This window comes from Peromyscus eremicus, chromosome 14, assembly GCF_949786415.1.
Source record: "Peromyscus eremicus chromosome 14, PerEre_H2_v1, whole genome shotgun sequence".
In the NCBI taxonomy this organism is placed as follows: Eukaryota; Metazoa; Chordata; class Mammalia; order Rodentia; family Cricetidae; genus Peromyscus; species Peromyscus eremicus.
In genome coordinates this window covers 78,582,126-78,725,449 of record NC_081430.1, presented here as the reverse complement: position 1 = coordinate 78,725,449, position 143,324 = coordinate 78,582,126, and the positions used below count along the sequence as shown (strand labels likewise).

At 46.9% G+C, this 143,324-nt stretch overlaps 4 protein-coding genes across 6 annotated transcripts in view; 1 reads left to right on the top strand and 3 right to left on the bottom strand.

The window, feature by feature from the left end:
- Nucleotides 1–14,964: 14,964 nt before the first annotated feature.
- On the bottom strand, nt 14,965–40,533 carry Plekhd1 (pleckstrin homology and coiled-coil domain containing D1). The gene is made up of 13 exons (XM_059279580.1): nt 40,314–40,533; nt 32,118–32,211; nt 31,676–31,765; nt 31,403–31,479; nt 30,581–30,672; nt 29,590–29,642; nt 20,644–20,738; nt 19,344–19,437; nt 17,781–17,959; nt 17,190–17,322; nt 16,331–16,475; nt 15,809–15,958; nt 14,965–15,575 (listed from the first exon to the last, which is right to left on the bottom strand). The coding sequence occupies exons 1-13, from the start codon at nt 40,460–40,462 to the stop codon at nt 15,409–15,411; spliced, it is 1,518 nt and encodes a 505-aa protein (XP_059135563.1). The 5' UTR covers nt 40,463–40,533; the 3' UTR covers nt 14,965–15,408.
- An 11,761-nt stretch (nt 40,534–52,294) lies between these two features.
- Slc39a9 (solute carrier family 39 member 9) lies at nt 52,295–96,467 on the bottom strand. 3 transcript variants are annotated; one of them, XM_059279021.1, is made up of 7 exons: nt 95,169–95,991; nt 71,141–71,249; nt 66,817–67,017; nt 61,405–61,473; nt 59,067–59,152; nt 57,937–58,071; nt 52,295–55,732 (listed from the first exon to the last, which is right to left on the bottom strand). In XM_059279021.1, the coding sequence occupies exons 1-7, from the start codon at nt 95,262–95,264 to the stop codon at nt 55,502–55,504; spliced, it is 927 nt and encodes a 308-aa protein (XP_059135004.1). In that variant the 5' UTR covers nt 95,265–95,991; the 3' UTR covers nt 52,295–55,501. The 3 variants fall into 3 exon arrangements, with proteins under 3 accessions (XP_059135004.1, XP_059135005.1, XP_059135006.1); XM_059279023.1 differs by having other exon boundaries at nt 55,516–55,727; nt 57,942–58,071; nt 95,169–96,467; XM_059279022.1 differs by lacking the exons at nt 71,141–71,249; nt 95,169–95,991 and adding an exon at nt 68,133–68,297.
- On the top strand, nt 96,230–106,981 carry Erh (ERH mRNA splicing and mitosis factor). Its single transcript, XM_059279024.1, has 4 exons — nt 96,230–96,406; nt 98,729–98,816; nt 103,378–103,498; nt 106,496–106,981. Exons 1-4 carry the CDS (start codon nt 96,245–96,247, stop codon nt 106,596–106,598), a joined length of 474 nt encoding a protein of 157 aa, XP_059135007.1. The 5' UTR covers nt 96,230–96,244; the 3' UTR covers nt 106,599–106,981.
- Nucleotides 106,982–135,294: 28,313 nt separating this feature from the next.
- The window catches only part of Galnt16 (polypeptide N-acetylgalactosaminyltransferase 16), an 86,295-nt gene continuing 78,265 nt past the window's right edge, over nt 135,295–143,324 (bottom strand). Inside the window, exons 13-15 of the mRNA XM_059279610.1 lie at nt 141,792–141,933; nt 141,086–141,211; nt 135,295–137,492 (exon numbers count right to left, since the gene is read on the bottom strand). Of these exons, the coding sequence (XP_059135593.1) occupies nt 137,355–137,492; nt 141,086–141,211; nt 141,792–141,933 (406 nt within the window). The 3' untranslated portion in view covers nt 135,295–137,354. The remainder of the gene's footprint in view (nt 137,493–141,085; nt 141,212–141,791; nt 141,934–143,324) is intronic.

The following is a 143,324-nucleotide window of genomic DNA, read 5'->3' as shown; positions in this document are numbered from 1 at the left end:
CTGAGGACCTGAGTCTGGGTCCTCAGCACTTCCTAAAACTGGGCCAGATGATGCACAGCTGCAATCCCAGCCCTGGGGAGGGGCAGTGCACAGCTGCAATCCCAGCCCTGGGGAGGGGAGGTGCACAGCTGTAATCCCAGCCCTGGGGAGGGGAGGTGCACAGCTGTAATCCCAGCACTGGGGAGGGGCGGTGCACAGCTGTAATCCCAGCCCTGGGGAGGGGAGGTGCACAGCTGCAATCCCAGCCCTGGGGAGGGGAGGTGCACAGCTGTAATCCCAGCACTGGGGAGGGGAGGAACACAGCTGTAATCCCAGCACTGGGGAGGGGCGGTGCACAGCTGCAATCCCAGCCCTGGGGAGGGGTGATGCACAGCTGCAATCCCAGCCCTGGGGAGGGGAGGTGCACAGCTGTAATCCCAGCCCTGGGGAGGGGCGGTGTACAGCTGTAATCCCAGCACTGAGGAGGGGAGGTGCACAGCTGTAATCCCAGCACTGGGGAGGGGCAGTGCACTGTAAACAGAGTTTTCCTGTGCCAGCAGCCACTCTCGAATAACCACTCAGAGTCTTAATATTAATTACAAATGCTCAGCCAATAGCTCAGTCTTGTTACTACCTAACTCTTACATTTTAAATTAATCCACATTTCTAATCTATGCTTCACCACATGGCTTAGTACCTTTTTTCAGTATGGCATGCCCATCTTGCTTCTCTCTGAGTCTGCTCGTGACTCCTGAAAGAAGGGTGACCTTCTTTCTTCCAACACTCTCAGTTTGGCTCTCCGGCCCAACCTTAGCCTATTCAGCTATTGGCCAGTCAGCTTGTTTATTAAACCAATCACAGTGACATATATTCACACAGTATAAAGGAATATTCCACAGTACACAGCCACAATCCCAGCACTGGGGAGGCAGGGAAGGAGGATCCCTGGAACTTGGCATCCATCTAGTCTTGCTGAATCACTGAGCTCCAGGTTCAGTGAAAGACCAGTCTCCAAAAATAAAATGGAAGTGACAGAGGAAGATTGACCTCTGGCCTCCACACATACATATACCATCACCACACACCAAACAAACAGGAGTATTCATGTGATCTCTCCTCCATACTCATTCTCAATGTAGTATGGTGTGTGGATGAAGTTTTGTGATTCAGTAAAATGTCCCCTACTTCTGGATCCTCACAGTGACCTGAGAGGTAGGTAATAAGAGCAAGGGTTACAGACACATACGCATTTGTGAATGTGTATTTGTAAAGGAAGCTTTGGGCTGAAGAGATGTTCATCAGTTCAGAGTACATGCTGCTCTTGCAGAGGACCTGAGTTTGATTCCCAGCACCCACATCTGGCAGCTCATCATCAACTTTAACTTCAGTTTCAGGGGATTCAACATTCTCTGGCCTCTGTGGGCACCTGAACACACACGTATACCAAGTTTTTTTAAAGTAAATAAAGGAATTTGTGCATGATGGTACACACCTGTAAATCCCAGCCCTTGGGAGACAGAGGCAGGATGATTACAAGGTCAAGGTCATCCCCCACTACATTGTTAAGCTCAAGGCCAGCCAGGGCCACATGAGACTTTATCTCAGAAACAACAGGGACCGGAGAGATGGCTCATTCAGTGAGATGTTTGCCTTGCAAGCGTGAGGAACTGAGTTCAGATCTCCAGAGCTAAATACAAAGTCAGGTGTGGGGTACACACCTATAATCCCAGTGATCTCGAGATGAGAGGCACAGAGGGGCAGAAGTCAGCTATCCTAGCCTGTTCAGGGAAGTTCTAGGCCAGTGAGAGGCCCTGACTCATAGGGAAGGTGGAAAGCACTTGAGGAATATTACTCCAGGTTACCCTCTGGTCTTCACCTGCAAACACACACACACACACACACACACACACACACACACACACACACACGCACGCACTGTGCACACATGCACCTGCACACACATGCACCTGCACACACCTGCACCCATACACCTATGCAAACACACAACAAACAAATGACTCCGCTGCTTGGAAATGCTGAAGAATTTGCTTAAATCACACAGTTCCTAATTTTGAGACCAAAGTGCCTGGCACCCACTCTGTTCTCCATGCTGGGGCTGGTTGACCCAAATAATACTGCACTGAACTAACAACACAGTCTCTTAAAGCCCCTCTGAGCCACCAGAGGGGGCAGAGTCAGCTGGTTAAGGGACAAGCTTCCTCCGCACTTGTGAAAACCCTCTTCCACCTAAAGGTATCCCCAATAGATTCCTGGTCTAGAACAAGCATCACAGACTCCGTTAACCACATAAGGCTAGTTTTGTGAGTCATGAGTATCTTCTCACTCAGGACAACATCCTCAACAAGACCAGCAAGATACACAGGTTGGGGTTTTGTTTTCTCTCCTCTGGAAAGTTCTGGACTCTTAGGACTCTTCTCTATACCACAGAGTTGCTTACTGTGTACACCAAAGTTGTAACTTTTGTTTATCAGTGTCCCTCAGCCAGACTACATTTCCCAACTCCCCCGCAAAAAGGCGAGGCCAAACTTCAGGCAATGAAACGAGAACAGACGTGCTCTGGGCCACGTCTAGGCTCAATGAATGGGAAAATCCTTACAAGTAGCTGGAGACATGATCCCAGGATAACCTCGGAAACCTAAGGTTGATCATCAAAAATGACTGTCACCTAGGCCTCTGGTGCCATGTAAAGGACTCTGTACAGTTAACTTGGGTGGACAACAAAGGTGTTGCCTCACTTGTCCATTGCTAACCCCTGCATTGTAACCGTGTTCAGCCCATAGAGCATACCATTCAGCCCAAGACACCATGGAGGGCATGATACACTACTTTTATATTCCCATAAGAAACAAAAATGCTACCAGGTGGTGGTGGTACATGCCTTTAATCCCAGCACTCAGGAGGCAGAGCTAGGTGGATCTCTGTGAGTTCGAGGCCAGCCTGGACTACAGAGCAAGATCCAGGACAGGCTCCAAAACTACAGAGAAAACCTGTCTCAAAAACAAACAAACAAAAAAAAACAAACAAACAAAATGCTGGCAATCAAATTATGACACTTAGAACTTTCGATTCATATTCACTGAAAAGGGATATGGTATTTCATACTACAGATATGATTAGTCAGCAATTTTAAAACCAAAAGTGAAAATGAAATACAGGGAAAGTCAAGGGAACAGGGGAAGAGATCCTCTCCCCAGAGTCTGATTAAAACCCGTTGCCAGTTAAGAGCCAAGAATTTAAGCACAATTAATAAATTGTTGTGAAGGTTGCCTACATAAAGACAATCTCCTTTATTGAACTATTTCTAAGAAGAATGTTAAATAGGGGCTGAAGGGACAGCTCTGTAGTTGAGAGCATTGGCTGCTCTCGCAGGGGACCAGGATTAAGTTCTCAGCACCCACATGGCAGCTAACAACTGTCTGTAGCTCCAATTCCAGGGCATCCAGCCCTCTCTACTGACCTCCTCAGGAACCAGGCCTAAGCACAGTCCACATACATACATGCAGGCAAACAGATATATAAATGAAAATAAATAAATCTCTTTAAAAAAAAAATTAAAGTAGCAATAAATCATGCTGAAGGCCTAAGCATATATGACCTGGGTTATGGCTTTGCTTTCTTCTCAGCTGTAAACCTGAGATTGCTTGGAATTTCACAAAAAAAAAAAAAAGTCTATAGACTGTGCTTACAGTAAAAACCCATCTCCCTGCACAACCTTGTGACCTACGGTTTTGAGGGTAATTATGGGGACCTGAGCAGGGAGAGGAGCCTGCATCCCGGAGTCTGATGGCTTAGCTGAGAAGCAAGAATTCAAACACAGTCAACACTTGAAGCCTGCCACCATTAATTATTCCTTTTGTACATAGATACTGTATGTTAAAATAGCAGTGACCCTCGGCTCAAGGCCTGGATGCCTATGACCTTAGGTAGGGTCTCACCCCTTTCCTACACATTGCCCAAGACCTTCAAACTGTTTCCTGTAAAGAGATCCCACCTCCCTATGGGTTCTGTCTTACTCTAATTGTACCAGGTGCCCCCAGGAAACACCAGAAATAAGACAGTGACTTCATATTCCACCCAAATCCTGTATGTGACTATTGTAAAAAGGACAAGCTGTGTCCCCCGAGGAGCCCCCTTCTGTAGGTCTTACACTCTCCCTCTACTCCTCATGGTCACACCTATATTAAAATAGTTTGAATAAAATCTCAAACTCTGTTTAATGCACTGGCTGGTTCTGAAATCTCTTTTAGGATTGAAGCCACGAATCCTGATTTGGCCTGAGTCAAAGTCCCTGGAATTCTGGAACACTTCTGGTTGCTGAGGGTGACAGTGAGGAGCTATATCTCCCTAACTTGTACCCCACAAACATGGCAGCTTTCTTCGTCCACCTGTAGTCCTATCCAGCGCACCCCAGGAACTACCCTATGATCCCTTTTACTGACATACAGAGAGAAAACAATTCCTCAGAAAGCCTTTGAACATCATAACTTCAGAAGTCACCAAAACCCAGAAAGTTTGACGGTTCGGCAGATAAAGGCATTTGCTGCTGTGTCTGATAAGCTGGGACCCACATGGTGGAAGGAGAGAATCAACTCTTGCAAGTTGTCCTCTGACCTCCACATATCAGCCCCTCCCCCACACATACTCTCGCACAGGCACACACATAGGTACACACACAATTAATATAAAAAAAAAAATTTAAGGCCGGGCGGTGGTGGCGCACGCCTTTAATCCCAGCACTTGGGAGGCAGAGCCAGGCGGATCTCTGTGAGTTCAAGGCCAGCCTGGTCTCCAAAGCGAGTTCCAGGAAAGGCGCAAAGCTACATAGAGAAACCCTGTCTCGAAAAACAAAAACAAAAACAAAAAAACAAAAAAAAAATTTTAAGAAGTCACCCCATATATATGACTGTTATTAAGACAGTCACCGCTCTCTTGAGAAACCTACCCTTGGGTGTAGTTATCCTTTCCCTGAGCATCTTTTTCTATTAATGCCCATGGTGAAATGCTTAAAGATCTTCTCGGTGCTCTCAATTCTAGGGCCTGGGGAGACAGCTCAATGATTAAGAGCACCTGCTGCTCCAGAGGACCTGAGTTCAGTTCCGTGTTGAGTGTCTCAAAGCAAGTCCCAATCTCAGAGATTAAATTGCAGGGGAAATGGGCCAGAACTTTTAAAAATATGCTCTTGATCCTCAAAGAATATTCATTGAAGAAATGAGTGGATGGCTCTAGTTTCTAATCTGTGACTGAAAAACTCTTTTTGACCCTTTTAAGGCCAAAGCCTTAAAAGGTATAGGAATAGGAACCCCATTGTGGCAAAGCTAAGCTGACTGTTTACCTAGGTCGCCCCTGATAGACAGCAGAAAGCCAAAGAGGCCAAATAATAAGAGAATGAGCTCACAGGGCAAGACATCTTGAAATTGAATAGATCTGGTGCGGTTAACTCCAGTATCTCAGCGATTCTGAAGGAAGCCAGGCTCCATCTCTGCTCGGCCATCCTGCCCTCCTGCACACGCTGGCATGGTCCACAGGCCGGTTTTCCTCACGTCCCAAGTGTCACAGTCAGACAGGGCAAGGTCAGTGGAGAGAAGGGACTGTAGCTTTCCTGTGACTTATTTCAAGGAGGAAACTCCTTTCCTAGGAGTCCTCCAGCAGACTTGGGTCTCCTGCACTCTCTTGGCCACGCGCCTCCTCCTGAAACAATCTCCAGCGGGGAAGAATAATTGCCATGATTACATTGGGTCAATGTATCCTTGAGCTGGAACAGAGCTCACCTTCCTCTAGGGGTGAATGCCTGGAAACCAACCAAGATGCTCTTCCTGTGCAAGAAGCGACCCAGTGGCGAGAGGTGCTCATCAGTAGGCACCAAACATTTGACTGTAGAAGTTGTTTAGTACCACTCCCATACATATGCACACATTGTCAGAGAAAATATTTCCCACAGTGCATCAATATTCCCCCTTATACCAAGTTATAGTCACTGTTTTCAGTAAAGAAGGACAATAAATCATGTACAAATCGGTAAGTAAACACAATATGGCTAACAATGTCCTACCCAAGGTAGAGGAAAAAGGAATGTTCTACACACACACACACACACACACACACACACACACACACACACACCAAACAAATAAACAAAAAGCCGGGCATTTCAGTACATTCTTAGAAAGCTGCAATGCAGAAATCCCTAAGAAGAACAATGGTCACTTTTCTGTGGGTTTCTTTTACATCCACGCTTATTCTGTGGCTTATTCCGTGGGCTTCTTTTACAACTATGCTTATTCATTATTGCTTTTTTTTTTTTTTTTTTTGAGACAGGCTCTCAAACTTGCTAGGCAGCTGAGGATGACCTCTTGTGTCTGACCTTCTTGCTTCTGGTTTATGCAGGGCTGGGGATTGAACCCAGGGCTTTTTGGGCATGCTAGGCAAGCTCTCTACCAGCTGAGCCACAGCCTCAGTCCCTCCCTGCAGCCACACTCTAAGGCAGCTGCTTCACCCAAGGTCCCTTTAACATTGAAACTTAATGTTCCATTTTTGCAGAGAAACCAGAATCATTCATCAATTTCTAGAAGAAATCAGAGGCCACAATAGGATTTTCACATGAGAAATGTGGTCATTAGTTTCTTCTGTGGTACAGGAAGGGGAAAGAGTGGGTTTATTGTGCCAGCCCTCACCCACATAGTCATTGTCAAGTGCTTAGCTGGAGGCAGCATCCTGGGTTCTCACCCTGGATGGCAGGGCCAGGAGCAAGACCGGTTGACCACTTCGTTGAAGGGCTCATTGCTGCCTGCTGTCTTTAGAAGCATTGATAAAAACAAAGAAAGCAGCATTGGTATTTTCCCTTCAATTTTATCATACGCCCGGAAAAACTTAAATGTGCGATATTTAGCATTTTAACAGTCTGTGCCCACAACAAATAATAAGGAAGTTTCTGCCCCATGTCCTCTTGCCCGTATAGGCGATCATGCACTCCCTGCATAAGTAGGACAAATGCCACCAGGGACCAATGGAATTCCTTGGGTTAGAGCCTGGGAGGCAGTGCTCCCCACCCCACCCCCCCAAAAAAAAACCCACCGTGAGTAGTGCTGCTATTTGTTTCCTGGGAAGGTGACATTTTTCCCAGAAAGCATCTCCAGAGGTGGGAAGCTACAATCTACACCGGACCTGGAGGAGGGCTGTAAGGGCATCCACAGTCACACATGTGGCAATGGTGGTCCAGTCAGTGTTAACATTTTTCAGGGTGTGCTGCAAAGAACGCTGGCCCTGAGCTACAAAACCTGAACTTCCGTTTCCAGGTCATGTGACCTTGGGCAAGTCCCTTAACCACTGTGGACTTTTTTTTTTTTTTCTCTTGTAAACCAAGGAAAGGGGTGTTGTGAGAACACAAAAGAGAAATCCGTGTGGACGCGTCTGGTATATAATGGACTCAACATACGATGGTCAGAACCTTTGTTTTCTATTCTAAGGGGGAAGAATGACCTACAGATTCAAGCCAATCACACAGCACCGCGCAATCACAAAGCCTTCCCCCGCTGCGGAAGCCCCAGCTGACTTTCCCACCAGAATCTGCAGACCTGATCAGAGCATGCTGCCATCTGCTGGGAACAAGGAGGAAGTGAACCGCCAAGCGTCCCTCAACTGTTGGAGGCCAGAGTGGAAGAACCGCTGAAGAAAAGAAAGATAAGAGCTGGACTGTGACCTCTTGTCCTTTGCGACAGGCAGAGCTCCCTCCACTGGCCTTGTCAGAACAATAGTATTTCCATCAGCTCTTATTGTTTAAATGGCAGGATGTTATTGAAGGAAAGAACTGTACACGCTGACACACTGTAGGGCATGGATGAACCTTGAGGGTATTATGCTAACGAAGTAAGCTAGTTAAAAAAAATCTGGTTAAGAGCATAGGGTGCTCTTGCAGAGGACCCTGGTTTGGTTCCCCAAACTTGCACGGTGGCTCATAACCATCTGTAACTCTAGTTCCAGGAAATCCAATGTCCTCTCCTGGGCCCTTTTGGGCACCAGGCACCAACGCACTGTATACACACACACACACACACACACACACACACACACACACACACACACGGAGGCAAAACAGTCACAAACACAAAATAACAAACACAAAATAAAATAAATCTTTAACAAAACAAACAAACAAAAAAAATGGGCCGGCAAGATGGCTCAGTGGGATCAAACATGAAGACTGATTATTTGTGTTTGATTCCAGAAACCCACATGGCGGGAGGAGAGAACTGGTCCCAGCACGTTATTCTCTGACCTCCACACATGTGCTGCACAGCACACAATAAATAAAAACATGTTAAGAAAAAGACAAAGACTTCGGAGTCTCACTTACCTGAGCTTTTCTGTATCTAAATCTTGTGGGTGGTTGCCCACAAGAAATGAAGTGGGGAAATTATTTCTTAATGGGTTCAGAGTTCGAGTTTTTGCCAAATGAGAGCATCCAGGAAACTGATTGCAAGACAATGTGACTCTACCTAACATCACTAAGCCATATAGAAATAGTTCAAGTGATAGATTTTGTTTGCACATTAAAAAAAATTTTGTTTATTTTATACACGAGTGCTCTGCATGTATACCTACATGCCAGAAGAGAGCATCAGACCCCATTATAGACGGTAGTGAGCCACCACGTGGGTGCTGGGAATTGAACTCAGGACCTCTGGAAGAGTAGCCAGTGTTCTTAACCACTGAGTCACCTCTCCAACCCTTGTTTGCACATTTGACCACAATAAAAAAAAAAAAACCAAAACCAAAACCAAAAACAAAAACAAAAAAAAACAAAAAAAAAAAAAACAGGGAAGGATAGGACCAAACCCCCGGGAGGTGCATGGCTCCACACAGTAGAACCACAATAAACACTGACGGAATGAAGGTGGGGGAAATGGCCTCAGACACGGGGTGACGGCAACAATGGGCATCTTCTCCTTACTAGAAAAGCTTTCCATGGGACAACTCCTACTTTTTCCTTGAGGTGATGAATTGGTTGTCTTTCCTGTTCTTATCTCAAAGCCAAAATGAATTAATTGACATTTGAGGCAAAGTTTTGCCGTGGAGCCCTGGCTACCATAGAACTCACTATGTAGACCAGGCTGGCCGAAAACTCACAGAGATCTGTCTGCCTCTGCCTGCCCAGTGCTGAAATTAAAAGTGTGCACCACCACAACTGGCTCAGATTTTTCTATATCAGACAATTTTGAGGACAGTGTGGCACTGAGTTCAACTGACCAGTGCCTTCTCCCTGAGGCCTGTTTTCCTGACCCCTAGTGGCGGACACAGACAGTTTTCTATAGGCTACAGAGAGTAAAATCCTGGATTATGGAAGTCCATAGCCACCAGGGCTCCAGGTGTCCTCATGAGATTGAAGAGGCCTCTCTCCTGCCGAATAAAAATATATAGATACATGCCGGGCGGTGGTGGCGCACGCCTTTAATCCCAGCACTTGGGAGGCAGAGCCAGGTGGATGTCTATGAGTTCAAGGCCAGCCTGGTCTACAGAGTGAGTTCCAGGACAGGCACCAAAATTACACAGAGAAACCCTGTCTCGAAAAACAAAATATGTATCATTATAAATCGTGGCTCCTCGATGCCACATGGCCAGCAAGTGGCCAGCAGTGGCTTGACCTTCGCCATCAGGGCCTTCCCACCACCTCTCCACAGCAGCAGGGAAAGAAGCCAGGTCCTCCCTGGGGTCTTGTCAATTTTGACACTGCTTAGCAAGGGACAGTCTCTTTGCAGACACCCCAAGCCCACCAGCCATGGCTAGGACAGGGTAACAGCAGGACTTGAAGACTGAAAGCAGGTATCAGGTTCCTTAGGACCATAAATCCCAAACGTCACCTCACCTGGATGGTTCCTGGAGCCCTTAGATGTACAGTGTCTGTCTCTGAGCAGCCCTGAGTCACCTTGGCCTCCCCACCTGATTACCAGGTTACCCCCAAGGCAAAGCCACAGAGACACAAGACAGACTGCATTTCCAGCTGTGGGACTAGGGGGAGATAGATGCATCACCAAGGAGTTTGGTTTATTAGATCTCCATCCAGGATTCCTGGGCTTGGCCTGTTCTCTAAACTTTCATAGGTCCTTCATCGGACCCCACTAGATGGAGTGGCTTCCATTATCTACCAGGCTAACCCAACTTTATCCTCTCTCAAAGCCTTACCCCTCTACCCCTTCCCAAGAAGCGGGGTGAGAGAAGTCAGTAGCTCTTCCCTGAGTTAGAGCCGTGGGGTTTCTGACTTTGGGGAGACTCTGCAGAGGGCTGGAGATTTGAGCGGCTCCCTGCTGGCAGGGGCACGGGGCTCCATGGACCCTGCTGGAGATTCCAGGCGACTGCTCTGCCTGGTAGTCAGATCACATCTGACATCCTAGGCTGCTCCTGAGGCTGGGACACACACCTGTCCTCCAAACAGGCTGCCCAGGTCAGGCTAAGCTGTGAGCCAACAACGGTTTGAAGGAGATGGAGAAGGGTACCAGGTAGAGGGAAACTCGGAGTCAGCTCAAGACGCCCCAAGATCAAGTTCTCAGCACAAAGGAGATTTGTTGGCCCCAGAGGAACAAAGGGCGGGGAACAGAGATGAAGACTGGAGATAGAGGATGAGGGATAAGGAAAAGGGAACCAGGGAGAGGGGGAGGGGGTATTTGTCCAAGAGGGGAGGACAAAGGCCTGCCTCTGGTTAGAGAGGAGACAGATGTGGCACACAGGAAAATGGCAGGTTATAAAGGGAAAGGGGGAAACCCTGAGTTAGGATGAGGTGTTTAATTTTAACTGGGCGTGTTAATTAGGTGAGCCAAAGGGGGTTTTTGATTGCTGGACTTCAATACTTTGGTAGCTGGCCTTGGTAGTCAGCCTTGGAGGAGGAAGTGGCCAAACAAGGGAACAGACCTTGGTAGCCAGCTTTAGGATTGTATTCTAATGGTTTTTAGCAAGGCTAAAATGAGGGAATGGGGGTGGGGGAGGGCAAGGCCTGCCAGAGCCATGTGTGCCGTGCTGGGGATGGCTAGAGTCCCTTCACCAGGTCCTTCCCTGGGCGGGAGTGTGGGTGCTTCCCAAGTCACTTACCTTCTCCTTTAACCTGTCTTTGGGGGGTAAGATGGTTAATACTGTCAACTTGCTGGGATTTAATCACCATGGAAACAAACCTCTGATTGTGTCTGTAAGAGATTATCTAGATTAAGTTCATGGAGGTTGGAAGGTCCACCTGAAACGTGGGTGGGATGATTCTATGGGCTGGAGTCTGGGGCTAAATGTAGAGAGCTCAAGCGTGGTATTCCTGGCTCTCTGCTTCCGGACTACAGAGGCAGGGTGACAGCTGTGGGAACGGCTTTCTCTGGAAACACTCTTGACTTCAGAGGCTGAACTTTTGCTGGCCTTGCAACCGAGTTAATAATATGCCTGGAGATCACTTAAAGCTGTGTGCTTAACCTGTTCCCTCACTGTGTATTCAGCCTGTTTATCTTGCTTTAAGAAAACAATGTAGCCAACTTTACTAGGCCTTGGCCTTGGACTTGCCCTGTAACCCACTTTTACAAGCTAAACTGAATGCATGGCTTTACTCTCAGACCAAATTCCCTCTGACCTTTGTGATTCGTCCATGACCGTGTGTGTGTGTGTGTGTGTGTGTGTGTGTGTGTGTGTGTGTGTGTGTGTGTGTGGTGTGTCAGAAAGAGGGAGATATTAGTTAACTCATCGGATGAAAACGAAGCATTGAAATAGGTTCATACCATCTGTTTGCAGTTTTGAGCACTATTCTGGGTCACTGGGGTTCAATAAAGTGAGCTCTTGTAAACTCTGGTTAAAAAAAAAATGTCAGGCTATTCCTCAATCCTTTCCTATACCATGTTTTCTGTGTTGGTCAATAACTACAGACAATGGACACAGGGAGAAAAGTGGAGAATTCCAGTCTGGGATTGCTCTTGGGATAGATTGCCTCAAGAGGAAGACTCTCTCCTTTGAGGTGGCACTGTCACCACCGGCTGCCTCAAGCTTCCGTCACCATGGCTCCCCCACCATAGTAAGGGATCGTGCTCTCAAACTGCAAGCCAGAACAAACCCTTCCTTGTTTTGTATCCGGTATTTGGTCACAGAAACAAGAAAAGTCATCAAAACTGTGGCAACGTATTAGAAGCAAGTGGCCACAACATGACTATTCTCAGGGTAATACTCATGACAGGGAAATGGGGAGCCACTGGGTATGCTGGGAAGCAGGACACACCAGGGCAGCCTGGCGGGACACATACCATCCATCCTCAGCTAGGAAACCAATCGAATGACAGGAGAACCCAGTAACTCATTTCTGATTCTCCTCTGATTATGGAACAAAGCATAAACTCTCAACCAGAGCAGGTTGACCGTCCATTCCTAGTGTGGATATTGAAGCTAACAGGCAGTTTCTTTCTTTCAGGCTGTCCCTTCAGCCTATACTCAAATCAGAAGAAAATCCTCCTGATTGTCCTATACCATGGGGACATCCAGGACCTCGGGTAGAAACACATATTTTTCAGCTAGCTATTAAGAAGTCAGTCACAGGAGATAAGCCGAGGAGAGTTCTTAGCTGGAACATGAAGGAAGTGATGCTACAATTCCAGGAGTTGCCTGGAGGGGGCAGCACCTCTCTAGAAATGACTCCACTGCCTACTTCAGAGACACGGCAGGAAGTAGCGCATTTAATTAATTGGCCAATGAATAAGAGTTACTTTTAGAAATTGCTACATAATATTAATGTTATATATCATGTCAATATGTTTCCAGTAAGTAATTCCAGCCCTCCAGATTTTCATATAGGGATGCTGCGTGTGCATATACTGTGTTAGGTATGGTTGGAGATAACCCAGACTTGTCTGAGGCATGGAAGGTAAGTGAAAAACAGGAGGGAAAGAACTAGGGAACTGGTGCTTGTGTTCAGACCGCCCCGCTGCAGATTTGAGTCTGCCTCCTCCCAGACTCATGTTAAAACTCAATTGCCATTACAACAGTGTTCAAAGTGGGAACCCTAGAGCTTTTAAGAGGTCCCTACGGGAGTGGGGTGTCACGGCAGTAGGTTTTCTTGGCTTTGTCCCGAGACGGTCTCAGTCTGCGGCCCAGACTGACTTTGATCGCAAATTTGTGATGGGCCCCTGCCTCAGCGTCCTGAATGCTGAGATTACCTCCCAGCAGCTTCCACTCTTCATACATTACTTAGTCTGGCTGGGTATGTAGCCCAGCCCTCAGTCATTCTCAGTAACACTGAGTTTAAGACCAGCCTGGGCTACATAAGACCCTGGATAAATAAACAAAACAGGATCAATACACACCTGCAGCTGTTCTGTTACAGCAGTACTTCTCCCCCGCTGGTTAATACCTTGCCCAGGAAAACCAGAGGCATTTGAAATTTCCCCCAAGAGCAAGCCATTACTAACTCTTTAAAAACAAACAAAACCAGTACTCTTGATTTTATAAATCTTCATTTCAAAATCCATTCCACATACATATTATATAGACGAGCTCTGGGTTTATGCACGTTTATACACATTTAAAGCTTTATATGTACACACAAATGCGTTGATTCCAAAGTACCCTACCTGAGACCACCCCCACCAAGAGGGGACCACTGAGAACAGGGTAGCCTAAGCCTTGGCAAGGGTTCTTCACAGGGGCTGCTTCTTCAGTCCCTCCCTCAGAACACTTCAGTCTTCTGAAGAAAAAAAAAAAAGGATGCCTTTGTTCCACCAAAGTCCTAGCACCCAGTCCCTTTTAAATATTTTGTTGTTGTTGTTGTTTTGGTTTTTGTTGTTGTTGTTGTTTTGTTTTGGTTTGGTTTTTTTTGAGACAGGGTTTCTCCGTAGTTTTAGTGCCTATCCTGGATTTCACTCTGTAGACCAGGCTGGCCTCGAACTCACAGAGATCCACTTGCCTCTGCCTCCTGAGTGCTGGGATTAAAGGCATGTGCCACCGCCACTTGGCCCCTTTTAAACACTTCTTAAAGATTTATTTATTTTAGGTGTATGAATGTTTTGTCTGTATGTATGTACATGCACCATGTGAGTGTCTGGTACCTGCGGAGGTCAGAAGAGGGTGTTGGATCTCCTGGCAATGGAGTTACGGATGGTTGTGAGACACCATATGGGTGCTGGGAACCAAATCTGGGCCCTCTGTAAGAGCATCAAGTGTCCTTAACCACGGCACCACATCTCCACTACACTCCCCTAGTCTTGTTTGGAGAGAATGATAGACCCAGGCAGCTTCCTAGGGATGAGCCCCTAAGACTGTCACAGATGAGGAACGCGGTCCTTGTCCTCCTGCAACATAGTGGTCCTCCACAAAATCTGCAGGCTGGTGTTACAGTGTCGCTCTGACAACAATGAACCAGCCAATGGCTACTGGCTCCTCACGGGCCCATGTTCCCCTGTGGTGGGTTCATGGCTGCATTGGTTCACTGAGTGAAGCCGCTTCTGGGAGAGGAGGCAGCAAGGGGAGCCAGCTGGGAAGGAGACAGACCTCTGGGATCTGTGGCAGTTGGGCCACAACAGCCTGAGGCAGCTAACGCTCTGCCCGACTGTGGATAATACAGGAGCCTTGGCTTTCCTCACTCCTGAGCCGGCTGTGTGTACTTTGGGGAACGTCCTGGGTTGAGAGCTCCCAATCAGGGCTGATTTTCCCCAAGTGGGATCACACACTTCTCCCGCTCCTTCTGTTGAGGCTGTATGTGGAGAAGCTAACTCGTAAATAGGAGGGGAGGCCTGGGTGGCCCTACAGCCAGGGCAGACCCCAGGAAGTAGAATACTGCAGGGAGGGTGTGGGGTTGTGTCTTAGGACCCGCTCTTCCCTCTCCAAGGACATGGACTAAGTGAGGAGCCTGGACAGAAGTTGTATAGGGGGAACAGGGGCAAAGAGAGAGTTAGGGGGTGTCCTGTGACCAGGGGCAGAGCAGAAGAGTCACAGATGGTACCAGCGAAGTTTTTCAGTCCTCAGCCAGTGGGCAGGCCCTGCCTACCCTGTGGAATAGACATTTTCTCTTCCTGACCAACAGATTCCACACACAGTCAGGCCTCATCATGACAAACCAGGTAGCACCCAGTGTGGAGCCACCTACATAGTGTAGACCCAAGGTCAGGGCTCAGGCCTGGAGAGATGGCTCAGTGGTTAAGAGCACTTGTGACTCTTCCAGAGGACCCAGGTTCAATTCCCAGCACCCGCATAGGGGATCACAACCACCCATAACTCCAGTTCCAGGGACTCCAACACTCTCTTCTGATCTCCAAGGTCAGGGCTCGAGGTAAAGCAGAGGGACTGATCACCTCCTTTGAGAATAAGGGCACCCCTCCCCTAGGGGTGCTCTGGTGGAGAGGAGCCAAGGAGAGCCAGGCCTCCCTCCTACCCTACCAAGGAGAGAGAGGAGGTGGGAGAGGAGTACCATCACTTTCCACCCCGGGGGAGCGCAGTGGCCCCAGGCTGGGTGGCCATGATGTGGTAGATGGATTCTCGGAAGCGCTGGTCTCGGCTTAGCCGCTTGGCCACCTCCTTTAGCTCTTCTATGTTGTTGGCTTCTAGCTGGGAGGTCATGAAGGACTGGGATGGCTTCACTGGGGAGACAAAGACCAATGCACGGCATTCCCCCATGCTGAGCCCACCCTCCCCCCCTCGGCCCAGCCCTACATGCTGCTGAGCTTCGCTTGGCCCCAAGTCCGGTAGAGCCAGGTTCAAGGACATACTACCCAGCCTTGGCTACTTGTTCCCAAACCAGCCCTCTCCCCGCCTTGTCGCCGAAGCCGACAGCCTGTGCCAGCCGACCCCACAAAGGCACATGAGTGCTCACTGTCGTTCCAGGAAGTGCTGGACCGGCGGCGGTGGAAACGGCAGCTCTTGATACGACGAGTGGCGGCCTTATGGATGTACACGGAGTTCTTCATGATGACCGGCATCTTGGCCTCAAGCTCTGCATTGCGGATGCACTCCTCGAAGAACCCTGTGGTGATGGGAAGGAACAGTTGACCGCATCTTTCTCTGGGCCCGTCCTTCCCCTCCTAAGTACTCATTTGGTCTGGTGGGAGACGTGTTGGTCTTTATCCTTTGGAGAGCCCCGTTCCTCCTCGGACCACAACCTGTAGCTCTCATAGAGAAGATCTGCTGGGAACAGAGCTCTGAGCTTTTGAAAGGAGGACGAAACTTCAGGCTTTCCTCCCACACCCTCACCCCAGGTCCAGCGGCCGCAAAGAGGCTGTGCCAAAGGGACTCCTGCAGGATGGTGTCTGGAGAGGGGATTCTAGGAAGGACCACTTCACACATGCAGGCCCCGTTCCAGGCTCTAGTGGGGCTGGGCCCTGGAGGGAGGCCTTACTTTTCAGGTGGCTCACATCAGCCCGCATCCTCTCTTCCTTCTCCTTGTTCCGAACCTTGGAATTGAGCCCTTGTTCCAGGCTCCGCAAGGCTGCCTCTGCCTCGCGAAGTCGTCTCTCCAGGTCCATGCGTACCTTCACTTCAGCCTAGATGGAGGGACAGGCAGGAGGGAAGCCGAGTCCAGGAAGCAGTCTCCACCTCCCCAGCAGCCTTCCGTGGTGGTTTATTTTCTTTGCTAATTGAACCAGACTTAGGATCACCTAGGAGACACACCTCTGGTGTGTCTGTGAGGGCATCTCCAGAAAGGTTTAACCGAGGGGAGAGGGTGCACCCCGACTGTGGGTGGTACTATCCCATGGGTTGGGGTGCCAGACTGAACAAAAAGGAAAGGGGAAAAGGTATAGATAGATTCATCTCTCTGCTTCCTGACTTCAGACACAATGTCACAAGCTGCCTCATACTCCCACCATCATGATTTCCCTGTCATGACAGACTACATCCCCCAAACCATGAACCTCCCCTTCCTTAAGCTGCTTTTGACAGAAGCTTCATCACAGTAATGGGAAAAATGGCTAGCACACCTTTCCCGGTCATCCTGGGCTCAATGGGCTTGGATGGAAGTTTCCATATCTTGGTTCTATGCCTTACCCATGACCTAGATGACCGGGCATGGCCCTGTTCCTAACACTTGTCTACCAGTAATAGAGAGATTGTTACCTCTTGTGATCAACCCATCCTTGAATCTGGCCAGCTCAATACACTGGGAGAGAAGTCTAGGGTAGCTGTGAAGTACAGGGATGGGCAGGAGTCCCCAGCAGTTTGGAAGAGCCCAGAGCACAAGGTCCATGCGGGCTGCATACCTTGAGCTCCCGCTCAGCCTGCTGCTTCTCTGCAGTCAGCTCCTGAAGCGAGTTCTGCAGAGCTTGAGACTGGCTTGAGTAGAACTCCCGTTCCTCCTCCAGGGCCCGTGAGCGTTCTTCATTCTCCTTCATCCTGTGGGCAGGAGGGATGCTTACCCAGTGCTCGCCTACAAAGGGAGGTGCCCCTGCGAGAGACATGGCTAGAGAAAGACTGAGCCCTCTTCAGGTCCAGTCAGACAGGCGATGAGGGGAGGTGGTATGGGGTGATGGGAGCCCTAGGCTTAGAGGTTCAGGGATTGCTACTTCTCTGACCTCAGGAAGTCTGCCAACCCCAGTGAGGCTCGGTTTCTTCATGGGTCAGGTGGATAGAAGCTACGAGAACCTGTTGGCTGGCCACGGGCACTGTTCTGAGGACTTGATGCTGCTCTGAATGGTTTGTCAAGGCAGCTTTGGGAAAGTCAGGTCATGGGCAAAAAGGAAGTAAGCGACCCGTCTCGTCAATGACAGCTGGAACTCAAGTCCAGTTGTATAACTTGAGGGCAGTCGCAGCCCCCAAGCTGCTGGAGGACCCAGGGGTCTCAGGTGCCTCACCGCTTCTCAGCCAGAAGCTTCTCTGCCAAAAGCTCCTGCATCCGCTCTTCGATCTGCCTGAGGTTGCTATGGAGACCATCACTGGCAAGTGGCTGCTCACTCTGATTGGCCGATGGCTGTGGCTGGTTCTTATCTTCCTCCAGCATCTCTAGGGTTTTCTTCTTCTCTATGGAGAGTTCCTGGCACAAAGGCAAGGAAGGGTGGGGAGGAGCAGGGGTTAGTTCTCCAGCATGGCTGCCCTGGTCTCCTTGCAATTCCAGGGAGTGATCTACAACTCCCTCAGTCCTCCGTGATGGACATTTCGCATGCCTCATTCCAAGATCTTCTTCCTTACAACATGGCCAGGTTACTCCTCCATCAAGACAGACAGACAGACAAGGAGGAACCCAATGTGACTTCCAGTAGAGATGGTACCTATCAGGGCCAGGTCCCAAGGCCTCAGGGCAACATGGCTTTTTGAGGTCCTTGTTCCTCAAGGAGAAAGGAGATGTATTGGGCTCATGTGAGAATACCCCAAAGGACCAGTCCAAGAGTGCATCTAGACATTCTCTGCATTTATCAGTCAGGATCGTAACACTACAGTGAAATTCTGGGGTTGGAAATATCCGTGGTGACCGCTCCCATGACGGGGAAAGCTAAACCAGCCAAGGCTCCAGTCACTCCAGGGAGACTGAAAGTCTTGTAGCCTTCACGCACTTGATGGATTCAACTAAGGTGTATGGTCCCAAGCTCACTTCAGGTGCTGGACTTTGGGAAACTGTGAAGACATGGCCAGGTAAAGATCACAGTTTCAAAAACACAACCCAGAGTTAATCCTACAACAGGTGTGCAAAATGCATGGGAACAGAGCAAATGCCGACCTAGAAGAGTCAAGGAAGCTGACTAAAGAGACATTTTAGCTGAGTCTGAAGACAAATAGTCCTCCAAAGAAGAGATGAAAAAGATATGTTGTGTAGAAGCGACAGTAGGGTAGAGGTGTGGGGGATCAAAAAGCTTGTTTTCCTTAGGGGCATGAGCTCAGTGGTTGGAGTAGGGGCTGGAGTGTCTTGGAGCAGGGGATGGAGGGGAAGCAGGGGAGGAAAGGCATGCATGCTATGCTAAGAAGTTTGTTCTCTGTCCTTGACACATGCTGCTTGTCCCTCCCCCTCTCGGTCTCATGTATCAGATGAAGGTGACCTGGAAGTTGCTTTCACTTCATGCTCAATTTCACCGAGGAGCAGCTAAGTGAAGGAACCACAGGAGGATGTGGTGGGTGACCCCACCTCTCACTCTCATCAATCCTGCCTCTGGTACAAGACCAGCACTACAGAAAGCAGGTTTCCTGAGGCCACGGTCGTCACAAGGGCGAGACAGAATGTTTGTTCTGGGTCTGGGAAGAAGCAGTCCATGCTTTGGGTTTCATGTGCCAGCTAGAGTTCCCAACCATCCACAGACAGGGTCCTTTAGAGAAGCTTCTCTTCATGCTCATTCTCCTGTAAGTACCTTCCTTAGGAAATACCGAGAAATCCAGAATTACGTAGCCCAACCCGCCAGCTTACCCTCCTGGGCGAGCAACCCTCTCACCTCCAGTGTGCGCTGTAAGGATTCTGTGAGATTCCTCAGCTCCTTCTTCTCTTGTTCCACACCCTTGAGGCATCTTGCAGTGAGTTCTAGCTCCCTGTGGGGGACGGAGAGCTGGAATGGCAGTGGGCACCCTTGCCAACCTCTGCCTACAGGCATGCTTCTGTCATAGCTGAAGTGGCTCAGTGTGGCCCTTGGACAGCCAGTACTCTGCAACACTGGCTACTGAGAACAGATGCAGAGTCAGGGCCGCAAGGAACGCTCCGCCAAATGCGGTGGATTTACTTACCGGACAAAGGAAGGTCCTGAAGCCAGGAACTGAGTTTCTAATTCAGTGTCCAACAAGTGCTTGGTGTTTTACTTAGGGAGATCCTCTTACTTGTACACTAACTTTAAAAATTAGGAAAAAGAGTCTCCGTATTTCTCCCTCCCCCAAACACATATCTAAATGATTCCCTTAAATAAGGTTGTCCCGAGTAAGTGTTTCTGGACTGTCACTGATAGTCCGTGTGGTGGTGAAGATGATGATGATGGTGGAGGTGGTGTGACACTGAGCACCATCAATCACAGAAGCAGTTTCCAAATTCTGCATAGACTACATCCGAGTCACCTGGGTTGAGGATACACACATGTCCCACCTTTATGAGATTATAATGCAATTAATGCTTATCATGGGCAACTAGATTTGTAAATAATACATCAGACTGAAGATCCCAATGTGTCATGAACTAAAATGTGAAAGGATTCCAGGAGAGATGGAGAATGTTGGGGTTTTTTTTTTGTGGGCAGCACTTCTAGGCCAGGCCAGCTTGTTGCCAATAACTTGGGTAAGTGGCTCTCACAAACATGGTGGGGGGTGGGGGGTGGGGGGTGGGGGGGGCTTGTTCCTTGGAAGAGGTTAGCCTGCAGTCACCCGTGTCTCACACTTTTGTTCACACCTTGGCAAGAGGTCATTATCAATGTTTGGAAATGACCTACTGGGGGGCGGGCATATTTTCTGGGTATACTCAAGACCTGGAGCATTGAGTGGTTTCCTGGTAAAGCTCTCTGCAGGTCTGGCTGCACATGGGTCTGCCAGGGCTAGAAAATCACTCTGCTGCCCCTCTCAGAGCCAAGGCATTCCCCCTGTTGCCCCTCCTAGGGCCGGGGCATCCCTCACTCCGTCATCCCCCCCCATCTCCCAGGGCCAGAGTATTGTCCCTGTTGCCCCTCCCAGGGCCAGGGTAACCCCCCCCCCCCGCCCCTCCCAGCTGCCCCTCCCGGGACAGGGCATCCCACTGCCCGCCCCCAGGCCCGCCATCACCTCTTGATCTGCTCTTGCTCCACCCTCAGCTCTTGTACCACCTCCTCGAACTGCTGCTTTTCGGCCTCCAGCACCTGGTTCAGACGTTCAAGCTCCTGAAGAGAACCAGAGAAGAGGAAAGTCACAGGACCTGCAGGGCCTCTAGGCTCAGGACGATTCCTCCTCTCACTAGCCCAGGGGACACCGGAGAATTTGGCTCAGTTTAGGGCATAAGGGCAAACTTGTAAATCCCAAGGAGCCATTCAGTGGCATGTGGTCTCACCTAACCCAAAAATGTGATGAACCTGGCCCATGAAAACAGTTAATGATCCCAACAAGGGTCCTCTGACAGATATGACTGTAAACCTGGATGTGGTTCCGCTGGGCAACACTAGGGGCTAACATCCCAACGTGAAGCATGGAACAAAAACAAAACAACCCCGTGGAGTGTGTATTTCCAGGACACAGAATGGCATCGGGTATAGTGGCAAAGCGAAGCTATTCCCAACCCAAGAGTCAGAGAATAAGGTTTTCTTTATCTCTAGGGATGGGCAGCTTCCCTCTCCTCAGACCTACCGGCGTAGGAGTGTCAGAAAGCCCAGGACAGGTCCCTTCAGGGAAGCTGGCCAGCCTCAATGTTTCCCCCAGCAAGCTGGAGCCTCTAGGCTAGGGATCCTATCTTCCCTGGATCTGTAGCAGGTGGTATTAGGGATCCATTTCATGAAGTTTAGCTCGAGGTTTTTGTTTGTTTTCCACATCTTATGTTGTGGGAGCATATTGTTTCTGCATCTGCTTTCTCGCTTTCCGGTTCTAAATTACAATCTGGTCACCTAAGGGCTTTGTTCTCAAGCATAATGGCATCCTTGGTAGGGAATGGCACTGCCTATGGAGGGCGCTGTTACCACTGGCTTTGAAGAGATGCAGAAAGGGAATAAAATAGGTACAGGGGAAAGTCTCATTTCAATCCGCACGGCTAAGTTTCTTACCCAAGTGACTTTCTTCTCATCAAATCTTTACTGGCACGTGGTTACAAACTGCCTGCGTTTGCTAAATGTTGCCCCCACCCGGGCTGCTCCCTGGTGTTCTGATTGATGCTCCTGGGCACATGCACGGCTCCAGTACACTGGCTATGGGTAGTGGGGCTCATGGGAGTAGCTGAGGCTGACGGAATGTGAGCAGGAAGGCAGATATCTTTTGAAAAGATGGTGTGTGGTGGGCTATGGTTCCTTTCCCCTGGCATAGGTGGGGGTCCCCTTAGCCTGGATCCCTAGGAATGAGGACACATGAAACAGAGCTCCCGCCAGCCCAAGTAGCTGTGTAAGAAAACACATTCATGCTGTTAAAAGCCATGGACATATGGGGGTTTTGGGTTGCTGCAGAAGCCATGATCTAGCCATATCTATATTTGACACGTCTTATATTAATAAGATATAAATTAAATTTGTATTCTTGCACATATTCCCCCCACACACACAACTAAAGAAAACTTAAGACCTTAAAAAAAAAATATGAGGCTGGGTGGTAGTGGCACGCACCTTTAATCCCAGATCTTGGGAGGCAGAGGCAGGCAGATCTCTGTGAGTTTGAGGCCAGCCTGGGCTACAGAGCAAGTTCCAGGACAGCCAGGGCTACACAGAGAAACTCTGTCTCAAATAATAATAATAATAATAATAATAATAATAATAATAATAACAACAACAACAACAACAACAACGTTAAAAAGAAACATGAAACTCTCTGCTTTGATACAAATGGTGCTGCTGAGAGCCTCTCTGGCCATAGTCAACACACTTGACCGATTCTCCTCTGGTGCTGTTTGTCAGTTATGCAACAGCTGTTGTGAGTACCACAGAACTCACTAGCCAGAAGCACCTGAGCTCCATAATGGCTCTCACAGGTCCCAAGGCTTCTGCTGCTTCAGAAATGATCACCCAGGACTCAGTAGAGGACTCCACCCTCCAGCCTCACTCTCTCAGGCTCCCCGGAAAGCTCCCTAGCCCTGCAGCTTACAGCCTTCTCCCTTCACTCGTTATCACAGTGGAATGGCTTCTGTTGAACTGTCAGTCAGGGTCTGAAACTCAGACCTTCCCTCCCTAGTGCCCAAGCACCTCGGGACACTAGCAGATGCTAGGCAGTGTCTCTAAGAACATTGAAGAGAAAAGTGACTTTGAGCACAATAGGACAACAAACACAAGCCAGCCATTGGCCTTCCTTCTCCACTCAGAGGTCCCAAGCATATGTGGTAAGATGTTTCTGCTTGTGTCAATGACTAGCTATGCCCAGGGAAGCATGTGCCGCTGCCTCAAGGGGCCAGCAGAATGGGTGTCATGAACCAGAGCCCTCCTGCACCAAAGCAACTTTAAAGGAAGTTCAGTCTTCACGGGATGCTTGAATCCCCTGATGATTTTCTGCCAACAGGTGGTCAAGGTTGGCTTGAGTATCTCATGGTAGGAAATCAGAAAATCGGTTTCAGCTTTGAACAACCTAGAGAAAGCCCTGCCCTCTGCCAGCTCTGCCTGCCCCCACCCCCAGCCCCCTCTAAAAGCCACAGATACAAAAGCATTGGTGAGTGATGGAAGATTTTGTGGAAATCTTCACAGGGAACCAACAGCAGGGCTCGCCTCATTCATGCAACAACATTGCTCCTCTCCCAGTCTCTCGAACCACCACCTCTGGCCTTGCTCAACCGTTCTCTCCCTTCAGCAGCTGCCTCATTCCTGGCCTTTGTCACACTCTCTTCCAGGCTCTCTCTAAGTCTCTGAGGCCTGTGGGACCCAGTCCACAAAACAGGAGCTAGCATATATAGTCCAAGCCAAACAGAAGACCCCCAGGGCCAAGAACAGCAGCAGCCGGCACCTGGTCACTCCAGGTTGCTCTAGTTGGAGAAGCAAGCAGCCCATGTTGTCCACCAGTTCCATTTCAGCCCAAGTCTGCCTCCCTCACCGAATCTAGCTTCTCCTTAGGCCATCAAATAAGACTAATTTCTTTCCCCTTCAAGTATTAAAAAAAAAAATTCTTTTCCCAAGTTTCCTGTCCTCCAAGCTAAACACATCTTGTTTGCCATGCTTCACAGACCATGATTTCTGGTCCTCAATAAAACTAATTATACCCATGAAGAGAATGCAGCCACAGGGGCTCCTGATCAGGAAGCCTTAATACAGGGAGGATTCTTTGCAAGTAATTGACAGGCTCAATGCAATTCCAGGAAATAGCCCAGTGAGATTTTTTCTCATAGTTCTATTCATTCATGCTACATCTATTTACCAAGTGCATCCTATGTTCCAAGCACCTGCTGGGCTCTGCATGGGAGATCTGAAGATGTTCTTACGGAGCCTATAGTCTAGTGTAGCTACTAAGAAACCCAGACCAGGATTTCAGATCAAATGTAGGAATCCAGTATTACTAAAATAATCCGATATCTCGGAGAGTACTACAAAACAAGATACAAGTCCTGCAGGACAGGGACCCAGTTCCAGGTCAATCTGTCCTGGATGTAAGTAGGATAGAAAACTCCATAGAGGTGGAAAGAGGGGCAACCAGTTGATTCTTGAGCTGAGAGACAAAGCTGGGTAGATAAATGGGTTGGAGATTTAGCTCAGTGCCTTGCCTAGTTAAGTACAAGAGGAAAGAACATTCCAGATGGAAGGAATAGTACATACAAAGCCCCTATGGAAACATATTGCCTGGAAGAACCAAGCCAGGCCCCTATGAAACATGAGAGCAAATAGGATGGGTGAGAGGCTGGGGTCGGAGATGCAGGGAGGCTGACAAAGGAGACACTGTAGGCCATGCAGGACTGCAGGCTTAGGTGAGGATCTTTTGTTGTTGTTTTTCCCCCGAACCAAATAGGTATATATCTATTTTCTCATTGAAGGTTTCAGCAATTATGAATGGAGCCATTATAAACATGCGTAGATAGTTTGTCGTGTATGGACAGACGCCGTCAGTTCACTTGAATAAGTAACAAGGAATGTTATATTTTTTTTTTAGACTTAGGTCTCAATATTTAATTTGGTGAGGGAGTTCTCTTGAAATCACTTTTTAAAAAAAGATTTATTTATTATGTATACAGTGTTCTGCCTGCATGTATGCCTGCAGGCCAGAAGAGGGCACCAGATCTCATTATAGATGGTTGGAGCCACCATATGGTTGCTGGGAATTGAATTCAGGTCCTCTGGAAGATCAGTCAGTGCTCTTAACCTCTGAGCCACCTCTCCAGCCCTGAAATCACTTCTTAAGACTTAGAACAGAGAGGGGAGGGGCAGCTCAAGCACTACCTGAAGCAAGTAAGCACGGTCTTGTAGAGTTACCAGGAGGGTCGCACAAGTTCATTCATGCAAACGGCTTGCCATTAGTAAGTGCTTATCAAGTGCCATCTAGGTCAGGCTTTTAATCTCAGCGCTCAGAAGACAGAGGCAGGTGGATCCCTGGGAGTTGGAGGCCAGTCTGGTCTACATAGTGAGTTCCAGGCCAGCCAAGGCTACATAGAGAGACCCTATCTCAAAACAAGATATAATATACAGTTTGAAGAGATTATCAGAACCAGAGTCAGATAGCAGGACTGTTAAAATGATCAGACCAGGAGTTAAAAATTAAAAACAAACCCAACTGTGGGTTATATGCTGAAGACTTTAATAGAAAAAAATAGATATGTAAAAATAGATGATTAATATATGTGGGGAGATGGAAATTTCATACACACACACACACACAAGCACACACACACACACACAAACACACACACACACACACACACACACACACACACACACACACACACACACCCTAAATGCAAGATTCAAAACACAAGACAATTAATTAGACAATGGCCAGGTGTGATGGTGTGCTCTTGTAATCCCAGAACTCAGGAGGTGGACACAGGAAACAGAGATGATCAGGAGTTCAAGGCTGGCTTAAACTACATGTCACTCTGCCTCACAAAGCAAGCAAGCAAGCAAACAAAAACCCAAAGCAAAATAACAAAGCCACACTCTGAAAGGATAAAGAATGTCTCTGCCGAGAGAAACTTCCAAATACACCAGAAAGCGTGCTTTTCATGTCATCCCATGTGTGGACAAGGTAGGGCGTAGAGTACACCATCAACTGGCAGCTGCCTATGAGAGAGACCTCAGAATAAAACTCGCCTTTTTAACAACTTGATCTTTCATTTTCTAGTCTCCAGAACTCTGAGAAATAGATTGCTCTTATTGAAACCACTTGGCCTGACTTTGTCATGGTAGATCAAACTACTAGGATTGACAAACCACACCGTTAACGGTGGCATATTTCACATTATTCCCAAGCTCACATAGACCATTCATCAAGAGAGCCTGGCCTCCACAGGAGGAGACACTCCTTAACAAATTTAAAAGACTAAAAGCCGTATAACATTTGCTCTTCATCGGTAATGAATTATACTAGAAACTCATATCAAAACAATAGCAAGAAAAGCCACAAAGTGACTGGAGATTAAACAATATATTTCTGAGTGACGTGAGTTGAAGAAGTGATTTCAATTTCCTCCACCAAATTAAATATTGAATTTACACCAAATAAACTAAAAAAAAAAATATAACATTCCTTGTTACTTATTCAAGTGAACTGACAGTGTCTGTCCATACACAACAAACTATCTACATGTGTTTATAATGGCTCCATTTATAATTGTTGAAACCTGGAACAACCCAGAGGGTCGATCCTTCAATAAGAAAATAGGTATATACCCAGATAACAAATTTATTCAACTCTGAAAAGGAACCAGTGTTCAAGCCATACAAAGGCACAGTGGATGTTTCAATGTACCTTACTAAGTGAAAGATGGTGATCTGAAAAGCCTACTTGGTGTGTGACTCCAACTCCATGACACTCTGGAAAGAGCACACCTTTGGGGACAGTCAAAAGATCAGTGGTTGCTGGGGTTTGTGGTGGGAGAGACAAACAGAGGGAACGCAGAATGTTTAAGGCAGTGAAACTATTCTCTGTGATATCACAATGGTGAATTAGTGGCATTTTATATTTATCAAAATCTACAGAATGTGCTACACTAACAGTAAAGCCTGCTGGGCGGTGGTGGCGCACTCCTTTAATCCCTTTAACTTGGGAGCAGAGGCAGGCAGATCTCTGTGAGTTCAAGGCCAGCCTGGTCTACAGAGTGAGCTCCAGGATAGCCAGGGCTACACAAAGAAACCCTGTCTTGAGAGAACCACCCCCTCAAAAAAAATAAATGAAAAAATAAAAAAAAAAAGAGCGAAGTCTGATGTTCCTGGAAGATATGCCCAGGCAGCTGTCTATGCATTCTTGGCTAAAAACACTCAGGCTAGGGCTTTCTCTGATGTGTGGAAAATGCCATGGCTACAGGTACATGGCCACACCATCCCATGGCACATTTCCCTGAATTCTAGTCCGTTTAGCTTCTCAGCAACCCAGAAGAACGCAGAGCAGCTGTTACTTTTATTAAGCATTAGAGATGAAGAACACAAAGTCCAGAGGAATCAGACGACATTCACACCGTGAGTGTTGAAGCTGAGACTCTGCCAGGTCTCCTGGCTGCAGAATCCGCAAGGCTCCCTATGGGTCAGGCTATCCCCTGGAAACCTCATACCTCATCAGAAGAGCCATCTTGTCTCTGGGATACGGAATTCTTTCTGTGTGGCCCCAAACCCCTCTGCCAATCTCTGATCTAGAACAGGAGGGGAAGGTACTGGGGACAAGTCTACCTACCCTATGGGGGAGCTAACTAAGGAAGAGCAGGCACAGTGACTCAGTGTGGTCAGACCAGGAGCAGAATCCGGGCTCTGTTTCTGGGCTAGAGCACATCACTGACAGGGAGCTTGGACCTGGGGTGGTTCCCTTCCTGCTGCCTGCTCCAGGAGTCCCCCACCACATCAACATCTGGGCTTGCACCTTCCTTGTATTCTGTAGCTGCCAGCGTCCCACTTCAGTGCTGTGGCGTGAAGCAAGGCCTGTGTGCCCTGGGTCTCTGCTGCCCTCATTTCCAAGCTAAGACCTAGATAGTGTGTCTAAATTTTCCTTGGGCCAATTTCTGCCCCAGATTCAACCTCTGTTGGCTAAGTCTCCTCTCCCCATTGGGGGCTGTGTCTCCCACTCCATCCTATGCTGGGCCTCCCAAATCATCTGTCCTTAAAGTTTCTGACCATATATCAAAGTCTCATTGCAAATGCTTAGGATGCTATGGAGAAGAGGTCCAAACTCTAATGGGATTTAGATGAGAGCATACGGACCTTAGGGCTCAAACTCTGGGGGAAGAGAGGCAAGGCACTATGATGAGGCCAGTTCAGGGTCCTACTCCCTCACCTGACTTCCTGGACACCAGGCACACTAGACGTGCATGCAGACAAAGTGCCCATACACATAAAATACTTTTTAAAGACACAAAACCCTACTTTCAACTCCATATCTCCACATTAAAATCTTCAACCTTGTTTTTCTTTCATTTGTAATCAATGAAGACTCTAAAGTCTATTTGGAAGAATAAGTGGGCACAGGGGGTGAAATTTTGGAAGAAGAATTAAAGTGGACCGTCGTAGTGGTTTGAAATTAAGCCACAATGTAAAGTTGCAAGAGTCAAGTCAGCCTAGTCTTGATTCTTTCCATGCTACCATGCTCTCCTCTGAGGCTGGGTGCTGTAACAGGACTTGGAGGGCTTGGGGTCCAAAGGAGACTTGTGATTCTTGACTTTAGGGCATCTTTTAGAGTCCCTTGAGGGGTGGCAGGGAAGGAGCTGAATTCCTGAGCTGAGTCACAGCCAGGCACTGAGCTACAGCTGATGGCCTCAGCCCTGTGGCTGGCCTGAACCATTGGAATTTAGACACACAATGAAAAGGGACCAGGCTGAAGGAAGTGGCTTGGGTCAGTCTCCTCGATGTAGTCTTCTCTGAGCACCACTTTGCAATGCCAGGCCTCACCCAGGCAGGAGTGGCCCATAATTAATAATAACATGAGCATAATGCTAAGAAGAACAGCTAGTCACTGAGCACACCCTGTACACACAGTGGATCAGATGCTTTCGATGTAACGTCCTGCTTAACCATTACAACATTCCTAAGAAGTCGGGTTTTATTATTTTTCTCAGATTCTTGGATGAGAATATTGACATGCAGAGAGGTTAAGTAACTTGTCAGGGACCATCCAGGTAGAAGGGCTAAGGTCAAATACAACCACAGGAGGTTGGCTCCAGGTCTCCCTCTGCTTACCACATGCCCTGCCCTTCAGGTGTGGGAATGGAGCAGAATCCAATGGCTCAAATGACACAGGAGTCTGCTTTAAGCTTGGGCTGAGCCTCCACAGGGCTAGTGGTGTTGATGGCAACAGAATGAACAGATCTCTGAAGTCCTCAAACCCCATCACTCTAATGTACTAGAAGGCCCCCCACGGCCTCCCCCCCCACAAGCACCCCACCAAAACTCAGGCCATTACAACCTCCTGTGGATACCAGCAAGCTGCTTATGAAATGTTTAGATGGCTTTGTCCCTAAGATCTGCTCCTCACTCATTCTTTTCCTGAGGGTTCACAAGAAAAATATGCTTCTCACCAAGATGCTATTGCAAAGTAAAGACACTGTCATCTGGTGGCCTCACTGCTCCATCCCGTTTGAGGTCTCTCAGGCAAGTCTCTGGATGCCTAGCAACCCCCTCCCCACACCAGCACCATCCCCTAATGCAGTGGTTCTCCACCTTCCTAATGCTGAGACCCTTTATTACAGTTCCTCGTGTTGTGGGGACACCCCCCCCAAGCATAACATTATTTTTGTTGCTACTTCATAACTGTAATTTTGCTAGTGTTATGGATCACAATGTAAATCTCTGCGTTTTCCAATGGTCTTAGTCGACCCCTGTGAAATCAACAAACCCCCCCAAGGGGTCATGACCCACAGGTTGAGAAATGCTGCCCTAATGCCAGCCATGAGGGGGAGTTGAGTCTTTCTGCACACTCACACTATGTGCTTACCTCTCTCTGCTCCCTCTGAAGGCACAGTTCCTCTGTCTCCTCCATCAGCTTGTCTGCCAAGGCAAGCACACAGCCACTGAAAACAGCTCGGGGGTCCTGAGGGTAGGGGCCTTGGGTGGCCTCTGTCACCTATGCTGTCTCCCAGGGAAGAGGTCTGCACTCCTAATCAGGGATGGGGTCCTGTTCTGCTGAACTGAAGCTGTCTCACTGGGCCAAGCTGCCTTTTAGGTCTTCTGCCCTGTTTCGTGCATCCTTAGGTCCACAGGGGACGTGACCATGGAGGCTCAGGTGGGTCTTTGCAGTCTCTACTGCCCCCACTAGTGCCTGGTTAGTTGGAGAGGGCACTTTCCAGGTAAGGGAGGGCTGCTTAGAGTAGGCAGAGAGGGGCCAGGGCCTGAGATGTCTCAGCAGGGTTTCCAGGAAGAGGATCAACCCATTCTCATCATCTCCCAACTGGGGGCATTTAGCAGACAGTTAGAGCATGGGGCCTGGGGCCTTGCAGCTAGGTTTAAAGTGGGTTTGGTGAGGAGACAGAGAGGAAGGGCACAGGACCTGGGACTCAGGCAGGATAGTATTTTTCCATTTTTAGGTCCTTCAACTGAAGGCCCGACACATACACACACCCGGGGATTTTCCCTTTAAGCCGATCTCCATCCCACCTCTAACACCAGGGACCATTTCCATCTCTTCTTTAAGGAGCAAGAAACTGAGGCTTATAGAGAGACTGAGTGGCCTACAGATCCACACTTCAGATAGGTAGGTGACAGGGCCGGATCCAAAGCCAAGCACTTGGCCGCTAGTCTCTCCTGCCTCTAGCTCTCTGATCAAAAAGATGTTTATCACATCATCAAGTGCTCTGGGTGCCAAGCTCCCTCCCAAGCCCCAGAGAGACCTCCCGTACCACTCCCACCAAGTCCCTCTCCATCTGTCACTCAGGTCCCCAAGTGCCGCCATCGGGAAACTTCAGATTCCAGTTCACCCCGTAACTAACCTAAATATTCCTGCTTTTCCTTCGCCAGCTGTAGCCCCTGTGCCTCCAGGCTTTTGATCATAGCTTCTCCTAGCTGGGCATTTTTCCAGGTCCTGGGGAGGGAAGACAGATGGGAGAGAGGGGAGGGGAAATACAAACCGTTAAACCAGGAGGAAGGCCCAGGGAGGAGATTGTACATTTTCTGTGCTAGCCCCTCCTCTGCCCTGCAGAATCCCAGCTCAGTCTGGCACCCAGGGCTCTGGGCACGCCACCAGCATTGATCAGTTACAGTAACTGGAGGCTGAGATTGCAAAGAGGGCCACAGGGACGGAGCCAAGAGCGCTCACAGAGGAGGGGAGGGACTGCTTCCCTTGCAGCCTTCTACACACTGCATGCCCACCACCTGGTTCCAGGCTGGGTACTTGGTGTTATTGGTTGGGTTGGAAGCATGGACTGGTTTCAATGGGCACAGGCTGTGTTGGTCAGGTGGTCTCTGTGATTTGCAAACACCATCTCTGGTCCTTACTAGGGTTAATTACAGGTCTGGGAAGGCAAGCTGGACGTACTGAGGTTCTGAATATGAGGAGTGATGATTGACTAAGTCCCAAGAATTGGAGGCTAATGGTGTCCACATCTGCCACCTATCATTGCAGACACCTTCCCAAACTCACCACGTAGGGCACCCTCACAGACGCTCTACAGCTTGAGCTGTCTCTTCCCACACACCCTGGCCCACTCCCACGGCCCCGTCTCAGGACCCAGCAGACAGGCAGGTGGGCAGGGCCAGCCTAGCCCATCCGCTCTCATCCTGGCCCCCCAGAGGCCCAGCTGGCAGACACTTACACCTTCCCAGACTCCTGCAGCATCTCAAGCCATTGTGTCTGCTCAAACTCAGACTCGGCAGCCAACAAGACATTTCCCTGCCGGGAAGAGGAGCCAGAGTGAGAGGTGTCCACTCCAAAGGAAAGGGAGGCGATTTCTTCTCTGCTCCCCACCCCCAACAGGCCTGGGCCCTGGCAGTCCTCTCAGGCTAGACTGCACAGGGCTGTTCCCAGAGGATCAAGATGAAGATGCTTAGCCCTGTGGACCCTGGGCTAGGGGAGGGTCCCCACTCACGTGGAAGTCCTGATGTGAGATCTTCATGGCGTAGGGCATGCTGGGTTCCTCTCTGGCCTCCACCAGGCAGCCGCCCAGTGGGATGACACCCTGAGGAAGAAGCAGAGCAGGGCAGCTCCCACCTCACTCAGCTTACATCACTTAAGAGTCCCAGGAGGCTCCCGGAGAAAGCCAAGGGCTTGCCAAGGACCTCAGGCTGGACCACATCCCAGGGTTATGACATCAAGACTAAGACGGATTCCCAGAAGGAAGAAGAGCTGGGGCGGGCTCTGTGGCTAAGGAAGTGTGTGTGTATGGGGAGGCTACAGGGGGTGTCTTGAGCCCTGAGAGGATTTGTTCTCTAGATTCTAAGCCAAATCAAGGCAACAGATAGTTCCCTGCCATTCCCAAACGTCCCCAGTGGGCCCTCCCTCGCTGTGGCCCTGGAAAGGCGCCTCCTTACCTTAGGATGGATATTGAAGTATTTATTGGTTTCAAAGCTCTTCTTTTCACTCTCAGAATAGTAAAGCAGAAAGCTTTCTTTGATGATAAAAAACCTATGGGGGAGGCGTGAGAAAATGGTGAGATCTTAGGGGTCAAGAACATCCTTGGGGGCCCTGGACTCACATGGGAGCCCATGGGGACCCTAGTCCACACTGCACATTGCACAGAGTGGCCTCAGATGGTCCCTGTACAGGTAGTGAAGGAGCGGTGCCCGTGACTTGCGTCCAGGACTGGCCTCCTCAGCACAGTAGAAACCTGTTGTCCTGCTCGGGTCCCTTTACCCTGTGAACTATCCAGGACTCCAGACATGTGGGAGCGCCTCTCCAGGTGTGGATGGAGGATGAGCCACATGATTCTGGACGGATGTTTCAGGGTAATCAAATGGGATTTGAGTCTATCCTAGCAGGGGAAAATTCAGAGCAGCGACCTATTGGAACCTGCTAGGATAGACTCACAATGACCAACAGCATGACTCTCTTAACCTGCTCAGCATTCAGTGACAGGACGGCGGTGACAACAGAGGCCACAGCAGGAGTGTTTGTACTGTGAAAATCAAATACAGCAGAACCACCCCAAGAGCCTGTTATTAAACCATTCACTTCCGGTGAGGAGCTATCAAGAAGTCAGAGGACCCCTGCAGGTTCCATCGCCCACGTGATCTTCCCTGTGAGCACAGAGGCTTTGGGGCAGAGTGGAAGGACCACAGAGGCTTTGGGGCAGAGTGGAGGGGCAGGACCACAGAGGCTTTGGGGCAGAGTGGAGGAGCAGCCTGAATGGCTGCAGCAATCCTTCTCCCAAGGGAACTGAAGCTCAACTTTGTACTTTGGTGTGAGCTCATGATTTTACCCCCCCCCCACCCCATTTTGAGATGGAGGTCTTGCTAAGTTGCCTAAGGCTGGTCTTGAACTCATAGACTTGAGCAATCTCTCCCATCTCAATGATGCATGGCCTGTGAGGACCCTCTGCTGGAAATGCAGGCAAGCAGAAGAGTGTTGCCCCCCCGCCACACACACACACACACACACACACACACACACACACACACACACACACAATAGTGCCTCATGAACCCCTTCATATGTTGAATCCCTACCCGCAGAGAGACTGTATCTGGAAACAGGATTTCTAGGAGGTAACTATGGTTCGGTGAGCTAATAATGAGGCAGGACCACGACCTAGAGGAGCTTCACAAAAGAGGAACCGGGGCTGGAGGTATAGTTAATGGTAGAGTGTTTGCCTAGCATACACCAAGTAATCTCTAGTACCACATACACTAGCATGGTAGTACACACCTATAACCCCAAACATCCAGGAAGTAGAAACAAGACAATAAGGAACTCAAAGTCATCCTCAGCTACGTAGTGAGTTCAAAGCCAGCCCTGGACACATGAGGCTAACTAGTGGGCACATGCCTCTAATCCCTCTAACCCTAGCATGTCAGGTGGTGTGAGGAGCTGAAGCTACCTGGTAGAGATTGGTTTTCTCTCCGAGTATAATGGCCATGGGAGGGCTTTGAGCAGGAGTCACATGGCCTGACTTACATTGTGAAAGGCTAGCCCCAGTTGCTGTATGGGAAACAGATGGTCCTGGCATAGGAGGGAATGTGCTAACAAGCTATTGCCACACATCACTGGAGGAGAGAGGTATGTAGAGTGGATAGAGGCATGTAGAGTTCCCAGGATCTTCCCAATACACAGAGTGTCCCCAGATGTCACCCCCCTCCCAAAGCAAGCACAGAAAGGCAGAGCAGATGCTCCAGGCAGCCTTTGCTCCACGGTGGTCACATTTCAGCAGGCTGAGAGTCACCATGGACTGCCACATGAGCCATACCTGGCACAGACCTGGAGGCAGAGGGTAAGCTCCTACCCACCGTGGCTCATTTGACAAGACCCAAAAGATCTTTGCTGATCCAGCTGCCTTGGTGGTGGCCACTCTGGTGGGTGTTTTTTAGCTTCTCCTCAGCAGCTGGGGCCCTTGCAAGTCTATGTAAGACTGCGTAGAGAGGCTTTCCTCTTCTCACACCTTCCCTCAAAGTCACTCTGTTCTAGACACTCTCCCTTCAGTATCCAAGGCTGGGCCAACCTCCCTTGGGCCCTGCAGAGCTGGGCAGCCAGTGAAAGAGCTGGTCACAGTCACCATTTCTACGTATTAGCTTCTATGAGACATATTATGCGAGGATCAGAGAACCTGCCTCTCAGACCAGTGCTGGAGGCGGGGCCTTTCACTCCCAGGTCACAGGTGAGGGAAGAAGGGCTTAGATATGACGCCACATACAAAGCCTTACAACTGCAGAAGGAGGATTGGAACTCAGGACCACCAGGCCTGTCTCCTGCTCCCTATACCGCTCATGGAGCTGTTGTCCTGGCTCAGGACACACCCAGGGTAGAGATGTGGGAAGCCGTGTTGCAATGGCCAAGGTGGGGCTCCGCCAGTCACCAGCAGTGATGGGGAGAGACATCTAGTCTTCCTGGGCCTCAGGTCCCGCGTGGGTGACCATTAAAGGGTATTTCTCATGGCTGGGAGGGAAACGAGTCTGATCACGTGAGGACTTGGCTCGTAGTAAACACACAGGCCGTGCTCATCGTTATTCTGATTACTGCTGTTCCTTATCGTTAAGTTCAGTGGCTCCGCAGCCACCCCGCCCCTCTTCCCATTTGTGCTCACACGACAGCCACTGAAGAGGGCATGGCTGCAGCCCAACTGGCTGGCTTCCTGCTTTCCAGTCACAGGCCACAGCCCTGTCCTCCTCCTGTCTGAAGTGTCCCCCATCTCCAGGGCCAACGTCTGTCCCTGGAGAAGCTTTACCGTCAGCGTTTGCTTTTAGCCATCCTGGGTTTGCAGAAAGCCTGGAGTCTGTGCGTGGTAACGGTTTCACGTCAGTCCTGGCTGCCTTCTCTCTATGGTCTACTATTAATATTAATATTAATTAATTGATTATTATAGCGACTCAGGTGGTCAGGCTGGTCTCAAACTCACCATATAGCTGATGCTGACCTTGAACCTGTGACCTTTCTGCCTCCACCTCCTGAATGCTGTGATTATAGGCATGAGTCACCATGCCTGGTTTATGGAGAGCTGGGAACTGAACCCAGACCTTCATGCGTGCTAGACAAGCGATCCACCCGAGTCAGCCATATCCTCAGGACCCCCGCTCTGTTATTTCACCTCCAGATGGAAGAACTTAGAAGTCAGGAAGGTATGCCCTTTGTTACACATACTTCATTGACATTATCTTATTTAAATGTCTCCAAGTGATGGACGGGGTTTTTGCTCTTCCAGTACATAGGTTGGAACACAGTGAGAAGAGGCAACAGGTGAGTGGTAAACTCAGCGCTCTGTTCACAGAGCTCAAGTTCTCAGCTGCCTGTGCTCTGGGATGCTGGTCCTCCTCACCGCTATCACCAGCTGTCTGACTCCCTTGAGCTGACCCCTGTAGTTCGGCTGCAGTGCCCACTTGGCTCAGGCCAGAGGCCTGTTACAGAACCAGTTACTTAGCCAAGCCGGTACTGTGCTGGGCCCTGACAGCTTGGTGAGTCCCTGTCCCCAAGGAGCTCAAGCGTTGAATGCAGGAGAGAGCGTGTGGCAAGAAAAAAATTTTTTAAATAGCTCATGTTTATCAAGCTCCGTCTTTGTACCAGGCCCTGTTTGAGCACCAACAGTTCGTGTAGTAATTCAGTCACTGCTTGTTCAAGGTAGGTGGCGAAACTGGTCTGCAGAGACATCAAGTAATAAGTCCCAGATCACACAATGGGTAAACGGGGGAGCTAAAAATATAAAGCACTTGGCTATGGGGTGACACCATCAGGCCATGGGGATACACAGCAACGTAGAAAGTATCAGGGGGATGCTATCACCCCGTGAAGCACTAGGATCCATTACTGTGACATTATAACACAGCAGAGTGCTCTGGAGAATACACAGCCTCTACAAAGCACCAGGACCCAGAGCAACAAGGGAAGTTTGTGTGAAAACCAGAAGCGTGGCCACCAAGGGGATGAATGTTCTCTAGACAGAGAGGGGCCTATGTAGAGAACAGTGTGCTCAAGGTTATCAAAATATGTCTGGTGTTATGTGCAGATAAGTGCTAAATGGGTGGCCAGGGCATAGGGGGAGGGGAAGGAGAGAGGGTGGGTCTGAAAACAGGGGCTGAGAGCATGCAGCTCCCCCCCCCCACACACACACACACACATACACCTCGCACAGATATCAAACAAATCCTGGGAGGTCAGTTTGTGGTTTTAGAATTAAGAGAGGAGGCCCTGAGGAGGTCACATCTGGGCAAAGGGGTGAACCAGAGTTATTAGAAGGTAAAAATCAGCAGAGTATGCTGAATAGTTAGACAGGAGCAGGGTGACCTAAGTCCAATGATACCATGGCCAGGATTTTAGCTTGAGTGACAGGATGGACACACAGACGTCATCTAAAGTGAGGGATTTTCATAGCGTGGCTTCTTTTCCCTTTACCCTGTGCTCTGAGTATAATAAGGGTCCAGCCAGAGCTCCGTGCTTGACACTGGTCTCCTGAGAGACCCAGTGGAGGCAGAAAAAAATGTTCAGAGCGAAGATGCAGTGTATATCAGACAGGCCTTGTTAAAGAAGGACCAGCCCGGTGCTGGAGAGATGGCCCAGTGGTTAAGGGTACTGGTTACTTTTCCAGAGGACCTGGGTTCAGTTCCCAGCACCTACATGTCAGCTCACAGCCATATGTAACTCCAGTTCCAGAGGATCCAATTCCCTGTGGCTTCTGTGAGCACTGTATGCACAGGATGTACAGATATACATGCAGGCGGAACACACACACACACACACACACACACACACACAAACACACACACATGATATAAATAAGCAAAATCTCAAGAAGAAGAAGAAGAAGAAGAAGAAGAAGAAGAAGAAGAAGAAGAAGAAGAAGAAGAAGAAGAAGAAGAAGAAGAAGAAGAAACAGAACCAGCAGCAGTAGCCAGTCTGGTCTACTGAGCTGTTCAATGCTCCAGTGTTTGGGGGTGTAGACCCAGGGGAGAGAAATTGGAAGTTGGGAACATCCTGCAGGGCAGAAAGGAGGTGTGGTGGGTAAGTGCAGAGGAGAGAGGGTCTCAGTAGCATGCCTGAGTCTGGACCAAAAGAGTGGCACTGCACGCATATGGTATACATACATACAAGCAGGCATGCACATATAGATGTAAATTTAAAAAATAAACAAAACCTAAAATCAACACATAAAAACTGAAAAATAAAGTGTCAAATAAAATAGGCTTCAGAAAACAGAGGAAAAAGCCCATCTGAAAGCGCTCTCCCATCACTGAGGGAAAGTGATGTCCCTCGGCCTCCATGTTGCCACGCTTTCAGTATGGTTTGCTCTGCCCACAAAGACCATGTGTGAGAGATTAGAGGTGTGTGGCAGTGGAGATGGCTGGGTTGGGGGTGGGGAGGCTGAGGAACCAGAGTTCCTGACAGCAGGACATCTGAGTTCAACACCTCCTGGGGATTAGCGGAGACAAGATGCAGGATTTAGACTTCTGTGGGATTTTGATCTTAGAGCCAAAGTTATCTCACCCTCAAGAGGCTACCCAAGGTATGGTTTCCCAGCTAGGACATGGTGAGCTGAGTCCTGAAGGCACCATGGTGGTCTCAGAAGGGCATCCCAGGTATCCCTTGCTGACCCTGGCTGAAGCCAAGACCATCTTCCTCCTCCTGTTCAGAGCACACAGGTCTTTGCATCTGAGTTTATGCCACCCCCAGAGGAAGGAGAGGACCATGGCCAATTTGCCCTCTAGACCCTTCTGGAAATTCTCCTTTCTCTGTTAATGAACGCTTGGATCCCTTCCTTTGCCCACAGGAAAGTAAACTAACAGGAGGGCATCTTCCCACTGCTGTGTGGGCAAGGTTGGGGTACTGGAGGCTCCCCCAAGTCAGACTCTGAGGAGGAGAGGTCTTATAGAACTCAGCCAGCCACAGCCAGTTCCGTCCTGCCCAATGGCTGGTTACGACAATGCAGCGTGGAGCCTTTCCGGGCCTCTTCCCTCAGCTGCCCACCAGAGCATCGATTTCCCTAATGGTAAGTCTCTGCAGTGGTGGGTGTTGGCTGCCCTGTCCCAAGCCTTCCTGTGGCCACTAATTAGCTGAGGTCCAGAGACTGCACTTCACAAATGGGAAACTGGAGCCCAGAGGCCCTACTGGGAAGCCAGAGAAGGCTGGGCTGGGCATCAGGCTCGCTTCTATACTCTTTCTGACTGTTGCTGACTCAAAGGAAAATCGAGTGTGTATGGGGTGGAGGATGGGGCGGTATTCTCCCAGAGGTGGGAACATGAACAAAGGTCTAGAGCTGGCGGGTCAGAGGAGGGAGAATCTTTGCATTGTGACAACTCCTGAGCAAGGAAGGTGTGAGAGGTGACAGTCTCTTCCAAAGGGTAGAGAACTTGACTTGGCACTGGGACTTACTGTTTTGACTTAGACTGGTTTGTTTTGGGTGGCTGTGGGGACGACTGACAGAGATTCTCAGGGCCCCACCCCCAAGTGTCCTGGCCACTACAATCATGCTTTTAGCTAAGAGATTTTCTCCAGGCACTTGTCAGCCCCAAATCAACTGCATATGCCGTAGCCAGGTCCCCCTGTACCTACAGGAGACAGGGGAGCCAGGAGACTCAGCCGAGGGGTCCAAGGCACCTACCACGTAATGGATGCAACCAGGTGAAAATGCCTAGCAGAAAAAGTCTTAAATGAGGACAAAAAGTCAGACCCGATGGAGAGAGAAGGCTGCCTGAGGTGGCTCAGGACATTCTGCACAATGGCCCTGGCACAGTAAGTCCACCATAGCTCCTCCCTGACTCCTTCCCCGACTCCCCATACTCATCCAAGTGCTGTGGCAGAGATTGGACGCTCCCAGCCCTCAGTGGCTGCAGTTCAGACAGCAACCCTGCGAGCGTCCTCTCATATAACCTTCACACTGCTCCAAGCCTTCGCTTAAAGTATCGGAGAGAAACTCAACTTGCAAGGGACTCAAGGGGGCCTGCCTCCCATTAAATCCCCAAGAGAAATCAGCCAGAAATAATAAAAGTGTATGAAACCATCTCTGCAAAACGCAAAATCCCATCCACACCTCCATTTGTCCTGAGGTCTTACAGGAATATTAAATTATTCATCAAAATCGAACATCAAAACTAACCGCTACCGCATGCACGTGATCTGCGGTCCTGAAAACATCCGAGGCACTCAGACTTGGGGTGTGGGGTGGGGAAGGGGCTGTGGTTCCAAGAATGGCCATACCCTCCAGGGAAGGGCCAGGATGCAGTCTGAGTTTTCTATACACCAGCAGTAAATCCTAGTGGGCTAGAGGAGGAAAGGGGTGTAGAAACTGGTCCATTGCACTTGCAGTTCCCCATCTCCCGATACCTGTCAGGACCATTTGTGCACAGAAAGCCAGGTTTATCCGGAGCCTTCAATTGGAGTTTGGTGCTGAGAACTGGGCCAATGTTGCTCTGGCTCTCCCCAACACCTCTCCAAACATCAGTCCTTTGGACAGGACCAATCTACCCCTCTCTCCCACTCCAACTTCAGGTGTGTGTGTGTGTGTGTGTGTGTGTGTGTGTGTGTGTGTGTGTGTGTGTGTGAAGGCACAGTTGGAGGGGTTGCCAACACAATTTCTTACAGAAGGTTTGTGGTTCTCTCTCCTGAGTCTTTCAGAATGGCCCATGATCTGCTGGATAGAGTGGCGCCCATCTCCCAGTCCACTTTAAGCCTCAACAAAGGGATGGAATTGGCTGTGGAGGTCTCTGCAGATTCTCTGGTGGGAGACGGGGGTGGGTGGGTAGGGGGAGGGTTGGAGGGCTAGGGGTGAAGGGGGCGGCTCCTGCTCAGTCTGGCCCAACTTAACCTCAGTCTCTCTAGCCCATATGCAGCCGCGACACTTGGGACCAGGGACTCAGTTCATTCCTCAGAGAATTCCCGGCAACCATAGGCCCGTGATTCCATTCTAGCTCCAGCGGCCAATTAAAGTCGCATTTTGGGGACAGCACAGACAGAAACTGCCTGGGCGGGCCAAGGTCATAGAGGAAGGCTGAGGCAGGGCGGTGACTGGTGGAGTGGGAGGGGTCCTGAGTCCCGGGGCTCCCTCCCAAGGTGGGGAGGGGAGGTCTCCCCGGACGCGGGGACTCACTCACCGCCTGGACCACTTGGCCGACGATCTCCCGAACGGCCGCTTCCACAGAACCCCATAGAGCTGCACTTTGGTGCTGATGTCCAGCGCGTCCGCGTCTGCCTGCTCCAGGGACGGCGATGGCGACACGGAGTTGGACTTGGACGTGAACATCCTGTCTCGGAGGCGCTGCCCGGGCCGGGCCCACCCCCTTCGTGGGACTGGAAGGGACAGGGAGGACGGCGGGCAGCCGTGGGCACGACCAGCGAAGGCAGCTCCGGACGCCGTCGGGGCGCGTCCCAGCGAGCGGAGCGGGACGCCAAGGGGCGCGGGAATTGCAGCCAGAGGCTGGAACGAAGCTCGGGAGCGCCGCCGGCCGGGAGGGAACTCCTCTGGGAGGGCAGCTCGGCCCGCAGGCTGGCAGCATCCACTCCCCCCACCCCCTCCCGCGCGGGCAGCCTCAATTCTGGTGGCCTGGATTGGCTGGGAGTGGCAGGTGAGCCGGCCGCAGGCCAGCCGCGAGCGCCAATCAGGGCTGGCGCCGGCTGCACAGCCCAGCTCAGTGAATCCGCAGGGTCCCGGCCTGTCGCTCGGCCGGGGATTTGGCCACTGCACCTCCCTACCCCCACCCAGGCGCCCAGTGCATCCCCCAGCTCCTCCAGGTCCATGGCGCCTGCATCAAAACGCTGGCTAGGTGTGCTTGGTGATGGGCAGGAGTCACTTTGCAGACACCTGCTTGCCTCTGGGCGTGGGCGTGGTGTTAGGGAACTGGATTTGGGATTCCAACTCCAGGCTTTAAATGGCTCTGCAAGCCTCTGGACCTGTTTTTCTCACCTGAAAAGCAGAGACGCTCCTACCTCTTGGGGGCAGGCCGGTGGCCAGCTAAGATTTAGGTAAGTGCCCAAGGACCCGCTTCGAAAAAAGATTCCAGCAAGGTGCAGGGCCCTTCTCTGTCCTCGCAGGTAGGTTTCACTTTGCGCTGCCCCGTCTGCCTGGATCAGGTCGAATTTCTTTTCCTGGTACTTGGCAGTCTGTGTCGGCATTTGGCACTCAGTGTCAATCTCAAACTGTCAATGCAGTTTGTGTTCGTGATTTATCTGTGCGCCTCCTGTGCTCCCTAGGGCTACACGCTCTGCCCACTTCCGCTCTCAGTGTGGCATTTGTTGGCCCTGTCCCTTTCTGGCCAGGCCTGGGGACTGACTGCCTTTGGCCTGCTTCTCTGCAGGTGGAAAAGTACTCCAAAGGTGAAGAAAAGGGTTTGTTTGCATACCGGGGCCGCTCCCCTCCCTCTCCTTCTTCTAGTCTGTTCCAGGTTGAGAACCCACCGGCCCTCAGAGGTAGTCATCATTCACCTTAGTGAAACCGCTTTCCTCCCTCAGGATCTCCGATTCCTCTGTGTAAAATGAAGTGAAATTGCATCAGAGCTTGCAAATAAATGGCTAGTCCGAGAGCCAAATCAGTTTGCTCAGACTTGATTAGTTTGCCCTGAGCAAGCAACATTGCGGTAGAGTTAGTATACCCTAGCTCAAGGGCTCATTGGATGAATGCATACACCGTTGTAACCATCACCTGAAGCAAGATACAGACCTTTCCAGTCCTAGGACCCTTCTCCAGCCAACCCACAAGCTTTCCTCACTTTTCACCATTCGCTTAATGACTTAAAATATTTGACCTGAATGCCCTAAAGGACATCCTTCAAAGACCTCACCATCATCATCTCATGTTGTCTTACCTGCCCAGCTTTTCTTCTCTATATAGTCTGTAAGACTATTTTTTGTCTTACTGAGGATCAAACCTGCGGCCTGGTGAATGCTAGGCATTTTTGCTCTAGCTTTGAATCACACCTCTGGTCCCTTGCAGGTGCTCAAGTTTAGGACTTTAGGAGTCCCGCTCTTAGATACAAACAAGCGCACAAAAAACCAACCAAACAAAACTTGCACCAAGAGCCTTTGGTATTGTGTTCCCTGGAGCACAGTAGGACCTTGAGTTGCAGGGATGAGGACAAGGAAGCAGCACGCACAGGCATGCGCTTTTCCGGGGAAGCAGGTGGCTAAGGCACCTGACTTGCTTCCAGTGGTTACTGTGACTTCAGGGCTACCTTCCTGGAGTCGGACTCCGGGCAGCACAGGACAGCAGCAGCTGATGCTCTGTGGCACGAGCAGGGCTTGAAGTACTGTTCTGGAAACTTCCCCTCAGACCTGGCTCTCTGGTCCTCCTGACTGACGGCCTTTTGGCAAATTCATTCTTGCTCTCCTGAATCAGGTCGGTGGCAGCTCTGGCCTTGGAGTAAAGGCCAGTGATGAGCTTGTGAGCCACAGCATGGGTAGAACCACTCACGAGACATTTTTCAAGGGGAAGAGCTGAGGGAGCCCAGGGGCTCCTGGGAAATGTTCTGTGATGGAAGAAATGGACATGCAGGACATCTGGACAGCCTTCAGCTAACAGTGAATGTTGGGTAGAAAAACTGTAAGAGGCAAGCAATGAGATACTTCAGTATCTTCTTCTTTTCAAACGGCCCACATGATGCCAGGTCAGGCATGGGCAATGCTTTTCTGTCTCCATTGTGTCTCTGTCCAGTTGATGGGAGTCTTAATGCACCCTGAGAGTTCTGGGGGAAAACAAACAGGGCAGGGCTGAGGACCAAGTAGGTCAGGGATACCTAAGCATTCTCTTCTTTCTTCCTTCCTTTTTCTTTCCTTCTTTCTAACTTCCTTTCTTGCTATGTAGCTTAGTTGGTCTCAAATTTGTCATCCTCCTGCCTGGCCAGGATTGCCCAGTCTTAGCAAGCAAACGAAACTAGGGTAGAAACTCAGGCTAAAGATGCCCGCCCGCCCCCCTAGCCCTCTGGTTAGGTGTGGAGCTGCTGTTTTTAATGTGCTGTTTGCAGCTTTACCTAATTTAGCTAACTGTGCCAAGAGGCTTAGGGGACATTTCATTCTTCATGCCCCATGAGAAAAATCAAGATTAAAAGAGTTTATCTAACTCTTAAGTTTGGTGAGTCATATGTCCCCAGGAATTTACCCATTTCTTCTAGATTTTCCATCTTTTTGGAACATAGGTTTTCAAAATATTCCCAAAAGATCCTGGGTGCCATTAGTATCTGCCGGAACAGCACCATACCCACGCCCCCCATGCATTTCATCTCTCTCTCTGAGACAATTGACCTGGAAGTCACTCTGTAGACCAGGATGGCCTTGAATTTACAGAAATCATCCTGCCTCTGCCTCTAGAGTGCTGGGATTAAAGGTGTGTGCCACCATTCCTTGCTCTAACTTTCCTAATATTGGCCTCCTTTTTCTTATGACCAGTTTGGCTATAAGTTGTCAATCTTGTTTGACTTTTCAAAGAACTAACTCTAGGGGCAGGGGAGATGGCTCAGTAGTTAAGAGCGTTTGTTGAGGCTGGGCGGTGGTGGCGCACGCCTTTAATCCCAGCACTCGGGAGGCAGAGCCAGGCGGATCTCTGTGAGTTTGAGGCCAGCCTGGTCGACTGAGCGAGATCCAGGAAAGGCGCAAAGCTACACAGAGAAACCCTGTCTCGTAAAAACAAAACAAAACAAAACAAAAAAAACGTTGGTTGCTCTCTTGTAGAGGACAAGGGTTCAATTCCCAGTACCACATGGTAGCTCACAATCACCCTTAACTCCAGTTCCAGGGGATCCGGTACTCTCTTTTGACCTTTGTGGGTACCAGGCACACACGTGGTACACATACATACATTCAGGTAAAACACTCATGCATATAATCTTGAAATTATTTTAAAAGAACTGTTTCATTTTTTGTATCTCTCTAGTCTCTGTTTTATTACTTTCTATCTTCTGGTTTGACATTGCACTTGTTCTTGTTTTTGAAGACCTTGAGGTGCACTGTTCAGTTGCTTTTGTAAGTTATCTACCACTCAGGAGAAACACTTCTATAATCCTAGTATTCAGGAAGCCGAGGCAGGAGGATCACAGCTTGGAGATCAGATTGTCTCAGAAAAAGTTGTGTACTCAAGGTTGCACAGCTGGGCTCTTCCTGAACCACGATGGACCTGTGTGTGCATGTGGAGTCGGGGCAGTCAGTCTGTCAGACAGCTCGGTTTGTTCTCAGTCTGCACCTTCCCACCGCAGCACACAGCTTGTGAACTGAAGTGGGAGCTCGGGAAATGCTGAAGCACTGAGTGTCTTTCTCGTTGACAACTTATCTACGGTTCAGGGTTCTTTAGGAGACCATGCTTTTTGTTTTGTTTTGTATTATTATTTTATTTAATTTTTTTTCTATCATCAGCTTGATACAGTACAAATTCTTGGTTTTTTTTTTTTTTGGTTTTTCGAGACAGGGTCTCTCTGTGTAGCTTTGCGCCTTTCCTGGAACTCACTTGGTAGCCCAGGCTGGCCTCGAACTCATAGAGATCCGCCTGGCTCTGCCTCCCGAGTGCTGGGATTAAAGGCGTGCGCCACCACCGCCCGGCTAAATTCTTATCCTAATAGTGAAATGTTTCATTGAGGCTTGCCCAGTGATTGAGTAAAACCAAAACTAATAAGCCACAGCCAACCTAGGGTCCCCCCTGCTAGGTAGCCTCCCTGGATCTGTGGGTTGCAGTCTGATTGTTCTTTGCTTTATATCTAGTATCCACTTATGAGTGAGTACATACCATGTTTGTCCTTCTGGGTCTGGGTTACCTCACTCAGGATGATATTTTCTAGTTCCATCCATTTGCCTGCAAATTTCATGCTGTCATTGTTTTTCTCTGCTGAGTAGTACTCCATTGTGTAGATGTACCACATTTTCTTAATCCATTCTTCAGTTGACAGGCATCTAGGTTGTTTCCAGGTTCTGGCTATTATGAATAATGCTGCTATGAACATATTTGAGCATGTATCTTTGTGGTATGATTGAACATTCCTTGGGTATCTGCCCAAGAGTGGTATGGCTGGGTCTTGAGGTAGATCAATTCCCAATTTTCTGAGAAACCACCATACTGATTTCCACAGTGGTTGTACAAGTTTGCATTCCCACCAACAGTGGAGGAGTGTTTCCTTTGCTCCACATCCTCTCCAATATTGACTGTCATTAGTTTTTTTTTTTTTTTTTTTTTTTTTTTGGTTTTTTGAGACAGGGTTTCTCTGTGTAGCTTTGCGCCTTTCCTGGAACTCACTTGGTAGCCCAGGCTGGCCTCGAACTCACAGAGATCCGCCTGTCTCTGCCTCCCGAGTGCTGGAATTAAAGGTGTGCTCCACCACTGCCCGGCTCATAGCCATTCTGACAGGTGTAAGGTGGTATCTCAGAGTCGTTTTGATTTGCATTTCTCTGATGACTAAGGATGTTGAGCATTTCCTTAAATGTCTTTCAGCCATTTGAGATTCTTCTTTTGAGAATTTTCTGTTTAGCTCTTTAGCCCATTTTTTAATTGGATTGTTCAGTATTTTGATGTCTAGTTTCTTGAGTTCTTTATATATTCTGGAGATCAGCCCTCTGTCAGATGTGGGGTTGGTGAAGGTAAAGATATGCAGGCCTTGAGATTTATATCTTTTAAGAATCAGAGAAGACTTAATTCTAGGAAAATATATTGGCCTCTGGACACAATCAATCAATCCTGCCATCTCTGAGAAGCACAGAGTCCCAAGCATACATTAAACAGGAGTCTAGCATAATGAAACCCTCCAGGACAACAGTGCCCCACATTAACTGGCACTGCAAAGGTTTTTGGGCCCCTGGTATATAATGGGAATATTTTAAGACGTCCCATTCTGTAGGCTGTCTTTTTGTCTTATTGACTGTGTCTTTTGCCCTACAAAAGCTTCTCGGTTTCAAGAGGTCCCATTTATTAATTGTTGCTCTCAGTGTCTGTGCTACTGGTGTTATATTTAGGAAGTGGTAGGAGACCATTCTTTAAGACTGATTTTATTTCATATGTATATATGTTTCATTGAGTGAGTTTTGTGTGCACCATGTGCATGCAGGAGCCCTGAGGAGGCCAGAAGAGGGTGTCAGGTCCTCTGGAACTGGAGTATTAACACTCTACTCTCCATGAACAGCCTCCAGGAAGGAGCTGTGTGAATACAACCTAATGGGGACGCAGCTCTCTGCTCTTAGATACAGGCTAGCGTACACACTTAGGAAAAGGCAATAAACATTCCCTGCAGAAAAATGGAAACAAGGGTTCCCCTGGAGTTACACCCTGACTGGGCTGCCAAAGCTCCCAGCATCATGTTCAAAAGCTGCTCTTCCCAGTGTCACCTACCCACTCTGTCCTTGACCCCCACCCACAGGCACACAGACCATGCCATTTCCACTGTCTCCAGGCATGTGCCGAGTGAAGGGCCCAGGAACACCACAACTCTGGCTTCTCTGAGCGACCTCAGCCCCAAGTATCCCTGTAGGAGCAGGAAGTAGAGGTGGCCAGCCCTGGGCTTCATCAAGCTTTGGAGCAGCATCAAATGTCTTTGTCTAGCCTTAATTCCAGGACCCAGCTCCGTTTGGGTTTTCTCTCCCGTGATAGCTGCTCTTCTGGATACCAGCTACTTCAGGTCAGGGACGGGCTGTGTAGCAGGCGCTCATACTGCATTGATGCTCTTTGCTCAGTGGCTTTCTACTTTTGTTGGCCAACCAAACGGAGACCAATGTCTCAGGCCCTTGGCTTCCTCTCCTCTAAAGTGGAATCTGTGGAGTGCCTGAGAATGGATGTGGAAGCCACCTTTCAATGACAGACTTTGAGACATTAGCTGTGAGAACCAAGGATAATCACTGGGCTTCTGAGAGCTTTGTGTTCTCAGCCTTTGCTACTCTCTGCTCCCAGCTTGATCCACATGCATTTTTTTTTTTTTTTTACTTGAACACACAGCAGGATTCTCCAGAGTCCAGACTTACTGGCTGTTCCCCATCTCATCTCAAAGCCCAAAGCTGACCACGTGAGTCGGTCGGCGTCATACCCTCTGCTGGTTACCACTGTTTTGACTCTAGCCCCCAACTTCTGACCTTCAGCTGTAATGCCCTACACACACACACACACACACACACACACACACACACACACACACACACACACACCAGGACTCAGCCTACTCCTTTCCCCAGCTCTCTAGCCACACGAATTCCGATGTTCTAGCTGTCATGCACATCTGCGTCTTTGCTCTGCTCGACCTTCCCTTGGTCTAGAATGTTGCTCTTCTTCCTTCTCAGTCCTGCTTAGACTCAGGTCAAATGACTCTTCATTTGCAGTGCCCTTCCCCTGGTAAACTCCTTTTCATTGTGTTTCCTTCCTTCTGTGATTGGACTGTGTAAGGCCAGGTGGGATTGCTGTGTAAGGCTTGGCTGCCTCCAGAGAAACCTTGGAGAGATGTCTGCTCATCTCTTTTCTGTTTCTGTGATGAAATACCCTGACAAAAAGCAACGTAGGGGAGGAGATGGTTTATTTGGCTTATAATTCCAAATCACAATTCATTTTGGGTAAGTCAAGGCAGGAACTCAAGCAGCCAATTCCATTACATCCACGACCAAGAGCAGAGCGCATCACTTGCTTGCTTAGTGCTCAGCTGGCACTCTCTGCTCACACAGGCCAGAGCCTCGCCCATGGAATGGCACTATCCACCATCAATTAACAGTCAGGGCAGTCTTCCACCGGCATGTCTACAGTGGGCCAACCTGCTCTAGATAGTTCCTCATTGAGGCTTCCTCCCAGGTGATTGCAGGTTGTGTCGAGTTGACAGTTAACCAGCGCAGGAGGTAAAGTGGTACATGCACTGTGTGTCAGAGCAAAGCCTCTAAGTCGACGGTAGGGGAAGCAAATGAGAGTATTATACGGGCATGGAAGACTGGCCCTTCTGGCTGATCAGGGTCCCCACAGGCCCCGAGGAAGGCTTGCCTGCCCGGGGTAAGTCCATCTGAAGCCACTCTGCTAAACCCCCATTAGGGATTTCCCTGCCAGGACTTCCTTGCACTAGTCTCTGAGATTAGATTGGTCTCATCATCAGGTGGCCTGTTGTCCTAACCACCCACAAGTGCTCACACCCAAGGTCTCTAGGGTAGATGTTTTTGGGGTAGCTGGAACACCTTGCTGCCCTGCTGGCCTGCCACTTGCCAGCACTAATACAGGCTTTTGGAACCCAGGGGCATGACAGGGACAGCAGACTTCGCAGAAATGCTTCTGCTGCTGCCCCTTGAGGGTGCTGTGTGGATTAAAATACATGTATTAATTTAGCTTCAAAGAGGAAGAATATTGTATTTGGGTCTTAGCAGATGTGCTGAGTTTGGCTTGTAAACTCGTAAAGCCATTTCTTGTTATAATCTCACACGTTCCCAAAACATCCTTGAGGGAGAGCCAGTGAGTTGGTCCCTCATGTAGACCTGAATGCGAAATTCAGCAGGCCAGATAGCATTGATTAGGCACCAATGTTAGCACCATCTTTACTCAGTAGAAAGGTTGAAGGTAAGCTACTTTGAAACCTTCTCAAATTCATTCACCAAAAGGGGGTCCTCTAGCAGGGTGAGGCAGTGCATGCCAGCAGTCCCAGCAGTTGAGAGGCTGAAGCAGGTGGATCATGAATTCGGGGCCAGCCTGGGCTACACTACAGTGAGACCCTGCCGTAAGTGGGGAGAGGACCTTCCAACACTCAGCTCCATACTAGCTTGGGATGTTTGTGCAAGTCCCACAGAAGGTTGAGTAAATCTGCCTACGGCCAGTGTTCAGGCTAATCCCCTAAATGCACCCAATCTTGTTGTAGGATGAAGGCTGCCAACAGAAGAGAATTTTAAAAGGCCTGCTTATTCTTTCCCTCCCTGCCTTTGTCCTGAGTCCAGAAGACCCAGCTAAACCACAGGCTGGAGAGCTAGAAAGAAATATGAAGGCTTGAGATATGGCTCGGGGGTCAAGAACACTTGCTGCACTTTCATAGGACTTGGGTTCAATTCCCATCACTGACATGATGACTCACAAACATCCCTAACTTTGGTTTCAGTGGATCCAAAACCCTCTTTGGTCCCCTGAGGGTACCAGAAATGCACAATGGTGCACATATATCCATGCAGATAAATACTTATACATATAAAATAAAATCTAAAAAAGAAGATGAAGGTTTTGATGAGAATGATAGAGGCCTATGCACAGAGGAGGGCAGTGGGCAGGTCACTCCCAGGACATACCCTTTCTTAGAGCCCAGGGGCAGAGAGCACAGGAACACCAGGGAGAAAGTTAGAGGCAGGGTGAGCAGCCTGCCAGGGTGAAGTAGGGCTCTGTTCAGAATGTGGAACAAGGGACGCCTTAGGAATTTAGGGAGACAGGGATGCAGGGACAGGGAGGGAATAATCTCCCCAAAGCCCCTAGAGTGAAGAGACCCAGAAATCCCCCGCTACCACATCCATGTAGCACCGGTATGGTGACCAGGCAGGTCTGCACCCGGCAAGGCACATTGAGTGGCTCACTTTTCTACAGAATTTTATGTTTTCCTCTCTACCCCCTCTCCCTGTGGCAGGGTCTCATGCAGTCACGGCTGACCTTGAATTCTCCATCTTCCTAGGAAATAACACAAATAAGGTCTACCTACTTGGCTAGTGTGTTCTCTCTCCTAGAAGTGAGGCAGGGTACAATGCTAACTTCCTAAGACTTCCGATTCCACTTCTCTAAGAAGACTCCTGCAGAGGTGGCAGGGTCCACAAGCAGCAGGTCCTCTGTGCTGGTTTTCTTAATGAAGAGATGTTTTCCAGAACTCTGGAGCACCTCACCTGAGATACATACATGTGGGGCTCTAATGGTGTACAATAGCACTTACCTTATCACTCCATTGCATGTGCAATGGCACTTACCTCATCAACATTCACTGTGTGTGCAACAGCACTTAGCTCATCAACACTCCACTGTGTGTGCAACACTTACTTCATCAACACTACACTGTGTGTGCAACACTTACTTCATCAACACTACACTGCGTGTACAACAGCACTTACCTCATCAACACTCCACTGTGTGTGCAACAGCACTTACCTCATCAACATTCCACTGCGTGTGCAACAGCACTTACCTCATCAACACTCCACTGTGTGTGCAACAGCACTTACCTCATCAACACTCCACTGTGTGTGCAACAGCACTTACCTCATCAACACTCCACTGCATGTGCAACAGCACGTACCTCATCACTCAGGGGCCATATGAAGCAATCTGCATTACAGTTAGGAATGATCTGAGCCAGGTGGGGTGGTGCACACCTTTAGTCCCAGCACTTGAGAGGCAGATGCAGCATTCTATATTTGTATGGAAATGTCATAATGAAGTCCATTATTTTGTCCAATAAATATCACACATATATATATTGAGTTGGGGTCTCAGGCAAACCAGGCTGGCCTTGAACTATGCAGTGAAGAACAGCCTTGAACTTCTGACCCTCCTGCCTCCACCTCCTGAGTGCTAGGACTACAGGCACCAACTACCATCTCTGTTGCACTCCTTAGCCCACCTTGAACACACGGCATCCTATCTGCTTCTGCCTCTCGGGTGCTAAGTCAACAGGCACGAGCATGTCACTAACAAATACAATAAATATACGTGTTCAATGAAAGAAAACAGAAACTCTACGTGCCAGTGAGACGGCTCAGTGTGTAAAAGTGCTTGTGGCTTGTCAAGCAAGCCTGGCAGCCCAAGTTCGAACCAAGCCAGGGTAGGAGGGAAACTGATGAAAGCTGTTCTCTGCCCTCCACACTGAGGTTTGTCTGTCTTCCCCCCACTCCTCTGCCTCCCCCCCCCACATGCCTAATTCAAGTCAGCACTTCTATGTAAGTATCTCTTTCGAGACAACTGATCACAGCACTTACATGCTCACATAACACCCCTGACCTTTGAAAGGAGTGGATGATGATCCACTTGCCTGCTTCTCTCTTTTGGAAAAGCTACTTTTATAAATTACTATCTGCTAATGAGCAACAAGGGAGGAGGTGGTTATCACTGGATCTCTTTTGGAGCAATGGCTACTGGGTCCCTCACTGCCCCTCCCTCTTTCTCCTGTCTAAGGTACCTTTCTTCTGTTCCTTCCGACCTATCGTTACCTCAAAATGTTTCAATTATATTTTCGTTTTGTTTGTATGGGGGGGAGGCACACATGCCACAGTACAGGTGTGGAGATCATAGGTCAATGCACAGGAGTTGGTTCTCGCCTTCCACCACGGGGGTCTCAGGGATTGAACTCAGGTCATTAGACTTGGCAGCAGGCGCCTTGACCAGCTGCGTCATCCCGACTGCCCCCCTTTTTGACGTTCAAATCTGCATCAGGTCTGGTTGCCAAACACAAATATTGTCAGTGTATAAATAAAGAGCCATCCACATAAGATATGCACTAATAAAAATTTAATATCATAAACAAATCAGAAAACAGCAATTTTTAAACCGTTCACAATTAAAGTGGAAAGAGACAAAATGATAAGGCAGCCATCCATGGAATGAGTTTATGTGTACAAAGGATCCAGAAATCACCGTTGTGTACAAAGGGACATTTGAAATCACCGTTCAGGCCACCAAACCAGGAGAACTGTGATGTTACCACCCCACCGGACTCCCAGCTTACAGGAAGACACCCCCCGACAGAGAGCGAAGCCAGTCTGTTTAGAGCTGTGTTGGGCTGAGCACATCTAAAGTACCACACGTCCACCAGTCCCTTCCTACCTGCCACACACCTTCAGGTTTCCAGAGCTGGACTGCAATGTCTCAAGACCAAAAAGGTTGTGTAGTAGAGTACCTCCAGCAGAGCTCTTCAGGGGTGAGGCCCACTCTGTACTGAGCAGACATCTGCTGCCGCAAGGGACTCCTGTAGAACGACTGCGGAGGGAGGGTGTCGCCCTGTGCTGTGACAGTCTGGGGCTCTGGCCCAAAGGCAGGAGGAGCATTTTAGAGGTTTGTGCTGTTGGCATACAGTCCCCATGTTGAGAACTTCACTACCATGAGTTTCAGGGCTTAACACACTCTGTTGCTGGAGTGTCCCTCCTAGTTCTAACCCTTGAAAAAGAGAACCAGCCAGTGACAGACCGGTTTAAAAAAAAAAAAAAAATCTATGTTCCCCTTTTGACAAGAAATGACACCTCTGAACAGTCCCTCCCTTTCTTTTCTCTAATGATCCAAAACCCCAGAGCAGGCCAACTCGGCTGTCTTTAATCGAGAAATCTGGGGAATAAGGTGGAATGAGGAGGAGAACACACCACCTCAGTGCTGTCCCCACCACTGGCACTCCAGACCGGCTGCCTGGAGGACACCTGCTGGACAGTGCACACAGGAAGGCAGAGCCAAACAGGAACATCGCCGCTCTGCTGATCGAGACTGACAACCCTGGGGACCAGCGAGGGGAGTGGATCAGTGTTTTCAACTTCAATTTGCCTTTTAAGAGCGTGCTTGGGCGGTGGTGGCGCACACCTTTAGTCCCAGCACTTGGGAGGCAGAGGCAGGTGGGTCTCTGTGAGTTCGAGGCCAGCCTGAGCTACAGAGTGAGTTCTGGGACAGCCAAGGCTGTTACACAGAGAAACCCTGTCTTGGAAAACCAAAAAAAAAAAAAAAAAAAAAGCATGCTTGGAATCTGAGGTCCATCTACGTCTCCCAGAGAAAGGGGCTCCAATCATAATTAAGACTGCTTTGGTTGTGAGGAAGGATGGCCCGAGCTTTTTACCAGTTACTTCTTTGGTAGCCCGTAATTCCACTGGTAGTCATGGCAGCAGTTGAAGTATCACCAAAGTGTTCAAATGTGTTATCGGATTAAGGCATCCACACCTCCGGAGGAAGTTTTGAGGAGGAGGAAAACAGAACTGAAACACGTTGGAAAGCGAACATCAAGGTGGCCTCTCCAATGCCTGCCACGTGAGTGACCTCTGTCTCCCTAGACAGAGGCTTCTGCCCTGCTGCACGGTTCCTGCTGCCTAAAATGCATTTGAGCCCTATTAAGATTCATATGGCTAATGAGCTGACCAGGGAGGGATGAGCAGTCCCCGGGCAGCAGCTCGGGGCCTGGGAAAGGCCCCAGCTTTGGAAAGCTCATTACTACTGAGGCCTGGGGGTGGGGGGAGGCAAATTTAGGAGTTTGATGGTTCAGTCCTGGCCAGAGTCCAAGGCCCTCCCCAGCAAGATACTCTAGCCAAGCTTTTAAGCGAGACGGCAAGGCACTGCCGGATGAGCGAGGGAGGCTCTGGCCAGTGCGACAAACCCTGACCGCTGCACGGAGTAAGGTGACGGGGTTACTTCTGCTCAAGCCAAGTCCAACACAGAACCGGCTACCGACTCGACACAGTGAGTTTCCAGAAAGAATCATGACAACAGTACTTTGGAAGGACTAGATGAGAGCAAACCTTCCCGAGTCGGCTGTTGGTGCCTAACCAGAAGAGTCGTGTCCCCCCTCCCCTCGCACACCGCATGCCTTCAGTTTCACAGGGAGGCAATGGCTACCAGCCTCCATCCAAACTGCGCCCGCCCACTCGGCTCCTTTCTTCCCTGCGGCCGGCAGAGGGCTCGCAAGTTCAATTCCACAGCTGTGACCCAGTGACAACTCAGGAGGGAAATAGAGGAAACCACAGGCATGCTGGCTGGCATGGGTGTCAGAGAAAAATACAAATGACGGCACCCACTGCGCTGAAGAAACTAGTCTTGGCTCTCTCTTTAGGTAAAGTGTCTTGAAATGGTACAGAAAATGTAAATTAATACAGTATTATACACCTATCTGACAATACAGGATTTAGGCCGATTTTGGCAAACATGGAAAAATCACCTTCGTTTGTTGAATACTTTGTCTCAACTGCTTAAATTTTCAGAGTGTTAGTGATGTGTCAGCTCACAGGAGGAAGTGACATTTTCAAGGCTTGATGAAGTTGGATTTGACACAAAGGTAACTTATTTGAAGGAAATGAAGACTAGGGACAGTGCTGTCTTGTCACCGTGGTTCAGGAGTGGCTGTCCTGATGGACGTTCGTCTCACACAGGACTGACGTCACCAGGAGCAGTAAGCAGGACATGGAGGGGCAGGAGAAGAGCACAGCATGGGAGGGCAGGACGCAGACATGATTGCAGGGAGCAGCTTGAGGCCAGCGGTAGACACGCCCTTCCGACACTCCTGTGCCCCCTGCACGGGAGCTGAGAGGACACAAACACTCTCCACTCTGGACAAGGGCCTAGCCAGGGGACTGCTGGCTGCTAAAAGCAATACTCAGAACATCAGTTCTCAACCTATGGGTTGTGACCCCCACAGGGGTTGCATATCAGATATTTACATTATGATTCACAGCAGTAGCAAAATTACAGTTATAAAGTAGCAATGAAAATAATTTATGGTTGGGGGTCACCACAACACGAGGAACTGTATTAAAGGGTTGCAATGTTAGGAAGGTTGAGAACCACTGACTTAGCAGAAAAGGACGACATACTTTGTAATAGTGTTACTTTATAAAAGGGTACTACAAAGATGTCAGTTACTATCCAAATTCCCAGGAAATTTAACATCCCTTAATTTCACTGTGATCATACCGTTGTTGAAGGAAAGCCTGTGCCTGAACAGATCCTGGCTCCTCTGGAAGAATGTGCTGCAGACAGGTACCCTGTACAGGATACTTCAGAAACATGCTATAAGACACCAGACCCCTCCTCAAAATGCTCTACTGGAGGGAAGGGCAGGCTCTATTTAGGGAGGCACGTGCAAAGGAGTTGTTCAAGCCTCTGGACCTCTCCTCTCGATGGATGTCTCTTTCAGGTACAGGTCAGCTGTGTCTCCTGGCCTGCTTTTCCTTACTCTACTTTAGTATCCAAGAGGGTGAGTGTTGCCCGCTTCTCTCAAGGCATGGGGCACAGGTGCTGAAGCACCAGCCTTACACGGTGAGAACCACGCGAAAACCAATGGGGAAGTGGTAGAGCCTCTAAACGAAGGGGAAACTTGAGCTTAATTACAGAACACTGTATTTTCATAATCGCTATTTCATGGTATGAAGTTCTCCACTTTTCTTTAAAACTAAATTCCATCTTCCCTGAGAATAGGGTAAAGAGAAACATCAGAACTCGGTATGTCAAAGTCCCTTAAAGACAACACAAAGTCTGTCTGATGACAATGTTCCTGCTACACGCTGTTCCACTTCTCCATGACGGACTCTCATCTCCCGCGGGCTCTAGGAACACGGTGGAGACGGACAAGGCGAGACAAAACACTGAGGAGTGAGGAGCGTCACACGCTAGCTCTTCTTCCTGGATGGCAATGGCCATGGCCTGAGGCCAGAACCTGACCGGTTAATGCTGGTGTCCTATTGACAGGATGAGTGGGATGAGGCAACCCAGAACCAGGGCTGCCACCTCAAGGCGGCTGAGGCCTCTCCCTCCAGTGCTGTCAGCCTTGTGGCTGTGCCCCATTCCACCCACCTCAGGGAGGACATGGACGGTGGCAACATAAAGAAATGTCCCGGCAGAGAACAGCATGGCCACTCCAGTGGCATTGACCTCTGAAAGGGCTTCTTTACTGCTCTGTGAATTAGAAGAGACAACAAGGAAAAAAAGTCACATCAGAGTCGGAGACAGGAGGATGTTCCAACTAAACCAGAATATTTATACCTGGTGCTGCTTGGTACATGGAGGCATCTTGAGATTGGAAACTCTGTCATTTATGGGGAGGTCTCAAATAAAGGCCTAAGAACACCAGTGACAACATACAATCACAGCTTAAAATTTATTTGAAATTCACAATTTTCATTATACAGCTACTATGATTTGAGAAAATAAAGAAATAATAAAATCAAGCTAATTAACATCTATTACTTCAAATGTTTATGTTTTTGCAGGGAGAACATTTAAATTTACTCTTCCCATTTTGAAATAAAAGCCATATTAACTACAGTTGCTTTTCAAAGCAACTCTCAAGTGCTGGTTAGGAGGTTTCACTCACACCTCTGAGATGGAATCTCAGAACTTTAGGCATAATTCATTGTTCTAATATTTAACAAGTATCCTCTGTGTACTAGGCCAGGTGCTTGAGATACAGACTAATCGAGATGCAACAGAGGCAGGTGGACCTCTGAGTTTGAGGCAAGCCTTGTCTACACTGTGAGTTCCAGTCAGTGCTACACAGAGAGCCCCTGTCTCTGAACTCTCCTGCCTCAGCCTCCCAAGTGCTAGGATTACAGATGTGGGTCACCATACCTGTCATCATTTGCTAATCTTTATACAACCAGTCACAGTTTTTTCTATTAAAATGAGTAGACCTGTGAGCCAAGGCAATAGGTTAAAGCTTTAGAAAATTGCCCCAGACACAGCATATAATGCCATGCTTCCGGAGTATCAGGAGCTTCCCATGGAAAGTTCTGAAGCACAGCAGTCAGTGGCGTGCTGGCCTCGTATTTGAAAAGGAACCATCAGGGCTGGGGAGGTGGCTCAGTGCAGAGTGTTTGCCCAGCATGTGAGAGGCCCTGGCTTAATTCTCAGTATCAAAAAAAGCTGTCCGTGGGGGATAACTTCTAAAGAACTACCCATTGCTTTAGGGCTCTCCCGGTAAATGGGAAAGAGCTCATTGTTAGACTCAGGACCAACAATCAAAGGCCTGGTGAACAGAATCTAACTACTCATTAACCATTCATTTTCCATATAGACTTTCTCAAATCTTTCCTTTTCTTCCTTTTGACTGTTTTTAAATGAGAAAAGAACAGAAGAGGAAGAAGAAAGAAAAAGATGTCTGGGGTTACAGTTCAGTGGGAGAGTGCTTGCTTAGGACGTGTGAGGCCCTGGGGTTCACTCCCACTACCACCAACCAGCCAACCAACAAAAAACCCAGAAGAGTGAGTCAACATTCCTTCTAACACATTTATTGTTTTATATAATGACAACTCAGTGACCTTCGGAGGGGACATGGGGGGCTCTTTCCAACCAGCCCTCGATAGTTTGGTTCTAAGATTTTCCCCATAGATTCTACTCACTGACATTTAGGTACAATAGGAGGGACTGTTGCTATGGACAGAACTATAAGGGTTGGAAATGGAGTATGTGGGCTCTACGCTGAAAACGGACCTTTCAAGTCTGAAGCTCTGCTCAGGCATAAAGAACTAAAGGACCTGGAATCCCAGCTGCCTACAGCCACCTTTGTTCAGCTCTACTGTAGGCCACTGAACGGCCTGTCTTGTATGCTTCCTGTGCCTGCCTCACCATTAAACATTGATTCTGACTTCCTATTTATCTGCCAAACAAAATAAGCATGGCCAGTTAAATGATACTATTTTAAATACTGAAACTCTACTATATATTTATGCAAATATTCTTAGAACTGATATCAAAGTTTTCAATTTATATGAATAAAATATTAAATTCATAAAAAAGGACTAACTTGGAATTAAGCCATTTATTTTCTACAGATTTTTACTCTCAATTTTTGTCTTAGTCTGAGGAAATCCTGTACAGAAAAAAATTCAACCTAAGATACCCAGGTTTGTTGAGTCTTTTGATACCGTGACATAATGCTGTCATCTACAACATTCATGTTAGGCAACCATACAAGTGAGTTACCAGTAAACAAAATTAGATAATATAAAAAACAAAAAATTACATCATGTTTCAGTAAGTCTATGGTTTTGTGTTGGGTCACATTCATTGTTCTCAGCCCCATGCAACTCACCGGCTGCAGGCTGAATGCCTATGAGGGGAACTAGATACGTGACCTTATAGTAAGAGATGCTCACACTTACCTTACTTAATCCTAAGTATGTCAGCATGGACATGGCTGGTGCTGCCAATGCAAATACCAGCAAGTGCTTTCTAATTCGATTCCGCTCCAGGCCAGCATGCATCAGGAAGGAAACCAGTCCAAATGCTGCTGGAGCCTGTAAATGACAAGGTGACCCTTATTATCACTTGACAAACAGGGCTTGCTTCCACATAAGAAACGTGTGTGGTGTGATCTGAATACGAGTTCTCACAACAGAAACCGGGGCATCCCATCAAGAGCAAGTCTTGCCTTTTAGGAATCAATGTTCTCAAAAAGAAAATGCTATGTGTAGCTGTATATAGATTTCTTGGTAGTATTGTACACAAAAACTATTTTGAGTTTTTAATTCTTATTTATGTTATAGTGTGTGTGCGCGTGTGCGTGTGCGCGTGTGCGCGTGTGTGAATGTAGCCACCTGTGTAGCACAGTGTGTGTGGTGAGCAGAGGACAACTTTGGGGACCCTGAGTTGTCAAACTTACTTAGCAAGCACTTTTACCCACTGAGCCATCTCATCAGCTGTGTGAACAAAATTCTACACAAAACAGAAACTGAGGGCTGGAGAGATGGCTTACTGGTTAAGAGCACTAGCTGTCCTTCCAAAGGTCCTGAGCTCAATTCCCAGCACCCACAGGTTGGCTCACAGCCAGTGATAATGGGATCCTGTTCCCTCTTCTGGCCTGCAGGAGTGCATGCAGACAGAGCACTCATATACACAAACTACAAAATAAAATAAACCTTTAAAAAAATGGACATCAGTAAGAAGTTAGCCATTTGTATATGTGATTAAAAAAAAAAAGCCCTTTCAAATAAGAGTTTAAGAACATAGTAGTAAAAAAATTAGCTATGAACAGACGTATTTAATTCTCCTAAATGGAAAGTAATTAAGAAACTAAAAAAAAGGGCTATCAAGATGCCCCAACGGGTCAAGGTGCTTGCAGTGAAAGCCTTGAGACCCGAGTTCAAACCCCAGGACCCAGACAAAGGTAAAAGGTAAAACTTCGCAAAGCTAAATTTAAAAAAAAAAAAAAAAAAAAATCACATTTCAGAAATCTCCAAGGACCAAGACGAATTTTAATTACAAATATGTTCACTATCCAATCGTGGCTTACCTTGTGTAGCATTATTGCTACAAACACAATGAGCTGGACACTAGTCTGTGAAGTAGAAGCTGCGGCTCCCAAAGCTACACCATCCGCTAGATTTGGAGACAGGAAGGAAACAGAAGACGCTATGAAGGACGGCAGTGCAGGGCTGAGTGCATGGGCTTCAAAGCCAGCCAGAGCTGGACTGGGTTCTGGGGAAGTTACTCAACCTCTCTGAACTTCATCTTTAAGATGGGGTCAATAAAACATGCATTTTAAGGCTTCGTGAGGGCTAAAAATGAAAGAACATATGCAAAGAGCTTAGCATCAGGCCCTGAGTAGTCCATATGCTAGCTGTTTTCACTGTTAAAAAAGTATGAAACACAAGCATCCACTGATGAGTCAAACTGTAATAACAGTAATGCTAAAGAATTTCCAAGGAGGTATCTCTCTGTCTTCAAGGCTTGAGGCCTCAACACAGATGATTCACACATGATGGGGACTATCTTAGTTTGGGTCTCTATTGCTGTGAAGAAACACCATGACCAAAGCAACTTGTAGAGGAAAGGGTTTATTCAGCTTACATTTCCCTATCACTGCTCATCATCAAAGTCAGTCAGCACAGGAACTCAAACAGGGCAGGAACCTGGAGGCAGAAGCTGATGCAGAGGCCATGGGGATGGGGGTGCTGCTTACTGGCTTGCTCCCCATGGCTTGCTCAGCCTGCTTTCTTATAGAAGCCAGCACCACCAGCCAAAGAATTGCATCATCCATAACGGGCTGGGCCCTCCCTTATCAATCACCTATTAAGAAAATGCCCTACATCTTGATTTTATGGAGGCATTTTCTCAATTGAGGCTCCTTCTATTCAGATAACTCTAGCTGTGTCAAGCTGATACAAAACCAGCCAGGATAGGGGCTGAATGGGTATGTTGGAACATGGTTCAGGACTAGAGTCCTGTGAGGAGAATTCTGAGAGCTTGTGAGAACACTCCAAGAAAACAAGACAAGTCTTGTGACCTCTGTTTGTTCAAAACACGGAATTGCTCTTGGAATGTAAAGTTTTTGTGTTCTTCCCAGGTGTAGTGGATAGGAGTGAGTTTACTTCAGATTACTCATTATTGCTTGCTGTTGCTATTCAATTAAATGTTTATCCTTTATATGTCTCTATGGACGTGTGTTTGCCATGTACGGCTTGTCCTTATGATTATATACAGCTTGAACTCATGAGAACTTTATTCATGTGACCTTTCTTTTTTTAAAGACATATTTTTATTATTTTTAAAATTACATATATGTGTAAGTGTGTACCGGCCAACAGTACCCTGGAGCTGGAGTTAGAGGTAGTTGCAAGCTGCTTGATGTGGGTGCTGGGAACTGAACTCAGGTCCTCTGGAAGAGCAGTACATGCTCTAAACCACCGAGCCATCTCTCCAGCCCCACATGACCTTTCTTAATGCTCAGAGTAAAATTGTCTGGGGCTCTGAAGAAAGTTGGCTATTGCATGAGACTTTAGTCTGCCACAATTATCGGCTCCATTCTCCCAGGTCCCACCACCTCTAGAGAGGCGACATGGTGGACTTTGCAGAAAACTGTAGGCCAGGACTGAGCTGCTTTTCACATGCCTTTATTTGGCTCTGAGAGAATCCTATCATCAGGTCTAGGTTTGGGTTATGGTGCTAAATCAAGTCCCGTCAGCGATGCCGAGTCCTCTGCTTCCCACCTGTGCCTGCACTGAGCAGCAGGGCTGTTTGATGCTCAAGTGCCCAGGCTCTTTTCCAGATAGATCTGAGGGCAAAGTTCAGCAAACTTCTTAAAGTCCAGGCAGGACGTATTGGAGTTTTGCAGGTTACTTGGCCTCTTGTAACCACTCAACTGTTACTACTGTACAAACAAGCCACAGGTGACCTAGAAACATGTGTACAGCTGTCTTCCAGAGCAGCATTAGTACTTTAAATAGCGTAATTTTCCAGTGACATGAAATATCCTTTGTGTAGTGGTGCTGAGGATTGAACACAAGCCTTTCACACACTAGACAGATGCTTTACCACTGAGCTACAGCCCAGACTCCTTTGGACAGGATCTGGATATACAGCTCGTGCTAACTCTGAATTCACTAAGTAGCTCAAGTTGGTCTTGAACTCTGGATCCTACTGCCTCCACTTCCTGGGTGCTTGGATTACAGGTGTGTGCCCCCATGCCCATCTTATACTTTTGTGTTTAGGTATTAAAAATCTAGAAACCGTTCTTAGCCGGTCAACTCAACACAGACATAAGAGGGCTATGCTTAAGCTGGAGGGCCTTTGTCCAGCAACCTCCCCAAAGAGCGTTCAGCATGGAGCAGCTCACTGCAATCCCGACTTACCTGCAGCGTGGACGACCAGCCCCAGCGTGGTGGTGATTTTGGAACTGCTAGGCCTTGCTGTTTCTGGATCTACGTGAGAATGAGAAAGGATCACTAAGTAGTATGATATGACATAAAGCAATAGAAACATCTGTCTGGAGACGGTCCACTTCTTATTATTATCATTGTCACTTTAGAGCAGGAGTCTCACTGTGTGGCCCTGGTTGGCCTTGAACTCAAAGTCCCTCTGCCTCAGCTTCTTGAGCACTGGGATTAAGGGTATAAAAGACCATATCCAGCTGGATGAGTATTTTGAAAGCTCAGATTTCAAACTTTGATGTAGACTGTTTTTCTCACTGCTGTTTTTTCTTTCTACTTTGAATACTTCGATGTTCTTCTTGTACTAAAGAGGTCGGTGTGTGGGAACTCTTGACTCAGGCTTCCCGGGATAAATTCCTGCAATGCATAACCCCCAACTGCCTGAACTTGCTCACTGTCTGTAGAAAGTGCTCTACGGCCTCTGGTTACTTCATTGCAGGCTCATCTAGCCCTCCTGCAACTCTGTTCTCATCCCATCTCCATTCTGCAGCTACCACCCTAACGTGTTTTCACCAATTTAAACCCAGGTCACTACAGTTCCCTACTGCTTTTCTTACTCTCCTAAACTCACCTCAGCCAGTCACACAAGGCATCTGTAAGACACTACCCTTCGACTGTGCTGTCGGCTAGCTCAGGTCAGCCACCACCACAGTTAGGCAGGTTTTTCCTTCAGTGATGAGGACTGAACCCAGGGCTCTGTCCACGCATTTGAACACTCTTCCACTGAGCTATAATCCCCAGTCTCTTTTTGATTTTTTTTTTTAAATTTTGAGATAGAGTTCCACTAAGTGCCAGACTGGCCTTGAACTCACTCTGAAGACCATGCAGACTTTGCTGGCTCAGCCTCTGATTACAGGTCTGCACTACCACACCTGGCTTGAGGAGGTTCTTAAGCTATGTAATACAGTTGGTTCCACAGTATTTCTTAGTATCCAGACCAATTAGCACAGTTTCTCTAGCACTTTCTAACATCATTCTCACCCTCCTTTCCCTAAATCTCCTCACCTCTAGTTCTGGGCAAGTATTTACCTTCCCAGATTATCGACCCAAAACCTAGACACTGTTCTAAATTGAATCCTAGGACCATATCCATCAAGAAAAGGTCAGAGAATAATCCTAGCTCAAAACAACCATCTCCTGGCTCAGCTACCATTCTGTGTAGCTGGGACCCATGTGCCACTGCAGAGGTTCTTCTGTGTTCACCTCAGACAGAGAAAGCCACCACACTGTCTTCCACCCCAGACCAGCTGTAACCAGGACACTTTGTACTTCTTTCTCTGTTTCTAACATGTCTCCCAGAATGCACTGCAGCACTAGGCACCCAATATTGTTTTATAACTTCTTTTGCTGGGGATGTTATTGCTGTTATGGGAAACACGGGGGGGGGGGGGGGGGGGGGCAGGGCATAAAGTTCCAGCCCTAGCTAAGGAGCTATTGGCATTTGGTAGCTGATAGGAGAGAAAGAGTCTATTTTCTTAAAGAGTGTGACCCCTAGTAGGTCAACTACTCTCTAGAGCAGCTAAGTGAATTAACTTTTACTGACATTTAGTAATACACAAACCCAGAGCTGTGTATGGTGGTATATTCCTGTAATCCTAGCACTTGGGAAATGAAGGCAGAAGGGTTGTGTGTTTGAGGCCAGCTTGGGTTACATAAAGAGGTCTCCAAAAAAACAAAAACTGAAAAATCAAAGATACACACATCTGAAGCCAGCAAAAACAGTGATCTTGGGGTTAAACAGGAGGCAGAATGAATACATGCTAACTTAATTCTGGGTGCAGGATCACAGGGCACTATTGGTCCTATATAATTTATTTAAAATTCTTTTATTATTTTGGGGAGTGCAGGAGGTTACAGAGAGATGGCTCAGCAGTTAAGAGCACTGGCTGCTCTTCCAGAGGACCTGGGTTCAGTTCTGAGCATCAACATAGCAGCTAACAACTGTCTGTAACTCCAGTTCCAGAGGATCTGACACCCTCTTTCTGCCTCTGTGGGCACTACATGAATGTGCTGCACAGACATACCAGGAGACAAAATGCCCACACACATAAAATAAGAACAAAGTCTTTTTTAAAAATTCTGATTTCTCAGTGTTGAGGATCATGGACAGATCTCGTATGTACCAGGCAAGCACTCTGTCAATAAGCTTATAGCTCTCAGGCCATATTTTAAAAGTTTTAACTCTTTTTTTTTTTTTAGGGTTTTTTAAGACAGGGTTTCTCTGTGTAGCCCTGGCTGTCCTCAAACACAGAAATCCTCTGCCTCCTGCACCACAACCACCCAGCTAAAGTTTTAACTCTTTAGTTCCCAAATATTACAGGATAGACTCATGACTGGCTAGCGTGAGCTCATGTTAAGTACCCCACGGAAGTTGATGGCATCTTTCCTCAATCCTTCTATACTTTGCTTTGTTTCGCTGTGGCAGAGTCTTTCATTGAACTGTTCATTGATTCACCAGGCTGGCTGGCCAAGCAGTGAGCTCCTTAGGGCTCCCCATGCCCCTGCCCCAGCACTGAGTGTACAGATGTGTGACAGTAGGTCTGGCTTTTACCTGGGTACTAGGGATCTAGTTCTCCAACCCTGGCAAAAACAAAACAAAATAAAATAGAAGTGTTGGGTTTTCTTTATTTGTTTATCTCAAGACAGAGTCTTATTATGCAGTCCTGACCTTCCTGGAACTCACTATGTAGGCCAGTCTGGCCCTGAACCCACAGGGATCAGCCAGCCTTTGCCCGCACCCCCCAGGGATGGGGAGATTTTTTTAAAGGTACAGTATGGACATAGTGGCACATCAGCACTTGGGAGGCAGAGGCAGGAGGATCAGTGATTAAAGGTCATCAATGGTTGTATAAGGAATCTGAGGCCAGCCTGGGACGTATGGGACTTTACAGTGGATGGAAAGCCTCTGCTGACCTCAGTTTAGTCTAGACAGTGTGTCATGTGCCACTGTGTAGCCAGGGCTGGTCCTTACAAACTCCCATCTCCAGCCTGCACCTCTTGAGAGCCCTGACCACATCCCATGCCACCATACTTGCCTATTCAATCTGCTGAGTACCATATCTTTTTCTCCTTAATGTCTGGGATTAAAGCTTTGCATGCCAAGCCATGCCATGTACAACCACAGAGCTACATCCTCAGTAGTAGAGCTACAATCCATGTCCAAGTAGTCTGCTTTGTTCAATCATCCATTCCATGATTAAAACAAAACTACTTTTATTTGGAAATAGTTTCTAACCTCGAGAAAAGCTACACCAATAGTTCACAGAAAATACTCACATGCCCCTGTCTCTGCCTGACTAACCATCTAAACATTTTGAATCACTTGCTTCACCACTTACACTTTCTATATACCAATTTTGACCACTTAAGAATAAGTTGTACACATCCTAACTGCTTATCTCTAGACTTCAATATGTATTTCCTTAGGGAAAATATATAATCAAAAAGGATATCAACTTCAGCAAATTTAACACTATTTTTCTGATTTCTGTTGCATATTCAAATCATGTCAGTTTTCTGAAAATGTCCATCAGAGCATTTGTTCTGGAAAAGAGCAATTGTAGCATCACATACTGTACTCCACTGAGACTGACATTTTTGGAGAATGCATTCACCTCCTTGTATCCTTTTTCTTTTTACAGAATAACCCTCCCTTTCAGAGGCTGCACCTCTGCTGACCACGGGTGCTTTCGTGCTGCATCACATACCAGACATTGTTAGTGGTACTACCTCATGAACTCTCTGAATTCTGTTCTATTTTTCTACAGAACTTGTTTTGCTTTAAGTAACTTAGCTTGGTTCAAACTGTAACTCTTTTCTGGACAGCTCAGTTTAATTGTTTCGCTTAATTGCCTGGAGTCTGCCCAAACAAGCACGGTTTGCTCACAGAACCTGGGGCTGAGTCTAGTGTAACAGGCACCCAGACCTTGACACAACTGACGCCATAGAGAGAAACGCCCATTTAGGCCTTAGAACCCAGCACACAGGCAGCACCACCTGCCAAAACAAGAACAAAATCCTAATCCATTGAAGTCCATAGTTCTGGGAAAGTCTCTAAATGTACTAACCTTGCTTTTTGGCTTCTGCAGTTCTGATTCTAGCTAACTGTTTTTGCTAACCGAGGTGTGCCAACCTAGGACATGTTTTTGTGCTTAAAAGCTCACCCTGAGAAAGGCTTGGACTACCCTGGGGTCCTGAACACCCAGTGTAGTCACCCTCTGGCTAATAAAGACTTCCTATTGGCTTAAACCCATGTCTGAGAAGTCTTATCTGGTGGATACCCCACAACATTAGAATTCTCCTTTCTTTTTAGGGCTCTGGTTGTCCTGAGGTCTGTTCCAGAAATACTGGGGGCTTTCTGAGACAAAGTTTCAAGTACACCAGGCTGGCTTCAAATTTGCTATGTAATGGAGGTGGGCCTTGATCCTCCTGACCTCACTTCCCAAGAGCAAGGATTACAGACACGTAATAACACTTGGGAAGACTGAATTTCCATCACAATTTTAGTTGCCCCCAAGGATGCTGATTACCAACACCTATAAAAATAGGTATTTCTGTTCCAGATGTTATGCTCCGCAGAATGTGCTTGCTCTTAGTGACTGACTCTCTGCTGTCTTCAGATGGTAGTTTTAATATTTCGTCTAGTTTATAGTTTATAGTTTTCTGCAAGGTTTATAGTTTGTAGTTAGCCGCAAAGAAGCCGGTCTGATAGCTTCCTGAGCTACACCAAAAGCAGAATGAGCTACACCAAAAGCAGAATGCTGGCAACATTGATCTTGGTCAAAGCACTGTTGGACTTCCCTGTTTACTTCTTTCCTCCCTGTATCTAATAAGCAGATCAGAATTTACTTACTATCAAGTTTTTTGCTTGCTTGCTTGCTTGGTTTGGGGTCTTTGTTGAATGGCTAGCTTTTAGATAGTGTCTCACTGTGTGTGCTATCTGCTGGCTGGTCTGGAAAGCAATATGTAGACGAGGATAGCCTTGAATTCTCTGGAGTTCTAAGTTTATAAAGACCAACATTCCAGTAAGTGGGCCACAGGCTTTAGACTGCCTAAGGGTTCACAGCACAAAACAGATTAAGGACTTCTACCCTAGACTCTCACCCAAATGAGACCGACTGCTTTCAGTCCAGCAGGGTTGGTATATCAATAAACAGTTGTGCCATGCCACGACTCACTAGCTCCCCCAACTGAATAAAATGCCCCACAACACCTGAGGAAAACACAAGTTTAGCATTAAGTAAGGCCATTGGTGTAGACCGAATCATTCAGTTGTTTGTAAATTTCCACAATGAAAAGTGCCTGCACAGCCCAGAGAGCCTGAGAGCTACTCACCATCAGTGGAATGCACATGGGAGCTGCCAATCTGGTCCACTAGCAACATGAACACGAAGCCCAGTACAAGGGACACACCTATGTAGGCGTGCAGCTGTGTGTGGTCGTGGCTGTGCTCATGTTCATGGACAACTGACATTTCTGCTGCTTTGTCTGACGCAATCACATTCTGCTTGGTTTCACTGGCTTGGTGGTGTTTTCCTGGAGCAAACAAACCACAAAATGTAACAGCTTCCATTTGTGTTTTAAGTGCTACTTAATTTCCTGCAAAGACACCTAATTCCTATACTGAAAGTGAGGCAACCATAAACTCCTGAAGTTAAAAGGCTGTAAAGAAAACATTCCCCAATGTCTTCTGCTTTTGGCATGCAGACCTTCCTTCTGACTGCCTACCAACTCAAAATCCTGGACACGGAAACAAATCGCCATGCAAGAATGCAGTCACATTTCCAAGGGTCCCAAACTTAAACCATCCTTTTTCATCTGAGAAGTTCACGCCAGTCCCCAGAAAGCACACGGAGCTTCACTCCGAAGCCAGGTGAGGGCAGGACTTGGCAGTGAGAGCAACTGCAGTCCAAGTCACACTTTTACACCTAGGCTGATACCAAATTTGCAAATAAAAAGCAAACAGGATCAAAAACATTTAGTTCTTATAAAATATTAGTGAGCAATCACACACACACACACACACACACACACACACACACACACACCATTGAAGAGGCATATAGCCTTCTAGATCAAAGTGGTTAAGACACGAACAACCAACCAAAGGATATTTCTAACTTACAGTCACGTGTTTGACATTTCAAACATAAATCCTTAAAGACCAACTGTTTTTTATTTTTTAAAAAATTTATATAATATATTTTGATTACACTCTTTCCCTCCTTCAACTCCTCCCAGGTCCTCCCCTCTTCCCTACTCACCCAACTTTATATTCTTTCTCTCTCTAAACAAAACAAAGATAAACAAAAACAAAAAACCCCAACAATCAAAACAGACTAAAAGAAAAGAAATTCAACAAGATAAAAAAATACCCAAATGAAACAAAAAGCACACACACAAAACCCACAGTGTCTATGTTCTTCAGTCAACTACTCCTGGGGATGGGACCCGCCCTGGAGAGGGGTTGATACACTAAGTTTCCACTGGAGAGAATGAACTGTCCTGTCCCGGCAGGTTTCAGTCACAAGTAACTTCCTGGCTGGGGCAGAGGTGGGACTCTGTGTCCACCTCCCATTTCCAGCGGTGGGTGGGGTCTGTCTAGTCTGCAGCTGTGGCAGGCCTTGTGTCAGACCTCTGTGAGTTCACACCTGAGTTCACATGTGCATCAGCCCTGCAGTGTCTGGAAGATGGGGCTTCCTTGGAGCTGTCCATCACCTCTGGCTCCCACAGTCTTTGCCTCCTCTTCTGCAAAGATCCCGAGGGGAGGACTTGGATGAAGACATCCCTTTTAGGACTGAGTGCTCCAAAGCCTCTCACTCTCTGCACACTGTCCAGCTGTGAATCTCTTAAACAAGCAGACCAAAGAACCCTTAAATGTCAGTATAATGGAGATTGTGAGCCATGCAGCTAGACTACACTCAGGCATGTCTTAGCTCTACAAGTCTTTTTCCTGCTACGATCCTTTAGCAGAATAATAGTAGTAGATTTCCCCCTAGGTTCATCTAGTTAGACTCAGGTTCTTGGGCACTCTAGCAGTGTCAAGTATAGGTTCCATCTTCCGCAGTAGGTCTTAAATCCAACCAAAAATGACTGGTTACTCCTATAACAAAGGCCAAAAATCTTTTCATGTATATACATGTGTTATACACGAATGTGCTCAACTGTGTGTATGCATGTGGAAGCCAGAGGCAGACATCTTCCTCTATGGCTTTCCACTGTATTTTCTGCATTTATTTATTTGTAATGGGAAGGGGCATTAATGCATGTGTGCCATGATGCATGTGTGGAGGTCAGAGGATAACTTGAGGGAGTCAGTTCTCTCCCTCTACCATGTGAGTTCTGGGAATCAAACTCACGAGACCATCAGGCTTGACAGCAAGTGCCCATATTTACTGAGCCCCCTTGATGGCCCACCACCTTATTTTTGGAGTCAGGGCCTCTCACTGAGCTTGGAGCTTGCCATTTTGGCTACAATGACTGGCTGGCAAGCTCCCAGGATCAGTTACCTATGCACTACCCTCCAACATTTCCCCTCCCAGCACAAGGGTTACACATACATACAACCATAACTGGCTCTAATTTTTTAATATTTATTTTATTTGATCAAGATTTGTACCAAGGTTCCAGAAATCCTCTAAGCCCAAGCAATGTGCAACAAGACCCGATTCCCTGAGTGGGCTGTACATGAAGCTATGAAAGCCTAAGTAAGTTGCAACATGGTGTCCCAGGTACTGGGGACACAAGCCATCTTCTGCTGAAAGCTGCAGCACAGCATCTGAAACCCTAACTAAAACACCTTCCCAATGCTGTGACCCTTTGGTACACTTAGTTCCTCCTCATGTGCTGACCCCCATCCATAAAATTAATTTCATTGCTACTTCATAACTGTAGTTTTGCTACTGCTATGAATCATAATGTAAACATCTGAGGAGGAGGACATCTGATATGCAACCCCTGTGAAGGGTCGTTAACTCCCATGTTGAGAACCACTGTTCCATGTGTCTTCCAAATGTTTACTCTGTGCCCCTGTATACTAGGAGAGAAGTAACTTGTTTCTTACTTTGCAGGGACTCACAGTGAAGAGACTGCCTTGAGTCTCAGAAGAAACTTTGCTCTTTTCAACAGTTTTGGAACTGCAAGAGTCTGGGGACTTTGGAAGTCACGTATTGAACGTATTTTATGAGATGACCGTGAACCTATGAGAGCCAGGGCAGGATGTGATGGCTGGAAGTAACAGTTTGTTCCCTATACCCCTTTCTGGAAGAAAGGGCTTGCTGGTACAAGCCTTTATGGATTATATAGCCCTGCCTGAGCCAGTCTCTCTCTCTCTCTGTCTCTGTCTTTCTCTCTTCCACCTCTCTCCACTTCCTAACAGCCAATGCAATGTACCAGCCACTCCACACTCGTGCCGCCATAGCTGTGAGCCACTCCTGCAACCAGGCTTTTCCTGCCATGGTGGACATGATCCCCTCACAGTGTGAGCCAAAACACCTCTCTCCCATCAGGCTGGTTCTCCTCAGGAATGTGGTCACAGCAGTAAGAAAAGTTACTAATATAAACACCTTCCAGCATGAAGACACCAAGCCCAGACGGTGAACCCACTAATAAACTCTACCAAACACTCACAGACAAAAACAGCAGTTCAGTAATCTCTCTTCCAGAATATGGACAAGGGAACACGTCCCAACTCTCTGAGCTCAAATCTCCAGTACCTATGTAAGAAGCCAGGCATGGTGGTGTGTACCTGTTTTCCTAGCACTGAGGGGCAGGCACAGGAGGACCCTGCAGTTCTTTACCACCCAGTCCGGTCAAATTGGGGAGCTCCAGGTTTAGTCAGAGACCTTGTCTCAAAAGCCAAGGTTGAGGATATGATGAGATGGCTGAGTGGGCAAAGATGATTGTAAGCAAGCCTGATTCAATCCCAAGGACCCACATGGTAGAAGAAGGGAACTGACTCCCACAAACTGTCCTTCAACTTCCACACACGCACCAAAGGATGTGTTTATCCACATATCAAATTATAATTAAACACAATATTAAAAAGAAAAGGTAAGCTGGGCAGTGGTGGCAAACGCCTTTAATCCCAGCACTCGGGAGGCAGAGCCAAGTGGATCTCTGTGAGTTCAAGGCCAGCCTGGGCTACAGAGTGAATTCTAGGAAAGACTCCAAAGCTACACAGAGAAACCCTGTCTCAAAAAACCAAACCAAAACAAAACAAAACAAAAAACCAAAAAGGAAAAACAAAAGAAAGAAAGAAAGAAAGAAAGAAAGAAAGAAAGAAAGAAAGAAAGAAAGAAAGAAAAGGTACAGAGAGAAAAGAGGAGGAAGAGGCCTGACATTAACCTCTGGCTTCCATACGCATGTGTACAAATATTAACATGTACCTCACATGCACACAAACACATACATGTGCATGCATCACACACACAAAATAAGAACTTATACTTAAAAAGGCTGAAATCACTCATTATTACACATGATTATTAAGTAGTCTTCATGAATTACGACATTCAGAAGACTGCTAAGGATGATTTCCATGTCTGAGGTGTCTAAGGAGCTCTCTTACACACCCTCTTTGGGACAAACATGAACTGTACCCAGAAGAAATCCACTATTCCTCTACCAACATTTCTCAAGCCGGGCGTTTGGCGCTCACCCTCCAGCACCTCCTCATACAGCGCGTGCACCCCTTCAGGCACGATAACGGCCAGTGCGGTTCCACAGAGCAGCCCGGCACCCAGCACCGTCACCAGCTTCAGTCGTTCCTGGAAAGACAACAGAAGAAACGTTAGAGCGTCTCAATCTTCCTGACGCTGCCACCCTCTAGTACAGTTCCTCATGGTGTGGGGACCCCAACCATAAGATTGTTTTTGTTGCTATTTCACAAGTGTAACTTTGCTACTGTGAGGAACTGTGATGGAAATATCTGTGTTTTCCGATGGTCTTAGGCAATCCCTGTGAAAGGTCACTCAACCCTCCCCAAGTCACAACTCACAGGCTGAGAACTGCTGTATTAGAAAGACTGACTGATGAATGGGGAACATTTTCTATTCATGAAACCAACAGCCACAACGGCCAGTAAGCATGAAAAATGGTTGGCTTCATAAATAATACCAGTTAAAAGATGAGAAGTTAGGCACACTCGCTTCTGAGGAGGCTGATGGAGGAAGACTGCTTGGGCCCAGAAGTTTGAGACAACCTGGGAAATGCAACAAGATCATGACTTCTTTGTTTCTTGAGAGTCAGGATTTTGTGTAGCCTAGGCTGGCCTCAAACTTGATAATGTAGTTAAAGATAACCTTGTTGCAGGATATTTGATCACACCACGAACCCCGAGATTGTGTTCTTTACTGGAAAAACCTGTTTCTGGTTGTGGTGTGGCTTAGCCCTAGCACACACCTTTAATCTAAGAGCTTTCTGCTAGAATATTGTAAATAGGATTAAATAAAGTCAATCATATAGGAGGCAGAGCAAGCAACCAGTTGACAGGAAAAAAAAAAAAACTGAGAGTAAGAGGGAGTCAGGAGCACGGATAGAGAGATGCACAGGAAGAAGAAAGGAAGGGCATTTAGTTTGAGTTTTTGTTTGAGACAGTGTGGGAGGAAGGTCAGCTTTCTCTGCCTCTCTGAGCTAGCAGGTTTTCACCCTAGCATCTGGCTCTGAGTCTTCATTGGTGAAATTGAACAATTAAGATTTAGATAAAAAACAACATGATCTTGAATTTATGTTCCTCCTGCCTCAATCTCCTAAGCATTGACATTACAGGCATGAGATCCACACAGTGGATCTGGTTTGATGCTGGGAAACAAGCTGAGGGCTTCATGTATTCTAGGTAGGCACGCTACCAGATGAACCACATCCCCAGTCCATTTGTTTGTTTTTATAAATAGCTGGTTTTTATTAGTTAAGAACGTGTGTACAAAGTAATGGGTCTCTACGGCACTGAACCACTGAGTCATTGCTCCAGCCCATGGCACTGAATGTATTTTGAGCATATGTCCCTTCCCCATTTCACGTCCATTAGACCCTTTCCTCTTCCCCAACTAGCCACCCTGCCACTTTCGGGTCTTTTTTTTTTAAATGATTCAGTGAGTTTCATTAGGGTCGCTTACAGGAGATGGGTGAGGGTTTGTTTACAGAAACATGAGCACAGTGGCTACATCACTGAAGAAAACATCTCAGGCTAGAGAGACTGCTCAGCGGTTAAGAGCACTGGCTGCTCTTCTAGAGGACCCAGGTTCAATTCCCAGCACCCACATGGAAGCTCACAACTGCCTGTAACTTCAGTTCCAGGGGATCTGACTTCCTCTTTTGGCCTCCATGGGCACTAAACACATGTGATGCACAGCATACATGCAAGAAAAACATCCACACACATAAAATACAAAGATCTATCTATCTATCTATCTATCTATCTATCTATCTATCTATCTATCTATTTTTTTTTTAAGAGAATGTTTTTTTCCCCCCCATCGGCCATTAACTTCCTCAGGGAGTAGTAAGGTCTCACACTGGCCTGGCCAGCAGCTACCAGCCTGAGCAGGCTTTGAACCTATAATAATCCTACCTCAGTCTCCCAACTGCTGTGATTACAAGTATCATTCAGTGAGACCACAACCTTTGAAGCAAAAAGAGAAAGTTGGCAATGATGTAGGGAAACATTTACTGTTTATGAATAGGAGCAGTGAGTGTATTTCTCTAAACCTGACAGAAATGTGAACCGCTACAACTTATTTGGGTCACAATTTGACATTTTAGGCCTAAAGTCTCAAGAATGTGAACCTGGAGCTAGAGAGACGACTCAATGGGTAAGAGCACTTGCCGTACACGTGTTCAGATTCAGGTTTAAATCCCAGCAACTATGTGAAAACCCGGGCATGACTATGTGCCTCCTGTAACCCTAATGCTGTGGTGAAAACCCGGGCATGACTATGTGCCTCCTGTGACCCTAATGCTGTGGGGAGGCAGAGAAGGACCACTGGGGTCTGCTGCAGCCTAACTCCAAGTTCAGTAAGAGACCCAGTCTCAAAGGAATAAGGCAGAGTGACAGAGCAGGGCACCTGGTGTCTTCTTCCTCTAGTGTCCATGTGTGTATGTGGATGCACACACCACCTTCACACACATACATATATCAGATACACATACAACAATCTTTCATACATACATACACATGCACTCAAAATAAAATTAAAAAGTGAATTTTTGCTCAGGCTCTCTCCACTCCCTGCTCCCCTTCATGCCCCAACCCTCCCACCCAAATCCCCTTTTCTGTAAATTAAGTGAAATCTTTGATCCACAAACTTCATTTCTAGAAATTCACCGAAAGAAAGAATTAGGCAAAAATGAACACGCACTTATGAAGAGCTCAAACTTAATTTAAACTAAGTGTCCAAGAAAGTACAGCAACACAGCACCTAAGCCACAAAATGATGAGATCAGTGTCTAGTGACAGATTCGGAAGGCCATGATGTGTTGGGATGAGGAAAGGATGGTAATGTAGAGTGATAAGTTCATATCTGTGAGAAAAAGTATTTATAGTTACTTCTCCAACTGCTGCAATAAAATTCTGGACAAAAGCAACTTAAGCCAGGGGAAGCTGACCTTGGTTGACCTTGGCTCCCAGTTGAAGGTCTAGTCTGCCATGACAGGGCAGGAAAGGCAACGGGAGCTTGAAGCAGCCACTCACAGCCCAGCCGCAACCAGGAAGTAGAGAGATCCACTCACAGCCCAGCAGCAACCAGGAAGTAGAGAGATCCACTCACAGCCCATCCACAACCAGGAAGTAGAGAGATCCACTCACAGCCCATCCACAACCAGGAAGTAGAAAGATCCACTCACAGCCCATCCACAACCAGGAAGTAGAGAGATCCACTCACAGCCCGTCCACAACCAGGAAGTAGAGAGATCCACTCACAGCACATCCACAACCAGGAAGTAGAGAGATCCACTCACAGCACATCCACAACCAGGAAGTAGAGAGATCCACTCACAGCCCATCCACAACCAGGAAGTAGAGAGATCCACTTACAGCACATCCGCAACTAGGAAGTAGAGAGATCCACTCACAGCCCATCCACAACCAGGAAGTAGAGAGATCCACTCACAGCCCATCCACAACCAGGAAGTAGAGAGATCCACTTACAGCACATCCGCAACTAGGAAGTAGAGAGATCCACTCACAGCCCGTCCACAACCAGGAAGTAGAGAGATCCACTCACAGCCCATCCACAACCAGGAAGTAGAGAGATCCACTTACAGCACATCCGCAACTAGGAAGTAGAGAGATCCACTCACAGCACATCCGCAACCAGGAAGTAGAAAGATCCACTCACGTTCTCCTTTTCACAATACAGGAATGTGCCCCTACAGTAGGCAGGTCTCCCCACCTCAAATAACCTAATCAAGATCATCTCCTAGTGTCATTTCCAGACACCCATTTCCTAGACAATTCTGAACCTCTGCTTCAGAAAACGGAGTTGAAAATTGAGATTAACCATCACAATAAACAAAAATAAGCATACATTAAATATAACAATTTTTGTTTCATAAGATATAAACAATATACAGTACATAATTATATATAATTTATAAAAACACATGAAAAAGTAAACTTAGGTGTCAATACATAGTTCCGTGGTTTTTGTTTCGGTTTGTGTTTGTGTGTACATGTGTGGATGTACATGCAGACCAGACAGAGATCAACACCAAGTATCTTCTCCACCTTATTTTTTGAGACAGGGTCACACTTGCAGAGGACCCAACCTAGGCTTACAGCACCCACATTAGGCAGCTCACAATCACCTGTAACTTCAGTTCCAAGTGACCAACATCCTCTTCTGGCCTCCTCAGACACACACACACACACACACACACACACACACACACACACACACACACGGAAAAGAAAACGAACAGGTAAGTTTCACAGTGTTAGAATGCACTGCCTATTTCAGTCTGTTTCAGGTCAGGCATCTGTCCCCTATTCCTACTGCAACCGAGTGACCCTTCACCTTCTCCATCTGCTTTTATCATGGGGCATTCCCCAATAAAGTTCTGCATACACACAAATCTCACAGTGGATTTTCTGGGGAACCCACCTAAGTCACTGAGAGAAGACTTGTATTTGAAATACAAAGACCCTCACAACTCAATACCCGGAGACAAACAACCTAGTAAAAAGTAGATAAGACTTCACAGAGGATATGAATGACCAGTAAGCCCATAACATACTCAACATTTAATTTCCAGGAAAATGCATACCCATTTAAAAACACCGAAAATTAGAATAAAAAAAAAATCACATCAGGAAATAATGACAAGGGTAGAATGTGACTGAAACCTTCATCTATTGCTGGGAGCATATAATGAAGGCAGTCTCTTAACAAGCTTAGCCAGCATTCCCCTTTTTCAGGAGTTACCAAAGAGAACTGAAAAAACCTGTACAAGAATGCTCATGGGCTGGTTAGGAGCAGAGGACCCAGGTTTGACTCCCAGCACCCACATGGATAATCAACAACCATCTGCAACCCCAGTTCCAAGAGGATCTGACACCCTTTTCCAGTCTCTGTAGGCAGCAGGCACACATGTGGTCACAGACATATACAGGTGCAGGCAAAACACCCATACAAAAGAATGTTTATGGCTAGGCAGTGGTGGCACACACCTTTAATCCCAGCACTTGAGAGGCAGAGGCAGGCACATCTCTGTGAGTTTGAGGCCAGCCTGGGCTACAGAGTGAGTTCCAGGACAGCCAGGGCTACACAGAGAAACCCTGTTCGAAAAACCAAAAACAAACAAACACCAGAATGTTCACATGGGACATAGGAGGAGTTTGAGGGAGGAGGGGGCATGATGTAACTCATATATGAAATTCTCACAAAGGAAAAAAAGGAGAAAGAGGAGGTTCAGAGAAGCCAGATGTGGTGGTGTTATAACCCATACCTACTGTGGGGGCTGGGGCAGGAGGACTGTGATTTAGAAAGCAGATGCCAGAGTTATCAAAACCAGTCTGAGTGTAAGACTGTATGAAAGTGTAAGGAAGGATCCTCCCTTGGTATACAGACTGAAATCAAAGAACAAGGATGAGAAATATTTATCCGAGACCATGCTGTACAGCTAGTTAATGAGAGAGGGATGGGAGAGCTGCACTCTCCAAACATTCAATGATAATACACAGCCAGCACAACGTTACAGTCCATCCTGTGCAACTCATCTCACACAGACAGTGTCACACAGCTGTTTAAATCAGGAAAATCCTGCCACTATGTGGAAAACAAGAACCATAATCAGGTCTAAAGACAGTTGGTAAAGGTACATAACAAAGTAAAAAGAACAGGAAATAGTGCTTCACAAAGCTTCATGTCGCCTCCCCCAACCCCTCCCCGACAAAAGACAGGGTCTCACTATGTAGCTCTGGCTGTCCCAGAACTCACTATGTAGACCAGGCTAGCTGGGAACTTACAGCCTCTGCCTCTTGAGTGCTGGGATTAAAGGTGTGCATCACTACTCCGGGCTGCTTCTGTTTTTCCATATAAAGGGTTATTTAGTCTGACAGTAAACGTCATACACTTTTTTATTTCAAACAAGACACGAGAGAATTGAGCGCTGCCACCTCCCTGCTTTACCTCAGGAATGCAATGGAGCCCTTCAGACAGCTGTGCTGAAAACAGTCCTGACATATTCCTTACACATGCAGCCATGTCAAGAATTCTTAGAGCTGGGCTTGGTTGTGCACACCTTAAATCCCAGCACTCAGGTGGCAGAGGCAGACAGATCTCTGTGAGTTCAAGGCTAGCCTAGTTACACATTGAGTTCTAGGACAGTCAGGGCTATGCAGAGAAACCCTATCTCAAAAACCAAAATAAGACTTAGATGTTTTAATACTTCGTCCCCAGTTGGTGAACTGTTGGGATAGATTCAGGAGGTGTGTGTGGTGATATTTTGTTCTATCAAATAACAAATAAAGATTGCCTGAAAATCAGAGGACAGAGCCAGCCACTAGCTTAAACATAGAGGCAAGGCAGTGGTGGCACACACCTTTAATCCTAGCACTGGAAGGCAGAGGCAGAGATTCATCTGGACTTCTGTGAGTTCAAGGCTACACAAGATTAATCTAGTCTAAAAGACAGAGCCAGGTAGTGGTGGCGCACACCTTTAACTCCAGCACTTGGAATCACACACCTTTAATTCCAGCACTAGGACGGTTGAGACAGGAAGTGATATGGGTAGGCAGAGAAAGGAATATAAGGCGGAGGAGACAGGAACTCAACTCTCTTTTAGACTGAGGAGTTGGTAAGGTAAGAGGTGGTAGCTACGGCTTGCTCTGCTTCTGATTTTTCACCTTTCACCCTGAAAGCTGACTCCAGGATTTTATTAAGACCATTTAGGATTCGTGCAACAGGTGGGAGAAAGTATGCCACTGGGGTAGGCTTTGAGGTTGCAAAAGCCATGTGTCATTCCAAGTTTGCTCTCTCAGCTTGCTGCTCCAGACATCATGTCTTCCTGATGCCATGCCTCCCTGCCATGGTGATGGACTCAGCCCTCTGGACCGTAAACTCCAACCAACTCTTCCTTCTGTAAGTTGTCTTAGTCAAGGGTTATACAAATACTTAATTAAGAAAGGACCATAACAGGATCCATCACAGTAAACGTGAAGCAGCCACCATTTGTCTCATTAATGTAAATATCTTCAATCATAACTGGTTTTTCCCCCAAGGAGCAGAAAACCTTGTTCATCTATTGTTTCAATCTTCAGTAAGAGAAAGGAAAGACTATCCTACAGCAAATTTACCAGCTTGGTAATCTCCATGAGCCCTCTGATGGTGACCGACATTATAGAGGTAACACTCAGATGAAAAGGACCAGTCAACAATATAAGTAAGCATCACTGCCATGAGCTGCAGTGTCAACTTTGATTAGAAAAAAATCCTTAACTACCTGTCCTAGTTTGAGTTCCTGTTGCTGTGATGAAACACCATGACCAAAGCAACCTGGGGAGGAAAGGGTTTATTTGGCTTACACTTCCATAGCACTGTTCATCAAAGGAAGTCAGGACAGGAACTCAAACAGGGCAGGAACCTGGAGGCAGGACCTGATGCAGAGGCCATGGAAGAGTGCTGCTTACTGGCTTGCTCGGCCTGCTTTCTTATAGAACCCAGGGCTACCTGTCCAGACATGGCACCACCCACAAGGGGCTGGGTCCTCCCACATCAATCATTAATTAAGAAAATGCCCTAAAGGCTTGCCTACTGCCCAGTCTTATGGAGACATTTCTCAATTGAGGCTCCCTCTTCTGTGATGATTCTAGCTTGTGTCAAGTTGACATAAAACTAGCCAGCACACCATCACAATCATTTTAGACTCAATCTGATTTATTTCAAGCCTGGAGATAATGGCTCTATGGTGTCTGTATGGCTGTATTCTCTCATATAACTTTACAACCAGGGATTCAATCTCAAATTATGTGTTTATCAAAGTTAACAAAGTGCTGGCAGCTCCTCTCCTCTGCCTGTGGTAAATCACTAAAAGAGTATATTTAAATGAAGAACTACAAACTCCAGGTATATTTCAAGATGGGACGAGAGCTCCCCAAGCAATAGTGCCTGTCAGAGTAATGAACTATTTTCTCGAGAGAGGCATGAACTGTGCAGTGCCATTGGTTTTGTTATCTCACTTTAGAACTTCACAGTTGTAGCTGATTGGGCTGAAGAATCAGCCAGCTGTATTAATTAAAACAACAGCTTGCATCAATGCCATTAGCTATCAGTGCAAAGCTTTGAAGTCTGTTTAATTTTCTTGGCAGACAGCAAGAAAATTAAATAGCTTTTCTTTTCCAGCTCATAAAACAGTCAACAAATTATTCTGTTCAACCAAATACAAACCAACACTTTAAGAAGCTTTGGATAACTGAAAATTCCTGTCTCTATCCTTGTGTCTGAGCCCACTTCAGTATTCAAAGCATTAGCACTGTCCTAAAAAAGCAGAGGTCAATCTGCTAGAATAAGACAGGTCCCACCCAAGCACTGAGGAGATACTGAGGATATGGAATAATTCTTGTTCAAACAACAACGCTGCTCTCCACTACATGATCTGTCATTAAGGATTAGTAACTCAGATCTGGGTTTTGTTCAAGTTCTTCTACTGACACAAGGTGGCCCAAAGCTCCTGGGCTCCAAGAGGCAGCTGTATGACCTCCCATGCTTCTGTGTCCTCCTCTGTAAACACTGCCATTATTACCGCATAGCAAGAGGACGTTAGCACAGTCTGCACAGAGACACAGCTAGTGCTTATCTTCAACATCACGTGGTGCACACACACACAGCTAACAATGGGGAAATGTGTGGAGGAGCAGCTTAAACAGTGGCGGGGGCATCTAGACTTGCCTTTTCTAATTCATTTAACATAAAGATGAATGAAGCCTTCCCGGAAGTAATGATAAGCATGCACTTTATTAATGCCACTTCCTCCAGTCTTAGAAGATAAAACTAATCTGTTTTTCTTTCTAAACATAAAAGAACTAAACATGCCAGTCAGTGGTGACATATGCTCAGAAGCAGAGGTCTTTGAGTTCGAGGCCAGCTTGGCCTTCAGAACATTCCAGGACAGCCAGGGCTACACAGAGAAACCCTGTCTCCAAACACAAAACAAAAAGAACTGAACATAAAAACACATCGTGTGTAGATTCTTTCAGCTGACCATAAAAAGAAACGCAGAAACCCACTAGCAAAGAAGCTGGGGAAATATTGGCAATAAGTGTGCCAAGAATATATAGAGTCCAATGAACAGACTAAAATAGTACTTTTTCCCTATTAAAGTTTTTTTAAAATGATCAATAATAATGTGAAAATAAAGTGTCATTTGCATTTGTTGGCAAATATATTCTTAAAAGATTAAGAACCTTCTTAGGAACCTTTTATTCATCATTCTATTTTTTTTTTTTTTTTTGAAGGCAGGGTCTCTCCATTTTGTAGCCTTTCTGTCTTGGAATTCACTGTGTAGACCAAGCTGGTCTCCAACTCACAGAGCTCCACCTGCATCTGCCTCCAAAGGGGTGAGCCAGACCACTCACTACACCTGGCTCCATTATTCTGAATCTTACCATGTCAAAAACAAATAAACACACAAGACTTTCAGTATATAAAATGACTGAATGTAGTAAGACATTTGAAAATGCCTGTATTAAATCTGAACAACAAAGGAAATCAAGAAGGGAATAACTCCCAAACAAAAAGGAAAACGTAAAATTATACCTACGTCACCTATGCAACCATGTTAAAAATACAAACAGAAGCAAATGGATATAAAATGTTATTAGTGACCCTACTAGGCTGTAGGAAAACATTATTTTCTTTTCCTTCTACACATTATATTAAATGTCCCACAAACAAACTATCTATAATTGACTATAAACAGGCCTTTCCAAAAAAAAAAAAAAGTGCTGGAAGCAGGAGAGATGGCTGAGCAGTTAAGAGAACTGGCTCTTAATCCAGAGGACCCAGGTTCCATTTCCAGAACCCACATGGCAGCTCACAACTGTCTATAACTCCACTTCCAGAATATCAGATACTCTCTTAGACATGCACGCAGACAAAGCACCCATACACATAAAATAAATCATTTTAAAATGCTAACTACAGCCGGGCGGTGGTGGCACACGCCTTTAATCCCAGCACTTGGGAGGCAGAGCCAGGCGGATCTCTGTGAGTTCGAGGCCAGCCTGGGCTACCAAGTGAGTTCCAGGAAAAGGCGCAAAGCTACACAGAGAAACCCTGTCTTGAAAAAAAAAACAAAAAAACAAAAAAAAAATGCTAACTACAGGCTGGAAATGTAGCTCAGTGCTTGCCTAGCATGCATGAAGCACTGGGTTTAATCTCCTGCACCACAGAAAATGAAGCATGGTGGCACACGCCTGTAATTCCACCATTAAGGTGGAGGCAGAGGTTTCAAGGTCATCCTTAACTACTTAGCAAGTTCCAGGGCACCCTGGGCTAACATCAGATCCTGTCTCAAGGGAGGAAAGAAGCATATCTTTAATCCCAGGAGGCAGAGGAAAGTGGATCTCTGTTAGTTCTAGGCCAGCCGGGTAACCTAGTGAAATCTTGTCTCAACAACAGAAACTTGTGGGAGCTGGAGAGACAGCTCAGCAGTTAAGAGTGCTTCTGCTCTGTCTGAGAAGGTCTGGGTCCCATTGGATCCCAGCACCTACCCCACAGGCTTATGAACACTCGTTACTTCAGCCCCAGGGGATCCGGCAACCTCATTCCTGTCTCTGTGGGCACCTCTCTCTCTCTCTCTCTCTCTCTCTCTCTCTCTCTCTCTCTCTCTCTCTCTCTCTCACACACACACACACACACACACACACACACATCGATTGTTTTCTTAGTTGCTAGGTTAACTAGAGACTATATAAACAGGCGTTGAACTTATGTACTGAAGTTGTTTCATCCCTACTTAACAGGGTTTAGACTTCTTCCTCATCAGGGTCACTGCTAAAATCAACACAGAACTGACATGTAAACTCACAGTGTGAGCTACTACCAATTACTGTACTCTGTTTGAATCAGAGAGTGCAATGTCTCGAATGTGATCATTAAGATGTTTTCTCCTGGAGGAGGTGGATCTTGGAGGAAGTAGGGGTAAATGTGATCAAAATACACTGAGTGAAATTCTCCAAGAATTAATAAAAATATTTTAAAGATTTAAAATTTTATTTTATAGATAGGAATGCTTTCCCTGCATGTATGTATGTGCACCAGGTACATGCCTGGTGCCTATGGAGGCCAGAAGAATGCATAACCCCCCCCCAGAACTGGAGTTAGGGATGGTTGTGAACCACCACGTGGGTGCTGGAAAGCAAACATCTGTAAGAACACATGCAGTTATACTGTGCTGTCTCCATAGCTCCTAAGTCTATTTTTACAAAGATAGTTTCTCCTTTACTGAGTGGTTTTAAACACTGCATTTTGAGGTTTTGTGTTTAGCTGGAATGCTAATCTCTGCTCTCTGTCATATCCATCTGTCTCTACTAGTCACTGTCCTTTGTCTGTAGACAACTGGGAAAAGCAGCAGACCCCCCAGGTGCTCTCACAACTCAAATATAGGTTGAGAATGTGTAAATCTTAAGTCTCAAAGTGACATTTGGAGGATTTCATACAAAAATCCAGATTCCCAGTTCTGGAAAACAGAAAGCTTTGGCAGTATCAGGCATTATGTATCAAATAATGGGTGGTTTTCTGTTCATCACAGCTCTCTCTCATTACTCCCTAACGACTCCAGGGCAGACAATAAAGGTCAGCTGCCTCGCATTATGATACTGGACTTGCTCACCTATTTCTTTTGTTTTTTAGGACATGGGAGCTGTGTGTTGCTTCAGCTGGCCCTCAACTTCTAGGCTCAAGTGATCCACTTGTTGCAGCCTCCAGCTTTGCCCCCGTTAAACTGCTGTGTCTCATGCCAGCCTGGAGTGACTGCTCAGCCTTGGTGTTGCATGATTTTCTGAACAATAACCAACAATAACCTAGTTGAATCAGTCAGAGTCCAACCAGGAAAGAGAAACCATATTAAAGTCATTTGAACATAAAGAATAACTTTAACAAGGGACTGAAGCAATGGGGAACTGACTAGATAGGAAGAATTCTAAAGAATATACAAGTAGCAAATATAAGGAGTGGTGGCTGCCACCTAAGGACAAAGATAAGAACACCTCAAAATTAAAATAAGAAGACTAGGTCCAAACAGTGCAGAAGAGGGCATGGCTGGGGTTCAATGAATAGCAGGAGTTTCTGAGTTACTATGCTGGTGGAATTGCTGGGAATCATCACTCCAGGGCACTGGGAAAAGCTGTTCATGGGTTTCTCACTGGAGACTATCCTATAAAAATCACCCAGGAGGGGTGCCAATGGAAACTGATGCCTGCTGAGTGCCGAGCAGCTGTGTGTGCCCCAAGAGCCTAGGCTGAACGCCCAGCTGCAGTTTAAGTGCCGGGCACAGAGAAGCCTACCCAGAGGGGTAAGACTCCAGGCATGCTGCAGGCTCTGCCAGAGCAGGACATTTGTACAGGGAGGCTGCTATGCTGCAGACATCAGTGCCAGAGAAACTGCCTAGGAGCCTGCTGAGCAAGCAGACCGGACCCAAAAGGGTAATAGCTCCCTCTTAAACTTCTCTTCAGTATCCTCCATTGACAAAGAGTTAACACCCTTCCAGTTGGCAAAAGGAAACATTTAGAGGGCACACATTTTTGCAGAGAGGATGAAGGCTGAACTTGGAACAAAAGGTACTCAACTGATAACTGGCACAGTGGTTTACTAGAAGATGCAGGAGCTTCGGGAGAACCAAGGGCAATGGAGAACAAACAAAATGCTTACTCTCAGGATGTCTGACTAGTGACAGACTTGTCGGTTCTTTGGATTAACTAGGTTTCAGGATGGTTGAGTTCTAGACAGGGAAGGCATCACCAATACTCTTCTTCCACTGCTGTATACCTAGCAGTTGTCAAGCACTCAGTAAGCCACACACGTTCTACTCTAATCCCTTTACATGTATGTGCCAGCTCAGTCAGTCCTGCCAACAATCCTATTATGCCCACTGTACAGCTGGGGAAACAGAGACCTAGAAGGTAATGTGCCCAGCCTCACATAGCCAGGAAGTGGCAGAGGACTGACTCGCACCTATGACGTCCAGCCCCAGAGTTTATCTTAATCATCATGCTACACTGCCTGTTGATAAAACTTGTTTTGTTGTTTAACAATTTGGTTTGGTTTTCCTTTTGGCTAGTCTTCTCCCATTTGGCTGCCAAAGGCATAAAGAAATAAGGCTGAGTGTACAGCTAGATGGAGAGCCCAGGATTAGCTAGATTATAAATACCTAGGATCAGGGCAGCAAGGAGAAACTTCCCATGATTGATATAATCATTTAGACCTTGTCACTCCAAATCCCATATAACTGATAGAAGAATTTCTAACCCAACAACCCAATATTTCTGGCTCAGGAAGTTAGAACTCAAACACTAGTACTCAAGGATAATTGAGGAGCATTCTGTTTTTTTTCTCTTTCTCCTCTTTCCTTGTTTTCTTTTCTTTTTTTTTTTTATTTTTGAGACAGGGTTTCTCTGTGTAGTTTTGGTGCTTGTCCTAGAGCTTGCTCTGTAGGCCAGGCTGGCCTCAGATCCGCCTGCCTCTGCCTCCCGAGAGCTGGGATTAAAGGCATGCGCCACCACTGCCCGGCCTTTCTTTGTTTTCTTAAAGTCAGGGTCCTACTAAATAGCCCTGGCTGGCCTGTAACTCACTGTGTAGACCAGGCCAAGCTTGAATTTACAAAACTCTGTCTGCGTCTGCCCATGTGCTGAGACTAAAAGCTTGAGCTATTACACCTGGTGTTTCTTTTTCTTTTTTTAAAGTGCATTCCCGCTATGTACACCTAAATGAATGGCTTTGAACTCAAACCTGCCTTTGACAACCCATCTCACCTGGGATGACAGGCATGCATTACCACACCTTGCTGAGGGTTCTGAAATTCCACCATAGATTCTAAGTACCACAGTCAGCACTATTGTTACCTGGAATTTCAAAGTGAGCCATAGAGGATGTTAAATCTCATTATTCAAAAAAGCTTCATCTCTAAATTCTTCAATTATGGGGTTGGGGATATGGCTCAGAGTTTGGTAAAATGAAGACCTGAGTTCAGTTCCTTAGTACCCATGTAAAAATTCCAGTGTGATGGTGCATGTCTGTAACACCAGCACTTGGGGGCAGAGACAGGTGGATGAGGGGGAAGGGAGCCTCGATGGCCAGCTAGTCTAGCTGAAAAGGGCAAGCTCTGTGTTCTGTGAGAGACTCTGTGTTCTGTAAGAGACTCTATCCTAAAAAAAAAAAAAAAAAAAAGGTGGAGAAGCAACTGAGGAAGAAAGACAGACATAGACACACAGATACACTTTTCAATTAGAGGCTAGGTTAAGCCTATCACCCACAGGAACATTCTGAATAGTTTTTCTCTTCTTCCCTGTAAAAGGACATCATTTTTTGCACCAAAATATTGAAGATTGATTAAATAGTGAAGATGTCAAGTTGGAAACTAATCTTAGTTCAAAATGGTAACTATTTCAGATTCCAGCTGGGCAGGTGTTACAAGCTTCTGGGTCTTGCACACACACACAAGTGTGTACCAGGGAGTTTGAAGTCTTGCTACCCCAACTAAGACCACGACAGGAGAGAAACTGGGAAGGCAAAATGTTAATGGTGTTAAGATGCTCCTGATTTGGTAGTGGAAAGACCCCTGTTCTCGTGCTGTCTTTATGGCGCCTATCAGGAAGGGCACTATCTTCCAGTGGACAAACCCTCTGACACTGGGAGCCACGGTCTCTCCTCACCAAAGTGCGTGGCTTCTCCTGCCTGAGTTCACTTATTTGTAAAGCCACATGAACAATGCCTCTGGATTTTTGTCCTGGGGATTAAATAAGATAAGGCAGTGCCTGGTATACAGGAAGAACTAAATAAGTACACAGTGGGGTAGTGGTACACACCCTTGTTCCCAGCAAAAGAAAGAAAGAAAGAAAGAAAGAAAGAAAGAAAGAAAGAAAGAAAGAAAGGAAGGAAGAAAGAAAGAAAGGACTATTTTAATCATACAAGTACATTTTAATTATGTATATCCATATAGCATCTTAGAAGAAATAAAATTTTCATAAAATATTGAATCTTATTATATCCTGATTTTGTCTCATTTAAACTTAGTTTTATCAGCCATAGGGCATTACAAAACAATAATCTGTAGTTCAGATCTGATGAAAGACATGTTACTGGCTGCTTTCCACATAAGGTTAAATTTACTGAGGTAAAATTTAAAGTCTTAGAACTCAGAAATGAAATTCAAGAGGCACAAAAGATTACATTCTCATAAGGCAATAAAAGAGTAAGACAACAGACAATGCCACTTGGTCACACCTACCTTAAAGGGGACCCACTGCCAGAAAAAATGCAAACTGAACAAACTTGTTCTGCAAACACACAGCCTTTCATTTGGTGATAAGTCAAAATACCCAGAGATACCTATTATGAATGAATCACTTATTATAATCAGATACAAAGAAAACTTCAAACTGTGAAAGGACCGAACAAAGCTTAAAACTAGTATTTAAGTAAAGGAAGAAGAAGTTAAATGCCAAGAAGATTGCCACAACGGAGGGAGGCTACAGGACAAAGCTTGGCTCTCCAAGGGAAATATTACCCGTGAATGCTAAAGCCAACCACCACAGACCTCTGCAGTACAAACAAACGCTGAACAGTTTCTGTGATTGTGGAGGAGATGAGAGGGAAGCTCCTCATTATTAGATGTTGGTTCTCAGCTGGGCAGTAGTGGTGCACGCCTAAATCCCAGTACTCAGAGACATTAGCAGGTAGTCTCTGTAAGTTCAAGGCTAGCCTGATAGCCAGGGCTACACAGACAAACCCTGTCTCAAAAACCAAAACAAACAAACAAAAAAAGTTAGTTCCCAAATAAAAAGTAAAGATTATAAAACAGGCTGGGAGTAGTGGCCCATGCCCTTAATCCCACTCAGGAAGCAGAAGGACCTCTGAGTTTGAGGCCAGCCTGGTCTACATAGTGAGTTCCCAGACAGCCAGGGCTACAAAATGAGACCCTGTCTCTAGTAATAGTAATAATAATAATAATAATAATAATAATAATAATAATAAGAAGAAGAAGAAGAAGAAGAAGAAGAAGAAGAAGTAGTAGTAGTTGTAGTTGTTGTTGTTGTCAGAGAGGGTCAGGGAATCGGGAGGAGAGGAAGTGCAGAGGGAGGAGCAACCAAAACTAAGACTATATGAAAAAGCCTTAGAAAACCTCATTAATGTCAAGCTAATAAAAATAAATAAATAATGTAAATGGAAGCACCCTATAAGGATAAAGTTTCTTCAAAAAACTGTAAGTTATTAAATGAAAATTCCAGTACCAGGGGTGGTGTGCTGGCTAGTTTTATGTCAACTTGACACAAGCTAGAGTTAGAGAGGAAGGAGCCTCAACTGAGAAAATGTCTCCGTAAGACTGGGCTGTAGGCAACCCTGTAGGGCATTTTCTTAATTAGTGATTGATGTGGGAGGGCCCAGTCCATTGTGGGTGGTGCTACCTCTGGACAGGTGGCCCTGGGTCCTATAAGAAAGGAGGCCGAGCACCCTTTCATGAACTCTGCATCAGCTCCTGCTTCTAGGTTCCTACCCTGCTTAAGTTCCTGTCCTGACTTCCTTTGATGATGAATGTGATATGGAAGTGTAAACCAAATAAACCCTTTCTTCTCCAAGTTGCTTTGGTCATGGTGTTTCTTCATAGCAACAGGAACCCTAACTAAGGTAGGTGGGCTACCTCTCTACCAGTGGTTGGTCAAGGAGGCTTCTGAAGACCCCCAAACAATATAAGCATTTGTCATGGCTGTGGTTGCCCACCAGAACTAGATGATAAGACCCTGGTGCAGAAGACAGCCTATACTTTGGTTACAGGAACAGATAAATCAAGCTGGAACTGAGCTGGAAGCTTCCTTCCTGTTAGCTAGCACATAGTGTCAGAGGATGCTAGGCAGGCTGCTGGAGGAGAATCATCACTGAAAGTCTCAGTTGGTTGTTAATCCTGTGTGCTACACCACCAGCCAGCCAGGCAAGAAGTGCCTAGTGGTGCAACAGGGGCAAGTCAGTTATGGGGTAACCTTATCTGAGTTGGGATCTTCTCCACAGGAGGGTAAATCTACATGATGGCATGTCATAAACACTAGTGGGAAAGCTTCTGCTACTGTTTTGCTAGATGGACGTGATGTGCCCGTTAAATTGCTGTTTGAACAATTACATTTATACCCACAGAGTAGTGCTGCTGTTAGCTCTGGTCAGAAAAGTTTCTTTTAGCAGTGGCCAGTGGTAACTGTGAGACTCTTAACTCAAAGTTCTGAGAATAAGAAACTAGTGAGTGACCTTCCATAAATGGAACTTTTATATCACCCTCTCCAAATTGCAGGGAACATCATGGAAGAGAGGAGAGAGAAAATTTAAGAACATGTTCCTATGTGGAATGAGGTAGAATGCTGCTTTCAGAACATCACATCACCACTGTACTCTTGCTCACAATGCACCTGTGATTACCAGCACAAAATTGGGCCTGTCAACATCCTGTGATGGAAGGGAAAAAGGCTCATGAACCATCCTTTCCAAAGTCACCTCCTGTAGAACCTGTAAGCAGATAATAGCAGCTGGGGGAGGAGGGGCTCAGAAGCCACAGCCCAGCCCCTCCCTGTCTATCTACAGATAGTAAATGGGCAGTCTGGGAGGAAGAGCAATTTCTTCATGGTACAGCTACAATAACATGCCTGTTATTAACCCCTCACCCAGGATCCTGTCAGCAGCCCTAAAGAGAGTCATTGGGTCATCAAAAAGAAAGAAATAAAGACATAAAAGTGGAGGAGGGACTAGGTAGGAAGAAGGGGGTCAGTGGGTAAAGGGGAGCAGGTAAAGGCAACGAGGGTGGAGATGACAAAAACATATATATGCATAAACAGCCCATAATGAAACCCACTGTCATGTCTAACTAACAAATGCTAATAAAAATAAACTTTCAAAATTATAACTCATGCTCTCTGCTCCTCCCTCTTCAGAGGCAGCTGTATCTTCTTGTGCAGTGCCGGCCTCATCACTAAGACATGATGGTGAAGGTTGGCATGGACAGATTTGGCTATATCGGGTACCTGGTTACCAGGGCTGCCTTGACCTCTGGCAAAGTGGATATTGTCACCATCAATGACCCCTTCATGGACCTCAACTACATGGTCTACATGTTCTAGCATGACTCCACCTACAGCAAGTTCCATGGCACAGTCAAAGCTGCGAATAGGAAACTTGTCACTATGGGAAGACAATCTCCATCTTCTGAAAGGGAGATTCCCGACAACATAAATGGGGTAATGCTGGTGCTGAGTGTGTTGTGGCCTCTACTGGTGTCTTCACCATCATGAAGAAGGCTGAGGCCCACTGGAAGGGTGGAGCCCACAGTGTCATCATTTCCACCCCTGCTGCTGACGGCCCCAGGTTTGTGATGGGTGTGAACCATGAGATGTGTAACAACTCACTCAAGGAAGACTGTCAGCAGTGCCTCCTGCAGCACCAACTGCTTAGGCCGCTGGTCAAGGCCATTCATGTCAACTTTACCATTGTGGAGGGACTCATGACCACAGTCCATGACATCACGGCTGTGGGGCTACCCAGAACATCATCCCTGCATCCACTTGCCAAGGCTGGGGGCAAGGTCATCCCAGAGCTGAACGGGAATCGGAGTGGCATTGCCTTCTGTGTTCCTACCCTCAATGTGTCCACTGTGGATCTGACATGCTGCCTGGAGAAAGTTTCCAAGTATGACGACATCAAGAAGGTAGTGAAGCAGGCATCGGAGGGCCCACTAAAGGACATCCTGAGCTACACTGAGGACCACGCTATCTCCTGCAACTTGACACTCACTCTTCCAGCCTTGATTATGGGCTGGCATTGCTGTCAATGATAACTCTGTAAAGCTCATTTCCCAGTATGACCATGAATATGGCTACAGAAACAGGGTGGTAGACCTCATGGTCCCAAGGAGTGAGAAGCTCTGGACCACACACCCCAGCAAGAACATGAGAGGACGAGAGGCCCTCGGAGGCTGAGGAGTCCCTGTCCCTACTCAGCTCCCAGCACTGAGCATATCCCCTCACATTTCCATCCCACACACCCAGAAGAAGGCGAGAGGCTTAGGGAGCCCTACTCTCTTGAATACCATCAATAAAGTTCACTGCACCCCCCCAAAAAATATAAATCAGATGAAGATCTTACAAGGCTTTATAAGCAGTACTGAACCCCCCCCCCCACACACACACACACATTTCAAATGTCCTTACCATGTTCTAGGCCTAGGTTAGACTTATTCCATTTCAGCCTTACAGCAGCCTGTAAGACTAGCACAGACAAGAGCTGTGTGTTGAACTGCTGGCTCAAACACACTGATTTGGATTTGTGTTGTTGTTTTTGAGATTATGATATAATTACGTTTCTTCCTTCCCTGCAAATCCTTCCATATACTCCTCCTTGCTCTCTTCAAACTCATGTCTTTTTTCATTGTTATTGCATGTATACATGTATAAGTATATACATATATATTCCTGAATATAACCTGGTCAGTCTGTATAACCTCTCTTGTACGTATGCCTTCAGGGATGACCATATGGTATTGAATAACCAATCGGTGTGCTCTTCCTCTTTTTTTGTTTTTTTGGTTGGGTTTTTTTTTTTTTTTTTTTTTTCCGAGACAGGGTTTCTCTGTGTAGCTTTGCACCTTTTCCTGGAACTCACTCTGTAGCCCAGGCTGGCCTCGAACTCAGAGATCCACCTGGCTCTGCCTTCCAGAGTGCTGGGATTAAAGGCATGCGGCACCACCGCCCGGCTTCAGAAACTTTTCTACCAATATAGTCATTACAAATACAGGAATAATTTTATGTCTGCTGACTCTACTAACACCTGTGGGATTGCATTTGCTAGCCTTTGTTCCCCTTCATTTCATTTTTGCAAATGTACTGGTCTAGATTGGAATGGAAATTTAAAACAAAAATAATCCTCAGGCAATCAACCTAAAATCCCACTCTGGCCATCTTTATCTACTCCATGCATCGATCAGGGCAGCTGCTGAGTGTACACTAGGTAGGATAGGCTCAGTCTGTTTCCACAGCACTGTTACTAACTGCCAAAGCAAGCTGCTCCTAGGCAACTGAATCTAAAAAAACACAAGATGCCACACAGGACCTCATTTATGGAAGGCCAGCTATGGCCTTCATCACAAGACTGGTTTTTCACTTCCCCATATGCTGAAAAATTAGCATCTTCATTACCATAGTTATATATAATTAATTTGACAATTAAAATTGTTCTTTGTTTCATAAATCAAAAATTCACGAAGGTACAGTCTCCAGGGCTAAAGGCAAAGAAAGCCACACAAGCATGGATAAGGGTGGTTTGCAGATGAGGAGAAAGTGAGAGAAATCAATGCTGTACACTTTCTAATCGTCAGGGATAACAAGTGGCCTCTGCTACAGCAACTTCAGAGAACTAGTGTGTAAGAATTAATGGTTCCATTAGTCATCTGACTTTATTTCTGTTCGGAGAAATTCTTCAGATGGCATGGAGGTGTATGTTTTTAATCCCAGCTTTAGGGAGGCAGAGATAGGTGGATCCTTGTGAGCTCGAGGCCAGCCTAGTATACAGAGTGAATTTCAGGACATCCAGGGCTGTTACAACAGAGAAATCCTGCCTCAAAAAACAGCCAGACTGTGGTGGTGCACACCTTTGATCCCAGCATTTGGGAGGCAGAGGCAAGCAAATCTCTGTGAGTTTGAGGCCAGCCTGGTCTACAGAGCAAGTTCTAGGACAGCCAGGGCTACACAGAGAAACCCTATCTCTGTGGGTTTCTCTGTGTAGAAAAAAATAAATAAACAAACAAAAAATTCAAAAACCAAGTTTGAGAAAAAGAAAACTCATCAGGCATGGTGGTTCATGCCTTTAATCCCAAAACTTGGGAGGCAAAGGCAGTTGGATCTCTGTGAGTTCAAGATCAGCCTGTTCTACAAAGTAAGTTCCAGGGAAATCAGGGCTGCTACACAAAGAAACCCTATCTCAACAAAACAAAACAAAAAGCCAAAAACCAAACTATAAATTGTTTACTTGAATTTTACCCTAGTTAAGCCAGGCCTGGTGGTGCACACCTTTAATCCTTGGGAGAAAGAGGTAGGCAGGTAGATCCCTGTGAGTTTAAAGCCAGCCAGAGCTATACAGTGAGACCTTGTATCAAAACAAACAAACAAAAAAATAAATAAATAAATTTTACCTCAATTAAAATATTTAAATAGCCGGGCAGTGGTGGCGCACGCCTTTAATCCCAGCACTCGGGAGGCAGAGCCAGGCGGATCTCCGTGAGTTCGAGGCCAGCCTGGGCTACCAAGTGAGTTCCAGGAGAGGCGCAAAGCTACACAGAGAAACCCTGTCTCGAAAAACCAAAAAAAAAAAAAAAAAAAAAAAAAAAAAAAAAAAAAAATTTAAATATACAAACCAATCTAAGCCTCACAAATGTCACCCTAATAACACCAATCCAATTCTAAAACAAGTATAAGAAGATATATATAGGCTGGGCTGGAGAGATGGCTCAGTGGTTAAGAGCACTGCTGCTCTTCCAGTAGATCGGAGTTCGATTTCCAGCCCAATATGGTGGATCATAATCATCTGTTGAACTAGTTGTAAGGAATCTGATGCTCTCTTCTGGTCTCCAAGAGCACTAGGTACACAAAATACTCACACACATAAAATAAATAAATATTTTAAAAGAAAGAAAGAAAATATATTATGTTAGAGGAAAAACAGGAGGTTCAGAAAGCCTAGGCGGGAAAGTAACCCAAAAGAGAACTTCATTGGTCAAGGAGAGGCCTCTGCTATCTTTTTTTTTTTTTTTTCTTTTCCTTTTGGTTTTTCGAGACAGGGTTTCTCTGTGTAGCTTTGCACCTGTCCTGGAACTCACTTTGCAGCCCAGGCTGGCCTCGAACTCACAGAGATCCGCCTGCTTCTGCCTCCCAAGTGCTGGGATTAAAGGCATGCTCCAGCACTGTCCGGTGACCTCTGCTATCTTGACAGAAGACATGAGAAAAAACAGTAACGAAAATTTAAATATGCTAATCTAACAGTAAGTCTGTGGGCTGGATCTGTCTATGAGCTACGTAGTACATGTACTATGTACCCTTGCCACGATGGACAATGGCTGAGAACAGCTCTGAGTCAGAGCGCCCATTCCAAGATACTTGGTGAACTTTTCAAGTTACACAGCCTATTTCCTTGTTGTAGCTCAGGGAGTCTGCTGTGGGTTTTGCCTGTGACAGTGCTAGACACCACACCTAGGCCTTGCATGCTCTAGGCAAACATTATCTGGCTATACCCCAGCCCTTTCAGTGAGTCAAGTTAGGTAATATATAACTTTTTTAAAATGTGTTATTGTTAGGGGCTGGAGAGACGGCTCTGCAGTTAAAAGCACTGCCTGTTCTTCCAGAGGACCCGGATACAATTCCCAGCACCCACAGGGTGGCTCACAACCCTTTTTAACTCCAGTTCCAGGGGACCCCATGACTTCTGGCCTCCAATGACATGAGGCATGCATGTGGTACACAGACAAACATATAGGCAAAATATCCATAACATATATACAAAATAAAATGAAATGTCTTCATGTTATAATTGTATCCCAAAAGGGCACAGATGAAAACGCAATGGAAAAGGAAGAGCGCAGTCCAAGAGAAGCGTCCCTCTCCCTGGCTGAAGGCTGACCTTCTCCACTGCCTGCCTCACCACCCTCTCCACCCAGGCTGGTTTTCCACCATCAATGCCCTTTCTTCTGACTCTCTTCAACGCCTACCTCACGCCTCATCTATCCCTCATCTTCCTTTGAGGAAATTAGTCCTTTCAGGAATAGAACTGAGGCAAGGGCTTATTTCAGTGCTGATCTTGAGGAAAACCCTGAAATTCTCTTGGAGTAGTTTTTCTCCCTAAACCTTTGAGCACTGTGCACCTAGGGAACTCTTTGTGACAATCTAAAGAATAGATGTGTGTGTCCTCTCTCCCCTTCAGCTAACCTGTTTAAGGGAAGACAACCTAACAAATGAACAAGTGTCCAAACATATTAACCAAAAAGTGATTTCTAAGCAAACAGATTTGAAATAATCTCAGAATATCCATTCCAGTTCTTGGCTTCTTTGAAAGAAAATGATAATAACAACCTACTTTAGTTTTTTGTTTGTTGGTTTGGTTTGAGTTTTGTTTGTTTGTTTGTTTTTTGTCACACTGATTGTAGTACTGACAACTAAGCTTTCCTCAAAAAAAAAAAAATCCATAATTTCTCAAGCAATTGTTATACTGATTTTGACTCACATGGACAAAGTCATAGTCTCCATTTGTTTTTATCTGGTACCTTGGTCTCTTGAAACCTCTGGGAACCATCAGAATGTAACTACCGTGCCTCTCTCTAGGAAAATGCACAGAGCCCCAGTTTTTTTGTATATAGTTTTCAGAGGAGTCTGAACACTCCAGGTTCTTCAGCGGATTATCCACTACTCTCCGTTAAAATTTATAGAGCAGAGCTGGGAGGTGGAGGCACACGCCTTTAATCGTAGCATTTGGGAGGCAGAGGCAAGTGGATCTCTGTGAGTTCGAGGCCAGCCTGGTCTACAGAGTTCCAGGATAGCAACAGCTACGCAGAGAAACCCTGTCTTAACAAATTAAAAACAAAGGGCTGGAGAGATGGCTCAGGGGTTAAGAGCACGGGCTACTCTTCCAAAGGACCGGGGTTCAATTCCCAGCACCCACATGGCAGCTCACAACTGTCTGTAACTCCGGATCCCGGAGATCTGGCACCCACCCTCACACAGACCTACATGTAAGCAAAACATCAATGCACATAAAATAAAAATAAATAAGTAAAACCAAACAAAAAAAAAAAGAAACAAACACAATATTTATAGAACTGAAGGTAAACTTTGTTTCTACTGTGAACTACTACATATCTTTTCCTTAATGAGACCTTAGGGCTGAGAAACAGCTTCTCTTTGCAAATATCACTATGTCTAGCGCCATCCTAACACTTGGCAAAAAACGAGAATTTCTTACCTCTGAGAAATTAACAGCCAAAGGAATGATTCCAGCCACGTAACATCCCACCAACATCGCCAAAGACAGCAGACTAATGGAGAGAAAATCATCCATTCTGCCCTCCTGCAGTCACCCCTCTACCACCAGGCTTCAAAATTCCAGCGGTTTGAAAAGGCGCTTAGGCTCTTTAGACGTGTGGTTTTTCCAGGAGAACAAGGGAGTTTCCCACTTTTTTCAACCTTGCCACCAGCCGGTGTGTTCACGAATCACGCTGCTCTCCTGCGTACCAAGAAGCAGGCTCCTTTTTGCTGATACTAGCACCAGAGGAAACTTTGTTCAATCTCAGGTTCTTGGATGCCAATCACCGGGGTTCCGGTAGGTAACAGATGGAGAAACTGTGCGAAAGAGAGCTCTTCAATCTTCGGAATGAGGGTGGCAAAACGACCCACTCCCCTAGACAGTGTGTCTGGTAGCAGCAGGAAAAAAAGTAAAGCTAAGTGTCTTCCCCTCGGTCGGTACCGGGTTCCCTAGGGTGGCCCCGCAGGTGATCCGCCCCCAGGGACCAGCCCACCAGTCCCAGCAAACTCCCTTCCAAGTCTAGCCTCGAGCAAGCTGTCCCGCAAGTCAACAGTGGGCCCCGAGGATTCAACAGCCAAGTCGATACAACGCTGTCTCTGCCCTACACCGGGTGCTGCCCATGGTACTTCCCTCAGCCAGGCCCTGACCCTGAGTCGCCAATACTACAGCTGCCATGGCCGCCAAGTGGCACCTCTTCATTACTCCCACTTCCGGATTGTCTCACCGCCCCCTCTTTAGCAGGGCACTTCCGGGTTACAACGGACCTATAGGCCGCGGGAGTTATGTTGCCGCCATTTTTTAGAAAGGTTAAAAAAAAAAAAGAAAAAGAAAAAAAAAGACTAGTGTCACTGTTGTGTTCTCCATCATTTCAGTCACCCGTCGGCTAACTGAAGCACAGAAGGCAGCGTCCCGAAACAAACTACTGTTTCTAAAGCGGCAAGATTCTCTCTTACACATCTCCGCGCCCTTACCCAAGATGGCCGAAACGGAGTCAATATCCGCTCTAGAAACCGGAAATGTGCGACGCTCCATGGTCCAAAAAGGCTCTTTCGCGTCGCGCTTCCGACGATTTCCGGCGGCCGCTCTCGCGGGATTGGCTGTTGGCGGCGTTGCGGCTGAGCTCGTGTGCGGCGGCGGCGGTGTTGAGCGGCGGCTGCAGCAAAGCGTTTGGCGCGATGGTGAGTCCTCCGCGGTGGCCGGGGTCCCCGACTTCTGGGGCCACCCCTGCTCCGTCCATCTTCCCATTCCTCCTGTGCCCGCCCATCCCGCGCGAGCGAGCTGCTCCCCGCCCCGCCAGCTCGCGGATCGACCCTTCCCCTTCCCGACGCTGAGACGCGGGGCCTCGCTGTAGGCCCCGGACCTGGTCCGCCTTGCGGCTGCGCGCCCGCCTGCTGGAGGGGGCGAGGTGTGCGGTGGGCAGAGGGGTGCACGGTCTGCGGATCGCTGCCGCCTGGAAGAGGGAGGCGTGGGGTGCCGGCTCTTTCTCTTCAGATGCGGACTGTGGGAACAATGGCCTTTCCTGAAGCTGACACACTCGTCACCTTACTGTTCGTCGCCTGCGGGGCTGGGGGGTCGGGTTTTCTTTGCAGTGTGCCTCCTCAGCCGTTCCCGCAGTGTTCCCCAAAAAAGAAGTATTTTCCCTTTTTCAGTGTCCTCAGTTGCCCCGGTTTGCCTTCGGTCTTGTTCTTACTTTGCTTTTCTTGAGAGCGGAGCCTGAAAAGAGACTCCAGGGTCCAGGCTCTAGAGTCTGACAGGGATGTAGTAAAGTATGGTTTATACGTTCTGTAAAGGTTTTTGTTTTGTGTGTTAAATTATGTGTCTGTGTTTGTGCATGTCGAGTACAGGTACCCGCGGAAGCCAGAAGAGGGTGTGAGATTCCCCAGGATCTGGAGTTAGAACAAGCAAATGTGGGTGCTGGGAACCAAACTCGGGTCCTTTGTGAGAGTAGCACGTGCTCTTAACCACTGAGCTATCTCTTCAACCCTCTCGTGTATTGTTGTTTTGCTTCCGGGAGTCTTAAAAGATTTTTTTTTGTTGTTGTTTATTGGTATTTTGCTTGCATGTCTGTGCCACTTGGGTTCAGTGCCTGCGGCAGACAAAACAGGATGCCCGATTCCCTAGAATTGGGATTACAGATGATTGTGAGCAACCCTGTAGGGGCAGGAAACCGAAAACTGGTCCCTTGGAAGAGCAGCTTGCGCTCTTAACCTCAGAGCCATCTCTCCAGTACCCCAGCCCTCCTGTTCTTTAGTAAACAAAAGGGAGAGAGGTTCACGGGATTTATTTGGAGCAGGATTGTGTGTGTGTACACGTTTCAAATGGTATTCTTTCAAAAAAAAATTTATGTGTGTCTGTTTTGAGACAGGGTTTCTCTGTGTAACTTTGGTGCCTGTCCTGGATCTTGTGTTGTAGACCAGGCTGGCCTCGAACTCACAGAGATCCACCTGGCTCTGCCTCCTGAGGGCTGGGATTAAAGGCGTGTGCCACCACCGCCCGCTCTCAAATTATTTCTTAATTTGACTTAAAATTTAAAAAATGTGGCAAAGAATGAATAGCTTGTTTAGGATAAGCCATTGCAAGAGTATAAATATAGTTCTCATAAGACTATTTACTTCTCAACAAGTGATATACTGAAAGTGCTTTGAGAAGCTGGCCTTTATGAACCCCTATAAGACAAATCTAGTCCCATGATTTAAAGTACTGTTTTTTAATCCAGAAAACCTAGATCTTAAGACATCTTGGTTCCAATTTGTTGATAGTTTAAATTTTGGTGCCTATCCCGGATCTTACTCTATAGACCAGGTTGGCCTTGAACCCCAGGAGATCTGCCTGGCTCTGCCTCCCTAGTGCTGGGATTAAAGGCGTGTGCCACCACCACCCGACTCTTTTCTTTTTTTTAAAGATAGTAAGAAGTGGGTCTGGAGTGGCAGCTTAGTGATTAAGAGCATTGGCTCTTCTTCCTGAGGACCAGGATTCCATTTAAGGCTGGTATTAACTGTGTTCATTTTATATTACTAATTTATCTTACACCTTGATGTGAGAGTAACTCCTGAATAAAAGTGAGGTTCCACTGTTGTGCTCCAGTTGGAAAAAGACCTTAGGTTGATAGAGTGATTATAGTATTCCCCTCTTCCTCTCCCTTTATCACCCCATGTCTTAGTTTTTGTTGAGAGTTAATAGAACTAGAGACCAGTGGCGACAGAAAACAGGTTTTAAAGGTTGGCAAGGAGAGGTAGAAGAGAGTACATGGTCACTTTTGTGAGTACTTGCTGGCACGTAAATTTGGAGTTGGAGAAATGACCCAGAGTAAGGGGCTGACTTAGGAGGTTTGTCAGCCCAGCACTGATAACATGGACAGAGGCTTCCGTATTGTGGGAAGAGCAACCTAGTTAATTACGTTCTAATAAATAACATTTGTGTCATACGCAAGGGCCTTATGTCATGATGTGAATTTCTGAAATGCATGTTAGGATGTACATTGAAATTGTTTTCTCTTTCAGTCTCACACCATTTTGTTGGTACAGCCTACCAAGAGACCAGAAGGCAGGACTTACGCGGACTATGAGTCTGTGAATGAGTGCATGGAAGGTGAGTGGTCACCAAAGGTAAACTGATCAAGTCTGAGACCGTTCTCTCGTGAGATAAATAGCATTTGAGAACTGGAATTGGTTTTCCCCCGAGATTTCTTGATTAGTATAGCACTAGGGAGTTGTTATGGCTGGCTCTGAGAATACCTTCTGAAATCTCATAACCTGCCTATTAAATCAAATGTTAAAAGCTAGTCGGGTGGTGGTGGCATAAGCCTTTAATCCCAGCATTTGGGAAGCAGAGGCAGGCAGATCTCTATGATTTGAGGCTAGCCTGGTCTACAAAGTGAGTTCCAGAACAGCCAGGGCTGTTACACAGAAAAACCCTGTCTCAAAAAACAACAACAACAAAAAAGGCCCATGAAAATGTTAGAAAATAAGTTAGCTCAGAGAAAGCCAAGGTTCACAGAAGCAGATCAATACAGTTTATTGTGCATTTGCTAGATTTCCACTCCTACCCAAGGAGCAATTAGCTTTTGATGTTTCTTCACTAGGTAAACCATTAGAGCACAGACTGGTTATCAGGATGTGCTGCCCTACATTGTTTCTAGGAAGTTGTTAGTTCTTTGCCACTTTTTTTTTGTTGGTTGTTTGTTTTTCAAGACAGGGTTTCTCTGTGGAGTTTTGGTGCCTGTCCTGGATCTCACTCTGTAGACCAGGCTGGCCTCAAACTCACAGAGATCCCACCTGGCTCTGCCTCCCTAGTGCTGGGATTAAAGGCGTGTGCCACCACTGCCCTGGCATCTTTGCCACTTTCTATCAAAAGGCTATATAGTTGGTTTGGTTTGTCTGTTCAACAAGTCCCTAAAACTGTTGATTATTCAAAACTTAACTGGGTTAGGCTCCAAATCTAACAGTGATTAATAATGCCTATAAAAACAAAAGCTGCTTATAATCAAAGGTGACTTCACTTCAAGGTAGCTAGTGCAATACCCTTGGCACTGCCATTAAATTCTACTCTTAAAAGATGAAAAGGGAACCAGTAGGTGGTGGTGCACGCCTTTAATCCCAACACTTGGGAGGTAGAGGCCTGCTGTCTTAGCATAATGTCTCCTGGTCTGTGTTGTCATGTCTAGGTTTTGGACAGTGGCATTTCCTGGCCTTTGTTAATCTTAGTAAAATATAACTTGTTTGTCTGTTTATGACAGTGTTGATACCTATCCAGGCTAACCTAGAATGCAAGAGTCTTCTACCTTAGCCTCTTGAGTACTTGGATTATAGATATGTACCACTGTGTCTGCCTCTGGTTTGTTTTTAATTAATGTACTTTAACTGATGGATGGATTTAGGTTTATAGAAAAATTGAACAGACTATAAAGTCAGTCCTTCCTCTCCTCTTACCTCATTCATTGACATCTTACGTTGATGTGGCACAGTTGTTAACAGTGGTGAGCTGGGGCTGACACATTGGTAACTCACCCTAGTTTACATTAGGGTTCATTCTGTGGTGTTCAGTTCTGTGAATTTTGCCAAATTGATTAGATGATGTGCTTCTTGATAGATGGCCATAAAGAAAGGTTTCATTCCCTTAAAATCTATGCCTGTATCACCCTCCAGACCCATGACAACCAGTCTTTACACCTGTAATACCTAATACAGTGTAAATGTTGTAAATAACTATTATACATTTTTTTCTTAGGGAAATAAGAAACTCTATAAATGTTCAGTACCTGTGGAATTTGATTTTCAAATGTTTTCAACCCATAGTTAAATCCTTGAATGCTAACACCATCACCACCGCCCTCCTCTCCCCACACACACCCCCTACAGGCCCACTGTGTCAGTTGGAATTATTGCATACACACTTTTGTACTGGTTTCTGCAACCTAGCAGTGTGCATTTCAGGTTCTTCTATGTTTTATAACTCCATTTTCCTTCTTAGATTAGAAATTGTAGTTTGAGCCTGGGATGTAGCTCATTTTATAGGGTGACTTGTCCAGCATGTACAAAGCCTGAGTTTGTTCCTTGGCACCACATACACAGGTAGAAGGGTAAGCACTTGTAATTCCAGCACTTGGAAAGTGGAGGCAGAAAGATCAGAAGTTCAAGTTTATCCTCAGCTACAGTGAGTTCAAGGCTAGCCTGGGCTACATATGACACTGTTGAGAAGAGGAGAAGTGGTGGTTTAATTCCCATTTTAAAGCGTTAAAAGATGAGCACGACATCACCGTCATCATGGGATCCTAGCACTTAGGCTGAGACGAGAGGAGCACAAGCTTGAAGCCAGCCTGACGGTCTGAGCTGGACACTTGGTGCTTTCTGATAAAGCCGAGGTGGGGGGACTGAGGCTGGGGTGTGGCTCAGGAGTAGAGCGTTTGCTTAGCGTGCATACAGCCCTAGGTTCAAGCCTCCCACTGCCAATAGCAAACACTTTCTCTTCCTTGAACATCTACCTGTATGCCCCTCCCTCCTCTCCACAAGTCAGCTTCTGTTAAATTTATTGGTAAGAGCTTTATTATATTGTATATGGAGTTAAAATGGTTTTTTGAGTTTTTTTGTTTGGTTTGGGTTTGGTTTGGTTTGGTTTTAGTTTACTTTTAATTGTATAGAAATCCGGCTGGTTTTCATATATTTATCTTGTATGTTACAGCCTTGGTACCTCATTTACTAGTTCTAACAATTTTTTGTTGCTCTGGCTACAGCCTGTAGTGGAGTGCTGAGTAAATGTTAGTTCTTCCTGGTGGTGACAGATCAGCATGGTCTGTGATCACTAAACGTGGCAATGGGGACGAGCAGTGAATTTACCTTCCTGGGCTTCACTTCCTTTTAATTTTATCAGTTATATGATTTCAGTGTAATATGTCAGTAGCAATTAGAAGGGAGTGGAGGGATAGCTTAGTCAGCAAAGGAGTAAGCACCCGTGAGTGTAAGAGCCCAATACCCCTGTAAACAAGTCAAACCTGGTAGTATGTACTAATCCTAATGCTGAGCTGTAGAAACAAGTGGATCCTAGTGACTGGCCAGCCTAGCCTGAGTGAGCTGCAGGCTAGTGAAGAGACCCTGTTTCAAAGATGAAGCAAGATGACATTTCACCTCAACGTGTGCCAGCACACACAAAAACATGTAAAACTGAGTGTAGCCTGTCACTGGAAATTTTAAGGAGTTTCTTTAGAGGTGCCTTAAGGGCTTGTGTATTACAGTGTAGGGCATGTTGCCCACAGGTAATTAATATTGATAGCATTTGTTCTTAGAGTGGTTGGTGGTAGCAATGGACTGAAACAGTATTATAGAATGCTTGACTGGTTAAAATAACAGGTCATGGGCCTGGCAGTGGTGGTGAACGCCTTTAATCCCAGCACTCGGGAGGCAGAGCCAGGTAGATCTCTCTGAGTTCAAGGCCAGCCTGGTCTACAGAGCGAGATCTAGGACAGGCACCAAAGCCTTGTCTCCAAAAAAACAAAAAAAACAAAAAAAAAAAGACAGGTAATGTACCCTGTTGATAATTGTTAATATACTGTGATTATTGATTGGGGGTTTTTGTTTCTGGTTTTTGGAGACAGTCTCCTGTATCGTAAGCTGGCCTCAAACTCACTATGTTGCTGAGGCTGAGCTTGAACTTTTTGATCCTCTTGCCTTAGCTTTCTTTTTGGTTTTTTCGAGACAGGGTTTCTTTGTGTAGCTTTGCGCCTTTCCTGGATCTCACTCTGTAGACCAGGCTGGCCTTGAACTCACAGAGATCCGCCTGCCTCTGCCTCCTGAGTGCTGGGATTAAAGGCGTGCGCCACCACCGCCCGGCCTGCCTTAGCTTTCTAAGTGCTGGGTGTGCCCACCACACCTGGTTTTATTATCTCCTTGTATCAGAGTATTTACAAGCTTAGCTTTGTGCTGATGTTCATGTGCATTATTTCAGATAATATGTAGAACCCTGTAGAAATGTATATACTGTTTGCCGGGTAAGGTTTGCTGGGTGGAGTCATTGGTCCTCAGTTTTATGGTAAATGAGCTGGCTTTCTGGATTCCTAATGAATCCAGAGTCTAGGGTCTTAAGCACCATATCAAGATAAGCTCCAACTTCATTGATGTTATTGTCACTTTTTCCATTGCATCAAAATTTGAAGGTAAAATAGGAAATGGGTTTTTCTGCTCTGCAGCATTAGAATGATTAGAGACCTGGTAAAAAAGAACCACAGTATAATCTGGAGGTGGTGGCACAAGCCTTTAATTCCAGCACTGGGGAGGCAGAGATAGGAAGATCTCTGTGAGTTTCAGGACTGCCAGGGCTATGTAGAAAGACCCTGTTTCCCCCCCCCCCCCCAAAAAAACCTGTCTGGGCGGGGTCATTGCTGAGGGCCAAACACAGGCTCTACCCAGATGCATAGTCCAAACCTTTAATGTCTTTCAGCTCCAGTGGTTTGAAGTAGTCCTCTCACTATAAAGCACAAAATGGTTATCAATACTCTCATAAATTTAAATTGCTAGTCCCAAAAATTAAAACAAGTGATCAACCTGCAGTCCTTTTCCAGCTCAGTTTTTCTAAAATGGATAACTGACAATATAGCATGACTTACGATATGTAGAAGTTTATGCAATCATAAGTTCTTGTGTCGTTCTCCACCCCTTAGGTGTTTGTAAAATGTATGAAGAACATCTGAAGAGAATGAATCCCAACAGCCCCTCCATCACATACGATATCAGTCAGTTGTTTGACTTTATCGATGATCTGGCAGATCTCAGCTGTCTTGTGTAAGTATTAGCAACCTTATCTTTTAAATTTGATAGTTTTTCATTTACATGTAGATTAGAAATTAAACTGGCAATATAAAGCCGAAGGCATAGGAAAGTGCCAGTTGACATTGTAGGGTGAAGGTGGGCTAATTTAAAAGTTTCACATTGTTTGAACCCTAGACCTAATAGTCTTTTTCTTGGGTTTCTCATCCTCTTAGTCTTTTTCTTAAAGTAATTGGTTCCATATTTTCATTTAAGAAAAGAAGTTCTTTTCTTGAGATTTAGTTTTAGTCCTAGCTTGTGTGAACTTGTTTTTGTTTTTGTTTCATTGGTTTGAAGTTTTTAGATGTTAATGTGCCTATTATAATTATAGCTAAATTTTATTTGAGTAGTGCTGATGTAAATATTGTACTGTAGTCTACACCTTGAAGTAGACTAGATTGGTACTTAATTAGGATATATATAAACAGAACAATCCTAGAAAATGATTCACTTCTTAGACTATTTCTCATAAAGCCACATTAGCAAAGAACTGACTGTATTTGGTTAGGTGTGTTAGGCAATGGCCTGTGTGTTTGTAATAAACAACCTCTGGCCTATCACTCAGGAAAAATTGGTTGTTGCTTATAGAAAGCATTCCTTTGGAGTTTATTTTCATTATTGGAAAGTGGCCCTATGTATGGGGGTGAGTCTTGAAATCCCAGCTAATCTGGAGGATGAGGCAAGAGGATGGAAAGTGTAAAGCTAGACAACTTAGGTCCTGTCTCAGAATAAAAGGTAAGAGGGGACTGGGGTGTATGTAGCTCATCGTAGACTGCTTGCTTACTAAGCACAAAGCCCCATATCAGTCCTTAATACCATGAAAAACATAGCATGTAGAGTTTTAGCTAGGTTAATAGGGTTCTGATGCCAAGAATGTTTAACTCTGATGTGTAAAGTGATTGACAAGATTTATGATCTAAAGAAAAAAGGGAATATTGCCCAGCATCACTTAACTGTTCGTTTCTGGGGAGCCCGCCACCCAGCTCCCAAATAAATAAATCACACACAGAAGCTTATTCTTACTTATGAATGCCTGCCCTTAGCTTGGCTTAGTTTCTAGCCAACTTTCCTTATCTTAAATTATCCCGTCCATCTTTTGCCTCTGGACTTTTCCTTTTCTCTAACTTCTGTAAATCTTACTCTTACTCTGTGGCTTGCTGGGTGGCTGGCCCCTGGAGTCTAACTCCTTCTCTGGCTTCTAGATCTTAGCTCCTCCCAGATTTCTCCCTCTGTATATTATCTCTGCCTGCCAGCCCCGCCTGTCTTTTCTCCTGCCTTGCTATTGACCAGTTCTTTATTAGACCATCAGGTGTCTTACACAGTTACAGTAACACAGCCTCAGAGAGTTAAACAAATGCAACATAAATAAAAGTAACAGACCTTAAAATATTCTACAAGTTACTTCCTCTAAGCCTTGATTTCCTCTCTTATTTTATTTTTAAAGATAGTAGATACTTACAGGGTTATTAAAAAAGATTAAGTGAGCTAATTCAGATACTTAAAGTAATACTCTCTACTTAATAACATCTTTAATTTTAATAAGTACTATCGCTTGTCTAATTTTTTTTTTGTTAATGTGTATGAGTGTCTTGCCTGCCTGTATGTCTGTTTACTACATGCATTTCTGTTGTCCTCAGAGGACAAAAGAGGCTGTCAGATGGAGTTACAGATAAGTATGAGCCATCATGTGGGTGTTGGGAATTGAATCCAAGTCCTCTGGAGACCAGAAAGTGCCCTTAGCCACTGAGCCATCTTTACAGCCCCGCCCCTATTTGTCTTTGTTGTTTTGTTTCTTGAGACAGGGTCTCTCTGTAGCCCTGTCTATCCTGGAACTCACTTTGTAGACCAGGCTGGCCTTGAACTTGATCCCCTGCCTCTGAGTGCTGGAATTCTCTATCATCACACCTGGTGCTTTTCTGCCTTTTATGCTACAGTGCTTTGGTTTTGTTTTTATTGTTTTCTGTGTATGGTGTTTTGCCTGCATGTGTTTTTGTGTATCATATGCCTGCAATACCTTTGGAACTCAGAAGAGAATATTGAGTCCCCTGATACTGGAGTAACAGACCCTTGTGAGCTGCCATGTGGGTGCTAGGGATCAAACCCAGGTCCTCTGGGAGAGCAACCAGTGTTTTAACTGCTCACTAAGCTATCTCTCCAGCCCTAGACTACAACTTCAGTATGGATTCCTCACCAGAGAGAGTTCAGTTTTAGGCCAGCCGGAAAATTGCTCTGTTCAAGTCCCATAAAGATACCTTGACTGGCTGGATGCTCAGGGTACTATATGCTCTGAAAACCTTCATTATCAATAGAGTTCTGCTGCTGTTGGTCTTCCTGTCTCACCCTTCTCTTCTGAAAGAGATGTCCTGAAATTTTCCTGTCTTTTGTTTTGTTTTTTGAGACAGGGTTTCTCTGGAGTTTTGGTGCCTGTCCTGGATCTCACTCTGTAGACTGGCTGGCCTTGAACTCACAGAGATCTGCCTGGCTCTGCCTCCTGGGCGCTGGGATTAAAGATGTGCACCACCACCGCCTGGCATTTGTAGGCCTTTTAAAAGGCAAATCCTAAACTATAAGTTCCTTACATATTAGCAGGAAATCACTGTTGAAGTAATATTCTTTTAGAGATTTCTTAGTTGATTCAAAACAAATCTAGCAGACCTAAAACTTATACTAGTGTTTAGCTTTTTGTTTTTTAAGCACTAAAGGAACTATAAAAATAGAAGCTATGTGGGAGAGAGAACACATGGTTTTTGGTCAATAGGTATGTAACTGAGTGCTTAAGAGCTCTCTCTGAAACTTGGCTTTTACTATCATAAGATTATACTAAGTGATGCAGATCTGTTCGTTAAAACAACAGCATCGTCCACTTTTGCTTCACTTCATGTGTGAAAATGTGCATATTGAAGCCACTTGGGCAGTTATAATGTGGGCTTTAACTGACCTCTGTAACTTTGCATGTTTCTTTCTGTTCCTCAGTTACCGAGCTGATACACAGACGTACCAGCCTTATAACAAAGACTGGATCAAAGAGAAGATCTACGTGCTCCTTCGTCGACAGGCCCAACAGGCTGGGAAGTAGTTGAGTTGGAAGCATTGGGGGCTGAGGGTGGGCTTGGAACAGGTGCATACAGCGTGCTGTAGTGAACATTTTGTATGATAGTAACCCTGTTTCCATTTTGTTACTAGAGCCAAGATTGAATGTATGACACGATAGTGAATGATCTTTTCATTCGAAACCACCGTTGCCCCTTTGCTCCTTTCCTTTCTTTTTTTACTTAAACATTTTTATGATAATTCAGAGAGAAAGTGTTCTTGGCCAGTTAAGGTTGGTTCCAGTCCTGGAAACTGTTTGTATCTGCTTTACAGCAGTGAGTGCACTAACCCTTTGTGGGGGGTAGGGATGGTGACAGCTTAGTTATGTCCTCTGGGAAAGTCTTAGTGAAAAATAAAAAATGTTCTGTAGCTATGTTTTTTTATTGAGTGATTTTTGGTTTTTTGTCTCTAAACATTGAATTGTCTGGCAAAGCCTTATCAGTTTTAAAATCAATAGGCAGCTACATAAAGAACTTGACAGTTTATGTATTTGGGCCCATTTTGCTGTGATTTACTTATATGAAGGTAATAAGCTTTTACCTCATTTTTCCAGCAATCAATAAATCTCAGTTGTAGTGACAATATTTGTATCTACTGTGGATGCAAACATAAGATGTTTCTAGACTCAACAATGGGAATACATCCCATGACAAGTTGGAAATAGTCCAAATGCATTTAGTACCCCCGACCTGTGGAGCATCTTAACTGCAAACAATACCCTGGCTGCAGTGCCTTCCTCTCCTGGCTGCGTGGTGGCTGTGGCTCACTGCAGCTTCCTGCATCTCTGCAGAGTATTAGACCTGATATCACTAGCTTGGGAAAAGAGAACTCAAAACACAAAATGTTCCTCTTTCACAGCATCCTAAATCTATAAGAGTCTCTGGGAGGTCCTTGTGCCTTTCTCAGAGTCTACAACAATGACAACTAACTGCCCACAATTCCATGGACACTATTAGGGGGAGGGAGGACCACAGAAAAAGTACAAAGCCATCCTGCTTGGAGTATGGTGGTTCTGTTATGACTTGACCACACCACACTGTCCTCCGGTCGTTGCGTACACGCACACTCCTAATTCTGTTATTTCTCCGGTGGTCCCCATCTTCACACCATGAGGTTGATAGTTTGCAGGGAAGCTTTGGCCGTCCTAATAGTCCCCTTCCCTGCTCCTGTCTCCTCTATTAGACCTTCCGTAAGTCTTTTTATGTTTTATGCAAAATCAAATCCAGAAATTGCAGTACTGGGGATGAACTTGAGGCCTTACACATTGAAGTCATGCTCTCTTAGCACTGAGCCCGGCCCTGCTTAATCTTAATGGAAATATCACTCTACAATAGGGTTGACTAGGGCACCTGACAGAATTCTGACAGAATGTTCCCTGGGAGTTAGCCTGACTCTTCAGAGGTGAGTCAGGTGGCTGTCTTCTCGCAGCGTCTGTCCCGCTGACAGTTGTATTTCTCTAGCATGGTCTTGGCTTTGTTTAAGGTATCTCGGCATGTATGAAGGGAGCGGGACCCTTCATTCTCCAGCGCAACGTAGTGTATGGTGGTGGACTTAAAATGTTTACGCCATGTCCAGCGTCACAGAGGCGAAGGTCAAGTTGGCCTGTCAGGGTGCTAGTGAGATAGCTCAGCAGGTAAAGGTGTTGGCCATGCAAACCTAGTGATCCAGGTGGATCTCACTTACCCAAAGGCGGAAGGAGCAAACTGATTCCATATGGTTAGCCTCAGAACCTCCCATTGAAAACACATTTTTTCAATTTAAAATACAATTTCTTTAAATTTAGCCTTTTAAAGGTCTGTAATAAAACTTAGTGGTTTGACCCAGCTATTACCACTGCCCAGTGTTGGTAAAGATAGTTACAGTCATTGATTGGCTTTTTTCCATAAGTAAAACCTGTTTTATTTCTGCTGCCTAAGGCTGGAACTTGAAAAATTACTCATTTGCCTTGTGCTATAGACCTGAGGGTTTCTAAACTATTTCTTGAGAATGGCTGGCTGTTGTCCGATACCTAATCTGGGAGCCCAGGAGTATTAAAGCGAGGTTTCAACTCTCATTTCACTTCCAGTTCTCTGGCTTCAAATACTTCTAGCAGGGGCCAGGGAAGTGGCTCAGCAGCTGGTAAAGGTGCTTCCTGCCAAGCCTGACAACCTGAGCTCAATCCCCAGGACCTCCACGGTGGAGGGAGAAAACCATCTCCCAAAAGTTGTACCCTGATCTCTACATGCACACTTGTACACCCACACAGATTATAATAACAAATTGGAGGGGAAAAAAAAACCTTCCAGCAAGTCACTACTTATATAAACTGAGTTGCAGTGTTGAGTAGGCGTGGTGGTGAGCAATTTTATGTGCAGCGAGGGGTAAGCAGTTTTATACTTGTTACAAAACGACCAGGGGCTGGAGAGAGGGCTCAGAGGTTAAGAGCACTGACTGCCCTTCCAAAGGTCCTGAGTCCAATTCCCAGCAACTACATGGTGGCTCACAACCATCTGTAATGAGATCTGGTGCCCTCTTCTGGCCTGCAGGGATACATGGAGACAGAACACTATACATAATAAATAAATCTTTAATAAAAAAGGACCAGACTGAGTTCATTATCACATCAGCTTACATGAAGGTAAGCTGTATTTGTAGCTGGTGGTATTTGATGATTGGAATGCGTAGGACAGTTATGAGTGCTGGCAAAGGAACACTGCACTGTGGGAAGACCCTTAGGGTGGATGTTTTTGTGCCAACTTGATGAGACGCATTAGCACTTAGGCCAACATTTTGCTGCTTAGGAAGCAGGGTTAGTCTTCATCTCTGCAACACAAGTAGGAATTTTTTGGGGGTGGGGGGGTGCATTTTAAATACTTGGTTGATTTGGTTTTGATATTTTGACTTTGTTTTTTCCTGAGTCAGGGTCTCCCTTTGCAGTCTATCTGTTCTGGCATTTGATATGCAGCCTATACTAGTATCAAACTCAAAAATCCTGCTTCAGCCACCCAAGTGCCAGGATTACAGGCATATGTGAGCATGCTTGCATTTCTGTAAAGTAAAAAATAGGACCACTCTGTATGAGTGATTCGCTCTCAGATTACATAGCAGTAGACTTTGCTAGATGGAAAAGACAGGATTTTAACCTTAAAGATCTTCAGGAGCTGGATATGCCACAAACTGAGTATCTGTAAGACGAATTGCTAAACGGTCTTACTAATAAAAACAAAACAAAACAAACAAACAAAAAACCCAGAACCAGATACTGGGGTAAATTCTGAAAGATCAGAGAGATAGAACAAGCCACAGCCAACCTCACCTCCAACTCCTCAGCTAATTTTGTTTCCTCACTGAAAGCCTCTGAGTCCTCAATGGAATCTCAGCTGAACTGCTTAAAAGCCTCTAGTCCCTGGTTCTCACCCTTATATACCTTTCTGCTTCCTGTCATCACTTCCTGGGATTAAAGGCGTGTGTCCTTCCCAAGCAAAGACGAGATCTCAAGTGCTGGGGTTAAAGGGGTGTACCACCACATCTGGCTCTGTTCCCAGTGTGGCCTTGAACTCAGAGATCCAGGTGGATCTCTGCCTCCGGAATACTAGGATTAAAGGCATGTGCTACCACTGCCTGGCCTCTAGTGGCTGTTCTGTTCTCTGACCCCAGATAAGTTTTATTAGGGTATACCATAGATTGGGGGTATATCACCACACTATCACCACAAATAGCTGTGAGCTGCATAATGCATCTGACTGCTGTCAAAGGGACCTGATCAGATTCACTTAGATGCACAAGCCTGACACGTCATACTTAGCACTGGTTTACTCATAAGCACACAGCATACTGACTGGGCTGTCTTACAATTACTATTGCTATAATAAAACGCCATGACCAAAAGTAACTTGAGGAAGAAGGATTCATTTGGTTTAGATATCCTGAGGCATCCCTTTGACAGATGCCAAGGCAGGAGCTCAGACTGGGCAGGAACTGATGAGAGGCCAAGGAAGAGTGGTGTGGACTGGCTTACTCCGCATGCTTTCTCATAGCACCCAGGACTTCCTGTCCAGGGATGGCTCCACCCACAATGGGCAAGGTGCTCCCACATCAATCATCAAGAAAATGCCCTACAGGCTTGTCGACAGCCAGATCTTAGGAAGACATTTTCGCAACTGAGGTTTCCTCCTCCTCTGAGCTAACTAGGTTGAGTCAAGTTGACAGGACTAGGCAGCACGTCAGCCCAGCAAGTGTTTCTTTTCCATCTGGTGGTTCATCCATCGTCCCAAGGATTATCCTCAGCACAAAGACGCAGCTCATATACAAGAGATGACTTGTGTAAGAGCCACCATTGGCTTAGACACCTCATGCACAAGTGTCACCTCTCAGAACTGTCTAGGTGTCTTCGAGCAAGAGGTGCGCCCCAGTCGTGAGAGTTGCTTTTGAGAGAAATAGCTGTTTTCCTTCCTTGAGTCTGTCATTTCCCCCAGTTTAGTTATAATTGGCCATTTGAGGGTAATTACTTACATAATAGGCAATCTTACCTAGTAGTGCATCCTTACATCCTCAAGAATAAAGGTGAAAGCCAGCCCACAGTCAAGTTTGTGGAGCAGTTGTGTTACTCCCTTAGCGGCAGACACTTGAGCACATCTAGCCAGCTCCATGAAAGAAGCACCTCTTTCTAAGATAGGGATTTGTTTCTGAAACGTTCTCACTCTGTTGCCAAACCTAGCCTCAAGCTTCTGGGCTTACGTGGTCCTTTGCCTCTATCTCCTGAGCGGCTGGAGTCCCAGACTGGCTAGAAGACATGCAGTTTAAAGTGGGCTTGGAAGAACAGCAGGAAGATAGGACAAGCAGTGAGGGGATGTGGACTTGGATAGTAAGCCATCGTGTTTGGAGTAAAGAGACCATTTGACATGGAATAAAAGCCAGGAAAGCTATGGCCGCAGTGCCTTAGAAATCAAACTAAGGCTTAGACTTAATTCCATAGGCTGCAGGTAGCCTTGAAATATTTTTCAATCATAACCTGTCAAGCCTTTGCATGAGAAGGATTAAGGACTCTGCTTTGTAGACAGGATTGGAAAGCCAGAGAATGTAATATCGCCAAAGCCAAGTCAAGGGAGCTTTTCAGTGGGTCAGGTAAGATGAGAAATTACAAAAAGGCTTTTGATTTGCATTTCAGGTCTTTTTAGCAGTGTACTATGGAAGACAGATAGCATGTTTGCAAGTAAAGACTACAGAGCATGGGGTGTGATAAATGATATATCTGATCCTAATGTTTGGAAAGTAGAGGCATGAGGATCCCCCTTGAGGCCAGGAAGGGCTTCATAGTAACACCTTATTGTAACCATGCTCTCCCTCTCCCCTTTCTCTGTCTCTGTCTCTCTGTCTCTGTCTCTGTCTCTCTCTCTCTCTCTCTCTCTCTCTCTCTCTCTCTCACACACACACACACACACACACACATTGGTTTATTTGCTTTTTTTTTTTTTTGCGCTTTGGCTCTTTACTCTTTTGGGGGGCCTGCCACCCATTTCCCAAATAAATACCCAGAGGTTTATTCTCACTTATAAATGCCCAGCCTTAGCTTGGCTTGTTTCTAGCCAGCTTTTCTTAAATTATCCTATCTTTTGTCTCTGAGCTTTTTTATCTTTATCTATTTCTGTAATACCTTACTTTACTTCTTTCTCTGTGGCTGACCCCTGGAGTCTTCCTCTCCTCTTTCTCGCTCCTTTTCTCCCAGATATCTCCTATTTATTCTTTCTGCATGCAGTCCCGCCTATCCTTTCTCCTGCCTAGACATTGGCCATTCAGCTCTTTATTAGACCAAGCAGGTGTTTTAGGCAGGCACAGTAACACAGCTTCACAGAGTTAAAAAATGCAGCATAAAAGAATGCAACACAGCTGGGCGGTGGTGGTGCATGCCTTTAATCCCAGCACTCAGGAGGCAGAGGCAGGCTGATCTCTGTGAGTTCGAGGCCAGCCTGGTCTACAGAGCAAGATCCAGGAAAGGCGCAAAACTACACAGAGAAACACTGTCTCAAAAAACCAAAAGAAAAGAAAAGAAAAGAAAAGAATGCAACACATCTTTGCATCATTAAACAAATGTTCCACAGCATAAACAAATGTGACACATCTTTAATATTCCACAACACACACACACACACACACACACACACACACACACACACACACACACAAGGACTTTGCCCTCAGCTATGATCCCGTTACTTTTGCTTTGTCAGGGATTTTTATCATAGCAACAGGAACAGTAACTAACGCAACAAAGTCCATTGAAAACTTAAAAGAGTGGTGATATGGAATGGTAACTTGGGAGGGTGGGCCCGTGTGCGTGCATGCACATGTATGCATGGGGAGGCCTGAGGACAGCCTTGGGTGTCTTACATTGCTCAGGTGCCAGCTACTACCTTTTCTGAATTTGAGACAAGCTCTCTCGCTGGCCTAGAACTTGCCAAAAGGCTAGAATGCCTGACCAGCAAGCCCCACGGATCTGCCCGTCTCTGCCATCCTGAAGCTGGAAGTCCAAGGTAGCGTTTGTAGAACGTGCATCCTGGGTACTGAACTTGGCCCTCAGGCTCGTCAGGCAAGCATTTCACTCACTGAGCTCTTGCCAGCCTGGATTTTTTTTTCTTTTAATGAGGGGAATTTACTTACATGTAAGCAGAGGAAATGTCTAAGGTTTTTATTTCTTTAATCTTTTGAGATATAATTACATGATTTACCATTCCCTTTTCTCCCTCCAAACCTTCCCATATACCCCTTCCTGCTCTCTTTCAAATTCATGGTCTTTTTTTTTCATTAATTGTCATTACATATGTATATGAATATATATATTCAAATCACACACACAGAGAGTCACAGGGCAAAGATTTGGATGTGTGTGTGTGTGTGTGTGTGTGTGTGTGTGTGTGTATGTATTCAAATATAACCTGAAAAATTATGAGCCAGAGGAACAGGGGGGTTTTCTGTGAAAATGTCAGAAGTTATATCTATAAAGTCTCACCAACATGGCTGCCTAAACATGGGATGAACAAGAACAATAATAAGCCGGGCGGTGGTGGGTGACACACGCCTTTAATCCCAGGACTCCAGAGGCAGAGGCAGGCAGATCTCTGTGAGTTTGAGGCCACCCTGGTCTACAGAGCAAGTTCCAGGACAGCCAGGGCTATACAGAGAAACCTGCTGGGGGGTGGGGGGTGGGGGGGTGGGGGGGTGAGGGGTGGGGGGCGTGGAGCAGCTGCCGGATCAACAATTCGAATGTGTGTAGGGAAAGGTCAGGAGGCCTCAGCCCTACACAAAGAACTACAGGCAACTAAGGAGTTCTGAGAGTGGGAGAAACAGTTCCCCAGGGAAGAGCACACCCACTGGTTATCCAATACCAAATGGTCAGCCCTGAAAGCATATACATAAAAGTAACATTATGCAGACTCAGCTGTTCATTTGTTTGCTTTTAATGTGTTAGTTTGCATGCTACAGTTTTTCAAACCCTAGAAAATCTGAATTCAGCCAGAGTTTGGGCCAGGGAAAATGAAAAACAAAAATTACCCAGACTTCCACCTCAGCCATCTCAGAATAATAAAGCTCAGACCAACAAGTAGCAGTTCCACTTTTGAGATTCTAATCAACAGGGCGACACAGAGCTGTGAACCCCGAATGAGGAGAGACTAGAGGGAGGCCCACACCTCTGCCTGGATGGATTTTTCTGGATGGCGGACATGGGAGGGGTCCGCATAGGGCCAACCACCTTGCTGATTGAAGAGACAATTCTGGAATCTAAATGAAGCTGAGGCAGCTGAGAGTCACAGGGCAAAGATCTGGACAGGAGGAAGCTGCTAAGAAAAGGGACCATGTGGAGGAACTGCGGAGCCAAGGAGGAACTGCGTACTGGCTTGTTCCCCTAGACAAGCCCGGACCACCTACCCAAGGACTGCACCGCCCACAGTGGGCTGGGCCCTCCCACATCATCACTCATTAAGAAAATGTCCCACAGAGTTGCCACACTTTCTCATTTGAGGTTTCCTCTTCCTAGATGACCAGTTTGTACCAAGTTGACAAGCTCACCAGTACAGAGAGGGAACTCGGAACTCAAGTGGGGCGAGAAGTCATAAAGAGTGACCCGCCCCAACAGGGTCCTATCTGATTATGTAGGGCATGACTGAAGCCCCCAGTGTGTGACCCACTCATGACAGGACTGAATTGTCCCTCAAAGCAAGCCTTCTCCAGACTTCCCCACCAGAGTCTAAACATGAACCAACCGATCTGCAAATAATTTGTGTGCCAAAATAAAGGCCAACATTTATTAAAGGAAGATGAATAAAGTAACATTCATACTGGTCCGACATTCAAATTGCTAGTCAGAGAAAAACTGGGAAGACGTTGCTCACAGCCAGAGATGAAAATCAGTCGGCAGAAAGTAGCCTCGAAATGGCAGGGATGAACTACCAGCAAAGGTCATTATTATAAACGGCTGTTATAAAGACAGGTCCAGCCAAGCGGCGGTGGAGCACGTCTTTAGTCCCAGCACTCAGGACGCAGAGGTAGTGGATCTCCGAGTTTGAGGCCAGGCTGGTCTACAAAGTGAGTTCCAGGACAGCCAGGGCTGTTACACAGAGAAAATCTGTCTCAAAAAACAAAAATAAATAAATAAATAAATAAATAAATAAATAAATAAATAATAGATAGATAGATAGATAGATAAATAAATAAATAAATATATAAATATATAAATATGCAGAGCCTTAAAGCTAACATGATTGTATTAGAGAAAAAATAGATATTTCTAAATTAAAAAAATTTTTAAACAAGTGTAATTTCTAAAGATTAAAAAATTATATTGAGCTGAAAATCTGGCTCAGCTGTTAAGAGCATATATTACTCTTCCAGAAGGACTGGAGTTCAGTTCCCAGCACCCATATCAGGTAGCTCACAACTGCCTGTAACTCCAGCTCCAGGGGATCCTATGTCTCTGATTTCCATGAATACCCCCCCCACGGTATATACACATATATATACATGATTAAAAATAAAATAAAAAAACTTAAATATATATACATGTAGATTTCAAATGTAAATTATATTGGTAGGCTTTAATTAAAAACAATGTGCTATATTCTTGAAAAAGCTTACCCCAAATCAAATGTTAGGTGATTCATATGTTAATTAGTTTGATTTAGCTATTTCATAATATATAAATTAAAACATGTTATACATGATAATTTCATGTAATCTATCAATTAAATAAGTTTAAAAATAAAATGTAATTTTAAAACCATATTTAGAGTGTTCTAGTTTTATTTCTGTTGCCATGATAAAACACCCTGACTAAAAGCCACATAAGGAAGGAAAGGGTTTTTCCAGGTCCTAGTCAATCACTGAGAAAAGTCAAGGCAGGAACTTGAGGCAGGCCTGTTGCTAGTTCATTCAGTATTGACCAAGCAACTCACTTCACCATCAAAGAAGCATGGCAGGAACAGAGAGGATTCTGCTAGCTGGCTGGCTGGCAAGCAGGCTATGTGCTCAGCCTACAGAATGGTACCACCCACAGTGGGCTGGACCCGCCTACTTCGGTTTACAAAGGACAGTCTTCCACGGACATGTCCACAGATAATTAATTCTTCAGTTGAGATTCTCTTTCCAGATAATTTTAGGTTGTGTCAAGTTGACAGTTCAAGCTAACTAGGACATAAAGTAAATAATAAAAATGATATATAAGGAAACACTTATTGCATGCAATTTATAGCAGATCAAACACTGTAGAAAAAAGTGGTGAGCAGTAGAAAGTGAAATACTGAAACAGAGAATATTGGGGAAAGAAGGAGGAGGAGGTGGGGGTGAAGGGAAGGGCTTTAAGAGTGCTTCCTGCCCTTCCACAGGACCCGAGTTCAATTTCCAGCACTCACTCAAGTAGCTCACACCTGCCTGTAATTCCATCTTCAGAGAATCTGATGCCCTCTTCTGGCCTCTGCCAACACCTGCACACACACACACACACACACACACACACACCAGTAAATCTTAAAAAGTAAGTAAAACAAAGGTAAAAGATAAACTCTCCAGTGATAAATTAGGCAGATAGCAAAGATGGATGATATGAAAGTATGTGAATCAGGTTTTTTGTTTGTTTGGTTGGTTGGTTTTTGGTTTTTGGCTTTTCATTTTTCGAGTCAGGGTTTCTCTGTGTAACTTTGCACCTGTCCTGGAACTCGCTCTGTAGACCAGGCTGGCCTCGAACTCACAGAGATCCCCCTGCCTCTGCCTCCCGAGTGCTGGGATTAAAGGCGTGCGCCACCATCGCCCCCGGCAAATTGTTTTTAAACCAAATACATCTTTATTTTCTAGTCTTCAAAAAGCCAAATTCTTCTTTTCACAAGACAACCATCATTAACTTAGAAAAATGGATATCTAGGGTTGAAAAGGTGGCTCAGTGGTTAAGAGTGCTTACGACTTTCGCAAAGGACCCATGTTCAATTGGCAGCACCCACATGGTGGCTCACAACCATCTGTAACTCCTGTTCCGGGGGATCAACGCCATCTTCTGGCCTCCTCAGGTACTGCACACTTGTGGTCATACATACATGCAATCAAAAACACTCACGGAATTTTTTTTTAAGAGAAGAAAAAGAATAAATATTTATCTTCAAAATATTTCCCTTTAACAGGAACCTTGGCTCTATAGAATCGAAACATTAAAAGCTTTAATTAAAAAAAAAGGCTACTTCTCTGCCATTGTAAGACAACAGAACCCAGCATAAGCCAAGGCAATTCATTTACACTTCAGGAAGCAGCCTTGTTATTATTATTCCCATTTAGCAAAATGTGACCTAATATAGTTAAACCCTGTGTCAAAGCATCATGTTGACACAGTCATCAGTCATCAAGCCCTAGAAGTGTACCAACAATCTCTTCAACATCTTTATCACAATGTGAATCCCTGATCCTACATTACCTGCCCACAAGTCCTCCTGACAGGAGCTGCAAAGCGGGTGGGTGGCAACATTAGCCACCATGCGTCATGCTGGGAATATCAGTGTCTTTTCATTTGAAGTCGTTTACCACAAAAATATGTAACATTACATACTAATTATCCTGACTTAGCCATTCTTCAATGTGAGCATGTCTATATATATGGTTTTTCTTTGTCATACTCTCTTTCCAGTTCTGGGGATCAAACACAGCTTTGCACATGTTAGACTACAAGGTTGTACAACCATGTTGATTTGGAAGTTTTGAGACTGGTTATCACATATTCCTGGCTAGTCTCAAACTCACTATGTAGCTGTAGATGACCTTGAACTTTAACCCCAGCACTTGGGAAGCAGAGGCAGGCAGAGCTCTGGGAGTTGGAAGCCAGCTTGGTCTACATGGTGAGTTCCAGGACAGCCAGGAATATACAGAGACCCTGTCCAAAAAAAAAAAAGGGGGGTGGGGTGGGACGGGAGAGAGCAAGGGAATCTGTGGCTGATATGTAAAATTAAATTAAATTATAAAATAAAAAAACCCAAAAAAACAAAAAACAAAAATAAATAAATGCTGAAAAAAAATTCATGGCTTAAAGTGAAAACATACTGTGGGGTTTATAACAAGCAACTAGAATGTACGACATCATAGTTGTGGCTATAGCTCATTTGGTAGATTGCTTGCCTACCTAATCATGCTTGAAGCCTCTGGTTCAATCTCTGGTACTATATAAACTATGTGTGATGGCACACATTTGTAATCCTGGCACTTGGGAGGTAGAGGCATAAAGATCAGAAGTTCAAGGTCATTCTCAGCCACATAGGGATTTTGAGGCCAGCATGGACTACATTAGACCCTGTCTCAAGAATCAAACTCCAAACCAAACAACAAATAATCCACGTGCCACAAATGGCTCCTGAGGAGATTCAACAGGCACTTCTTCTAAATGCTGAATGTCTGGGTATGTTACTTATCGGCCTGAGGCGAAGCAAACACTCTACATTTTGCAAAACTTTCAGGTGACCATACTTTGAGTCGTAACGGACTCCACATCTTTTTTTTTTTTTTTTTTTTTGGTTTTTCGAGACAGGGTTTCTCTGTGTAGCTTTGCGCCTTTCCTGGATCTTGCTCTGTAGACCAGGCTGGCCTCGAACTCACAAAGATCTGCCTGGCTCTGCCTCCCAAGGGATTAAAGGCATGCGCCACCACCGCCCGGCGGACTCCACATCATACAGCTTTCCAGGAAGTAACAGAAGAAAGTGCCTGGTACATTTAGATGCACAGCCGTTAGTGACCGGGACAGATGAAACATTGAAAGACAGAATCAGCTACAAAGACAGACTGGTCTTGGGCACTGTAGGGGAGAGCATAAACTTTAGTCCCAGGTGCTGTATAGAGTTGCTGTGGGAGAGGATGTTGGTGTGAGAGGAGAGGACAAGGGAAGAGATGACCTGCACAATATGGGAAGGACAGCCAAACAGTAGGCTAGCCATTCAAGTGGAGTGACAGGTGATGGGGTGTGGAGGCGCTGAGAGTCTAAGGTCATCAGGACAGTTGAGAGGTAGCAAGGCTGGGAGAAGTTTCATGATGGGAAGGGGTCAGTGATGGGAGCCTTGCGGGGATCGTTTCCTGGTGGTTGACTCTTCTGTCTATTCCAATCTGCAGTTTGAGTCAGAAGCCAGCTCTAAGAAAGATGTTTTGTCTTTGAAGACAACAGCAATACTTTCTGTTACATTTGAGGGCCTGTGCCAATTCATCCTCCACACACCTTTCTCTTTTGTAATTATATACTTGCACTGGATGCCAGATCCCAGACATACTGCGGAAAGGTTGGTCTAAAAGCCTCTTCGTGCCAAAGGTAATTTGCTTTATGCTTCTCAAGAGAACACGGAGAAGCTAACAAGAACTGATTACATCACTTAGCTGAGACAGGCCCTGGGTCCTTGTCAACAGATGTTAGAATTTAAGGCCTCTGGACTGTAATTTAAAAGAAATGGGATAGATCATGGTTTCTTTCTCAGAAATCTGGGGCTGGAGAGTTGCCATGGTTATGCTAACTCCCACCTCCACCTACAGGCTTTAGTTGAGGAGTACCTGCTCTGCTACAGGACTCCAGGCCTAGCTGCTGTGGAACAATCTTTGCACACTGTAAATATGTATTGTTCTCACTGTTAATAAAAAGCTGATTGGCCAACAGCTAGGCAGGATTTTCGGGACAGAGAGAATGCTGGGAAGAAGGGCAGAGTCAGGGGAGTCTCCAGCCAGATGGAAAGGAAGCAGGACATGCAGGAGAGGTAAAAGCCACGAGCCTTGGGGCAGCATATAGATTAATAGAAATGGGTTCGTTTAAGTTGTAAGAGCTAGTTAGTAATAAACCTGAGCTATTGGCTGAGCATTTATAACTAATAATAAGTCTCTGAGTGGTTATTTGGGAGCAGCTGCCGGGACACAGAAACCGTCTACAACTAGCCGACTGTATTGCTCCTGTGGTCTCAGAGAAAGAAAGTGTGGATGAGCCTTCCAGTGTCTGCTCCAGTGTGACTAGGCAGGGAACACCAGCAACACTGGTCCCCTCAGTGGCCCTGGCCATCCCAGAGGTTACTTTTCCTTTGACCCTTTGTGAGCCCAGATGCCTGTCAGAAAACACTTCCACCACCATGTGGTTCCAGGAGGGGCTGCCCCAGTCACCCACCATCACTCCAGTCCCAATGGCAGGTCACAGTTTCGATGACAGAGGAGTGTTAGCAGGGGATTTGAGGTGCTGGTACCAAAAGGCCGTTAAGGACAAACATTTTCGAGACTGAAAAGAAACGGCCTCTTTCTTTTGTGTGAAAATGTAGCGCCCCACAGAACTACATGTAAGAGACTTGTGTGGCCTGTGTGACAGGAGAGCATTTCCGTGGTATCACCAGGGGCAGTGTTGGTGGCCCCCAAAGTAGCTAGAGTGTGCTGTCCTAGAGCTACCCATTGGAGGTCACTCTGGCATGCCCACACAGAACACCTCCTCCCTTCCAGTGAGCGGTTTTCTGAGCAGCTGCCCTTAGATCCGGTAAGCGCCAAAAGGTTTAATAGAAACATGGGGTTGGGGGTTGGGGAGATGATTCAATGGGTAAAGCAGTCGCTGTGCCGGTGTGAGGACCTAAGGTTGCATCCCCCAAATCCACTGAGGCCCGGGTACGGTAGTGTGTGTCTAAAACCTGAGCTCCTATGACGAGATGGGAGACAGAGACACAAGGACTCCTGCAGGTAGCCTGAGGCGTGCGAACAAGATGGAAGGTGAGGATCGACACCCGAAGCTGTCCTCTGACTTCCACACACATGCTGTGGCACTCACATGTCAACACACACATCGTCACATCATACATATATACACACACATCGTCACATCATACATGTCAACACACACATCGTCACATCATACATATATACACACACATCGTCACATCATACATATATACACACACATCGTCACATCATACATATATATACACGCACATCGTCACATCATACATATATACACGCACATCGTCACATCATACATATATACACACACAAAGGGAAGGAAGGATGGAGTGGGGGGAGCGAGGGAGGGAGCGAGGGAGGGAGGGACTTGGGGAGAGGCTTTGATGCTAGCCTTCCGGTCTCCCTCTGCATTGACATCTCTCTGCTTGGGTCTAGTCCCCCGCTTGGGGTCGTTCCTGCACGGTCCCCCTGCTAACCCTACACATCCATACAGGTGACTTCCTGTGACAGTCATCAGATGGCAGCTGGGCTGCTTCTCCCTCCCTTTGACCGTGGCTTCATCTTTGGGTGGATGGGAGCTCAGTGAGTGCTCACCACCATCACACAGCCACGAGGCTCCTGGGCTTTTATGAGTTATGCTTTAATAACATTTAGTGCTATTGATAAATCCTACTGAATAAACAGAACGAAGTCTGGGAAGATTCCTATTGCCATCAACTGGCCTCTGCCTCTTAGAGGCCTGGGACCCTCCGGCAGCCCAGCTTCACAGACAGGGAGAGACATTTCATGTAGACACTTTGTGGTTCTCCCTGCGGCACTGATTCATGCCAGGAGGTTTGGTAAACTCTGAGGGCAGCTTTGCCTTTCTACTATGTCATATCACAAAGGGCTCTGAATTGGAAAGGCTGCCAAGCACATCGGTAAGATCCCACTGTGCAGTGAGTGCTGTCTCCTCCACCGCCTCCTGAGTGGTTCTGCATCTGCCACCGCATCCTGAGAGAGATTGGAGACAAAGGAGAAGTCAGCTCCTGCATCTGGCTGCCTCAGGATGAAGGCTGCTTTGCTGTTGTTGTTGTTTTGAAGCTTTAATAACAATGATACAGTTATTGTCATTTTTATTGCTTTTTGTTTTTTACATTTATTTATTATGTGTGTGCACGTGCGTGCGAATGCTCATGCATAAATGCATGCATGCCCTACAGCATGCTTGTTGAGGTCAGAGAACAGCAGAACAGCTTACAGGGGTCAGTAAGTTCCTTTTACCATCTGGGTCCCTGGGGATCAAACTCAGGTTGTCAGGCTTGGTTGGTTAGCCAGCCCCTTATTGTCATTTCGATTATTCTCTGTGATGTCGGCAGGTAGAGTCAAGGCAAGCATTCTACCACCGAGTCACATCCCAGCCCCCGTACGGTTATTAGTTGTTATCTTTTAGGAGATACACCGAAATATTTACAGATGCCTTGGCACAATGCCCCGGGTCCGCTCCACACAACCCTACAGGAAGGTGTAGCTGGAGTGGTCATAAACCGATAATTGCTGACACTAGGTGGTAGGTAACAGTCGCTTTTTCATTTACGTGAGATGTCCCATCTTGACAACTTTAAGAAGGTAAAGAGGACGGACTGTGAAGCTGTGCCTGCCTTGGCTGCTGCAGACCTAAGCCTTTACTTCTTACACACACCCCTCATCCTCCCCTCTGTCCTTCCTGGATGGCAACCTAGTTAGAGGAGTGCTGACTTCTCAGAGCAGTGCCTATGGAAGTCACAAAAAGCTTTTCAGCCGGGAGGTCTTTTTGTTTGTGTTTGTAACGGGGTCTTGCTACGTAGCCCAGGCTGGCCTTGACCTTGCTGTCCTCCGGCCTCAACCTCCTGAGTTCTGAGATTACAGGTACGTGCCACCACACCTGAGAAAGGGAGCTTTTTGCTGTGGACTCTTGGTCTGGCTGCTTGCTGGAGGCACACACTGGAAGCTGAGAAGCTGCATTTCTGACACAGTCCTGAGCCTCACCCAGGGCTATGAATCAAACTAAATCCCGGCGACACTTAGCAACCCCAGCTCATGCCCCTCCCCAGACTGCCTTTGGCCAGGCACAGTGCCTGTTGAAAGGGGCATTTCCCATCGTGATCTGATGGCTGAACAACGCCAGCTTTTATGATGCTACCAGCGAAGCCCAGCCTCCGTGTGGGCATCCCCAAAGCAGAAAGCACATGCGTCCTCTGACCTAGTCTCAAGCTTCTCAATGTGACTCCCTGGTCTTCTGAGGTCTGGGCAGTACACAGTCACAAAGGGGACCCATAATGTCATCCTAACTTTAGGTACTCCTAACAGAGAGCCACCAGTCTCTGGGGTGGTTGGGGTCACTGGTGATTTGCAAAAGTGGGTCTTTGAGACTAGCAATTAATTATACCATTTCATAGGTCACATGGACAGAGCAAGGGAGGCTAAAGACCCAGATGTTTCCCATGTAGATTGGCTGACAACCTTACTCCATGGCATCACCCCTCACCTTGAGAGCAAGCTGAGCCCATCACCCCTGTCCCTGCTGTGCCCACCCAAAGCTGCTGCTCCTCCTGCTTCCTCGGCGGCAGGCAGTGGGCTGTTTTCATTTGATTTCTCACTTTCTTCTTCTTGGCCTCCAGACCGGCAAACCTAACTCACTTTTGTCTTCCCGCTGTGTTCAGTCATCTTACATGAGACAGGACGTGGACCTCTGGGGCTAGGAGGTGAAAAAGACAATCCTTGGGGTCTCCAGTCCCTGCCTTTGTTCGTATGCATCCTCCTACTTGGACCCTAATCACTAGGGCCTTGGCTCAGGCTCCTCATCGGTTCCCAACAGCCGGCTTCCCCTCCTCAAGGTAACCCTGTGACCTCTACTCAACATCCTCTTGTCACAAAGGACCAAAACCCAAATGAGAAAAGGGGTACAGCTCATCTGACTCATGTAACCAAACTGTGCCTGAGCATGAGTGGATCTGGGGGGGGGAATGGAACCAGGGGTGCCAGTCACCTGATTAAAAGGCCTCCATTTCCCCAAAGCAGCCACTTCACACTTCCCATAGATCGAAAAGCTTCTTCTTCTCAATGAAGAACATGGCTGTCCATAGAGCCACCCAATTGTACCGTGTGGTGTGTGTGTGTGTGTGTGTGTGTGTGTGTGTGTGTGTATGTGTGTGTTGTATGTGTACCTATGTACATATTCATGTGTGTATGTATAGGATGCACAAGAACATATATACACATGTGTGTGGAAGCCATAATTAGACACTGAATGTCTTTCTCGATCACTCCCCATCTTACTTATTTTTAAATTTTATTTATGTATTTGTTTGTTTGGTTGGTGTTTTTGAGACAGTCTCTCTATTACATAGCCTCGGCTGTCCTGGAACTTGCTATGTAGTCCAGGATGGCCTTCAACTCACAGAAACCTGCCTGCCTCTGCCTCCTGAGTGCTGGGAATTAAAGGCGTGCACTGATACACCCAGCTTTATTTATTTATTTATTTATTTCAAAATTTACTTAGTGTGTGTGTGTGTGTGTGTGTGTGTGTGTGTGTGTGTGTGTTGTTTTCCCATGGTCTTAGCGGCTGCACCTGAATCTATGATATTTTAACTGCCCTTTGGCCTTGCAGTCTGTACCCTGCTAATGCCTTGGCCTGGCTGGATTTCTGGTCCTGCCAGCACCAGCTCTACCACGGCAGCCAAATGTAGCTTTTACTAAGTCTCTTTTGTTCTATCTGCCAATAAAGACTCAGGAGTCAGATGTTGGAGTGAAAACCTGCTAGCTCAGAGAAGCTGAGAAGCAACCCAATCTTCCTTTTTGGCCAGAGACCCAGCAAGAGAAGTCTCTCCAGACATCCCAAACCAAAAAAGACCACAAAATCCAAGTCCCTACTTCTTCCTGTCTGGGTGTCTCTCTGTCTGTCTTCCTGGCTCCTCAGTAATCTCTATGGCAATTCCTGTCAACTAGCTGCTGGCTCTATCCCCTGATCCAAGGTTGATTTTATTAACACAGTCTCAGGTTTCATAGTGAGATCAAATATCCCACAACATGGGGGCGGGGCATATGTGACTTGGAGGAGTCTGCTTGCCTACCATGTGGATCCTGGGGATTGAACTCAGGTCATCAAACTTGGCAGCAAGGGTCTTTCCCTGCTGAGCATTCTCTCCAGCCTCCTACATTATTTTTGAAACGGGGTCTCTCACTGAACCTGGAGCTCACCAATTCAGCTAGGCTGGCCAGCAAACTCCAGGGATCATCCTGGCTCCACACCCCTTACCCCCGCTCTGGTGCATACCACTGCTCCCTGCTTTGGGCCAGCATCGGCCTCTGCCAGGCTTTACATGAATATTGCACCTGGAAGCTCTTCCAGGTGGTGCCCTGGGACTTGCATCAAAAGCCAACTCCTGCCCCAAGGAGTCAGCCCCCACCCCTCGAGGCCACCTTCCTAGTGATGCAGTCCCGTCATTCTGCTTTATTTTCTGCCTTTGTATCTCAGAACAACCCTGTACATCTTCTAGTGCACAGTTGTTGTTGTTTTTTTTTCTGTGCCTCCAGAATACGTGTCTGGAAGCCCAGGGCCCTTACATGTATTGTTTACTACTGTCTTTGTGCCCAGAACAGTGCTTGATATGCACTATTGGTATGCACTGGGTGATAAACATGTAGCACTGGGTGATAAACATGTATCATTTTATTTACTTTACCTACAGGCTTTGAACATTTCTCATATACCAGAGCTAGTCCCAGACACCAGGACATAGCAGATGAGCATTCAGCCTGGGGCCTTGCCTCAGGGCTGGCTTGTGCAGCTTTGAAGGGCAGATGCTCAATGAGAAGGCCCCACACTTGGCTTGATTCTCTGCTATTACTCTGAAATGCTCCTTCTTCGCATGTATGTGTGTGTAGTGTGCATGCATGTGTGTATGCATGCTTGCATGCGTGTGAACCTACATGTGTGTGAGTACATATCCCCACGTGCGTGCATATATATGGAGGTCCCTTGATTGCTCATCACTTTATTTGCTAAGCATGTTCTCACTGAATCCAGAACTGCCCAGTCCCCTGTCTTGCTAGTCAGTTTGCCCGAGAGCCTCTTTCCCCTGCCCTGAGGGCTGGGATTACAGGCTGGCTGCCATGCCTGCCCGACTTTTTGTGGGTGTTGGGCATCTGAATTCAGCTCTCATGCTGGCCAGGTCAGCACTTTAATCCACTGAAGCATCTCCCCAGGGTCACTTTGAAATCCTTAAAGACACAAACTATGGCCCGTATTCTCCTTTGCACTAAATCCCTCCAACGCTTGCAGCTCCCAGAGAGTTTGCCGCATGGTCACATTTCAAAACAGTCCAGGAGAGAGGCAGTAGACCCTGAGCACGACTGTCAACAGTTTTAACAGGATTGTTTAATATTTAAAGAAATGTAAAGAATAGGTGTTTTTCAGAGATGGTATAATTTAAGAATGAATTCTGGGAGTCAGGTATCTTAGGATTCCAGGTCCAGCCTTTTGGACCTCAGAGCCCAGATTTCTTCATTACAAATGGAGATGAGCACAGGGTCCAGCTCATCAAGTTGCTGCAGAATTAGATGAACTAATGCTATAAGCACCCAGACTGGGTCCTGGGCATCCTAAAGGCAGGCTCTCTCCACCACCCACACCCCCTTTCTTTCCCTGTTTCCTTTCTCCTGTGCACTCCTGGGATGGAAAATCTGGGTCAATGTGAGTTAGCTGCTTAAGTGAGAGGAATATTGACGAGAAAAAGTCAGGAATTATAGCCTTCGGGGAAGCAATAACATTTCACTTAAAAATTGTTTGAGTGAAGACTGTAGACATTTGCAATTTGTATGCAAATAAATGAGACTCCTCTGTCCTGAGCTGAGACATAGCCCTGGGCTAAAGCTTGCGGAAGGCCCCGCTTGGGCAGAGAAACCTCTCTGAGCTTCTCTCCGCTGCCAGTTTAAAGGAAAGCCTTCCCCACTCTCCCCAGTTTGGAAGCTGCAGCCTCCACCACCTTAGCCCTTTCAGGACTTCATTAGTATGTCAGACAGCTAACTAGCGAGGGGGGCCATTCTCGTGAGGGCTTTGCGCATCTTCTCCGCTGTGGAATCCAGGAACTCACACTCATTGTCTGTTTAATCAGGTACTGATTTGGCATTAACTTGCAAATGCTGAGTCTCCTGCTCTTGATGAAAAAGAATTTGCACTGGGTCAAACCTCACCTGATTTCATAAAAAGAGCCAAGTCAACAAGACAAATTAGAAGAGGAAGCCGAAAACAAGCTGGCGTGTATCCTCAAACTCTGACTGGCAGAATCAAGGGACTGCAGTTGTATTGTCATGCATGCCCATGCATTCATTCATCCAGCAAGTATTTACTGAATACCTACCGTGGGCCTGGCACTGTACTGGGTGCTGTGGCTCTGCCTGTGTTCACGGAGTTTGTAATTCAACGAATAAAAAACCAACCAACAAACAAACTACAGGCAGCTCTAATACAAATAACCCTGACTCAAGATGAAAGAGCAGACAGCCAGGGAGCCCCCAGCAGGTCCCCTCAGCCAGGTGTCTAGCAAACCTCATGAAACACCTGCCACTTACTTATTCATTTTATTTTTGAGAAAAGGTCTCACTATGCAGCCCTGGCTAACCCGGAACTCATATAGACCAGATTGGCTCCAAACTTGGTGATCATCCTGCCTCTGCCTCCCAAGTACTAGGATTACGGAGGATCTCAGACATGACAGCACTTGGCACGCTTGCCTTATCTCACCCCACTTGTCCACCTCCTGGACCCAGGCTTCTCTACCTGCAAAGTTGACAAGCTCAATGCACACCCGTCTTTGTAAGAGGAGGTAGGAGGGTCAGACAGTCTACGTAACCCAGGCTACCCTCCAACTCCCAGTCCTCCTGCCTCAGCTCTGCAATGCTGGGATTACAGGTGTTTATCACTGTGCCAATATCAATGTGCTTGCTCCCTTTTTGACTCCTACAGACACTGACCTCAGGTCAGACTCAAGAAAGATATCCCAGTTTGCCTCCTAGTCCAGCGATAACACACCCCATAAAAAACAGCAGCCTGGGGAGGAAAGGGTTTATTTGACTTACAGCTCACAGTCCATCACCAAGGGAGGCCAGAGCAGGAGCCATGGAGGAACGCACTACTCTCTGGCTCGCTCTCCATGGCTTACTCAGTTTCCCTTCTTATACAACCCAGGCCCACCCGCCCAGGGGAAATTGCCCACAGTGGGCTGAGCCCTCCCACATCAGTCATTAATCAAGAAAACGCCCCCCTAGACTTCTCCAACAGGCTAATGAGATGGAGGCCTTTTCCCATTTGAGGCTCCCTCTTCCCAGATGACCCAAGCTTGTGCTAACTTGACAAAAAACTAACCAGCACACGACTTCTTTCTAGACGAATCCATTTTGCCTTACACGGAGCCTCATTCATTCATTTGCAAATATTTACTGATGAAATTTTTTTGTACCACACTCTGGTGGTCCAGCTGTGAACAAGGCAAATATGTTCATCTCCATGCCCCGAACCAGGTTTTCCTTTGAGTACCAGGCCCCCTTCTAGGCATTTACTTCAGTTCACTTTCAAAGATCACCTACTCTCATTGTATTCTCCAAGAGTCCCCAGCAGAGGCCCAGGCTAGGACCACGGCCCCTCTTCTTTGCTTCAGGTTAGGGGATGTACATGAGGGAGGGACCCGTTCTGCTCTGAAGACCCCCACATAAAAGCACCCTCCCTGCCTCTTGGTCTTCCTCCTGGCCTCCATCTGCTGAGGATATTCAAGGCCTGCTTGGAATAGAAGTCCACTGACCAACTTTCTTCTCGTGCCTCCCCAAAGATAAAAGCAACACGCTAAGAAAGCTTCCTTAGTCAGATTAGCAATGGCCAGCTCAGAGCAGAAGTGGACGCCAGGACTCTCACATTTTCTATTCCTGGCTGACCTCCACCCTCTTGGGCCACTGTGCCTGAGCTGAAAGGCCTTCCCCTGGTGTTTGGGAAAGGGCCTAGACAGCTGGAAAGTCCACATGTTGTGGGTAAGCAGCCAGGGTCATAGAAACATGCCCTGATACACCCGAGACTGCTGCGCAGGCTTTCCAGGGTAGAAGGCCTGCACTGCACAGTATTGCCCCACTTCATCTGCCCCCATGCCATGCCCATTTTTTTTTTTTTTTTTTTGGCTGAGGATACTGAGGCTCAAATACCACCAAATGGCTGGAGTGATGGTTTGCTTCTGCAAGGCTGGACCTCCCCGGGGGTCCAATCGGTGGTCCCACATTAAGCAGCCAGGAAATAATCGGGATGGACACTTTTGGTTCTAATCAAGTAAAGGTAAGTACACAGAGCCCAGGTACCTGGTGCACACTTGGGGTGATCCCACTGCGCTCCATGAAACACCTCTGTTCCCACAGGTCTTGGTGTATACAGATCTGAACAAACACAAACTAACATCTGAAAATGGACAGACTCAATGGCGGGAGCCAAGCTAGGGGAGGGCATTCTGGCTGGGGTGCGAGGAGTGGAGCTGGCCAGTCAGCCAAGCAGCCTGGGGCCTCAGAGCTGAATCATTCAGGGGTTTCACCGTCTTGAGCTCCAGAAGGTACCGATGTCAGGCAGACTGCCAGCAACCGCTTCCAGCCCTATGGTGAGGGACATGGTGTCCTCAGGTCTAGCCTGTTTATTCTTTGTGTCTCTGGGCATTTCAGCCTCTCCACTTGCTTCTGCCTATGTAAAAGATGATGTAATAACTGAGCCCGAAATAACTGAAGCTTCTCAGCATCCATCCAGGGAAGGAGATGGGATGAGGGACACAGGGGTGAGGTAGACTTCAGTGTGAGAGTGTGTAAGTCTGTGTGTGGCCTTCAGTGTCCTCACCATGGGGCCAACAGCACAAACATTCCAGGGTTGATGTGAACTCAGAACCAAGATGCTGTGGGATGCCGTTCTGTATGCTGTGAATGTGTGTTGCTCTGATTGGTTGATAAATAAAACGCTGATTGGCCAGTAGCCAGGCAAGAAGTATAGACGGGGCACCCAGAGGAGGAGAACGCTGGGAAGAGGAAGGGCAGAATCAGAAGCTGCCAGCCAGATGCAGAGGAAGCAAGATGAGAATGTCTAACTGAGAAAAGGTTCCAAGCCAAGTGGCTAAACATAAATAAGAATTATGGATTAATTTAAGTGTAAGAGCTAGTCAGTAGGGCTGGAGAGATGGCTCAGAGGTTAAGAACACTGGCTTTTCTTCCAGAGGTCCTGAGTTCAATTCCCAGCACCCACATGGTGGCTCACTACCATCTATAATGAGATCTGGCTCCCTCTTCTGGCCTCCGGGGATACATGAAAACAGAGCATTGTATACATAATAAAAAAATAAATCTTAAAAAAAAAGAGCTAGTCAGTAATAAGCCTGAGCTAATGGCTGAGCAGTTATAAATAATATTAAGCCTCTGAGTGATTATTTTATAAGTGGGACTAGAGAAACCTTCTGACTACACCAAGACATAAAAAGCCATCAATATGGTAAAAAGTGAGTATCCTGGGTCAAAATAGTATTTTTGTTTTATTTTCTTTGCTTTAGGGTAAAGTCTGTAGCCAGGCTGGCCTTGAACTTACAGGACTTTTCCCACCTTAGCTTCCTATCATAATTTTATTTATTTTTTATTTATTTTTTAAGATTTATTTATTTATTATGTATACAATGTTCTGCCTGCATGTATGCCTGCAGGCCAGAAGAGGGCACCAGATCTCATTACAGATGGTTGTGAGCCACCATGTGGTTGCTGGGAATTGAACTCAGGACCTCTGGAAGAACAGCCAGTGCTCTTAACCTCTGAGCCATCTCTCCAGCACCTATCATAATTTTAAACATTCGTTTATTTTTTTGTGTGCATGAAGTGCATATGCATGGCATGTGTATGAGGTCAGAGGACGATTTGGAGAAGTCGGTTCTCTCCTTCCACCATTGTGGGACCTGGGGCTTCTAATTCAGGTCAGTGGGTTTGACGGCCAGTGCCTTCATCTGTTAATCCATCCTGCTGGCCCAGAGCTCATGACCTGAGCATTGACTCTGCCTTCTGTGAACTGGGAGATCTTTAAAATTTTTAAAGAGATTTGATTTATTTTTATTTTATGTGTATATTCGTGTTTTGCCTGCCTGTATATGTCTGTGTACCATGTATATGCAGTGTCTGAAGAGGCCAGAAGAGGGCATCAGATCCTCTGGAACTGGAATTACAGATGATTGTGAGGCGCCACATGGGTGCTGAGAACCAAACCCCCAGATCCTCTGCAAGAGCAGCCAGTGCTCTTAACCACTGAGCCATCTCTGCAGCTCTCACTGGGCAATCTTGAATGAGTGTGTTAACGTCTCGGGGAGTCCTTTCCTACCTTGTAGATGGTGTGACCTCAAAGAATTGTAGGAAGGACTGAGAAAGTTAAAATGTGCGACTATAAGCATATGCCCAGTAAACAGCAGGACAGCTCTGAGGTCACTGGGTGAAGGAGCCATAGAAAGGACTCACCATGTAACTTACAGAAGCTGATGGTGTGGCACTGATTCCTTGATGAATGGGTCTTTGGTGTGGAAGCTTGTCTAGAAGGAAGGCAGCCACATGTGGCTGCTATCAGGGAAGAGACTCATAAATCACAGAAAGAAATGCTGGCATGTGGTAACTGGCTCAGAGGCAGCCCTCAGCCTGGACTCACACCCCCCTGCTGCTCCAGAGGGATCCATCACTGACTAAACCCTGTGGCAGGCACCCTGCTTAGCATATATGAGGCCACAGCACACAGCTCGGAGCCTTCTGCTCCAGGCTCTGGTCCATAACTTCTAGTCAGGAGGTCAGAACTTACTTCAGTCATCAAACCAGTTTACTCAAAAAGGAGCAGGCAAACAGGGCACAGTGGCTCCAGCTTGTAATGCCAGCCCTTGGGAAGTGGGGGTTAAGAGGAGCAAAAGTTCAAGGTCATCCTTGGCTACATGGCCAGTTGAGGTCAGCCTAGGCTATATGAGACCTTACCAAAGCAAACAAAAACCCAAATCAAACCAAAGCAGAAAAGCATGCATCAGAATCTTGCTGAGGCAGCCTGGCAGGGTGGCACACACCTTTAATCCCAGCACTTGGAGGCAGAGGCAAGCAGATCTCTGTGAGTTCAAGACTAGCCTGGTCTACACAGCAAGTTCCAGAACAGTGAAGGCTACATAGTGAGACTCTTGTCTCAAACAAAAGCACAAAAACAAAACCTCAGCAAATATGCAAACCCTGTGCTCTCTCTCCCAATGCAGAGGACAAAAGACTTCCGTAGATGCCTCTGATTGAGAGGAATTTGGACTGCTGGTCTAAGGCAGAACCAGGACCACACCCATTTACTAGAACCTCAAGGGACTCTGAGCGGGTGGTTCTCACAAGGCCTTTATTGAAAGACAACAGCCACAAGGCAGGCTTGGTTTCAGGATGGCTAGAGGGGATAGGAGAGACCCAGAGAGCAAAGAGAAGACAAGTGTTTCTTGGGCTTCTGGATTATTCACCTCCATTCTCTCCACTCATGGCCACAGGAATCTCCCAGGCCTCCTTAAAGGAAAAGAGAAACAACAACAACAAAAAAAAAACCCAAAACCAACCACACAAACAATCCAGCCCTGGAAAAAAGATCACTAGTTCAGGTCTGGCCTTTGTAGCTTCCTTCCAGATCCTTCTGTGGGAATGGACTGGTCTGAGCCACCGCTATGCTGTGTACACAGCAGAAGACGCCCAAGTCACCCAGCAAGGTGACCCCTGAACCCAGCCTGGCTTCCCCTAGACCCACCCAGCCCAAGGTAGTCAGTCATCAGCCAGGATGGAACCGGAAGCTGTCAGGAAGCATCATTTTCAGAAGGATAGAGTGTCTCACTGACTCACACCTCCTTAGCAAAAGGGCCTGGTATAGAGCAGGTAGTGTGTGTGTGTGTGTGTGTGTGTGTGTGTGTGTGTGTGTGTATGTGTGTGTTTACTGGCTACTCTACCAGCAGCTGCTGGCCAGGAGAGCACAGCCCCTCTACTGCTCCATGACCAGGTCTTAACTCCTGGCAGGGAGGTCCTCTTACCATGAGAGAAACTGCTTGGGTCCCCTCCCTCCTGGAAGAGGGGTGACTCAGACCAGCACAGGGGATACACAAAAACCCCAGACAACAGTTGGGTGGGGATTATCTATCTATCTATCTATCTATCTATCTATCTATCTATCTATCTATCTCTTTATCTCTATAGGTATATATGTATATACATACATACACATATATAATCTGTGTATGTATTGTGTGTGTATATATATATAATCTGTATATATATATGGAAAGCACAGCCCACCCGTGCCCTACTCCATGGCCAGGTCTTAACTTCTGGCAGGGCGGTCCTCTTAATAGGAAAGAAGCTGCCTGGGTCCCCTCCCTCCTGGAAGAGCGGTGACTCAGACACCAGTGTGACTCACACACCGGGGACAACACCAGACAACAGTTGGGTGTGATGATCATAGGGACGTTGTGAACTCTGGCCTTTCCAGGTTTCTTTGCTGGTCCCTGGTGGGAGAGGACCACACCCCAGCCAGGGCTGTGGAAGAATCCTGAGGCCTCCTGATGGGCAATGGAACTGTCTGGATAATTTCTCACAGGCACAGGTATAAATGGGGAGCAAAAGGAAGAGCCTTATTGAAGACCGGAGCCAAGTGACTGGGGGCACAGGTGGGCAGGGAGCACCCGAGTTCCATGCTCTGTACCACGGTAGCCAGTCAACAAACCTGCCTTGAACCAGACAGACAAAAGACAACAAACTGAAGTCAAATCCTAGGATCCACGAACTGCCTTCTGCTGGACAAGCAGGAGGTTGACCCTAGCACAGACATTGCTCCTATGTCCCCAGCCCCAGACTGTCCTGCAGGCTTATGGGAGAACTGTGATGAATGGCCAGTAGTTAGCTGGGTGTGGTAGTTTGAATGAAAATGGCCCCCTAGACTCACAGGGAGAGGCATTACTGGAAGCGTGGCCTTGTTGGAGGAAGTGTGTCACTAGGGGGTGGGCTTTGAGGTTTCAGAAGCTCATGCCAGGCCTAGTGGCTCAAGGTCTCTTCCTGCTGCTCTCGGATCCAGATGTAGAACTCTCAGCTACCTCTCCAGCACCATGTCTGCCTGCATGCCGCCATGCTTCCCGCCAAGATGATAATGGACTAAACCTCTGAACTGTAAGCCAGCCCCAATGAAATGTTTTCTTTTATAAGAGTTGCCATGGTCAGGGTGTCTCCTCACAGCAATAGAAACCCTAAGACACTGAGCTAACTAGTTGATGGTAGTGAGCTGGGTTCCCAGAGGAAAAGGAAGGACAAACCAGCCCCAAGCAAAGAGCGTGGCCAGGAGCTTCAGCAAGGACCAGAGACTGTAGCCAACTTGAGTGCTCTGCAGCCAGCCAGGGATTTGTGTGTGTGTGTGTGTGTGTGTGTGTGTGTGTGTGTGTGGTGTGTTCATGTGTGGGGAGGGGTTGGTAGCAACACTCTGGTCTGTCCACTGCAGTTTATTTTTGTTGTTGTTGTTGTTGTTGTTACTTATTTATTTATTTATTTATTTTGGATTTTTTGAAACAGGGTTTTTCTGTGTAATAGTCCTGGCTGTCCTGGAACTCTCTCTGTAGACCAGGCTGGCCTCGAACTCACAGAGATCCACCCACCTCTGCCTCCTGAGTCTTGGGGATTTCCACTGCAGTTTATACACACACCGAGTCAGTACTTATTTTTATCTGGGTAGGCTCAACTTCTGATCACAGAAAAGGTGGAGTTTGTCGACTGGTTTCCATGGAAACTGTTAGGTAGAGCATCTGCTACCCGATCAAGCAAGCCCAGGCTGGTGGGACTCTTCTAGAATGACGCCGCTGTTTTTACCCAGGAAGGCTGTCATGCCTGAATGTTTTCCTGTGTACAGAGCAGGAGGAAGGGCAGGTCTGAGGGACTAGGCTGGCTCCCAGGGAAGAAGAAAATTGTTGAAAGGTAAGCATGGTGGGATGGCCATACCTATTCTGAGAAGCCCTTGGGTTTCTATTTCTTTTCCTTTGTTTTTTTGTTTTTGTTTTTGTTTTTCAAGACAGGGTTTCTCTGTGTAGCTTTGTGCCTTTCCTGGAACTCGCTCTGTAGACCAAGCTGGCCTCAAATCAGAGATCTGCCTGGCTCTGCCTCCCAAGTGCTGGGATTAAAGGCGTGCGCCAACACTGCCCGGCCTGGTTTCTATTTCTAAGCAGCAATAGGGCCTGTGTGATGAAGCAAGGAACTTGGGCTCAGCCTGACACTGCTTCCTGGGTTCCAGCTTGTCCCAGTAGCAAGGCCACTTGCTGGCTTTCCTCAGAACAGCTGTGTCAGGGACAGGAGAGCACTCACCTTGCCATGTTCACGTTCATTCACTCTTACAGGACAGGGACCCGATTCCCCTCAGGCCGTGGAAGCGAGTTGAGTGCTTGCAAGGTCAGAAGTGAAGGCACCGGCCCATGTGGACATGTAAGAAGTGGTTTTATTCCAGGTGTGTTTCATAAAGACAGCATCCCCCGGGACAGCTTAGTGGCACATGCTTTGGTCAAGAAGAAAAGCAAAAACAGAGTTGGACCGAGTCCCCGCCACGGAGAGCCGACAAGTACAGAGTCTGGTCTGACCACAGCAAACGGGGAGAGGCCTTCTCAAGGCTCAGCAGCCACCAGTACATTCACAGAGAGAAGCCCAGGTTCCCAGGCCCAAGGTCCATGCTGGAGCAGAGCCCAAGTCTCTAGGGGAAAGCCTCTACCTTGGTCCCAGTTCTGCCCCTTACTTCGGCAGGAGGATTCCCAGGGGTTCGGGGGATCCCAGGCCGGTTCTGCAGAAAGCCGTGTATGAGACATTGTCACAGGAGGGGCTGAAGCTTGGTCACACGGTGAGAGGCCCCTATGCTGCGCCCAGGGCACACACATATTTGGCACAGAACTGCTGACAGGATGCTGGTGAGAGCCAAAGGTGAAGGAGACTGCTGGAGAACCTTCCAGAGCTGGTACTATAAACCGGGTACTTGGCTCCTAACATCTGGCGGTGGACAAGCCAGGCCCAGCAGGGAGGGTGATGGAGGCCGGCGATGCAGAGAGGTGGAAGCGCTCCTCAAGAGCAGAGGATCAGATCCTTTGGAAACCAGGAAGCAGGGAAAATCCAGGCTGCACCCCCACCTAGGAAATTGCATATGTACGTACACATGCCATTTTCTGGGGGATTTCTAGAGTTTCTGGAGTCTGTAGATTCCCTATTAATGTGTGACTGTCTGGTCTCTGAAAGAAAGACTGGTTGCTCCTGGGGTAAGAGTGGCCTCCTCAGGCTGTCTTGCTTTGGAGGAAGACCCCAAGAGTTCTGGTTACCAATAGTCTTTTACCCAAGATTGTACTGTGTAAGCCAGTGGTAGGGAGGCGGCCGGGATTCCAGGATGATATCAATGTGTGTTCTTTGTGTTCTCAGTAGTGAGAGAGGAGAGAACAAGGAATTCTCTACACAGACAGGACCCACTAGCCGGCTTCGCAGCCCACTGCAACAGCTGGCCTTTGGAGAAGGGTCTGAGCGTGAGGTTTGGTCTGGGTGACTTGGTTCCTACTGATTAGGAAATGGTTATACTCCAGGAAGGGGGTCCAAATCTGGCCAGCCACCATGCCCCATGATGCTGTGCTTACAGAGGCAAAGACCTTTGAAAAAGTAGGGGTCCAAACAGTGAGTGAAGACGAGGGTATTCTAGGGTGTATGACCAGGACCAGTTAGTGCAGACAGGGTACCAATTGGTCATAAAGGCCTAAGCGTGAGATCTTGGCCTGACTTATGGTTAAGCAGAAGCGGAGTCTGCTTAATAAATTATGCCCCAGATCCCTCTGCAGCCTCTTGCTAAGAATATGACCACCTAGAGGGGCTGCAGGCGTATGTTGGGCTTGGGGCCTGGGGCTAGCAAAGCATGGACAGGATGATGTCTTGGAAAGAGACCTCGTTTTCTTTCTGGTACTTCACGCTGTGTTCTTTGAATCCCCATCCTCTCCTCCCAGGATGCATCCCTCCCTCACCCACCCACTGGACTGAGCCCCTCAACCCTTCCTGGTTTCTAGCTGCCCCCGCCTTCAGCCTCTTTACACACGCTGCCACCTGTCCTCTTGTGTTGACCTCAGGCTAGCCCTGTGACCCAACTTGGCTCCTCTGTAGGCTTTCTATCCTTGTCCCTAACAGGCAACAAGGGGAAGGTCCACACACCACTGTCTGGGGCCCCCAAAGGGCCAAGGGAGAAGACAAAGGGCCAGGAGCAACTGCCGAGTCTCTGCCCAGGACAGCTGCACACTAACCATCTCCACTCCCAAAGCAAGACTGGGGTGGCACAGAGGGCATGGAGCACGCCCCCACACCCTCCCTGAACGAGCTTTGGAGAAACGCGCGGTAGGGGTGTGTACCGATGATCCAGTAGAAATGTGAAGAGATGGGAAACAGCCCGCTTGACACTCCCCCACCCTAACCCCTTCCAGTCCCCAAGTCTCATGCAGAAGGTCCAGGAGGCTGGGGGCCGCCATCATGTGTGTGGCAGCAGTTCCCATTGCTGGGCCTGGGCGTCTGCCTGACACTTGCTGGTCACCAGCTGGGCAGGCTTTGTCTCCAGGCAGAGGCCGCTGACGGAATGCTGGATGAAAGATCCTTTCCTTCTCCATTTCTGAGTAGAAGGGAGAGGGGAAAGGGAGAAGGAAATGATTAAAAAAATAACAATTATATGAGCTGGGGGTGGGGCTCAGTGATGCAGTGCTTACCCAACATACCCAAGGCTGCAAGCTCTGTGCCCCCAGCACAGGGCCAAAAAGTAGTTTGTACCTGCGTTTCACGTGCACATACATAATACTGCATATGCCTAGGACACACCACACTCATTTATTTGCTCTCTGTGTGTGTGTGTGTGTGTGTGTGTGTGTGTGTGTGTGTGTGTAACTGTATGCATATGTATTTCCTGCACAGGTGTGTGAGCTTGCACATTCGCAGAGGCCAGAGGTTGATGGCCGTTGTCTTCCTCCATCTCTCTCTTACTTTTTGATACAGGGTCTCTCACGGAACATGGAGATCATCGATTGAGCTGGACGGGCTGGTCATCAAGCCCCAGGGATCCCCCTGGGTCCTCCTCCCCAGAGCTGAGATTACAGGCTGTACCTGACCTTTTATGTGGGTGCTGGAGATCCAAACTGAGGTTTCCGTGATTATACAGCCAACACTTTAGTCTCTGTGCTGTCGTCTCTCCAGCCATGACCCCCCCCCCCCCACCGCCCCATCTAAAGCAGAGAGTGAACCTCTCCAGGGCGCTCACTTCTGTAGTACAGCACAAAGTTACTATACAGATCAGAGGAAGCAGCGCTGCCCATGGGCTGTGTGTTTTATTTGACTTGCATGGCGTCATTTAAAACCCAGCTTAGCTATCGCATAAAAATCTGCATTTCCAGTTTCTCTTTGGAGACAAGGCCCAGTTCTATCAGTTGGCCGGGCTGGGGCTCCCCCTGCTCTCTGCTTCCAGGCAGAGGTCTCATTCTCCAGCTCTCCAGAGTCCCAACTTGGTCTTCGTTCTTCTCCCCTAGCAGTCAGTAAGCCCTGGCCTAGGTGAATCTCTTCTCGATGGGAAAAAAAGTTTTCGTCTTCCTGCAACCCTGCGTGCCGGGCCGGGCCCACAATCATGAATCATAGTACCCGTCCCCTCAAGTGGGAAGTGGCTGCCACCTCTGCAGTCACGCTCATGCAGTGTGGTGAGGCCGGGAGACTCGAGTCCTCACTAAAGGGATCCTAGCATTTTCTTCTCCCAAGTTTGACAAGGTAAGGGGAGGAAGTCGTTCCCATAGGACATTTCGGAAGATGACACAGATAGAGGATGGTGTGTTATCTGGAATATGGGGAAAGGATGAGAGGCCCAGGTTTCGAGGTTTGGAGGAGATTGAAGAGCAACAGACGTTTTGTTTCTTGCCTTCTGTGTTTCCTTCCGTGCAGCCACATCCCTTTTCTTACAGCCACCTTACCTTCCTAAGAGGTGACAGAGCTCAGGACCATGAAACTGGAGCGCACAGAGCTCTGAGGGAGACAGTCTGTGTTCTCACTGGGCAGCTAGGGGACAGAGATGAGCCGCACTCACTGTGGAGCTGGTGTTCTTGACAATTTGGCTTGGCTTCCCCATGCACACACCTGCATTTCCAGTTCCTCTTTGGGTACTGGACTGCTCTGACAGCCTCTCACATTTAACCCCACTGGCCAAACCTCCAACAACGTCAAGCTGGGAACACTGTGGCCTCTTCTCTCCCAGGGGAGGGGGAGGGGCCTCCCCTAGCCCGTGTGGCTCAGGCTCAGTGCTGCCTTGGCACCTAGCTCTCAACAATGTGGTGGCTGCCCCTTTCACCTCTTCCAGCTTCCTCAAGAGCTGGGCCATGCTCTCCCTTCTTCTCTTCTTGCACAAGATCTGTACATTCCTTGGCACATGCACGTGATGAGCCAATGAATAACCCGCTGGTAGAATTCTCACTTCCGCCCAGAACTACTAGCCAGCCTTTCTCACTCGCTCTCCCAGTCACTCCGTTCTGAGCCCGCGCAGACATAGAGCTGCCCATTATTGTATGAGCGAGGGACCTGGGCAATGGCTGAACTGGAACCTCTGACTCTATTACTGCACAATGTCTCTCAGGAACCTCGAGGACACGTGAAGCCCAGCTGGCCTTGGGTAGAATCAAGGCTCCTTTGGGACTTGGAAGGAAAGCCCAGAATCCAGAAGGTACTGACGCTGGGAGAGCTGTTCACGTGTCCTCCACGGTGGTGAGAGAGGCATGATACCCAGAGTGCCGGGGGAGTGGTGGGTGGAGGGCTAGCAGGGCTTGTAGGGAACACAACACACACAGCTTGAGAACATATGGGTCCTGGGGATCAAACTCGGGTTGTTGGGATTGGCAGCAAGCACCTCTCCAATCCACAAAGTGCTTTTGTAGAGGATTGTTTGAGTGGGCGCTGTCTGGGCAGACACTGAGAAGCTCTGACCTGAACAGAGGTGTTAATGGGCTCAAGGATTTCCCCTCGGGATGGGGTCTAGGCTCCAGCTGAAGGGCAGACTGCCCCAGCCCCACTACAGAAAACAGCAGAGGTCGAGCTACATCCAGAGGTCGAGCTACATCTTGTAGGCTGAAAGCTAGCGGAAGCAGCGGCCAGCCAGTCCAGCAAGCAGGCTATAGAGCGCTTCCCTGCCTCTCCCACCCTGCCTCTCTCACACACAAAGGCTGGAAGGAGAGAACCTGGCTGCTTTTCCAGAACAGAATAGCAAACTTCCACTCATCCCTAAAGAAAGAATTGGCCCAGGCAAACAGAAGAAGTGTGGGAGGAAAAGCCCCGCAGACTCAGTTCGAGAGCCAGCCCCGCCCCCATCTTTGCATGACCTTCAGCAGGCTGTGTTACCAGCCGGGTGGGCATGGGAAGGACCGCAGCAGCCTGGGTCTTGGATCCCATGCTCTGGGGAGCAGGGAGCCCTTTTAACTTGGACGAGTGCCACAGTGAAGAGAGGGGCTGACTCCAGAAATCTAGCATTTAGTGCTCTGTCACTAGCTGCTGTGTGCCCCGGACAAGTGACAACATTTTTCTGGGCATCAGTTTTTGCTTCCACAAGTAAGCCTGAGCTATTTCTCAGGACACATCTGAGGCTAGTCACGTGAGCTTGCAAATCACTGTATGTGGACCTCAGATTCCCAGTCAGCCAGCAGCCAAGAAATCCTTGTTAAGTTCTGGCTTACGTCTGTGGCCTTAGGAGTCACACTGACCTGGGTTTGAATCCTGGCTAGTTCTGCCCTTTCCCAGCTGTGGGAGCTGACAGCCTGTGTCTAGGGAGCCCTGGCTCACTCACTGCACAATCAGCTGGTTGAGAATTATCTTACCAGGTAGCTGGGGGTGGGAGGGATATGCGATGATTGTCAGTGTGAAATGTCTAGCAGTCTGCGAGTCAGCTAGCTCTTCTTTGAGCTTTGTGGTTATTGTCAAAGGCTGGGCAAGCAGCACTGACAAGACAAATTGCTCCTGCCCTCAGACTGGCAGGACTAATGTTAAACAAACACTTAGCCGCAGTGTCTGCTCATGAGTGAAATGATATGCTGGACCCAGATGACGCCGGAGGCTCCTCAGATCCTCATTCTAGAGGGTTTATCTGAGATTACGTGCCTCAAGATGGGACGCCCCGGTCAGTGCCTCCCATCCCTGCTCAATGTCCCTGGGGGCTGTTGGCCCTCTGTGCCCGGGGGTGGAGCTTACCTGTTTGCCTTCTTTAGGGCTACACGCTTGCAGTATTACTGGGGACCCAGGGGAGGACATTAAGGTGGAGGTGGCAGCCAGGCATTTCCCTTGCTGCTGGATGAGGTGGTCGCTGAACAGCCATGCCTACAAGACAGGGAAAGGACAGCTCTGGCTGGACAGATATGGGCAGACAAGTGATTAGGCAAAGAGACTGGGGACTTTTTCAGACATTTTCCACAAACAGCTGTAGAGGCGAAGGGGGGTGTGCATCAGAGAGTTTCAATTTTTGCTTCACGTTTGAAAATGTTCCTAATCAAATATGAAGATGAGGAAGCTCAGCTGGGACCCAGCCAGAAGGCAGTCAAGGAAGCTCTAAGGGATGCTGGAGATAGGGAAGAATGAAGGGACACAGGACTCGGCTAGGTCCACAATGGGGTCTCCATGACCTGTTCTAGAGCTGACGTGGCTGTGGCACTCGTGCATTTGCCATGGAGACCCACAGCCCATCCCAGCATAGAACTAGGCAGCATCTCTTCCTTTAGAAGAGGAAGCACGGGGACACAGGGCTGGAAAGGGATGGGCATGCGGCAGGGGCAAAGTGTGAGGAGCCCTGGGAAGGAGGTTTATGGAGGATGCAGACAGAGAGAAGTCCTAATCCCACTCCTGGCCCCCTTGGCTCCTGTCCTGTTCTTAGCGCTTACTCGGAGAGCCCTAAGCACCTTACCTGAGCTGGTGGAGGGCTCTTAGCAGACCCTCTGCAGATCCCCATTCCAAGCAGGAGGTCACCAGCTGTGTTCGGGCCCTGGGATTCTAAGCAGTTGATGCCTTGTTTAATGACGCCAGGGAGCACTTCCTTCGCTGGGACCCTGAGGAGAGAGGCAGTGTCAGGCTGCTTCTCTGCTCACACCAGCTTACCTACCCCTTCCTCCAGAGGGCAGCACACAGTCACTGAGGTCTCTGACTGGCAGGCCTGGCTGCGGCGGTAGAGGGATGGGGGTATGGGGAGTATAGGGGGATTGTTAGGGGGTGAGCAGGATTGTAAGAAGAAGAAGGAGGAGCAGCCTCAGCTCTAGTAGGTTCTTATGGGAGTCTCAGGGCCTCCATTAGAGGCCAGGCCTGAGACCCAGGGGACCCCGAGAGGACACTCAGGCCTGACTCACAGGACTCCTCAGCCCAGAAGCTGATACCTGGGAACCTAAAGGTGACATCAACACCCAATCTCAAAATAACAGAGAAAGAATGATTTTGGAGTGGATAACTTGAAATACTCAAACATGCAAATATGTTCAGTCTCACTATAATTAAAGAATGCATGTTAGAGAGCAATTACTACTTGTTTCTCAGATATTAGTGTGAGAGAATGTGTATGTATGTGTGTTTTAAACAATGCCCAATGTGTTTTAAACAATGCCTGTGAGGCTGGATCTTGTCCTACTCTACCAGTTGAGAGCATAAATTAGTTAAACGGTGGGAAAGCATCAAAGAATTAAGCATCAAAGTCCTTAAAATGGGCACGTCTTTGTCCTAAGAATGCCAGTTTAAGAAATTTATCCCATGGGGAGAGGGGGGGCCCTGGAGAAATGGCTCAGTGGTTAAGAGCACCAGCTGCTCTTCCAGAGGACCCAAGTTCAATTCCCAGCACCCACAGAGCAGCTCACAACTGTCTGTAACTCCAGTTCCAGGGATCCGACACTCTCACACAAACATACATGCAGTCAAAACACCAATGCACACAAAATAAATTATCAAAAAAGGAGAACCTGTTCTTTAAAAGAAGAAGAAGAAAAGAAATTTATCCCTTGGGAATAAGCTTGGTGTGTTCAAAGATATTTGTATCGGAATGACTAATACTGAAAGCATCGGACAGTTCTGGTTATCCAGCCAACAGCTGGGATGCAGATTCAACCACAGGATAGAAACCCTGCACCCATCGCAAATGACGGCGAAAGAAAACCTGAAAACACTCGCCCCGCTGCTGAGGCAGGCTCCAAGCTATCCCATTATTAAAACATCTCATGTGCCAGGAGAACGCTTACATACACACACACATGGGCATACACACTGATCACCTCTGGCCAGCAAACCTAGGGAGGCCGCCATCTCCAGCTGATACAGGCTTGAATACTTGGTTTGGGGAGTCCCGTGAATTATGCAGCCATCACAAAGCAACAGGGAGCCAGGAGTGCTCAGAATCTGACCCCAGGCCTGATGTCCCCTGCTCCCTCGCACCTCTGTCCAGAGACAGCCTGGACCCCGG

Coding starts and splice junctions, on each gene's coding strand:
- Slc39a9 (XM_059279021.1), bottom strand. CDS start 95,264: ATGGATGATTTTCTCTCCATTAGTCTGCTGTCTTTGGCGATGTTGGTG. Junction 71,250..95,168: donor TGGCTGTTAATTTCTCAGAG/GTAAGAAATTCT, acceptor TTGTCTTTCCAG/GAACGACTGAAGCTGGTGAC. Junction 59,153..61,404: donor GCTGGTCGTCCACGCTGCAG/GTAAGTCGGGAT, acceptor CTCCAAATCTAG/CGGATGGTGTAGCTTTGGGA.
- Erh (XM_059279024.1), top strand. CDS start 96,245: ATGTGCGACGCTCCATGGTCCAAAAAGGCTCTTTCGCGTCGCGCTTCC. Junction 98,817..103,377: donor TGTGAATGAGTGCATGGAAG/GTGAGTGGTCAC, acceptor TCCACCCCTTAG/GTGTTTGTAAAATGTATGAA. Junction 103,499..106,495: donor GCAGATCTCAGCTGTCTTGT/GTAAGTATTAGC, acceptor TCTGTTCCTCAG/TTACCGAGCTGATACACAGA.
- Plekhd1 (XM_059279580.1), bottom strand. CDS start 40,462: ATGTTCACGTCCAAGTCCAACTCCGTGTCGCCATCGCCGTCCCTGGAG. Junction 29,643..30,580: donor GGAAAAGCAGGAATATTTAG/GTTAGTTACGGG, acceptor TTGCCTTGGCAG/ACAAGCTGATGGAGGAGACA. Junction 15,959..16,330: donor TGATGTGAGCCACCTGAAAA/GTAAGGCCTCCC, acceptor CCATCACCACAG/GGTTCTTCGAGGAGTGCATC.